The sequence below is a fragment of the Erpetoichthys calabaricus genome, chromosome 3 (assembly GCF_900747795.2).
Source record: "Erpetoichthys calabaricus chromosome 3, fErpCal1.3, whole genome shotgun sequence".
In the NCBI taxonomy this organism is placed as follows: Eukaryota; Metazoa; Chordata; class Cladistia; order Polypteriformes; family Polypteridae; genus Erpetoichthys; species Erpetoichthys calabaricus.
Window position 1 is genome coordinate 29,636,463 of NC_041396.2, and position 144,179 is coordinate 29,780,641.

A 144,179-nucleotide genomic window follows, 5' to 3' on the forward strand; every position below is an offset into this window, starting at 1 on the left:
CCCTGCTTTTGTACTGCACGAATGTATCCAACATGGTGCTAGGTCAATGTTGAGGCCCTTTTTTGGATGATATTCAATTACATTACAATCTCCACAGTCCACAATAAGGACTTTGAAAGAGTTTTATGAACCTGGTGATATTAACCAATTACTCTATCACAGGAAAACCAGATGGCTCAGCTTTTGAGAGGCTTCTTGAGAGAATATACCCTTTATTGAAATACTTGTCTTTGTGTCAGTCAGTAACCTGCTTAAGACATTTTCAAAAAAATATATTTTTCAGACGTTTACCTTTGGTTTCTGCATTCACTGATTTCTATCTTCCAGGTCAAAATTGTGGCCGGTGAAAAGGAAGAAGCATCAGTGTTGGAGGTTATGAGTCTTTTTCAGTCAACTGTGAACGTTTTGAAAGACAGACTAAAAGATTTCTATTCCTGAAAGTCAGGGAGCTTATCAGGGCACTAAGTGGAAAATGGTGCTTCGGTTGGAGGTGTTTACGTAAAATCAAAGATGGTACATTTGATGTATCTTTTGCCAGCCATATTGTACCTAAACGAAAAGGGTATTATCGTGGGTGGCACACAGTTATTTGACCAATGCTGCAATCTTCAATCATTCATACAAGACACAAATTAAAAGTTTTTTGAAGGATGAACAGAGTTCCCATTTCCAAAGCTGCCAAAATGCAAGTTGTTTCTCAGAGTTGCTTAAAATTTGTGAATTTTTCTTCTGTATACCTGGACACAATGGCAATGATGAAAGAGTGTTCTTCTTGATTAATGCTCAGTGACAAAAGAAAGGAATTAACTGGCTGTTGACTCTGTGAAAGGAATCATTCTTATAAAGTAAAACATCTCACTCTGTATATATAATACGCTACCGTGGTTGTTCGTTTGTTTGTCCAAGATTTTAAATCACCTGTAGCTCGCAAAACCGTTTGACCTATTGACTTGAAATTTGGTACACAAATACTACTTGATGTCTACTATCTGCTTTCGGGTGATGATTAACCTCCAAGGTTATTCCTTTTTTTATTTTATTGTAGAATCAACTCTCGGCAGCAGCCAACAGGGTGGCCTTGCACTGTTCTCATCCCTAACACTTTCGCAGTCTCTTCCCCTACCTCTTCGTATCTTAAATCATTCTTAAGGCAGAAGACTTAAGTGCCAACTTAAGTGAAAAATTAAAGAAAACATACTAAGTAATTGCAACACAAACACTGACTTAATCAGTTTAAATGCAAAAAGATGCCGATGAAAGAAGAGAAGAAGCAGGCTGCTAGGGTGGAGAAATGAGCTGCTCAGGAAGCAGCAAGCACATCAACCTCTGAGCAAATGAATGCTAAACGTACAGAGAAAGAGTATGAAAACTATGAATGCTTAAGCCAAATGCGCCATTAATGGTATACAGATATATACAAAATGCTAATAGCTGTCTGTCACACGATTACTAGTGAAACTAATAAGGCTAGAACCTTGGTCTTAGTCTTAAAAGAAAGTTTTAACCTGATATGTTATGGAAATTCAGAAAAAACAGATGGCACTTTACTGGTGAGCAGAAAGGTTTCTTGTAATTTTAGCATGGTTCCATAAGCCCATTTATTTATAATCCCCCAGGACCTGTTACACTTAACTATGAATTTTGAACACAAATGTAAGTTCTTATGTTTTTAAAAACAGGCAGTTTACGGTTGTTTATATCTAAAATTTTGTAGCATTTGATATTAGGACTCAGGCCAACGTGTTTCACTAGTTGAAGAATGTTTCATTGTATGTTACTGGTAATGTAGATTTGCTGTGGAGAGTTGCCTCCTCAGAGAAATAACTGCATGATTAAGTTGGTGCTATTGATTGCTTGAAAAAAAAACTCATTTATGTTTGTAAGTGGCGCAGTGGTAGTGCTGCTGCTTTGCAGTAAGGAGACTGTGGAAGATTGTGGGTTTGCTTCCCGGTTCCTCCCTGTGTGGATAGTGCTTTGAGTACTGAGAAAAGCGCTATATAAATGTAATGAATAAATAAGTAGTTTTTCAATGTGACTAAGTTTGTCTGACATACTGTTGACTCTATGAAATGAATCATTCTAAGAAAATACAACATTATAGGAAGAATGTTTATCGTGAGAAATCTATGCGTTGTGTTACTGGTAACGAGCACTTACTGGGGTGATCTCTCAGAAAAAATACCGTGTGTTTTCAGGTTGTCGATTAAGTAATTACTTCACAACATTATTATAAAATGCATCATTTAGTTTTGTAAACTATTTTTCCAATGTGTCTTAGTTTCTTGGGTACTTAGGAATTCCCCTAAGTGAAACATTTAATGTGTCCTCCATTGGCTACTCGAGGGTCTGGCGATCCTACCCAGAACTCCAAATGGCAACTTGGCAATTCACTTAATTTCTGCTATTGCAGATAGGTTGACACGAGCCTACGGCAAGAGTTTCTGTTACACATAGAACATTACGTATTTATACCGGCTGGGTGGGGCAGTACTTGCCCGACAGGTTCCATGATAGTAATTTGCATCCGTGACATAACTTACAAGATGGCCTGCAGTCTCGCTAGTCCGCTACACCAAAGCAACTTTTGTTGAATGTATTTCGTTGCTTTTCTAAATTATAACCTACCTCCTACGCTTTTGTTCTTCTTGTGTTTTCCCCAGCGATCTTTAACTGTTCCCACCCTATTAGCAACTCTAGATGAAACTGCGGTTTGCTTCCCCATCCGCAACAGTAGCCCCGCCTCCTCACCTGCACGCTTTGTGCACCTGTACCGAACCGGGAGGGGGGTTACGTCACGCTTCAACTAGATGTTGATTGGTAGGTTCTCTTGCTGTCGCAGCTTTCGACCAATCAACTTACGGCGCCTCGCTTCTTCCAACATGGCGACCTCCAGTGCTGAGATGCCGCCTCCTCCGCGGCGTTGAACTCGACTCTGCCTCGGGCGTAACAAACCAGATTGGAAAGCACTTCGTTGGCTCGACGATGGCAACCGACGGCAGGACGCACTTCTGGAAGAGAAGCGCCAAGACACCGGGCAGGTGTGCAGATCTGTTTTTGTGTTCGTGTGTGGCGATAGAGTACGAGGAGGGCACCGGTAACTGTACCGTAGACGAGTCGAGCTGAATGAGGGCGGTGTGACCTCTGAGGGCCGCGGCGTGAACAAAAGCGGCTAATGATGCGAGCGGTTCGGAGCAAGAAAAGTAGACAGATGCTTATATAGCGTGATGAGGGGCGAAGACATAAGAGGATGGTTTAGCCTAGGGGGCTGAGAACAGGATACGGAATCAGGCAGCGCCCTCCCTACTCGCGAAGGCTTAATAGGAAGGGGTCATGAACCCCTCCGCCCCGGGGGGTTATGGTCACATAAGTAGGGGCCGCACCCGTCCTCTTAGGTGACCATCGGGTTGTGGAAGGTGGACTGGGACTCCCCTGGGTTAAGGAAAGAAAGACTGGCTTGAACTCCCCGCCCCCATCGGAGATGAGTCCGCGATGTAGCGGACAGTCGGTACCAGTTTCAGTTCAAAGGCTACCCAATCCGCATTAATAGTAAGACGTTCAGGTAAAGAAAAACATTAAAAGTTGTTTATAAGTATTTAACCCACTTGATCTTCACCAGAGCCCTTAGACTTGCAGTATGGATTTTTTTTTTATGGATTTAGTTGTGTTTTGTTGCCATGGAACTACACCAAAAAAAAAAAAAAAAACGCCGTCAAAGTGAAAGCAGAATTTTGCAGATTGTTTCGATTATTAAACAGCGGCGACTTGTCTCAAAGCATTGGTCCCTTAAACACATCCATCGTTTACGCAGGGGTGTGCAAAGCCATTCCTGGAGGGCCGCAGTGGCCGCGGGTTTTTATTCCAACCCAGTTGTTTAATTAGAAAACAATCCTTGCCAATAATTACATTTCATGGCTTTTTAGTGCTTTAACTCTGCTATGTCAAGTCATTCTCAAATCCTAGATTTTTTTTTCCATTCTAAAGATATCCAAATATTTTGAAGTGTAAAACGGATGGGTAATTCTCAATCCTTGACTTTTTTGTCTTCTCTTTCCTTCCAAGTATTTAATTAAACCAAATAGTGCATGATAAATACACACAGGTGTAAAGGGTAACAAGCAAAATGGATAACTGCTGGTTTCTTTTGTCATTTGCATCTTATTGCTAATAAGGAGCATTTAAAAACCAAGAATGCAGCTGTTTAAGACTTAAATAAGCAATAAGGGTTCAAAATCTTAACGAGGGAGATAACTAAAATGAAGCAGAAGTGTTTCTAGAGCAATTAGTGCTTCTTATTAAGCAATTGGGTTGGAACAAAAGCCTGCAGCCACTGCGGCCCTCCAGGAATGACTTTGCACATCCCTGGTACTGTATAAAAATACTAAATCTTAGCTTATTTATGACATCATACTTCTGATCAGAAAAATCCACACGTTTTAACAGTGTTAGCAAAGTTTCGTAAGTCCCTTTAAGTTATTAATACATCATTAAAAAACAAACAAAAAAAAAAACAGAAAAAGGCGTCCCACTGCTGTAGAACGATAGATCGAAACTTTATAAGTCCCAAAGAAAGTTACAGGTTTACAGCAAAAAAAAAAACAAACCACAAAATATAACACAATTTATCATAAGCCATGTGGGTGCTAGGAATGTACAAATTTAAATATAACATGAGAAAGCTGTAGGTAGATAGATACTTTATTAATCCCAAGGGGAAATTCACATACTCCTGCAGCAGCATACTGATACAAAAAACAATATTAAAGAGTAATAAAAATGCAGGTAAAAACAGACAGTAACTTTGAATAATGTTAACGTTTACCCCCCTGGGTGGAATTGAAGATTTGCATAGTTTAGGGGAGGAACGATCTCCTCAGTCTGTCAGTGGAGCAGGACAGTGACAGCAGTCTGTAGCTAAGAATAACAGTGTAGATATTTACTAATTCTAAAGTGATTAGAATTGCACATACATATTTGTTACATTGCACATACATATTTTTACAGTTTACAGTACAGGTTGACAGTTCTTGGCACAGTATTTGGCATATTGTCTGTTGAGATGTCTGCTAGGCCAGCTTGGTATCTTTCAGCAAACATGGACAATACCCTCTTGCCAAGGGGTGACTCATTGTAGAGCCTGGTGGCTAGGAGTAGAACCAAGCTTAAATAGTGCTCCTTGGAGCAACACTGTTGTCTGTCTGTTATTAAATGTGTTCCTCTGTTTAGCCTAAAGCATACTGTATATATGGGGATGAGAGTCATTGTCTAGGATAGTAAAATGCTTCTTGAGTAGCCTCTGCTCTGTCACTTCCTCCAGTGAGTAGGGGTTTCAGCTGATACCACAAAGCTCTAAAATTTATTAAATTCTAATACCTGGGTGTATTTCTCTTTGTTATTTTGGGTTTTCTCCAAGGGCATCTAGTAGTAGAGCACAAAGTACAGTGAAATTCTTACTTAAATGTCCAACCAACAGGCTACCACTCTTCTGCACCATGGTGTAGATATAGAAAGCGTTGCACAGATCTGCAAATCAAAAATTTATTTTAATTGTGAATAATTATTTTTAATGTGTTTATAAGAATTATGTATGAATGCTTTGAAATAGCTCCAGTTATTTATTTTTTGGCCCCTTCTGACTCCAATGTTTAAGGTAACCCCCACACATATACCAGTTGACTTGTCTTGATGTCTAGCTATGCACAACAGCAAATCTTTTTTAGATTTCCCTCAATTTTTGTCTCTCTAAACCCAAAAAACACAGTTTTTTAGGCTAATTCTGCACTACATTTTGTGCAGGGAATTATACCCTTATGATACAGAGTAAACCACTAGGTTTGTTCATCAGAAATGGTCAGAAGGATTTCAGGTTGTGCTTGACACATCAATCGACCCCAGGGTTTCACACCCCTAATGGGATACAAGGGGTCAAAGTTACTCCTTTTTATAAAACTTAAAAAAAAAAGGGGGTTGCTGATCATGAATATATATGAATTTATATTTGATTAATTACTGGTGGTCCTAGCCCACTAAGAGCCACTCCCAAAACATTAAAAATAACAAATTTCAAGCATAACTGTATGGGGTATCATTTTAGACTATTTCAAGGTCAGTGATTACGAATATGATGTCATTTTTGATCCTTTACTGTGGAGTTCGTTCTCTTTGGACCTCTATCAGTGGGTGAAAAATGACAAATTTCTATTGTAGTCGAGAATATTTATGCTTAAAACATTTAAATCCAGACACACGTTTTAATATTGCAAAAGTCTGATGCAACTATTCTTATTTATTATGCACTTCTACCTCATGAAGTAAATCATCACATTTCTTAGGATGGCTTACTGTACACTATTTTTCACTTTTTTGCATTCATGAAAACACAAAAAATATAATTGGAATGTTTTCATCACATTTAAGCACAAAATTGAAAATAAATTAAATCTATTGCATTCTCTATTGTCTGGTTTCGTTCAGCAATGACCCACTCCAAAAATAAATTACAGCACGATGCATGGTCTGCTGAGAGAATAATTGGCTGTGCAGACCTATATGCATCTAGTGTCATAAACCTTGCCAAAAAGGATCCCCACTGACTCTTCTTGCCCAACTCATCACTTGTTCCCCTCTAGTAAACACTTTAGGTCAAGTAAACCCAATACTATCAAATACTGTATGAAGGTGTTAGTGTGTATGTACAGCATATTTACATGTATGTGTGTTCATATGCATACACAAGATACACACTTTATTTGCATATCTCCTTTATAATTGCACTATTCTTACACCATTTATAATGTATGTTGTTTAACCTATGCTATATATGTTCTTTGTATGTCATGTTGTGTTATGTTATAAGCAGCTACAAAGCTATCAGGTTAAATTACTGGTGTGTAAAAGTGATTCTGAATTAAAATTGAACAAATTACACAATTTATTCACATATACAATATTGTTCTACATTATTTAGCATGAAAGTATTTAGTCAATCTAATATTTTTAAACGTATATGAAGAGTAAACAACAATGCATATTTGTTGACTTGTATGTAATGTCTCTTGTTTTTGCGACTGGCAGTAGTCTGCCATCATACTGACATCCCCGCGTGGAATGCTTTGAGTAGTGAGAAAAGTGTTATATAAATGTAAAGAGTTATTATCTCAGCATCCATTGGATTTTTTTTATTGTTACCTAAAACATTTAGAAATGATGTTTTTGAATGATACAGACAAGTCTGGAATGTATTAGCACAAATACATAAAACACATTCAATATTTTGATAGGGCTTTGACAGACTGCTTCTTTAAACCAAGCTTAATATGAAGCAGTGGTAGCAGCAATTTATCTGGATTCACTAAGGTAGATATTATGATATTTTTGACAGCATGCTTTAGCATGCTTGTGAACCCAGTGTAAACTGTTGATTCTCCTGTCCCACTCACAGAAAACATAATAATGTTTTAAGCCCTGGCTGCTGACCCTGTAAGAAAAAGTACTATTCAAGGAGGAGCGATATAGCTTTTTAAACTGTATGTGTCAGTTCTTTCCACGTGTCATACAACTGGGTTTTATGCATAACTGGAAAAATGAACAATTGTAGTGGGGTGGCGTATGGAGTTGGAGTGAACTTGAATCCTATCTTGGGCAAAAACGGGAAGTCCGAATGGATTTAGAAAAGTAACCTTTTTGGTGTTAGTAGAAAGTGCTGTGTTTGGCTATGCTTAGCACTACAGATCATGCTTTTATGATGTATGGTGTTAGAAGCATAATGTTAGGGGTTGTTTCTTGGGGAACACACAGCTTCACAAAGGACAATGCCATTTAAATTTCTGATTAAGATGCCTCTGTTAAGTGCTGACTGAAGTGGACAATATTTGTTATATTGGTAAATATATAGGATATTTTGTGTTATGTTTAATTTAGAATTTCTAGAAATGTATGTACTGTACACCTTTTTTATAGCTTGTTTTTACCAATGACATCCATTCATCCATTATCCAACCAGGGTCACGGGGGGTCTGCTGGAGCCAATCCCAGCCAACACAGGGCGCAAGGCAGGAAACAAGCCCCAGGCAGGGTGCCAGCCCACCGCAGGGCACACACACCCACACACCAAGCACACACTAGGGACAATTTAGGATCGCCAATGCACCTAACCAGCATGTCTTTGGACTTTGGGAGGAAACCGGAGTACCCGGAGGAAACCCACGCAGACACTGGGAGAACATGCAAACTCCATGCATGGAGGACCTGGGAAGCGAACCCAGGTCTCCTAACTGCAAGGCAGCAGCACTACCCACTGCGCCACCGTGCCGCCCAATGACATTAAATCCCAATTAAATATTTTTATATATTCCATAATATTAATGTCTACTTTGGCTTATTTTCCTTACTCCAGTTTTCTTTCTATATCCCTAACATATGAGTGTTAATTGGCTATTCAAAATTCACCCTGTGTTTATAAGTGTGTGAGGACCCAGGTCATGAGAGATGCTGATTCTGCATATAGGGTTCATTCTTGCCTTCTGCTGGTGTGATAGGCACTAGCTCCCCTGAGATAGGTACTACCCAATAAGACAGGCACTTGAAAAGCAAGGGTTGCAATCAGGCCAAATAGTAAGATCCATGCTGATTAATGGGCAGTCATCAAACAGGCAATGAAATACTGTATTGAATGGAAACATTTTGTTTAATGCAGCAGGGAAAAGGCCAGAGGCTGTGAATTTCTTTTGTAAACAGTAGCTCAGAGGGGTTATGATTATGCCAGTCTCTACAATGACAAAAAAATGAAACATACCGTGAAACAATTATCGGTTACATAACATTTGTAATTCTTGAGATGCATGGGTTCTCATTTCCTTTTTCACATACACTGATTCTGTATTCTGTAATTTTTAACTAACCTTCTTTAGTTCCCACTTTATCACTCCTCAGTTGTTATCTACAGTTAATTTCTATCCATTCATTTTTTCTAAACTTGCCTTTTTACCACTACATCCAGCCAGAAACAGTACCTGCACAGTTGAACAGAAGGCAAGAACTAGCCCTCCATCTATTACAAGACATACCTGAACATTTCTCCACCCTAACTTGTTCTGTGTCAGGTTACATTGGACATGTAAACATCTATTTAGTCATTAATTTCTCTGAGCAGGTTTGTTGAGATGGTCTTAGTATTAACAGTACTTTGAATTAAACTCAGTAATGCTATTCATAGACTTCAGCTCTGCCTTCAACACAATCATCCCTCAAAAGCTGGTTGTAACACTGAGCAGGTTGGGCCTGAACACCACCCTCTGCAACTGGATCCTGGACTTCTTGACAGAGAGGCCCCAGTCAGTTTGGATGGGCTGCAACACTTCCAGCATCATCACACTGACCACTGGAGCGTCACAGGGCTGCGTGCTTAGTCCACTGCTCTTCACCCTGCTGACTCACGATGGCACAGCCACGCACAACACCAACCACATCATCAAGTTTGCAGGTGATATGACGGTGCTGGGACTGATAAGCAGGGATGATGAAACAGCATAAACAGATGAGGTGGGATGGCTGTCTGCTTGGTGTGAAGACAGCAATCTATCTTTCAATGTTGACAAGACAAAAGAGAGAATTGTGGACTTCAGAAAATCATATCCTGCCCACATTCCACTCAGCATCAACGGTTTAGATGGTGGAGACTATTAGGAGTACCAAGTTCCTCGGTGTGTACATAACTGAGGAACTTATGTGGACGCATAACACCTCATCGCTAATCAAGAAGCCCAGCAAAGACTACACTTCCTGAGGCGGTTGAAGCGAGCAAGTCTTCCCCCTTCCATCCTCACCATGTTCTACAGAGGCACCATTGAGAGTGTTCTGACCAGCTGCATCACTGCCTGGTATGGCAACTGCAACATATCCGACCGCAAGTGCCTGCAAAGGATAGTGAAGACAGCAGAGAACATTATTAGGGTGCCTCTCCCTTCACTACAGGACATATTTTACAAACGCAGAGTTCTCAAGGCCTGCAGCATTGTGCAGGACCCCTTACACCCCTCACATGGGCTTTTTACACTTTTGCCGTCCAAGAGAAGATACTGCAGCATCAAAGCCAGATCTGCCAGCCTGCAGGATAGTTTTTACCCCCAAGCTGTGAGACTCCTTAACACCAGGCTGCCCCCTGGGATCTTCCACACTGCCTCAACCACCTCTAAAAACACTTTTCTGCAAAGACGAGTGTGCTTGTAGAAAAGAACTGAAAATCTAATACTAACCTTTAAGTATTTAACTCTTGATATCCTTCTGCTGTGAAACATTCTGACCTGTCATTGTTTACGCACGTCTTAAACAACTATTATCATACACTGATAATTTCTGTATTATCTTTATTTATTTATTTATTTTATTACATATTTATTAACTATATTTATGTATCTAGATTGCAAATACCATACATTGCATCAATGTTCATATTGCTTACTACACGTCAATATTGCTGCTACTTCTTTGTCTCGTCTTTGCACAATGTCTTGTCTTGTTTGTGTTTTAAATTTAAATTATAAGTTTAATTTTAATTCTATTTTTAATTTATTATTTGCACTTCATGTTGTTACACTGTTGACCCTGAGCTTCGCAATTTGTCTTCTCTGTATACTTGTATATGGTTGAGATGACAATAAAGTTCACTTTGACTTTGACTTGAATGTACCTGGGCAGCAGCCACCGTTCTGGTCTCATGCTTTTTATACCATACAGTCCATTCACATTATATTTTGGTTGGTTTATTTACATAAAGCCCAAATTCTTTTTCATAGAACAGGTTTGATCATTAAGTATGAACTTTAGTCTTGTCGGTGAATATATTTAGTAGCAGTAGCTTGAGGCAATACTGTGGTTGCCATTTTTTTTTTTTTTACCAGCAGCATGCTGTAATGCTTCTTATCAGAATGGGTTTATAAAATGTATAGAAAGACAGAGTAAAATAAATAAGTTGATAGTTAATTGTTGTAACAGTTTATGCTCTCTGTTTTGGCTTAAAGGTGATTTTTAATGTATCTACTCTATATGAAAGATAATGCACACTAGCTAAATGGCATAATTATACATGAAAGTTCATCTGAAAAGTATTTGTATTTTTATTTTCAAGTTGCAAATTGTGTAACCAATCAGGTATGTCTTAAAAGTTTCTAAAACTACAAGTTTAACCATTTATTGCAATATCATCAGTTGCTTTTTAGGCCACCTTGTTGAGATTTGCTTTATAAAGACTGAATAATGAATATGGTTGTGTCAGAAATGTATGCTTCCTTGCAGTCTTCCATTTCAGTTTAGTGAAACAGTTTCCTTGGTTTGCACTATTGTGACTTGAATGGATTAGTTTATATTTATGGAAAAAAATCTGTATTTGGTTAAATTGCCATCATTTGTGGTTTTCTCTAGATTTCTGGCAAAGAGAAATCTCAAAAAGACATAACAGATCTTATATATGTATTAGACACACTTAAAGAAATCTTTGAATGCTAAAGAATGCAATTAGATCTGTGCTGGGGCATTACTATTTCTCCTTATAGGTCTAGTTTGTCTTCGCTTACTATAAAGACAGCTGTATAGGTTATTGCCTGTTCTGTCTCTTGAGACTTCTCTTCACATCTTCTGCCACCTGCACTCTTCCCACATACTTTATTTATGGCATCAGCACTCTCGCCTACAGCTTTGTTTAGTCCTTAAACTCCACTTTCCTATAGCATTCGACAGCTTGTATTAATAATTAAAGACATTATTATAATCAATACACCCATAAGGCCACCACCCTTCATGACATGTCATCAAAGATATTGTGAATAGAAATCCTGGTATATCTGCAGCTTCAAAATGACAAGGAATGCTTTGTACACATTAGCATTGCGTTATGTTAACATCTTCAACTTTTCAAATGTTCTCCACTACACAGTAGTATTATCACCATTGAACCGGACAGGAGGGCTTAAAATACTGAGTTAGCAGCTATTACTTTTAATGGTTATAATTGAAAGTAACTTGGTGTGGGGGGTCTTATATGACACAAACAATTTAGAATCAAACTAATATAATTTAAAAAAAAAAACATATCTTGAGCAATTTTTTGACACTTGGGCATTAAAATCGGTCAGAGTAGAGTAATGCTCTGCTAGTATTGAAAGCTTTGGCCCACTTTTCTAATGCTTTTGTTAGCATGGCGCAGTATGAATAAATGTCACTTCAGTTCAGCATTATATTTGTGGTTCATTATAAACAGGTCAAGGGTAAATATTTCCAAAGCATAATCACACAGGCCTAGTGATGGATGTTTTTCTTAAAATTACTGAACTCTTTTGTTTAAAAAAAATAAAAAAAACACAAAAACAGTTTTTGGAGGATGCACTGGTAAAATACTCATTTATAATTTTATTGTTATATGCGTAATTAGTTAATGACCAATAACTACTTGGGCAGCCTATTCGGCATTTAACTGTTGCTCCATAAGCCCAAGGCTGCTAGTGATTTTAATTTTTTTTTCAGGATAGGTGGAAAAAAGAGAGTACCAAGGATTCATAACCAGTGGAAAAAGTCTGTTGGGGAGAGGTGTATGTTGCTATTCCTTCCAAATTAGCAAATCTTTACCGTCTTTTGATAACTGACTCCTTAAGATAAAAACATTGTTTCATGATGCATGCAGCGTCGTACTTCTAAGTACTTGGGTTTCTTTTGCATCATTCATTCAACATTTAAATAAGGTCAAGATAGAAGTAATTATATAAAAAAAACAAAAATAGCAATACTGCTGAACACTGGCTAAGATCTGATGGCCTTAGAGTGACAGTGCTTATTGTAAATAATATGCCTGTTGGAATTATAAAATATTGACATTATGAATATAAATATCTTTCAGGACTGTGTGAGCCTAAGTACATGTGTAATGCTTTGCATCTTTTTTTTTCTGCCTACAGCATCCAGCCTGTTTATGGAGCCCAGCACCCTCCTCTCAATTATCGGATACACAAGACGTAAGTGTTTTTAATGAGTTTGTTGGTCAGGTAGTGCAGTACACTTAAGTTGCACAAGCCCTGTTCTCACGATCCTACTGTGTGCACAGATTTCTAGTTCCTTCTAATGTTTCAAGTGTATTGTCATGTACATAGTACAAGTAAATTCCTACTTGCATGTCTCCTCAGAACAGCTAACAATAATACAATATCAACACAAAGACACACGCACAATATATTTCCAGTCATAATTGAGTATAGAACTTGTGGACAGTAGGGGACGCTTCAGCTCCCCAAGCCTAACACAACAGACACAGGACACAAGTTAAAAGCACAGTCTATTTATTCTCTGGAAAACTCTTCACAAGTGTTTCCCACAGCCACAGATATATTAAGGGAATAACACACAGTGACTCTTCTTTCTTTGTTTCTCTCTGTCTCTTTGTCTTTACCTCCTCCTCTCCTCCCAGCAAGCTTCATCCACCTTCCTCCTGACTCTGGCGCTCCGCTGGAAGACCAGCAAATCCTTTTATGTTGGCCAACCCGGAAGTGCTTCTGCTGTTCTGCCCACATGATCTGTAAGCACTTCTGGGTACAGCGGAAATTCCATGCCATATGGCTTCTCAGTCTTTGCAGCACCCACAATACCCAAAAGGGCTGAGGTAAAGCACTCCAAGTCCCAAGATGTCCTGTGGGAATCCAGGGCACCGCTGCAGCCCAGGAGGCTACCACCTAGCGTTCTGGGGGATGTAGTGCCCTAAAGAAGCTGCCTTCCCCCATCCTTCCATCTCTTGGGAATCCCGGCTGGGTTGGGCTGCCAGCCATCCCTTACAACATACATACATATATGCATAGTGTTTTTATCAGTTACACCATTTGTAATTATGACTGTTCAAGTAACCTTTGTACTTTCAGATAGAAACTGTCCATGTATCTACTGATGAGACTGCCAGTGGCCCAGTACTTTTTGCCCGATGGAGGAAGTGAGAAAAGGAACTGTGCAGATTGACTGAGGATTTTAGTAATACTGTTAGCCTGTCTAAGGCATTGAGTGTTGCATATGGCTTGAACAGAAAGTAGCTGTTAACTTCACTACCCGCAATACCCGTTTTTTGTATTAATTAATGTGTAATCCCCAGATGTCTATTAGCACTCTTTGAAGCAACAGCACATGCTGACATCATTTTTGATGTAAAGCAGAAACAAAATATGCATAGGACATGCACATCACATTTATACTGGGCCAGCTTAGAGCCACAAATTAACTTTACCTGCAAATATCTGAGATATATGATGAATTTAGAAGACAGACCTACAGTACTGCAAAATTACTTTACTTTAGGTGATTACAGTAGTTGCTTGAGAAGTACATTCAGATTCTTATTTCATATGTTAGGAGATCTGAAACCAGTCTTGATTTTAAGGCAAACATATTAGTCTGGTAAATGCAGAATTCATACATAATGATTGCCTTTGCCCCCATTTTGTGACTTCACTGCATAAATAGTGTTGTGTGATCAGGGAGAGAGGGAAACTACAGTTAATCTATGGAGCACACCTGATTTTCATCACATAGAGCCACAAATTTCAACTTAAGGGCATTGCCTATAGCCATGATGAATTCAATACAAACCTGTTTTCTTTATTCTTTTTGCAATGCACTTCCTTGAACCAGCCTAAAGCAATGTGATCAATTATAAATGTAACATATCTGATAAGAACACAAAGTAACATATATAAAATTCTGATATGTGTACGTAGAAATGTACAAATCTGAACATATAGTTAATTCAGAAAGTGTTCAGACCCACTTTATTGTGTTGTCGATATAATTTTAAATTATATATGATACATTTGCCACTGTTGCCCATCAATCTACAATCAGTAATCCATAGTGACTAAGAAACATGTTTTCAGATCCTAATTTGGTGCTTTGTAGAATCGGATCATCTCATGCTGTGTTAGACTGAAATGGAAGCATATGTAAACGCCATCTGCAGGTCTCTCCACAGGTATTGTATGGGGTTTAAGTTTAGGCTTTGCCTGTGTCACTTAAGGACAATCAATGACTTGTCCCAAAGTCACTTCAGCGTTGATTTGGCTATATGCTTCAGGTTATTGTCATGCTGAAAGGTGAATTGTCAACCCATTCTGAGTCCACAAGCACTTTGGGCCCTTTTTTTAAAACCCTCTCAGTATTTGGCTGAATTCATCCTTGCTTCAGTTCTGACCAGTCTCCCTGTCCCAGCCACTGAGAGCCACCACACTTCACTCAAAGCTTTAAAATGGTTTTATACCCTTGTCCTGATCAAGGCTTTACCACAATTTTATTGTGGAGGTCTACAGAGGATTCCTTGGACTTCATGGCTTGGTTTTTGTCCTGACTTATGGGGTGTATCGTAGTACCTTTTACACACAGGTGTGTGCCTTTCTAAACAATGCCCAATCAAATTAGTTTGCCACAGGTGGATTCCAGTCACGTTGTAGCTGCAACTCAAGAAGAATTAAAGCAAACAGGATGCACTTGAGCACAATTTGGAATGCCACAGCAAAGGGTCTAAATACTTACATAAATTGGATATTTGTAGTTTTTGACTTTTAATAATTTTGCAGACCATTCTTAAAAACATTGTCATGTTAATAAAGTGTGGAGAAAGTGAATGTATCTGAATGCTTTCTGAATCCACTGTATCTGGGGATATATGATATATATATATTTTTTTTTTTACTTTTTATAGACTGGATTCCTCATGTGCATAAATAGTGATAATTCGTTTAAAAATTACAGTAATTAGGATTGGCTGTTAACTAAGAATAGAAAAACAAAATTCTGTTCAACATAGATTCAGCCTGTTCTTGGATAATGTTGCATTTCCTCCCATGTCAAAGGAAGCATCGATTATGCTCGAAAGCTACACCAAACATCCAATATGAGAATCCATCATTGGTGAAAACGCATCTGCTCTGGAGTCCTGTTCCAATCCTTGGGTGTTAAACTGACAGTAATGTCAAATGCCACAACAGGATATTAAGATGAGAAAGATTGAGAAAAACACACTAATGGTCATTGACAAAGCAAGCTAGGTTTAGTGGAAAAAGCAGTTTGAAAGCTTTAGTAGCAGTCTACAGTCATGCGTAAATGCTCAGACTAAAGTGGTTATCTGTAGTATTAGATATTTGATTGTTTCTTTTTTAGGGTCAGTATCTTAACTACTTTTTTTTTTTTTTATATCTATGTGCTGGTGATTATAGTGTCTTAGTACTTTTTATAAGTTAATGGGCACAATCTCACTTGAGTGTTGTAAATTCTCAGCGTTTGTATAATGTCTTTTGAGAGTATTGATGGCTAAATGTAAGTAGTGATACAGTATGTGAGAAAAAGGAAAAAAATAATTGCACTATTTGTCCAAAAAAAAAAATAACGCCTACTGCTGCAGCATCCTGCAAGCTCATGATCCGGTTGTCTAGCAATAGTTAGTGAGGAAGGAGCTATTGTGCTCAGCGGTAATCAACTCAAAAAAATTGCACATATGTTATATTCATATATATTTAATCCTGCATGTACTGAGGGATAAATTTTATCAGCCCGGTTTAGGGTCACAGGGAACCAGTAATTATCGCAGCAGCACTGGGTGTAAGGCACAAAGCAAATGTGCTGGATATGAAGCACCAATCCTTTTCAGGGCTCAATTGCACAGCCATGCAGAAAAGAGTGTGCTGCTTGCAATTCATGAAATTGGTTGAATGCGTCAGCTCTAAGTCATGTGCTATCATTTTAACTTTCTTATCAGTTTCGTAGTCATTTATGACTGTTACTGTTGAAGTGATATACCACCATAGTGCAAATTCAAGCAGCAGAGGACAATTAGTTGAACAACTGAAACTAACTGCAGAGTTTGAGCCAGGAACCAACCAGTATGCACCTCAGAGTTTATGATGCTTGGTGCTAAGACACTGCACTGCCGTTTCACACTGCTTCACTCCTTACTCATCCTTAAAAGCATTACAATAGTCAATTTTACTTTACCCTTTTCCGTTTGCTAAGAAATTTCTTTATTTCTGTGATATTTTGAGCAAGTCTTAGTGTAGAGATGTGAAGATTGAAGGTTATACAGTATATAACACCTTGGTTGTTTTATCTTTATTCAATTTAAAATGGAAGCCTTTAGAATTAGGATTTGCCACTTTATTTTTTTCTTCATCAATTTGCTTAGCTGTCATCCACCAAAAATATTGTATTGTTTCTGAAAAAAGGGAGGAAAAATGTTACTATTTCTAATTGTACATCTCATAATTGTTTAGTTCAAACAAAAATATTCTGTTTTGTTGATTAACATGCCTGTTTATCAACAGGATAAAAATAAATTGTTACATTAAAATAATTGCAGTTCAATTTACTTTAAACCACATAATTATTTTATTTAAAATATCAACAACTTTGCTAACACAATGGTAAATATGTATGTTGTCAAAGCAACATTATTGTAATACTACTAGTTATACATGTTGATATAAATTAAGTAAAAACAAAGATCGAGGTGCTGGTTAGTATTAATTACTTTGCCAAGACACCATGTCAATAATTATTTTATTATGTGTCGTAGTATTTTTTGTGTAAATTTTAATGCTTTCAGATTGAATTTGATTACGTTATCTTGCTGATATTTGGGAGGCGTGTAATTTAGGGACAGTGTGAAAAGCACTAAGGGGCTTTGTGAATACAGCACATGGAATGCCCTCCACTCACCCGTCCAGCTACACCCAGGAGTTCAGAGCTGACTTTTCTGCGTAATAGGATATGGGAAACATCAGTCTTTGTTTCAGCAAGTTGATATGCACCTGCAAGAGGACATCAAAAAAGTGGTACTAATGATCATTTTAAATAGGGATATTATATATTTCTTAAAAGCTGAGTGTTGTGAAATCTATGTGATACAGTGGGATGAAACTGTCTTAAATGACAGAAAGGTATGCATCATTTTTCTTGGTAGTTGCAATTTTCAGGAGAATTTCATTTTTTTTCCCCTATGAAGATGATTGAATGGTCTTTATGCCAGTGTAAGGTTGTGTGTTTTTGTAGAGTGGAGTAGGTGGAACTTTCAGAGTTGTGTGTAAACTTATCTTGTAATTTTTTGATGTTAGTGAATTTAGTGAAAAAGGCGCAAAGTTTTTTTTTTTTTTTTTTTTTGTGTGTGTGTAGCTGAAAGTCATGACAGGAAATGCCCAACTAATAAAAACTAATCTTGCAATGTTGTCCTGTCTCCTATAGATAAGATTCCAAGTATTACTAAGGGTAGGCCTCCTTAGCATGCTACTTGAAAAAATGTTGTAACTAAGATCCTAAAATGAACATGTCCATTTTACTTGTAGAGAGTTCTTCTATAGATCAAGCATTTCACCATGCAGCATTGTACCATTTAAATACACAGTTTAATTTGTCTAGATACTGTGAGGTAGAGGATGGACTAAAAAGCACACTTTTTTATTATATACTTGGTTAATCCCATTGGGGAAATTGTCTTTTGGGGTCATATTAAGAATTCATCACAATATAACTGTTGTGTATGCCAGAATTTATTTATATGCTTTTGAGTGGTTTAAATTATAGAAGTCATCTTAATATTTTTTTTTCACTTTTTTTTATATAATTATAGTGCCATCTGGCAGACCTTCCACGTAATCACACCATGCACAAGTTGTACAAAAAGCTCATTGCTGGTAGCAGTATTTTTGGAGTTTGAATCTTCACTGCATTCATTCTAAATGATTATTGCTTCTTTGGGTTTTTGTTTCCTATATTTAAACACACATACAGAATAGTTTCATAAAGAGTTATAAAATAAAAAAGAAATAAAATATTTCTCTTGAAGTGTTAAGATGCTGCTGGAGTATGAAATGTCCATGTGCAATATGATATCAGATAATGTCTGTATCCTTTACAGAGGACCCAAAACAAATGCATCTTCTGCTAGATCAAAGAAAGCTTCAAGTTTCCATGAGTTTGCACGGAGCACCAGTGATGCCTGGGACATTGGTGATGATGAAGATGAAGACCTGGTGGGGATGCTGGCTGCTCCTTCTAACCTGAAGCCAGGGACATTAATGGTAGCAAGTAGTCAATATGCTCAGCACCGCAATAAACTGAATGACAAGCCAGAACACATGCAGCCTGTTGAAGATAGTCAGTTCAATGGACGAGTGGTTAAATCGAGCAGTGAGGTGCAGATCTGCAGACCATCAGGTAAGACCTGGCCGGTGTCTGTTTTTTATTTGAGACTTTTAGGTGGCAGATTTGCCATACTAAGTCAAATCTCAACTAAATGCAGTGAAGAAACTTGATTTTTAAGGCCGATAAATGCGACTTGCCTTTAAGTAATAAATAACAAAGCATACTACATATGTCTAGCAACCACTCACCCTTTACTCTGCCTTGTATTTTACATAGGGTGAAAGCTTCATTATTTTACTTTTTCAATTAACTTACACATAAGAAATATGTCAGTCCTATAATAACGGGTAACTTACTGTAGCTGCACTAATAATTTTGCATCTATTAACTTACTTAAAGCATTAAATTTAAAATGTGAACTAGATATCACAATTTCTTGGTGCTGACAGAGATACATTATTTTTTTTAACTTGTGCTTTCCTGATCTGCATTTATAGGCTGTATAGCAAGAATCCAATTAATAATAAAGATACACAGAAATTTCTTCTTTTTCATATGTATATAAAACAGCAATTAAATTAATTTTGTTAATAAAATAGAAACGAAAGTAAAACTTAATTCCAAAATGAAAGTAAAGCATTCTCTGCTGGTTAGTGTTAGTGTTTTTTTTTTTTTTTTTTTAGTTTTTCTCTTCATCAGTATCCCTAAAGTGTTAATGCTACAACAATTGGCCCGTGTGGGTGAGTGTGCACTGTGATAGAGAGATGCCTTCTCTGCATTTGTGCTCAGTGCTGACGTTTAAGCTTCTGCTCCTACAACTCGCAATGGGATTAGCTGGTCTGATGATGAATGGAACTTTTAATGTCCTCTGTGAAAATGTTTTGTATTGTTACATGGGAATTAGGCTCACTTTTCAGGAGGCTTCTGCTGTTGTAGGTGGAAGCAGTTTTCAAATGTATTTTGTATAAAGTGACTTGGACTTTAGTATACTTTTTCTTTACTTTCCATCCATTCATCCAAGCGAGGTTGCATTGTTTACACTAACAGTCAAATAGATAGAGACATCTCATAACATGCTCATCAACTCTCTTCGCTTCTTCTAGTCCTTTTAAGAGTCCCATGGTTGGCTGAAACAGAGAATCACTTCTACATTTAGAATTTCTACTAGGCATTTTCCTAGTGGGTCATATGTAGTACACTCCCTGTGGGAGAAGCTGACCTTGCTACAAGCCAAAACTATAAATGCTGGAGTTTATATTGCTAAGCTCCTCTCCCAATCACAACCCCAACACCCTGTATAAGAATCTCATTTTGCCATTTGTACTGCCAATCCCGTTCTTTGAGACCAAGGTAAAGATGCAGAAGTAGATATGACTGGTAAATCAAAACCTTCAACAGGCTTAGGTAATGTTTTATCACCACTGTCTGGTATATCAGGTAACCAAAATATACACTCTATATACACTGTATATACAGATGGCTATAAATTATAGTCATATTTACAGTGCCTTTAAAAAGTATTCTCCCTCTTTGTCTTTTTCATGTTTATTGTTTTGCTGTGGATTTAATTAGGATTTGACACTCATCATTAGAAAAAGGTAATTTGTAAGTGTAATTTATTGCAGTGCTTTAAAATAAATGCTGATTGAAAGCAGTAATATCTGATTCAAATCTTAAAATGAAATTGTAAATAACAATCGCCTTGGCTTAAAATTCTGGGATTGTAGGTATGCTGCACCAATTTGGTAATTCCCACAAGTTCTAATTTTTAATTTGCAAATTACCCACACATTTATTTGTTTAGCAGTCTCACTTTCTGTAGTGTACTAATGAAATAACAACTGGTTTATTCAAATATCAACTCATGAATGTTTTGGAAGTATTTCAAATTCTCCAAGGAATTGCTTCCAAGCTTAGTTAATAATGTGTTTTGTGAACCTGTAGGTGTCAATGTGAAGAAATACTTAATAACAATTTTACGAAATTTAGCCTACATCTATGACAAATTCTTGTTATTGTTGAAGAGCAGATTTTGAAATTACAGTTGGTATGCACCCTACTTACTTTTTCATAATCTTAAACGTTTCTATAATGTATCCTAAATTTCTATAATGTATCCTCTAAAACTGAAATTATTTAACCTCTTCAATCTTTTATTAAACGGAATTGTGGCTGCAGTGGTAGCTCTGTGGCCTAGGATCTGCACTAGTATCTGGAAGGTTGCCAGTTCAAATTCCATTATTGCCACAAGGGATCCTACTCCTTTGGCCCTTGAGCAAGGCTCTTAACATGAAAAACTGATCCAGGGGCACTGTTCAGTGGCTGGCCCCACGCTCTGACCTCCAAAAGGTCATGCAAAAATGACAATATCCCCTCTGTGATTAACAAAGTACTGTATATATAAAAAAATCTAGTAGCTTTTGTGTGTCTTTTTTTTTGTTAATTTTTTGTAGTGACATCTCCTGTTAGAGTATGGGGTGGGTAGTGTACATGTTCTACAACTCTATCATAACCAGTGTCATTTTCTACACTTTTGTATGCTATGCCAGTAACACAAATTTAAGATATGCCCACCAAAATCAATATGCTAATTAAGAAGGCAGGCTCAGATATTGAGCACAAACTTGGCCTTGCTGGAGGTAGTAGAGAAGGACAAAATGAAAACAAAACTGAGTGTTGTTATGAGCAATGGTGCATATCCTCTCTCTACTGACAATGAGTACTTGCTGCCAACAAATAATTTAGCAGAAGTGTGTCAAGAAGAGGTACTGTGGTTTCTTCATACCAGTAGTAACATTCCTTTATAATACCTCACTTGTGACTGCTCTTTTTATCTTTGGGCAGACATTTCCTTTCTTTTTAATAATTCTAGTGTGTATTTGAAGGGAATATTGTTGTTGGTTACAAAATTTATTTATTGAGTTTCTGTTGAAAGGTAAATTTCCCCCTTGGGAGTAATAAAATGCTGTCAATCTAACCCCGTTTCTAAGTGTAACCTCCCTTAACAGGTAACTCCCAACAGCTTGCTGTATAACCAAACAGCCAATTAACCTTTTTAAATATGTGATACTTCATTGTTCTCATGGGGCAAACTGCCGTGATGCAGCAACCAACACATATTAAGTCAGGTTTACAGTTTAATCTGAAAAATATATGAATAAATAGTTATATTCAAGATCAAAATCTACAGGTATACTTAAGTATAGTATATGTATTAAAGAATTATTCCAAAAATTACATTTGTATTATCTGTTACTTGCCCCTATGTTGTTTGTAGTGATGGACAAGAAAAAAAGCATATTTTCATGACAAAAAAAAAAATTCTGATACATGGACTTCAGTGAGGGTAAGCAGGTGCCAAACCTGAACAAGAGCAAACAATATTAAAATGTCCATGAAAAAATCTCAGATTATTTGTGCTAAATAATCTATGTGTTACTTATTCAATAATATACTCGCAACATCCAAAAATCATGTATTGTTTGCTTAAATATTATTACAGTACCTATAAAATGTCTTCACTCACAGTGGATTTAATTTGTCTTTTTTGACATTGATCAACAGAATAAAGATTCTTTAATGTCAAAGTAAAAACCGATCACTGCGAAGTTTCCTAAATTTAACTTCAAATACAAAACACAAAATAATTGGTTTAATTAGTATTGACAGTATTTAGTAGATGGGACTTTGGCAACAATTCCAGCTGTGAATCTGTGTGGACAGGGCTCAATCCATATACATCATTGACACATATTTTTTCCATTTTTCTTTGCAAAACCTCTGAAGTTCTGTCCGGTTGCATGGGAATCATGAGTGAACACCTTTTTCAAGTCCAGCCACAAATTCCTAATTGGATTAAGATAGTGTATGTACTATTTATAAACATTTCCTATGTAAGCTTTGACTTTATTCTTGATGATGATGTCTTGCTGGAAAAGAAAGGCGCAGGGTTCTTAGAGATTACATCCGGTCCTCCCCCAGGATATCCCTGTATTTTGCTGCATTTGTTTATCTTTTACCCTAACAAGCCTTGCATGATAGTGCCATTACTTTGCTTCACAGAGGGCTTTTGGCTTCATCAAACAATGCATTTAATCTGATGGCCAAAAACCTCAATTTTGGTCTTATGAGACCATGGAGCCTTCTTCCAACTGACTTCTGAGTCTCCTTTGTACTTTCTGGCAAACTACCCAAGATGTTATAAACAATCTTTTAAATGGTGGCTTTTTCGTTCATACTTTCCCATAAAGCAATGAAAGATGAAGCACCCAGGCAAACACTGTAGTCTGTAACTTCTTCATTGTTATCGTACACCTCTGGATGGCCTTCCTCTGCTAGCCATCTTCTTGATGGCCATCATTTAGTTTTTGTGGACAACTAGAGATGCTCTGATTGATCGGTGATTGGTAAAAGGGCCGATCACAATATCTGATATTTTCATGCTGTGTTCCTTTACACAAGGTATTATGGTAGTTGAGCCAGCAAGCGTAATTGTTTTTTATTTTGCAGCAGACTTCCTGCAGTATAAACAAAGAACAGCGAGTGGTAGCTTGTTTTACCAGTGAACGATTGGCGATTAGTATATTAGCCTTTATGTTGAAGAAAAGAGTAATAAACTGAAAAAAAAAAAATCTGAGAAGTCATCCTGTGCAACTAGAGAAAAGGCAAGAAAAGCTACTTTAAAGAATTCAGATCTTTATTTTGCCCTTTAAATTAAAATGGACTCCACTTGAGTTTGGTCTTTGTGCTTGTTTAATTACAACACAGCGGCTTACACTTTTAATTAGAAAAAGAAAAGATAAAGAAGAATTTGAAATATCTGCTTAGTAAACAATAGGCTTTTATTTTTTATTTTTTTCAAGATTTGTACTGTCTTCATTTTTTGTTGCTATGTGTCCTACTGTATATATTTTGGTAAGAAAGGAGTGCTACATAATTAAAATGGTAATCCATATTTTATCATTACACTTCAGGAATTATAAATGTCTAGTTGATACAAATGTGTTTTTCTCCTTCAGTTTATAAATGTAGCAAACATGTTTTAATAGCCAAAAGTTGTAGTGCAATTAATGATTTAAAATGATTTAAAGGAATAACTGCACACGTATTTACATTTAAGCAGCATTTAATTGCCAAGATCAATTAATTGATACATAACTGTAAAATCTCGCATGTAATGTATGCAATTTTTACTCTTTTTAGTTTGCTAAAAATGGGGGAGCGCTTTATACACGAGACATAATTTTAATTAGGTATTTTCAATAAGCCTGCATTGTAGGAATGTAGGTACTTGAATTCATTATTTGCATGAAGTGCTTGGTTCCATCCTTGGTACCGCCTTGCTGTTGGGTGGAGCTGTATTACAGTTCTCCCCTCCCACTTAAGACATCAGCACTCATCTTACGCTAATCAACTCATTTCACATTCACATTATACCACATTACAGTCAGTAATTTCAACTTTATCAATGGACTTTTGTATTCCTGAGTCAAACATCTGATTATGGCGCATAAACAAAGAGCCCTTTGCAAGCGTTACCTACAAAAAAAAAAAAAAAGTTTTCCAGATCTAGAAAAAGAATTAATAAACTAGGTTGCCACTTGGAATGAATCAGATGTGTCTATAATTCAACATGGTTTCCTCAAATGTTCTATTTCTAACTATCTTGATGGCAGTGAGGACAATGTTTTGTGGGAGGATAAACAGGTGTTATCAGATGAAGGTAACAATGGCGATATTACGATGGTATCAATGACAATAGCATTGACTTGACAGCGATAGATAAGCTTCTCACTAGTAGCAGTGATGACGACTCTTCTTCCAGTTTGGTATATCTATATTATGGGTTACATGTTTTTGATTGGGTAATAATTGTGATTACCTAAAGGTATATTGCTGATATGTTTAAAAAAAAAAAAAAATTATGCAATTAAAAATAAAATCTTGGAAATTTAAAAAATTGTGTCTATAGTTTAATTGTAAAAATACACTTTAATATAAGACATAAAACTTGTATTTGTCTTGTTATGCTGGAGATTAATGTAAAAAAGTTTTTTTACAGGGATAAAGGAAAAAAATATCTTAATCAGCCAATCAAGTAACATGAAAGTGGTGACTGGTATCGTCTCTAAAAAAACCTGATTGGAGTATCCCTATGGACAACAAGCTTTAGGCAGATTTTGAGCTGAGCCATACTCTTTCAATTTATTAATGATCGACTTAACTGTATTGTAGTGACTTGGATATTTTCTTTTGTCAATCCTCACACTTGGGCCTTGCAGTTTTCATGTCAATGCTTGGGGTGTTCTTTAGTCATCATTGTGTAGGACAGTCCACGATATTGAGTTACAGCAAGTTGGACATTTCATATTCAGGTGCAGTTATAATACAATCAGTTGAAACCCCAGATGGGTGATCTCTATTGAACTAATTCTGGGACTTCTAAAACCAACTGGCTGCACCCAAGATGATTTAGGGGATGGATATTTGTAAATAACTTAAGACATTTTGCTTTCATGTTGACATTAAAGAATATTTTACAGTTATTTAGTGTCAAGAAAGCCAAATTAAATCTGTTGTGATTCAGTGTTATAAATAGTGCTACAACAACTAATCAACATTATCGACAATAATCGATTATTAAAAATGTTGGCAACGATCAGAATGTTGCTGGTTCGAATCCCGTAAATGGGACTCTGCTCTGTTGGGCCCTTAAGCAAGGCCCTTAACCTGCAATTGCTGAGCGCTTTGAGTAGTGAGAAAAGCGCTACATAAATGCAAATAATTAAAATAATTAACGATCACTTTCATAGATTAGTTGATTATGTCATTAGACTTAATATGTTGTGGCTTGTACTTGCATCACTACTTCTCTCACCTGTGAACTAATTTGAAAAAAGGCAAACGGTAAGCAAGTGGCAGAAAATGACAGTGCAACTCAAGACTTTCAAGGTTTGGGAACACTTCACTCTGAATGCAAAAAAAAAAGAAAAGGTTAGGAGTTGCAAAATGTGGTAGGTCTGACTTTGTATGGCTCGAGAGCACAACACAGATGCACAAACATTTGAACAGAAAACATAGCGTTACAGGCTACAGACTTGCTGTCATCCCAGTAAGTTGAATGCCACTTTGGCATCAGGTGATACAGGTATGTTAACACAAAAGTTTGCTAGACTTGTCATGACATGACTTCGGTTTGAAATAAGGAATAATTCAAGTCATAGTCCAGCACTCTACAATGCAATATCAATTAAAACTAGCACATACGACAGAGTTTTATTATAAGCAACTAAAAAAATAAGTGCCATTAGCCACTAACTAGTACATGTTCAGATTTTCACCCGCCATATGTATGTATATATATTTTTTTGGTGCTGCATTACAAGCTTACATTCACGTGTAATGTTAGGGTGTGTGTGCTTACAAAAAATGTTTGCGAAGAAACTAAAGTACCAGTTCAAGCAGAAAACAATTTGTTTCAGTGTCATATGCAAAGGAAATCAAAAACTTTGCAGTGAATCAAGCAGCACATCAACTGCGACTGAAGAAGCATCTTTAAATCGAGTCAGAGGGTAGGAGCGGTGTGGAAAAGCGAAGGTTTCAGACTAGTTGGCTATCAAATTTCAACTGGCTTTTATGCAGTCTGATGTAAGATGTAATAATGTGCATGTGCTGCTGCAGCAAGCCTAGTTTAGCTGGAAAAACAGATTTCGTGGCGTGATCACACAGTTTCAAACGTGAAAATCTATAGCACACTCCTGATAGCAAATGATATGCGGCAGGCTGCAACAGTGTATTGGCTGAAAGCAAAAATGCCAAGAATCTGAGGTGGTAAAAGGTTTCCAGGCACAAAAAAGACAAATGATGATGCAAAAAAGAAATGAACTTAGCATATTACATAGCAAAGAGATAACTTAGTTTCACTCAAATTTAAACCACTTGCTTTACTGCAAAAGGAAAATAGTCTGGACATTTCCTCAGCATATGACAACTAATTTCAAACATTACTGCAGACTTTAAAATTCTTTTGTGGTGGAATATTATAGTGGTCAGATATTTACACGATGCTTTGCCAGTAAAACTTCTGTTTCACAGAAACAAAAAAAAAACTTACTTCAAAAATAAACATTTAAATTAAATTATGTGTTTAGTGTGATTCTGAATACATAAGCCAAATTGCAAGTTTACTTAATTTATTGAAAACTGTTGTGTTTTTAAGTGTGTGTGCATTACACAACTAGAAGAAGTGATACTGTTTTATTTACTGTTTATTTTTAATGTATTATTACATAAATGTTGTATAAAAACCTACATTTTGTTTAAAATATCTACAGTAGGTAACTGAAAAATGCACATCTGAAAATTTTATACAGATCTATTTATTTGGTGAACTTTGTTTTTAATTTCAAATTAATTTTTTTAAACAATCTCAACTAATCGATTAATCAACAAAATTATTGACAGATTAATCGTTTAGCAAAATAATCGTATAATTGTTAGTTGCAGTCCTAGTTGTAAAACAGTAAAATGTAAAATCTTTCAAGGGTGCAAATACTTTTATATGCATTATAAATATACATTTCCAGAAAATGAGAGCAGTGCACGAATGTGAAGCACTTTCAGATGACTTAGATGGATAGATTGATAGATACTTTATTAATCCCCAAGGGGAAATTCACATAAATATGGGGATGCTAGCATGGTGTGCTGGAATTTGTAGCCTGATTTCTAAAGATAAAGATGGAGCACATGATCTGAGGTTTCTGATCTGGGTAATGTCTATCACCATTCTATTAAAAATAAAATCCACTCTGGCAGACATGGCTACAAAATGCTTTACTTCAAATGTATAGCAAGTTTTATGCTGCATAGATTTTCAAATGTTTTAATATAATTGCATTCTAATTTTAAGTAAACTAAAGAAACTGCATTTGTAGAAGTGCAGATTCTAATGTAAATTACCCTTTTCTTTTGATGCATTTAACATTTTTAGATTTGTTGATTTCATTGTATGAAAGTGCTATTTCAGTTCTCTTTTTGATACAGTGTACTTGAGCTTACAGGAAGACTTATCTTAAGTTATCTTGACATTTTAGAATTGAAAAAGTTTTATTTTTTACAGGATGTCTTTGTTGCTTGTTGTCTTATTTTGAAGATTCTCTTTGCAAAAGTCTTTTTTTTATACATTTAGAAGCATTCTGTCAATTCAGTGTATAGTATATGACTAGGGGGCTTCGCCCGCCAACCCCCGTGTTTGGTTTTCCGGATACACACTTTTAAGATTGTGTTTCTTTGAATTGTTGTTATTTCATTAGTTTCACTTTTATTTCAGAACTTCTGTAAAAACAATATTTGTAATCTTGCGAGTCCCAATATGCTGAATCTTTTTAATAAGGTCAGGATAGGTTTCTCTATTTGGAATTTCAGCACAGACAAAACGATTTACATCATCAGCAGTTAATAATTTTTTTTTTACAAAGTAAAAAAGTAAGTAGAGTTCTGCATTGGACTCCTGTCTGTAAAGTCGTGCTATTGTGCCTGCTTTGCTTCTGCAGTTTCAGACGCACGTTGTAGGCGTCTATGTACATTGTATTTGTCCATGCGGGCTCGTTTTTGTAGCTCCATTAGTCGAGCTGTTTGGTTTTGGAGCCAAGACAGTTTTGCTTCCGCGATTTCAGACGCGCATTGTAGGCGCCCACGTCTATTGTTTGTATCCATTCGGGCTCGCTTTTGTAGCTTCGTTAGTTGAGCTGGATCGTTTTGGAGCTGCGACCGTGATTCCATTAGTTATCCGTTGTCTACCATTAGTAATATGGATAATTGCACTTACTGTTAATACGGAGCATTTTCTGTGGTTGTACTGTTAATAATGCATCACTGTAATGTGATTCACATATGCTATATGGTTTGGACGTGTGAGGATGCCGTACGTTTAATACGGAGAGTTCATTTATTCTTATTACTTCAATCATTTTCCTTAATAAATAAATGACCAAGTATAATATTTTTGTCTCATTTGTTTAACTGGTTTCTCTTTATCTACTTTTAGGACTTGAGTGAAAATCTGATGATATTTTAGGTCATATTTATGCAGAAATATAGAAAATTCTAAATTGTTCACAAACTGTCAAGCACAATTGTACATTGTGGGTCAGGTCGCCACTGTGAATGAAAAGTTCAGTGGCAGCATTTGTTCAGGAATACGCCGTCCTTTTCTTGGCTTAGGAAATAGGAGTGTCAGTGTGTCAAATATGCAGTTTGTTAAGATAAATTCTGATCATGGATCTGTCCACAATGAACCCTCGTCAGCTAATATTTCATTGCTTAACTCAAGATCTTTTAATGGCAAAGCACTGGTGCTATCAGAATTCATTGTAGACTCCAACCTTGACATATTTTGCCTAACAGTAACCCTGTAAAAACCAACCGATTTTACGTGTCTCGCGGATGCGACACCATCTGGATACATTTACTTCACAGAGCCTCGCAGTTCAAGACAAGGGGAAGAGTCATAATAATTGTTAGAACAGAACTAAACATCAACAGAATCCTAATTGATTGCCCTTTGTCTTTTGAGTGTCTCGCTCTTAAGCTAATAGTGAAATTAGGTCTTGTCTTACTCATTGTTGTCTATCGTCCCCCAAAATACAATGTGTCTTTTTCGTCTGATCTGACTGAATTATTTTACCCATTTGAGTTAACTTTCGCAGAGAGTCATTTCTTCTTGGTGATTTCAACATCCATATTGGCATTACTATATGCAAGATATGAAATTAATTCCTGTCATTACTGGACTGTTTTGATTTGGTGCAACGTTGATTTTCCTATTCATTCTGGTGGTCACATATTGGACTTGCTGCACATCTGGCCTATCTGTCGGCAACATATATAGCAGTGATTTGGGACTCTGATCATAAAGCAGTACTTTTCACTGTCTCATTACCTCTCCCTCCTCTTGCCTGTAAACGTCAAATTTCTTTCAGAAACCTTAAAAATATCTGTCCTATTATCCTTGCTAGTTTCATTTCTGATCAGTTTCTGTCTTCATCAATTCCATCAACACTAAATAGTCTTGTTGACCACTATAACACAGCCCTTCTTTCAGCACTAGATAAAACAGCTCCTTTAAAGCATAAGGAGGTTTCCTTTAAGCACTCAGCTCCAGGGTACAATTAGAGTTACGGTCTATAAAAGCTGCTGGCCGACACCTTGAAAGAATGTCATGTAAGACTGGCCTCACCATGCAGATCCAGGCTTTCTCTTACCATCAAAGGGCTTACGGGGATGCACTACCTGTAGCCAAGAACAATAGAAAATGACCATAAGGGTTTTGTTCCTTGTAGTTAATAAACTACTTCAACCTGCCTCTGGCCCAACTACCTCCTCTACCGAAGTCTGTGAAAAATTCATTCACTTTTTCCGCTATAAAATTAAAGATCTAAATAATTCAACTAATATAAATCCAGCACCCATTTATATCTTTCCCTGTTTTCCCACTCCATCCAGCTCCTTTTCTAAATTTTCACCAGTCACATATGCATTTGTTAACGACCTGCTTGGTAAGAGTAGGCCGACTACTTGTGTACTGCACCCCAATCGCCACCACACTTCTTAAATCCTGCCTTCATGCCATAATCCCAACTGTCACAACAATGATAAATACATCCCTTGAAACTGGCTTTGTGCCAGCCACTTAAAATTGCTTCTGTTACCCCAGTGTTAAAAAAAGTCTGGTCTTGATCCTGACAATGTTAACAATTTTCAGCCCATCTCTCACTTGCCTTTTCTGTCAAAAGTTCAGCGTGTTGTAGCCTCCTAACTTATCAATTACCATCTGATAATTTGAGGGAACCCTTTCAGAGCACAGCACAGTTGTGAAACTGCTTTGCTTTGGGTAACTAATGATTTGCACATGACAACAGACTGGACAAACCAGCCTATTAATTCTGGTAGATCGGAGTTCAGCAATTGACACTGTCGGACCTGATATTCTACTGTCCAGAATGGAGAACATGCTGGGTATCTCTGGCACTGCCCTCCAGTGGTTTAAGTCCTATCTGACTGACGGGCAAAAGTGTGTTAGTCTTGGCAACATCAGATTCAGCTCAGTGCCGGTCACATGATGGGTTCCTCAGGGCTCTGTCCTTGGCCCTTTGCTCTTCTGTGTCTATATGTGTCCCCTTGGCCATATCAAACCACATAAACCACTTTAAGAAACTTTTTTATGTTCACCTCCATAATAGATCCCATTTTCGCTCATTCCTCTCCTTTTCAAATGCTGAGAAACTTTTCCATACTTTTATCACATCCAGCATCAATTATTGTTACTTCCTACTGGCAGGTGCCGCTTCAAATCTTAGTTCAAAGCTCCAGTTGATTCAAAACTCTGCTGCAAAGTTCTAACATGAACTAGCAACAGTAAGCACTTAACACCCATTCTGTTTCACCTCCACTGGGCTCCATATGTCTTACAGAACTGAATGTAAAATTCTGTTATTAACCTACAAAGCTTTAAATGGCCTTGCACCGGACTACATCAGTGACCAACTCCATCGCTATGCTGCTGTTCACCCCCTAAGGTCTTCTGATTCTGGCAATCTTGTTGTGCCCCACACTAACCTGCACTCTATGGGTGACAGGGCCTTTAGCTGTATAGCGCCCAGACTTTGGAATGACCTCCCTAAATTAATGAGATCAGCTGACTCCATTCATTCTTTTAAAAATCAACTTAAAGCTCATCTGTTAAGGAAGGCTTTTAACTTAACCTGACATTCTGCCTCCTCTTTCAGTCTTCCTCTCTGTCCAGATTCTCAGTATAATTTGTGTGTGTGTTATATCACACATGATGCTAGGCTTTCTTTTATTATTGAATTTAGTATTTTACTTTGGTTTATTGTCTATTATTCTGTTTAATGCCTTTGTATATCTTGTATCTATCTGTTTTAATGTTTTGTTTAGGAAACATCTGTATCCAATGTTGCATATACCTGCTGTTTCTTTATGAGATTTTGTGAAGCGCCTTAAGCATGGGAAAGGAACTATATAAATTATTTATATATAAAATATTATGTCTGCTCAAGATGTGTGCAGTGATTTAGAATTCATTTGTCTTGAGTCACGTTTCGTTTCTTTGCATCAGATTAATTAAGATAATTTTATATAGTGTACATTTGGAAAGGAAGACTATATTCTCTCAGTTGACTTAACAGGTGCTGTTTGTTTGTTTTTGGCCTTGTTTGTTTTATATCAATTGGCATAAAATCTGATTCCTGGGCACATAATACATTACTGCCTACATTTCCTGAAATACAGATTTAGAGAGTTTTAATTACAAAATATTACAATAATATTTAACTAAATTTATTAAACGAACGGCTTAACATTGATAAATCAATTTTCTACTGAATTGTTCAAAGATCTTTAAAACAAAGTAATTCTTACTTTCATTCTTTGCAACTTGACAGCATACTGTAAGTGAATTACAATTGGCTATTACGTATTATGGGGTGAGCTTTAGAAACCTGAATTTATATTCCAGCCTACTTAGTGTCTGTGTAGAGGTTGTATGTTATCCCTGAAGTACTCCTGGAATTCTCCAGTTATTCCAGTTTCCTCCCGCAGTCTAACGATGTTCAGGGTTACAATTACTGGCAACTCTGTATTAACACTGTCATTGAATTTGCACTGCTGTATTATGGTGTATTCTAATTATTTGTTCTTGCTTTATGCTCCCAAAGTAGATTTCCTTTAGTAGGTAACTAGTAAGCCAGCGATTCGCTAGCGAATCTGAAATCCAAGAATGGCAATCAGTTTCTGTTCCGTCCTATCTCTGGATGGATGACATATCATGGAGGGTGGGTGCGTCTGGGGAAATGTCATTTAACTACATAAGCATATCTGTAGTAAAGTGGTCTCATTTTGTGGAGACGTGAGACGTGATTCCGTCGCCTGTGCTGACACCGACTGCTGGCAGAGTTTTGCACAGCAAGTTCAGTTTACAGGTTGTGGTGTTCGTGTGCCAGCCACTGAGTGTGGGAAGCCGCTGGGTTAGAGTCTGTGACCGTTATGTGATCTATATTACTGGCACAGTCGATTAGAGCAAGTGTAGGTCACAGGTTGTGTTGTTTGGGCGCCATGTACTGACTCTGGGAAGCCGCTGCGTTTGACTCTGGGGCGGGCACCACGGCGCATTATGTTGTGTTATTTGGGCGCCACCTACTGACTCCGGGAAGCCGTCGCGGTTTGGGAAGTCGCTGTGTTTGACTCTGGGGATGGCGCCACAGCGTTTTGGGACGCCGCTGCGTTTGACTCTGGACTCTGGGGCGGGCGCCAAACTGAATGACCGTTATGTAATCTACATTACTGGCACAGTGGATTAGAGCAAGTCTAGTTTACAGGTGGCGGGCTCGTTGCAGTGCGCGTGAGTCTGTTGCCTTCGCTGACACCGACTGCTTGAACAGGTTGTGTTGTTTGGGGGCCACCTACTGACTCTGGGAAGCCGCTGCGTCTGACTGTGGGGCGAGCGCCACAGCTCAATATGCGCCTCGGTGGGAAGCCGCTGCGTGAAGACATATCATGGAAGGTGGTGTGGGCGGTCGCGTCCGATCGGCTGTACAACCTGGCGTACACGCTTTACCCCAGGTATAGTTCACAGGTCGTAGTCTCGTTTCTGTGTTTTCTTTGGTTTGAGCCATGACTCCTTTCGCAAGCGCGTTGTCACAGCATGGACCTGTGGGGATTCCGTCTGTAATACAACCTTCGAATCCTCTTGTTTCTTTTTTTGCTCTGTCGTGGGCGGCAGTGCGCGTGCGCCTCTGTGCCCAGCGCCCTGCGTCCATATCCGGTTTACAACCTTCGGTTAGTAAGATGGATTTGTAAAATATAACAAAGCTGTATATAGCCCTCTTTACAATACTGGGGGCTATTAGTTTGTTATATTTATTGACATGACATAAGAATTGCATTGTAGAAGCGGAAATGTTTTCTTTGCGGGATTAGGGTTCGGAAATGGGTAATGGCTTCATCTGGTTCATAAGAGTATGTGTATGAACTTCACTGGGTACATCTACTCCTAAGTGTAAGCTTTAGCAGTTGTTTATGATATAGTATGGTATGCTTATAAGTGACAGTGAATGCTAATAGGTGTGGGTATGAAGCTCAGCTGGTGCTGATTGGCATGAGATTAAAATTTTGGCTCATGAGACTGCAGAGTTTTCAACATTTTGTGTCCATGTCCTCAACAATAATTTACGTTGTCTCTCCTCTCTCTCTCTCTCTCTCTCTCTCTGAATTCACTTGTTGTGTTTCTTCTCTATTAGAAGACTCCTTAATGCGCAACCCACTTCACAAGCAGCAGTCACTCCCACTACGTCCCATCATTCCTCTTGTGGCTCGCATTTCTGATCAAAATGCATCTGGAGTGCCTCCAATGACAGTACGAGAGAAGATGAGGTTAGAAAAGTTCCGACAGTTACTGGCAAGTCCCAATACTGAATTAGGTAAGTATGACTACAGACAAAGTAAGCCATAATCCTATAGAATTCAGGGAGTCCATAAACTTTCAGTAGGGCATTACGGTGCCACAATAGGTTCAATTTCATGGATTTAAATTCCCAACTGGGAATTCTGTGTGGTTTGCGAGGTCTCCCGTGTCTGCTTAGGTTTCTCTATGGGTACTTGATTTTTCCTCCCAATATTTCAAACATGTAGTAGGTTAATTGATGATTCTAAATTGGCCTACTAAGAGTGAGGGGGTGAGTGAACTCCTCAGTGGACTTGCATGTTATCCAGGGATGGTTACTGCCTTCGCCCAGTGCTTTCAGGATAAACTCTGACCCTCTAAGCCATGTGACTGGATTAAGCATGTTTTAGAATGTTACGCCATGCTTTATTATAGACTTTTGAGGCAATTCAGTACATTACCAGCTGAGCCACTCTTCACTGAATTGTGCTGTGAAACTGTTTACAAAATAGCCATTTTTGTTTCATTTCATAACAAAATGCGGATTAATTCACAATACTATTACTTGATTAATAATTGTTATTGTTGCAGTGTCACTTGATTGGTAAGTTTATTAAATGATGTGCAATGTTTATTTGTAAATCTAATTTGACAAATTATTTAGAATACTTGTGCAAGAGAGTCTTGATTATTTTCTTTGCATTTGACTTTCCAAAAATCACCTGTTTTCTGAAAGTTTCTTCAAAATTGCTTAAATTGCATATAATATCAAGTGCTATCAAATAAAGGTTTTTGCTTTCTATAAAATGTAAAACAGGGTCGTTCCTTGATTTATAAATTATGTTGTACTTCAACACTTGATCTAATATGCTCAAATATGTATGAGATATAAAATAAGTAATCTCTGCATTTAAAATCTGCACATTATTATTTGCTGTTCTGTAAATGGATGATTCCTTCTACCAGACAAAGACAGTTGATCTGTGTTGAAAAGTGCAACTTAGAGTTGCTAGTTTATTAGCTACTTCTAGCTGATGATGATTGACTTGTTTTAGGCCTCCGATCATCCTGAATTTAAAAGTGCACTGAATTGTCACAAGCATAGAAATTCAGATACATTTTAATATAGTTTCATCCTATAATTTCAGTGGATAAGATATCTTCAGTCTGCAAATGATGCCACTAAGTAATACTTTATTTGAGGAGAAATGGTGTTTTTTCAGCTTCTCTGTCTTTACCCAGTTGTGTCTATCTATGGGATAGCCATTTGTTGTTGTTTTGATTGTTCTCATTATGTACTAGAAAGAGTTGTACATGACATTCTTGTCAAAAGTGGATGTGTCAGAGATATTACCTCTGGCAGTTCAATGCTGACTGTCATTCCGTGTTCACGGTGATATTGGCGGTGCTGTTTTCTAACTTTGTATCTAATATGCACAGACACAGCGTGTTTAGATAACTTGCTGTTACATGGGTATATAGGTTTTTTTTTGTGTGTTTTCAGAAGGTGATTTGTTTTTCTAAAAGCTCAAGAACAGTATTTTAAAGTATTAAGGAATACCTTAATTGTTTAAATATAAATATAGGCAAAAACTATATTCATATGAGCAAATTAGGGTAATATGGCATCAGAGAAAAAGATTATTTCTTAGGAATAAGTGTAGAATTTTTCATATTCTGTTTAATGCTGTCAGTCAGTTTAAATTTCAGATTTAAGACTTTTTATAGCCTACAAATTAATACAGTAGGAAAATTCCAGATGATAGGCAACACACAGTGAAAAAGAACTTTAAAGAAAAAGGAATGAAAGAAAAAGTATACAACTACCTTAAAGCATTATGGAAACTCGTAGTCTATTATACTGTATCCATCCATCCATTATCCAACCCGCTATATCCTAACTACAGGGTCACAGGGGTCTGCTGGAGCCAAGTTTAATTATAAATGGTCTGGCAATGAAGCAGAAGGTTCATAGTTGTGGTAGGTGGTGAAACCATTTTCAAGTGACTTTTTCCACTTATGAAAATCTGCAGCGTGTTGTTTTTCCCCAACAGATTATTATGAATACCTCACTTTATTAGTTGTGTGTTGTTTAAAGCACAGTATTATCAGTATGGTGCACTTTTTATATGTTCATGAGTTAACAATAGAATTGTTTTACTCTTATTGGTATTTATGTACTTGTTTTCCTTAATAGACTTATTTCATGAACAATGTAAAACAGTGCCTACTGTTGCTTCATTAAGTATTTTACATTGATCTTGGTGTCATAGCAGTATGATCAACATTAATTAGTCAGTCTTCATTTTACAAACTATTTTTCATAATAATAAAAACTTTTATTTTTGCCTATATATTGTATCTTGCAAATATTATCTTAACATTTTAAATAGGCCTGTTGCTTGACATGTTCTCATTTCTTAGCACAGATGTCATGGTGTTTATGCTCATGTAATTGTAATGTTCATTCACTCCCAAGCCACACTGCCTGAGAAGAGTCATAGCTGTGTTCAGAGTGAAGAGTCATGTAGGGCAACAGTCACAGGTATATATATATATATATACAGTAATCCCTCCTCCATCGCGGGGGTTGCGTTCCAGAGCCACCCGCGAAATAAGAAAATCTGCGAAGTAGAAACCATATGTTTATATGGTTATTTTTATATTGTCATGCTTGGGTCACAGATTTGCGCAGAAACACAGGAGGTTGTAGAGAGACAGGAACGTTATTCAAACACTGCAAACAAACATTTGTCTCTTTTTCAAAAGTTTAAACTGTGCTCCATGACAAGACAGAGATAACAGTTCTGTCTCACAATTAAAAAGAATGCAAACATATCTTCCTCTTCAAAGGAAACAGAGAGGAAAGCAAACAAATCAATAGGGCTGTTTGGCTTAAGTATGCGAAGCACCTACAAAATTGTTGAAGGCGGCAGCTCACACCCCCTCTGTTAGGAGCAGAGAGAGTGAGAGAGAAAAACAAAGTCAAAAATCAATACGTGCCCTTTGAGCTTTTAAGTATGCGAAGCACTGTGCAGCATACTTAAAAGCTGCACACAGAAGGTAGCAACGTGAAGATAATCTTTCAGCATTTTTAGACGAGCATCCGTATCGTCTAGGTGTGCGAACAGCCCCCCTGCTCACACCCCCTACGTCAGGATCACAGATAGTCAGCGCAAGAGAGAGAGAAAGAAAAGTAAATTGGGTAGCTTCTCAGCCATCTGCCAATAGCGTCCCTTGTATGAAATCAACTGGGCAAACCAACTGAGGAAGCATGTACCAGAAATTAAAAGACCCATTGTCCTCAGAAATCCGCGAACCAGCAAAAAATCTGCGATATATATTTAAATATGCTTACATATAAAATCCGCGATAGAGTGAAGCCGCGAAAGGCGAAGCGCGATATAGCGAGGGATCACTGTATATATATATATATATATATATATATATATATATATATATATATATATATATATATATACAGGATGCAGTAACATTAGCTATTTTCTAATAAGAACAGCTTTGAGAGCTGTTGTGCAACTGTGCAATTCACAGTTCAGATCAGTTAACAGTAACTTATATAACACAAGTTGTACTGGCACAAGAATTATACTGACATACTTAAGAAGTCTGAAGAAAATGATCCGCTTAATAGCTTGTGTGAAATCAGAACTGTCTCCTCTCTGAACTAATAGACAGCTGTTAGCTGCAAGCTGGGAATAGGCAATAGCGTGAAGAGGATTACTTGTTTTTTGTATTTTATGCATTGTATTTCCCCAATTTTTTGACACCCATTGCATGCCCATCCTACCTGGAAGGGGATTTTCCCTTTTTATTTATTTATTTGGTTTTGTCTGGGACTCAAGCCCTTGGGTGTCAAATAGCAGGGCCCGTTAAAGCCCTTTGAGGCATTCCTTGTATGATTTTTGAAATTGATGATGTTGTTTTTCAGGACTATGCTTTGAAGATACCTTATTCTATATTGTCTTAATGTAATGTAATTTTACAGGTTAAAAATATCAAATATGTTTTTTGCTAAGAGAACTTCACATGTGCAAGAAATCATTGAAATAAAAACAAAAAGCTCTGCTGTTTGTATGCAGCAATTAATGGAAACACCTCTGCTGCTATATTTACATAAATACATATGTAAAATCTCTTGTTTTCAGTTTGTTTTAAAGTGTTTCTCTCAAGGTTTGTAGCAAATCATTAACAGATTACTGTATAACTCTTACTAGAGCCAGTATTGCTTGGCTTGATATTGGGCAGTTATGTTTATTTACTGACACAGTGGAAACAATTTTAGATGAAGATGTTGATCAGCTGTAACTTTCACATGCAGTATAGAATTATTTTTTCACATGCAGTACATGGTTTTGTAACAGGATTGACCGCAGTGTTGTAGATGAACACAAGAGGGCAGTGGTTTACTTGTTTTTGTCACAAACCTCTGTGGCCACTAATCTTCACAGTTGCTGTTCAGTTATTTGCAAGTGCTGCTTTGGTCCGTAGATTGGGAGGAGGCCAAGTGAGACTTTTCTCGTAGAAGTAAAGCCTGCTCAGTGTTATCAGTTTCCTTCTTCAGAAGTAATTTGTGTAATATTTAGAGTCAAGGTACAGTACAGGTTAAAAGCTTTAGAACACCTCAGTTTTTTCAGTTTTTATGGAAATGCACAAAGTTTAATGTTTCATGAAATCAAGACATAGAACAAATAACCAATGGCAAAAAAATGTCAAGGAATCACTAAGTGCACAAAATTTTATTCAAATTTTGCATTCATCAAAGTAGCTAACATTTGCTGACATAATAGCGAAACTGTGGTGATTCGTCTGATTTAGACTGCTAGTCAGTCACTCTGTGCAAGTCACCGACTCTGCCTTCAGCAAAAGAACCCCTGACCATCACACTTCCTCCTTCATGTTTGACAGCTAATGTCACAGACTGAGGAACCATCATTTCACCAACTCGAGGGGGTACAAACAACCGAAGATTTAAAATTTGGATTCATCGGTCCATAAGACTTTCCCAGTCTGCAGTAGTGCACAGCCAGTATTTCAAGGCCCTATTTTTTCCTTAAGGAATTGCATTCTTACTGTCACTCACCCTGCCAAACCTGCAGCACAAAGTCTCCTATTCACAGAGGATTGCGTTGTGACTTTGGGTCTACCAGATCTCCTCCTATCAGAGTTTCTTCCAGTTTCCAATTGCCTGTGGATTGTATAGGACAGGGGTTGCCAACTCAGGTCCTGGAAGACCACCGTGACTGCAGGTTTTCATTCTAACCCTTTTTTTAATGAGTGCCCTGTTTGTGCTGCTAATTAACTTCTTGTGAATTCATTTTAATTGAATTGCTTTTTTAAGATTTGTTCCTCTGGATTTCTTCATCGTTCCTCTGAATTGCTTCATTTCTTTCCTTAAATGGCGTTTCAGTGAAATGTGAAGTGAGGGAGCCAACAGAAGACCAACTAAGTCAGGGCCTCGAACTCCAACCAATTTCACTCCAACCAGCTGCTTAATGAGGTGCCAATTCTTGTTGTTAATTAAACTTGTTCTTCATTTCCATGGCTTGTTGCCGCTCTCGTGGTGCAATAGCAGACCTTTCTGAAAATGTTGATTTTCTCTTTTCTAATAGCACTGTTAAAATGTTTAGGGGACCTGAGCAGACCAACATTCCTGAGACCTTCATCGTTCTTTATTTTCAGATATTGTATGATCGACACCAGTTGTTTTGGCTCATTTTGTATCTCATTGTTGTTTGGCTGCTAATTAAGGAAAAAGAAACAATTAAGGGGTGTGAGTCTTCAAGAGCAAGTCAAATAAAATTAGTTCAAAAGAAGTTAATTAGCAACATAAACAAGTCGCTCATTAAGAAAAGGGTTGGAATGAAAACCTGCAGCCATGTTGGTCATCCAGGACTGGAGTTGGCGACCCCTGGTATAGGACACCACTGTACTCACTGACACTTCGATTTTTTTGCAATTTCTCCAAATGAATGGCCTAATAATGCTGTGTTTCATTTCACTTGTTAATTGATGTTTTTTGCCATTATCACTGTAATTTACAACTTTCTACAGTGTAATTTTGTCCAAATAGTACTACTGCTTTAAGACAGACAGAGGGTTTTTAAGTAATCAATAGACGTTGGGACACCTGTGGTAATTGGTTTGCTTCAATTTTGCAAGGCTTAATTTACTTTAATTGCTGCAGAACATTTGTAGGTTGTAAACAAATAGTTGTTCTCTGAAGAAGGCCCATTTGTAATATTCTGAAATTTACAATTTTTCAGTTTTTGCTAATCTAAGCTTTAAATTTAAACCTGTGGCAGTTTACTGGTCATCTTTTCACCATTTTAGGTTTTTAATTGCATTTTAACTGATAAAATTTGAAGAAAAGCTGGAAAAATGGAGGTGTTCTGAAACTTTTTACAAGTAGTGTAATATTAGACATGCATCTACTTGTATTTATTTGGAACGTTTATAAGAGTCTGGTTGGGATGCACACCTCATATAGACACTCCTTAAATTCATTTGAAAGTAATTCTGCGAGCAGCCCCTTCATTCATTGTTTTAGTTTATGAAAGACAGGACAGGTTTATGTTGTTTCTTAAATCAATAGATATCTTTAGCCTTTGTAATTCCAGTCATATCACTTTTTCACACAAAATGAATGAGAACTGTGTGCACAGATTTAAAATACACTTTTGTTCTACACTAGAATGAGCTTTTGGACATATTTGGAGTATATGTAAACTAGGGATTTTATTAAGACAAGGCTACATTTTCAGACAAAAATATTCATTATTTTGCATTTGACTTTCAAGAAACAAATATGCATCCTTGTACAAGAAACCTTCAAGAATGTCTACAAACCTGTTTTCTTTCCTGCTAGAATTACACTCCAGAATTATTTCAAACATGGTGTTGACTAAACAAGGAGGATAATTTAAAATGGGTTTCCTTTATAAGAACAGAAATAGCCACCACATTAAAGCAGAAAGCTGTATCCTCTGCAGCCCTTTAGGGCCCAGATGGGATACTCATGTTTAAAAGTCTTCTCACATGTGGCAGGATCATAAGTGCCAGACGGAGGAGCTGTAGAGGAGTGATGTGCTTCATTAACATTCAAGGAGGTCAACTACCATCGCAGGAATTGAAATGTACATCTGCGTTCTTTTAAATCATATACCTGTGATTTTTTTTTTTATACCATTACTTTGGCTTCTAAAATAATTTAAATGCCTACCCTTGACAGTGGGAACAAGAATTGTGCATATATGCAGTGTATTTTTATGTGTTACAGAAGAGTTGAGGAAGCACAGCTGGTCTGGTATACCCAAAGAGGTGCGACCTATCACCTGGAGGCTTCTTTCGGTGAGTCACAATTTCAAGTCCTCTCATAAATTTAAATGCAGATCTAGCCTGGCATTGAGATTTCATCATTGTATGGAAACTATGACTCACATGGTTGAACTTTGCCTGAGGTTTTACATTATCCACTGTGTCCTATTGAACCTGCCTCCAGTGCCTCATAGAAGCACATGGTGCTTGACCCCCTTTTTTTCCATAGCCATTCAGGCCTAGCTTAATTTATTGCAGTTTGGCATCCTTTTACCACAGAGCAAATAAGTCAATTTTTTTTTTTTTGCCTAATCAAAATTACCTTTTTATATTTAAATAGCTGGAGGGAGAGATCCTGTATATACATATACTGTAAAGTACGTAAAAGCAATGTGATTAGACCCCTTTTGTGTCTTCGGTATTAGTAAAGTTTTACAGGTTCTGATCCTGTGTGTGTTGAACCACAGATGATTTAAACCAACTGATATATCAGGATGCCATTTTAGCAAATCAATCAATCAATTATTCATCTTTTCGCCAATTTCCTGAACTTGCTAAATCTGTTTTTAGAAATAATCAAATATTCAGTTTATATACAACTGTTTTTTTTTTTTTTTGCAGTTTTTTTCCCCCTCACTATCTGTTATACTTCTGCTGTGTCCCACCTTACAATTAATTTCTTGTAGGTATTTGTCTTGTTCCCATCTTTGTTAGTGTGATATTGTCTATAAGTGTTTTTCAGTCATTCAGTAATCCTTCAAACACACTTATTCCAGTTTTTACAGTTGCCGGAATTGGACACATGGTCTTGGAAACATGAAGTACAAGGCAGAAACCAATCATGGATTGGACACCAGTCTATCACAGAGTATACACGTTCACCACATTATAAATATATTGAAACATAAGGACAACGAAGACCAGAAAGCCTTAGGATTTCAGCCTTGATATCCCCATTTAATGTGAGGTCTTGCAAAAGCAAAGATCAAAATAATGAAAGTAAAAGATATATCTTGTCCAAAAAAGCTTTTGCATCCCCGTGTGGGACCTTAAAGGATATAGTACTGCTCTCATGTAGCCAGATTTATTAAACTTGCGTATCTAGAAAAAAGAGGCATGAAATGTGTGTACGCACTTCTTTCCACACAAAGGTTGGGATTTATAAAAGAAAGCTTTATGGAAAAACTTGCATATATTTACGGCAACTCCATCTCATCCTTACACAGCATTTTTGAGGAAAGTGAGCAACGACAACACCCTTGATAAAGGAAATGCAGCCAAACTAGCTAAATGACAGCTCACGAATATTATAATTCATACAGTTGAGCTTTTATTATGTGTTTTTACGTGACAAACATATTAAAGCACAAAAGTGATGAATATGATTTACAGACTGTATTTTAATTCCCTGTGCATTTGCAGTAAGGAACTATTTTGTTTTTTTATGTCAGTTTAGACTACTTGTCATGTCTAAGGATTGGAAACCAAAGCACAGTAAAAAAAAGTGGGTGTGATTCACTCCCTGTATACATAAAGCTCTAAACATAATACTTTACATAATGTTTTGACACATTGTGGCAGTTTATATGCAGCCTCTTTGATCAAAGTTACATCACTTTACCAAAAGTAGCCAGATTTTGTTTAAAAAAAGAAAAAATGTCAAAAAAGAAATAATAATGAATAGTTCTTCTATATGACAGTAAAAGCTATTCATCAGAGTGTCTGTCCTGGCGCTGACAACTTTCAGAACTGGATTAAGCATGAGAGAAGGGGCTGCACTGCTGTAATCTTGGGCACTCCTCTTCACGAAGTTTAATCAATAAAGGCTTTAGGAGAGACAAACGATGTAGTTGGCGTGCTGTGAGGCTTCAGAGCAGCTTGGGCTCAAGTCAATGCAATTGACAAAGTGATAGAAGTGCTGAATGCTAAGGAGTCTGAAATATTACAGTACATTTATGCATACTTCTGTGCAGCTCCACTCACATTTCAGTTCACCACATGGATCTGCAATCCCAATCACAAGCCAGCTCTGAAGTTACTAACTGCCTCATATGCAGTGTCTGATACAGAAGTACCAACAAGCCTTATTGAATTTCAGAATCAATTGACTGTTCAAAGATTTGTGGTTTATTTATGGAACATGTTCAGAGGTTTAATCAATAAAGGCTGCTTTCAGTGATTTCATTTATCACTTATTTTCCATGCCCCTCCCAGATGTCTGTTCTTTGACCTCCTAAATGTCTTTTTTAATAGTCTATCATTTCTATATTTCCTTCATGTCAGTGTTTACTTTATACTTACCTGACCCCCTTCTGTCTATTTCTCTATGGTGTTGACCCCTTTTACCTAAGAAATAACATCCATTCTGCCTGAATGACTATCGCCCCGTTGCTATAGTGCCTATAGCTAGGAATGTTTCCATACTAGTGAAAATTTACAATACTCGATACCTTTCAAAAACAAAAAATCCCATTGAAAGCTTTTTATCAAAGTACCTCCATTTATTGAAGAAAACAATATTGTACCTTTTTATGAAACTAAGTATAAAATATATAAACAATAATAGTAACAACAGCTTTAAAATATTGGTATATCTATCAAGTAGTTATCCAACTATCACTTAAGTAAACTTGTATTGGCATTTTTGTATATAAAATACAATGCAAGGCTTGAATTTTAATGTGACAGAGATGGGGATCCACACAGTGTAATAACATATGTGGTGTATAATCTTGGGGTCTGGGGGGGGGCAGATTTCAGGATAGGGTACCTAGTGCCTTGTCCTTGAAAGCACTGAAACACTAAATTCATTTTATTTTGGTATTAACAGACGGACTCATCTCATGTCTTCGGTACTGTACACGAGCCAAACAGCCATTTTATTTGTATCTTGCATCGATATTTACTTGTTACAACTGTTCTTTACACTGACAGTTCTCTAACATCCCACAGTTCTATGTGTGTAACTGTGGATGCATGTAAGTTGCTTCACAGTGCTACCCTGAATTGTATACATGGATTAGAAAATGGACAGACGTTTGGACTGATGGATATCTGTAGAAGTGCAAATTGCATTCAAAGAATTAGTGCAAAGTCTCCATTCATTTATCAGGACTGTGTAAGACACTATTTAAAGTGATTAATCTTGTTATCTTTTCATCATCTCTTACAAATGCGTGACAATACAAATTAAATGATTACACATCATTTGATCAGTAACGTTACTTCACTCTCAAAATAGGCACAAATCTGTTTCTGAATTAATCCCATAATGGGGTAAAAGTGGCAATATTACATACGGTGTGTGTTTTTTTAAATAACAAGTATGTGTGCTTCTTGCCTTATACCTAGTGTTACTGAGATGATGATAATGCAGCTGTTTTTACTTCAAAAAGATAAGTATTGTGTTAGTCTGACAGCTTTTTAAAGTAACCTGTGTAACACGTGTTACTTTTAATTTGTTATCCTGCTGCTCTTGAGATTTTGTTGCTGAATTCAGCCCTATACATTCACTCAGCAACATAAATTTAGAGATTTCTGAAATTCTGAGACAAATTATTTCAGTCAGGAGAAGGAATAATAGGATTGCCCGAACAATTATCTCTGGAAATTCATCTTTTGGGTGCTTCTACCTGTGGCTGCTGGAAGCGTGTTGAAGCAAATACATGCACAAGCTGGCAAGAGTGCAGCGGACTTGCGCAGACTACAAAATTCTTAACAGTAACCTAGTTGAAGTTTTACTTGGCTGCATAATCGGGTTATTCATGGAAAAATCTAAACCACTTTCTCTAACCTAAATAAGGGTTTACATGGCATTTTAGAAATCAGGATTTTGTTAATAACTGGATTATTGAAGCACATATAAATGCACTAATTGTCCTATTTCTCTCCCTTGTCATCTTGAGTCATTTCCTATAAATGATTGAACGGTGTGCTCTATGGTTTCTGTTTTCTGCCACATTATTGTGCCCTCTATAATACTTGGGACAAAGACACATTTTTCCTTGATTTAGCCCTCTGTTTAATTGAAAATTACAAATCAGACATTTCAGATGTGATTAAAGTGCACATTGTAAACTTGAATTTAAGGGTATTTTCATTCATTTTGGTCACACCATGTAAAAATTATAACACTTTTTATACATGTCCCCCCATACCCCTTTTGAGACTCCGTAAAGTTTGGGACATAGCAATGGTAGGTATTAAAGCATTTATATTTAGTATTTTGATGTATAACCCTTGCATGCAGTGACTGCTTGAAGTATGTGATTCATTGACATCACCAAGTGCTAAGTATCTTTTCATGTAATGCTCTGCCAAACCTCTAATGCAGCTATATTCTGCTCCTGCTTGTTTCAGTTTTATACCTTTGAAAAACGTCTTTGTTGCCTTAGCAGTATGTTTGGGATTACTATCTTATAAGATGAAACACTGTCCAATAAGTTTGGAGGCATTTACTGAGCAGATAAAATGTTTCTATGTACCTCTGAATTCTTTGTGCAACTGCTGTCAACAGATTACATCATCAGTGAAGAAAGGTGTGCCAGTACCTGTGACAACCATATACAGTGCATCTGGAAAGTATTCACAGTGCATCACTTTTTCCACATTTTGTTATGTTACAGCCTTATTCCAAAATGGGTTAAATTCATTTTTTTCCTCAGAATTCTACACACAACACCCCATAATGACAATGTGAAAAAAGTTTACTTGAGGTTTTGCATTATTATTTTCTAGTTGTCTACAGATTAGACACATCAATTCACATCTGGGCATCAACATTCAATGTAAATAATGGCGTGTGGTGATAACTTTCCAAGTTGAATCCATGCCCCTGGGGCAGAAAACTCATCATGGAGGGGGACGAGTGGTGGAATAAAGTGCACAGCTGGTCTACTTTTGAAATGGCTAAATCTCGCAACAATGGTTTGCTTTTTTCCTTCTTAAAACAACATGGATACACTGTTTCTCAATATGTATATAATCTCAAGACAGATCAATACTTGGTAATATTGTTGGCTGGAAAAACTGATGTATTCAGTAAGTTTTACAGCTTTTCCTAATAATGGGTCTTTGGTACTCTTTAGCGCCATTATAAAAGGCAAGAGTGGGCTAGTTTTACTTTAAATGAATAAAATATGTATCAGTTTAGAATGCGGCAAATTAATATATGCCATGATTGTGAAGAAATATAACCCCAATTCCAAAAAGTTGGAACACTGTGTAAATTATAAATAAAATCAGAACGCAATGATTTGCAAATCTTATATACCATTATTTTATTCACAATAGAACACAGAAAGCATATCAAATGTTGAAAGTGAAACATTTTATTGTTTCATGAAAAATATTAGCACATTTTGAATTTGATGGCAGAAACACATCTCAGAAAGGTTGGGGTGGGGGCAACAAAAGGCATGAAAAAAAAGTAGTTCTGTAAAGAAGTAGCTGGAGGAACATTTTGGAACTAATTAGGTCAATTGGCAATAGGTCAGTCACATGATTGGGTATAAAAAGAGCATCTAAGAGAAGCAGAGTCTCTCAGACAAAAAGATGGGCAGAGGTTCAGCAGTCGGCACAGAACTACTGTATGCCCAAGCCATAACACCCCTACCATCATGTTTAACAGATGAGGTGGTCTGCTTTGGATCTCAGGCAGTTCCTTTGCATCTCAACAGTTTCCTGTTGGTATCACTCTGATATAGGCTTATCTTTGTCTCATCTATCCACAACACCTGTTTCCAGAATTATGCAGGCTCTTTGAACAACTTTTTTGCAAACTGTAATCTGACCATCTTCTTTTTTGTGGTAATTAGTGGTTTGCATCTTCCAGTGCGGAATCTGTGTTTCTGTTCATGAAATGTTCTGCATAAAGTAGTCTTTTACACACGTCTGTCTTCTGAAGACTTCTGCTTCTGTATCTTTTTTGTTGGACAGACATTTGGAGATTTTTCTTTACTATTGTAGGATTCTTTTGTCATCAGCAGTAGATGTCTCCTTTGCCCTAGCGGTCCCTTTGCAGCTACCAAGCTCACCAGTTCTTTCTTTCTTTCTTTCTTTCTTTCTTTCTTTCTTTCTTTCTTTCTTTCTTTCTTTCTTTCTTTCTTTCTTTCTTTCTTTCTTTCTTTCTTTCTTTCTTTCTTTCTTTCTTTCTTTCTTTCTTTCTTTCTTTCTTTCTTTCTTTCTTTCTTTCTTTCTTTCTTTCTTTCTTTCTTACAATTGATTTGTCATTAATTGACACAGCTCATGGCAACTACAGACTCCAAAGGTTGTCTGTTGGTAGAAGCAAGCCTGCACTAATGTATGCAAATCCCCTTCCTTATATGAAAGTTTGCTATGTGCACTTTAAATCGCATCTAAATTGTTTGATTTGTTATTTTAAATTGTGGAGCAGAAGGGAAAAGGAAAATGTGCCTTTGTCCTGAACATTATGGAGGGCACCATAATTAACAATAGGTATTGGTGTTCTGCATTGGGTTGGGCTTATACGTTTGCAAGAACTGACAACCAATGAGATATTTTGGACCATGAAAACAAAATAGTTTCATCTTTATTTTTTTTTTTCCTTTCCATACCTCAACACAATTGAAAAAGGGTTTTAAAATGGGCTGCCGAGCAGCACGTTATTGCCTGTCAGAATGCAGCAAGATTGCGATACTTTGCAAATGTGAATTTGTGCCGGAAAGTTTGCATGGATTTGAGTAATTTGTCATCTCATGTCAGTCCTAGTTGTGTAATCCGACATCCTCAGGGTGATGAGACCCAGCAACTGCAGCCATTAAGTTCGACATCCCCTCAGGTTTGGTGAGATTTGTGGTAGATGAAATTTAATGTAAACAAATGTAAAGAATTATATAGAGGAAGTGTAACTGTTAGATTTATATACAGAACGGGAGATTTGAAACTTGAAAGGTAAAATTCATGGGAAGGACCTAGGAATCTTACTGGACATTTCACTTTCTACATCCATATCCTAAACAGACAGTTAGTCAAGCAAAAATGATATTAAGCTGTATAGCACAATATGAAGAGTACAAGTCAATGGTGGTCAAGCTTAAGCTATTGTGACTTGTAGGGGGTGTCTCAAACCTGACACAACTGAACAGACACCAGTTCAGAGTTCAAGAGTCTTTATTTTCAACAATACCTTTACAGGTTCCTTCTAAACCACAGTTTTTCGTTCTTTCTTCCCTTCCTCCACTCGTTCCAGGCAAGCTTTGTCTGACCAGGAAGTACTTCCGAGTCCTCTCCCTGCAGCACCCTCTGGCTACGTCCAGGAAACCTAACAAGGCTTCCCTTCAGAACTAAACTTCCCGTGCAGCCCTGCTTATCCAAATAGAGCCATTCCAAAGTAACACCGTCACCTATCAAACTGGTGGAACAGCCTTTCTTGCCAGGCAGTCTCCTCCAGTCCATTCATTATATCTTTTCCTTGACTAGAAAAGGGAATAGGAACCATCCCGGCTGAGATGTGCATCCATCTGTGCTGTTTTTACATAATCTAAGGTACCATTGTCCATCCCAGTCAGAGTGCCATTCCATCTTATACTTTTCGTCTCCTAATATTCAGCTGCAGCTCCAAGTAATGTGAAGTAAAAGCTGAGACCATGTTTAACTTTTGGGTCTAATAGCTAATTATGGTATGAAAATAAAGAAGAATTTTGTCACAGAAAAAGTAAATTGTACTCCTTCAAAGTTTGAAAAAATGTGGAGAGAGAAAAGACACAGTGAGCCAAATTATTCCTAGACACTAACCAAGAGCCACTGGAATAGTACTTGACATGTTTACTCCTCTTATTTGAAGGTCTCCTGGTATTTAAAATAGTCATATTAAAAGTCTGTCCTGTTCTTGCTTGTTTCAGGGTTATTTGCCTGCCAACATGGAGAGAAGAGAAATCGTCCTGAAGCGGAAACGTGATGAGTACTTTGGTTTTATTGAGCAGTACTATAAATCTAGGAGTGAAGAGCAGCATCAAGACACATACCGGCAGGTGTGATTCATATAATATTTATAGAATTTTTTTCTCCTTTTACTTTAATATTTACCTTTTTATATAACCTGGAGTGGAGAACCACTTCAAGGAACAATTGTATAATTTTGTTAAATCAATGTTGGCTATTAAAAGTGATCCTTGGACTTGACATTTTGCAATATTTCTCCTTTAAAGCAATTACTGGGAAGTTCTGCTATAGATAAAATAAATGTATGTTCCTATTTCAGTGAGACACTTTACTTGATACCACAGAGTCAGTCACAACAAAGACTGAAGATGTTTTTTTCTTTCACATTGCCCCCATTTAAAACTGTTGTATTAGTGTCAAAGGAATACTTTTTGTGTGTTACTTACCAATGTTGTTGTAGTTAGCGGTGGTCAAGAAAAAATTTTAATCTCATATTTTCCTGAATAAATTACATTTTGAAGATTCACGCTCAACTAAACTCTGCAGTGGCTGGTTCTGGACAATAGCAAATTATGTGAAAAATTAAAAAGGGGGGAAAAATTCTCAGATTCATATTTCATAATCTGCTTGTCCAGTAACCATTCATGTGGTCAAAACGTCCTGATAACTCTGCATTGAATTTCAGCTAGAAAAGTATATTACCACAATACTGTGTGTTTGAATTGAAGACCGGATTCTTGACCAATGAATGATGAAGAGAGGCAGATCTTCAATTCAAATGAAAATTATTATGGGAATTATGCCTATCCTATTAAAATGCATTTCAGAGTTTTTAGGATGTAACTGTTAATACTCTAGCAAAAAATGCACACATTTTGACTATACAAATGGATAACAGACGTGTAGATTATGAAACACAAGGTACGAGTGAATTTTTTTTTCCCCATTGAAATTTTACACATTGTTTTCTGTTGTCCAGAACTGCTCACCGCAGGGTTCTGTTGAGTTTGAATCTTCAATATGTATTTTCTCCACAAACACATGAGAGAAAAAATTTTTTCTCCCCAACCACTACAAAGTACATAGGGGTAAGTAACATTTCAAAAAATAATTATTTCTGGGTGGAGTATTCCTCTAAATGTGGCATAAAGTGGGGTAAAAAAAAAGCAAATCTCCACCTTGTCTGTGTCTGCCCTAACATGTAATATTAGGTCTAATCAGAAAAAGTTTGCCATTATCATAGTCTCCAATTCAAGCTACAATAGTATTGAAACAGTGGAGATATCTATACACCTGCTGTAGGAAAGAAAAATCTATTAAATAAATGGCTTGTTAAGTATTGTAACTGAAGGTGTTACTGTTAATTGGTGCTGAAAAAGTTAGTTGTTAGTTAGTTGTTTAAAATGTTGATGGAATTTTTCATCAGTAATTTAAACAACATATTGAGAAAATATTAAATAGCTCCATGCAATGAGTTTATGTTCTTATAATCCTGAGTGAACTCAGGATTATGAAGAATACAAATACCTACATATAGTTTAAAAAGGGCTTGCATTTTTGTCCCTGTTGTAGAAAAACTGAAGCAAACATCAACAATAGTTTGGTAGTGAAAACAACTGTAGTCCGTATAATATGTCAAGAATACAAAAGCACACAGTCCTGTTCACTTATATTAGTAATAGGAAAGATCTTTTGAATTTTGTACAGTCACTTACTAGCTGCTATGGCTGTCAAATTAGCCAATAATTAAGGTTTGAATATTCCAATTAATAAGTAAATATTCAAATATATTCAAACTTAGGCTAACAATTCTGGGCATTATACATTATAGTAGTGGCTGCACAGTATAAACTCAACACCAACTAAAAAAAAAAAAATCAAATTCAGGCAACTGGAGTGTGGTGTCGATAATTGTGGCTTTTAATGGTTTAATCTCATTTTTGTGGCTACCTTTGTTTTGCTCTCCTGTAAAGGATCATAAGGAATACAGGTCAGTTACCAAGCAAAGTAAAAGCAGGCAACAGGCAGGTTGAAGGCGGGTTTGTTTCATTATTTTGGATGTGTCCAGTAGACAATGGCAGGGTACCATTTTTATATAGCAGCATTCAGAATGAAAGCCTGTCTGGAAAAGCGGCTACTCTGTGGCTTATGGGATCATTACAATGTCAAGTTAGGTTCTGGCTACTTTTTTTCTCCTGTACAGATGTAATAATATTTTAATACAGGTCCCCTGTATAATTTTAATTACATATTATTGTTTTAAACATTGTTTCAAACCAGCAGCCACATAAGATGAAGGCTAATTGTAACAATAGGGCTTTTTAAATGGGATTTTAAAGCATTGTAATATTTCAAAATTCTAAGTTACTTTCCATTTGCATTAATGAGAAGGTCAGGGATCTGGAGTTTAGGGCCAGGTTTATAATTCATGTGACGCAACGCGTACTCCTGCTGACGCTACTGCTATGCAAGCGGTGTACTGTTTATACTTGCGTGCATATTTTATGTAAATCTGGATGATTCCACCAGGTGGCAGTGTGAAATATCATCACGGTGAGAAAAGGTTATGCTTTGTCGTGTTGTGAATTGCCTGAAAAATCCATTAAATTCCAAGGACACCTTGCCACAATATCTCTGAAAAGGATGGATGTTTAATGATTATATCCATCAATCCAGGGATACACACATTCCAGCAAGCATCAGGCGCAAGGCAGAAACAGTCCCTGGACGGGGCATCAGCTTATTGTAAGGTGAATACAAGCACACACATACTCTAGTGTCATTTAAGCATCACCAAATCCCCAAACCTGCATGCCCATGGAAGGAAACCGAAGCACACAGTGGAAACCCACCAGGAAAACATGCAAACTCCAGGCAGGGAACATCAGGGACGTGATTTCCTACTGTGAGGAAGCAGCGCTACCGCTCTGCCACCATGCCGCCCCTAAATGTGTAATTATTAACAGTATTCATTATTTAAATAAAGTTAACAATTTATCTGTAAAATGTATTATACAAATATTGACATACAGTAGTGACTCAGATTTGGTCATTTTTTTGATGCAACTTAATCATTCAGCTTACCGTTCTTTCAGTTGTCATTATTGTAACACGAGAATAAGTGTGCCTATATTTATTATTGAACTGGTGTGCTAGAAAAACATTTTAATAATTGAAGAGAGACACTAAGCACAGTTTAACTGCAAGTAAATTTCATATTTTTCCCTCATATCAGATTCACTTTCATATAATATATGTGCAATTTTTAAAGTTCATGTAAAGGGCAGTAGTAACCTATACTTGTCATTATCTTCATTTGTTTTCCTTATGATGTATAACATTGTCATTACACCCATTTTGGTGTGAATGTTCCTTAAAATGTTTTAGTTGTTTATTATTGTTTTATGTAGTTTTCCTGCTGTTTCAGGTGGGTTTTGTTGTATAATCAGGGGCAAGTGACCAAACCACGTACAAGTGAAACGTTTGCTGTTTAGCGATTATGGAACTTGTGCTATGTAGTAGTTGTCTAGAGTAATAAGCACTCTCTTTTTGTGAAAGGGAGTATTCTCTTTTCATCTTTATTCGTATTGCATTTTTCACTGTAGGTCCTTTAGCAGAATTGTGTAGTAAAAATTATTGGTTGGTATCATTCCCACTTAATCTGAAAATTTTTTTTTTTTTCTGGTATTTCCAAGGGACCCGCAGCAAACTTTCTACAGATCAGTAATCCAGTCTACAGTATTGATGTGTTTCCCCAACTCTTGTTCCTCATATTCCGTCATTTCCTCTTTACGCTAGTCTCACTTGATACATATGGGTAGTAAGGTTCTACTGTGTTTTTTTTTTTTCTCCTGCAGATCCATATTGACATCCCAAGGACAAATCCCCTGATTCCACTCTTCCAGCAGCCACTTGTTCAGGAGGTTAGTGACCTATTCTTAAGTATATGCACTTAATCACATAAGCTGTATGTTACTAGAACATTAGAACTGGCATGATATGGCAGGCCCTCTTACTTTGGAAAGCCTCTGCCAGTTGGTCACATAGTACAAATAGATAACACAAATGCCATTGGTCAGTTGATAATCAATGGTATTCTATTTAGGACATTATAACCATTTTCTTGAGCTTTTTATTTATTTACTACCTTGAATATATTGTTTTTTTTACTTATTTACTGCCTTGAATATATTATTTTTCAAGGAAAAATAAGGAATAGGCAAAGTCTAACAATTCAATTTCCCTTAAACTTGCATAGAATTGTATTAAAGTTTAATGCAGTTTTAAAATAATCTCATTGAACATTAACTTCCTAATTCAGAGCTCCATGCAAGGTTTATATAATATGCATGTGAGATTAAAAATTTTGACTTAAGCTACATCCTAAATTAAATTAAATGAAATAACGGTTTCCTTCCAAAGTAGTGTATTAGCCATGCAAATCACATTACAAGCTTGCAGTGCTTGGTGCATTTTAAAATTTTTTAAAAAGTAATTAACTCCCTGCATCAGAACAAAGGATTAGAAGCAGGCCTGAGTTTACAATAATTTGGCTTAAAGATGGCTGCATGGTAATGACAAATGTAGCCATTTCCCGGGATATCTCTGAGGTATCCCAATGCAAAGCATTCTTGACCTTACAACCCAGCATAATGTTTAGCTTAAAATAGAATTAAGAGTCATGAGGTGAAATAAATGTGAAGAGTTAACGACAAAAGCAAGAGCATTATGATACTTTCAGTTATTTAAATGTTGTAACCAAGCTGGGACCACAAGGAGTGTATATTTTATGAGAATCTGAATCTGCAAAGCATATGTTGCAAGCAATCCAAACATCCTCTTCCGCTTATCCGAGATCGGGTCGCAGGGGCAACAGCTTGAGCAGAGATACCCAGACTTGCCTCTCCCTGGCCACTTCTTCTAGCTCTTCCGGGGGAATCCCCAGGCGTTCCCAGGCCAGCCGAGAGACATAGTCCCTGGGTCTTCCCCAGGGCCTCCTCCCGGTTAGACGTGCCTGGAACACCTCATAAGGGAAGCGTCCAGGAGGCATCCTCATCAGGTGCCAAGAGCCACCTCATCTAACTCCTCTCGATGCGGAGGAGCAGCGGCTCTACTCTGAGCTTCTCACCCCTATCTTTAAAGGAAAGCCCGGACACCCTGCGGAGGAAACTCATTTGAGCCGCTTGTATTCACAATCACGTTCTTTCAGTCACTACCCATAGCTCATGACCATAGGTGAGGGTAGGAACATAGATTGACTGGTGAATTGAGAGCTTTGCCTTATGGCTCAGCTCCTTTTTCACCACGACAGACCGATGCAGAGCCTGCATCACTGCGGATGCCGCACCGATCCGCCTGTTGATCTCACGCTCCATTCTTCCCTCACTCGTGAACAAGACTCCTCCACTTGGGGCAGGATCTCGCTCAACAACCCTGAGAGGGTACTCCACCCTTTTCCGGCTGAGGACCATGGTCTCGGATTTGGAGGTGCTGATTCCAATCCCAGCCCCTACACACTCAGCTGTGAACCAATCCAGAGAGAGCTGAAGATCACGGCCTGATGAAGCAAACAGGACAATGTCATCTGCAAAAAGCAGTGACCCAATCATGAGTCCACCTAACCGGACCCCCTCAATGCCCTGGCTGCGCCTATAAATTCTGTCCATAAAAGTTATGAACAGAATCGGTGACAAAGGGCAGCCATGGCGGAGTCCAACTCTCACTGGAAATGGGTTTGACATACTGCCGGCAATGCGGATCAAGCTCTGACACCGGTTGTATAGGGACCGAACAGCCCTTATCAGGGGGTCCGGTACCCCATACTCTTGAGTACCCCCCACAGGATTCCTTGAGGAACACGGTCGAACGCCTTTTCCAAGTCCACAAAACACATGTAGACTGGTTGGGCAAACTCCCATGCACCCTCCATGACCTTGCTAAGGGTGTAGAGCTGGTCCACTGTTCCGTGATCAGGATGAATCCGAGGTTCGACTATCTGACGGACCCTCCTCTCCAGGACCCCCGAATAGACTTTTCCAAGGAGGCTGAGGAGTGTGATCCCTCTGTAGTTGGAACACACCCTCTAGTCCCCCTTCTTAAAGAGGGGACCACCACCCCGGTCTGCCAATCCAGAGGCACTGTCCCTGATGTCCATGCGATGTTGCAGAGGCGTGTCAACCAAGACAGACCTACAACATCCAGAGCCTTGAGGAACTCCGGGCGTATCTCATCTACCCCCGGGGCCCTGCCACCAAGGAGTTTTTTGACCACCTCGGTGACCTCAGTCCCAGAGATGGGGGAGCCCACCTCCGAGTCCCCAGGCTGTGCTTCGTCATTGGAAGGCATGTTAGTGGGATTGAGGAGGTCTTCGAAGTACTCCCCCCACTGACCCACAACGTGTCGAGTCGATGTCAGCAGCGCACCATCCCCACCATATACAGTGTTGACACTGCACTGCTTCCCCCTCCTGAGACGCCGAATGGTGGACCAGAATCTCCTTGAAGCCGTCCGAAAGTCGTTCTCCATGGCCTCTCCAAACTCCTCCCACGCCAGAGTTTTTGCCTCAGCAACCACCGAAGCCGCATTCCGCTTGGCCTGCCGGTACCTATTAGCTGCCTGTAGGACCACCAACGGATTCGGGGATTGCCGCCACAACAGGCACCGACCACCTTACAGCCACAGCTCCGGTCAGCCGCCTCAACAATAGAGGCACGGAACATGGCCCATTCGGAGTCAATGTCCCCCACCTCCCTTGGGACGTGGTCAAAGTTCTGCCGGAGGTGGGAGTTGAAGCTGCTTCTGACAGGGGACTCTGCCAGATGTTCCCAGCAGACCCTCACACGTTTGGGCCTACCAGGCCTGACCGCCATCCTCCCCCACCATCGAACCCTACTCACCACCAGGTAGTGATCAGTTTACAGCTCCGCCCCTCTCTTCACCCGAGTGTCCAAGACATGTGGCCATAAGTCCGAATACACAACCACAAAGTCGATCATCGAACTGAGGGCTAGGGTGTTCTGGTGCCAAGTGCACATATGAACACCCCTATGCTTGAACATGGTGTTTGTTATGGACAATGTGTGACGAGCACAGAAGTCCAATAACAAAACACCACTCGGGTTCAGATCGGGGGGGTGAGGCGGGCATTCCTCTCAATCACGCCCTTCCAGGTCTTACTGTCATTGCCCACGTGAGCATTGAAGTCTCCCAGCAGAACAAGGGAGTCCTCAGAAGGTATGCCCTCTAGCACCCCCTCCAGGGACTCCAAAAGGGGTGGGTATTCCAAACTGCTATTCAGCGCATACGCACAAACAACAGTTAGGACCCGTCCCCCCACCTGAAGGCAGAGGGAGGCTACCCTCTCGTCCACCAGTGTAAACCCCAATGAACAGGCTCCAAGTTGGGGGGTACTAAGTATGCCCACACCTGCTCGGTGCCTCTCACCGGGGGCGGTAGAGAGTCCAGCCCCTCTCAAGGAAATTGGTTCCAGAGTCCAAACTGTGTGTCGAGGTGAGCCCGACTATATCTAGCCGGAACTTCTCGACCTTGCGCACTAGCTCAGGCTCCTTCCCCTTCAGAGAGGTGATATTCCACGTCCCAAGAGCCAGCTTCTGTAGCCGAGGATCAGACCGCCAAGGACCCCGCCTTTGGCCACCACCCAACTCACACTGCACCCAACCTCCTTGGCCCCTCCCATAGGTGGTGAGCCCATGGGAAGAGCATATATTTTATGAGAATCTGAATCTGCAAAGAATATGAGACAAGCAAGCTTATTTATATTCACGAGTTTTATGTTTCCATTCTTGATTGTGTTGAAAGACGTGAGAAATTCTTTGGCCTTTTAAAAAACATTTTCTAAATTCATATGTGTAGTTTTCTTTCCAGTTTTTTCCACTCTCTTGGTAATTTAGTTCAGCTTGACAGTGAGGTAGTCACCCTCACCAGCTATTTACTGTATTCCAAAGCCATCTTACTGCAAGGCTGAGGGAGAACAGTAGCCATCCTTGCTACTCATACCAGGGACTACCACTGTTAAATAAATGCTCCTTCCAAAAATATTTTTATACGTTACTTACCCCATGTATTTTGAAGTTATGGCTGTAAAAAAAAGAAACGTAATCTCATATTTTCTTTCAAAGTGGAGATAAAATTTGTCATGATACAAACTAATAGTGACCAATGCTGTACAGCGACGAATGATATGAAAACAAACATCCATGGAAAAAGTATAGTCCACATATTTGCTAAAATATTGTTAAATATGTACTGTACTTCTGAAATTATCAGCACACATCATAAACGGGGAAAAATAAAGCCTCAGGGGAGTGGCTGTTTGAATTAAAGTCTTGCCTCCCCTCCCACATTCATTGGGCAAGAGTCCTGCCTTTAGTTTAAAAAGTATTTCCCAAGATGCATTAGTTTCCTCTTTATGATGTGTGCTGCTTATTCCAGAAATGTATGTTTAGCAGTATTTAGCAAAAAAAAAAAAAAGCATGCGTCTTACATGTTTTGAACATACAAATGGATAGCTGACATAGTTTATGAGACACAAGTTGTTTGTTTGTTTGTTTGTTTGTTTGTTTATTTTTTCTTCTTTCCAAGGATGTTTTTCACATGATTTACCATTGTATAGTATTGGTCACCATTTGGTGCTATTACATCATAAACATTTTTCTTTATGTCCTGCATGAAAATATGTGATTGCATTTTTTTCTCAGCCATCACTACAAGCTACGTAAGGTAAGTAACTTACAAAAAAACAACTTTTTTAGTGGCGTATTCCTTTACTAAGCAGATTTCAGGTATTTAACCATATGAGTAAAGTGAGAGAAACGTTTCTTTTAAGCTCTTTATATGAGATATATAGAAGCTTTCAGATTATTATTTACTGATCTGATGCATTTAGATTTTGTCCAGATAAACAGTGTGTTTATTTTTTGTTGTCTGCATATTTGTTTTATGTTTAAACATTTTGCAGAAGCAGATTTTCATAGGTGGCTTTCATGACTACACACTGGACTAAACAGTTTCACTCATTGTACAGATTTGCTGTACAGAAACCACAGCACAGTAGTTTACTTTCTTAATCGTTGAGCATAACTAAATGTGAAATGATTTTGTTGTCTCATATTTGGAAGTGTGGGCTATTGGCTGTGGTTTGTATTGTTAAATCACAAAGTTACAGAATTTGTCCCCATATCCAACTTGCTGTGTGACCCTGAGAAAATCATTTAATCTATTTGTGCTTCATTAGTTTAAAAATCCTTTTGGGTGGCAACAAGAGCAATAGTATTAATAATCCTCTATTTGTCAGTGTGTTCACCTTAAGACCATTTATTCTACTTTACTGCTTATAAATACTATAGGCATGACTTGGCCCAACAGTGGAGAAAGGGCACCTCATTTGATTCAGTAGATAAAGAAAAGGCAACTGTCTTGGTGCTTCTAATTCTGCATGATTAAGGACTTACTGTATATTTAAAGGCCCTGAGAATATATTCTGAAGGTAAAATTGGTATTAAAAAAAAAAAAAAAGACATTCCCTTCAAACAATGGATGTAATTTTCCAAGTGGCTTATTAATTCCATCTCATATAGAAAGGTGGCCAACTGGTTTGAAGTACCTAACTAAAAAAAGTGCAATGATTTCAGTTCAGTTCCCACCACTGACCAACCTGCGCATGCCCCTCAACCTGCCAATGAAATGGATGAAGGAAATTTCTGTGTGGTAGTTTCATGTGCTGTTCCTGTAAATCACGATGTTCATTTTCTAAAAGCAGTGTATAAAATAAAGTTTGTTAATTTGATCTGTACAGATCTTTGAACGCATTCTATTTATTTGGGCCATCCGTCATCCTGCAAGTGGCTATGTCCAGGGGATCAATGACCTGGTCACTCCCTTCTTTGTGGTGTTTCTCTCCGAGTTTGTAGGTGAGTGATCACTTTTTCTTATGCTATGCTTTTTGGTCTTTGTGATAAAATCCATCCATCCATCCATTGTCCAACCCGCTGAATCCGAACACAGGGTCACGGGGGTCTGCTGGAGCCAATCCCAGCCAACACAGGGCACAAGGCAGGAACCAATCCTGGGCAGGGTGCCAACCGACCACAGGTGATAAAATCTGTTTTTAAAAATAATTTCCATACAATATGCTAAGATGTTTAAGAGAAATACACTTATCGTGTGTTTGGCTGTGTTTTGTTATGGAATATTTAGTCTTTAAATGAAAGTTAATTTTCTTGTCTGTGGTGTTTTCAACATTCTTGCTATTGAAGAAAATGCTTTTGTTTAGTACTATTGTATTCTATTACTTGTGATTTCTGTTTCCATCAAATAAAGGACACTTACGTACTGTTAATACTGCTGTTTTGTTTATGTGAATGAGCATCTTAATCACCAGCCATTTAACGACCATTTTCCAGGTTGGCTGTTTGCTACTCACTTAAACTTTATTTCTTGTACTCCTTGTGGTCCTGAACCACATGAATGAGATAGTACTTTGGTAATATAGTATTCTTTAAAATAAAATTATGCAGAACAGGAGTTATGTAAATTAGATACTAGTATGAAAAGGCTCAATTGTAAAAATGTTGTTTCAAAGACAGATACTTTTGATAGGTATCTTACTTTAACAAGTTCACTTCATTTTTGTTATTTCAGAAAAGTTTTTTGCTGGCTCAAGGTATCGCATAAAGTGATATATTGTGGCACAATAGTCAAAATGCACTTTGTTTGTGAACTTATTATTCAGTTCTGTTTTAGTTTAATGTTGTATCTTTAATTTACCAGTATTAATATCTGTAAAAAAAAAAAAATGCTCACAATTTTGACTCGGGAGGAACAAGAAAAAGAAAAGTACTCATTGCGAGTATAGGTATAGAGAATGGTCTTAGGTCAGGAGGGCTGCAATATGTGGAATGATGCCATGTAGTTCAAAATCTATAAAAACTGTGTCTTCATTAAATACATAAAGCACAGAGCGAAGAACGAACAAAAAGGGAGCTAAAGAAGTTCAAAGTAAACAAATCTGTATATTCTTGGAAGTGCACACAACACTATAGATCAGTAGGACATAGTGGTCCTGCCATTCCTGGAGATTGATTGGACAAGTGGTCAGTTATTAACTTGCAGACAGATGCTCAGCTTTGATGACTGCTACCCAATCCATAATATCAACTGCTATTTTTTTCCACTTGCTTTGCACATTATTAAAAGCAAAGCTTTAGACGCTTTTCCCTTCTTATATTTATTCTTTTTTGGGTGGGAGGGGCTTGCAAAGCATACTTGGAAAGTTGCTGTCAATAACTGAATCGATTCTGAGATTTATCTGTGTACTAACCAAGCTGATGGGAAGCAAGGAAGGCTTTTGTTGAAATCAATTGCAATGAATGATTCCTTTAATCGTCACACAGATGAAAGACAAAAGGGCTTGTCTTACTGAGCAGTAGGTAGCTGACTGGTGTACTACAGGTCAGATAAGAAATGCTGAGCTATTTGGTCCTGTTGAGAATTAGGTGGCCTTTAAATAAAGGGAGTAGTGTTTGGTTGGGGAAAACAAAGCTTGCAAATCAAGCTTTCGATAAAATATTCTGCTCTGTTTTGAACAGTAATCGCTGTCACTGTGGCCTTATCTTAAGATGCCAATAACGACAAAGCCTTTAGATTGCTTGGATAATTTCAACTCCTTTGAGTCACCTGAGTAATGTGAATAATGTTTAACACTTCAGAAGATCATAGGTTTTCCCATAGAAGAAACTATACTTCTAAAATTTTGTAGTCTTCATTCAGTTAGTTTGATCTATCGTATATACACAAAAATAAAGTTTATTAATAGTAAATAATTACACTTAAATTTACTCTTTTACACATTTACAAAATAGTCTTGTTGTCCTGATTCTGGTGTGCATGGTAAGTTAATTGGTGATGCTAAATTAGCCCAGTATGAGAGCATGTGCATGATGGTGTTCTAAACTGGACTAGCATTTCTTCTGTTGTTACTTCTGCCTTGTTCCTAATGTTGTAATAGAATAAGATAAAGAAATGAATGAATCTAGCCCTAGGATCCTTTTAAAGTGGCCCTCTTCATTAAAATATATAATTTTTAATGTTCAAGTTATATATAGCCTGCAATGGTTGTTAGTTCTCTCAGGCAACCCTTTAAAGTGCATTTTATATAAAGATTGCATATGTATATAGTTTAACTGGATTGCATTTACTAATGTGTCTCCAGTGTTCACATCATGCCCTGATACAGATCAGATGAACTCCCCCCACACACACTGCAACTCATGGTTTGGTGATCACTTGCATTTATCTGCAGAGCACAGTGCATTTCAGCTGCTAACCTGTAATTAGAATGGGAACAGGTTTCTCGTAATGAAGCAGGAAGAAAAAGTAAAAAGAAAATGACAGGCCTCGCTAGCAATGAGAGCTTCAGTGTTTGGGCAAATGCGAAAATTTCACTGTCTCCTGAAATAAATGGTGGGTCAGCTTACCTTTTAGAAGCGTACAGGAGTCAGCACTAGCCACCCTTTTCCAGGTTACCTGACTGCTGCCACCACTCTACACAATTCTTTTGCCTTTTCTGCTGACTGGATTGTTATATGTGGAGAGAAATCGCATTTGCTTTTCCAGTCATACAATATATAAATGTGGACATTACTGATATGAAAGCTCCAGTACTGAATCGAGAGGTTACAAAAGTACCTAATTTAATTGAGTTAGAAAAAAATGTCTGCAGTGAATAATTCTAGATTTTAAAAATTACTTTGGATTTTTTTATTTTAAGAAATACTTAATAATTTAATGCTTAATTTAGAATTTGTTGTTACCAAAAATATCTGCGTTGACAAAGTTAGTTTTATGTTAAAATTAGGACATTCAAGCACTAGTAAAAATAATTTTTATGTAATTGAAGCATAGAGACCATTTTTGAAATGACCTATTGATTGTCTGTAATGCTTTAAAGAAACATTGACAGCATCATAGCCATAGCAAAAAATCAGCTATTTTAAATAAACATTATATTCAAAAACAGTCACCTTTGTCAAGTCTGCAGCAAAATTAAAAGAGGGTAAATATCTTGTAATATCTTGTAGCCTGTACAGAGGGCCTCACATATTCTCGTGGTACACTGGAGGACCTTGGGGAACCGCTTTTTTAAACTATACCACAGTACAGTGTAGATGGTATTTTGCTGAGTAGGTCAGATTGCAATCAGAAGCCACCTAGTGTCATCAAGGATCCTGTTATCATTAAAGGCCCTGTTATACAATTGTGCACATATGTGGGAAATGTGTTTGCGCAGTGAATGGTTCTAAGAGTGCATCTCTACTATGTCGGATTCTATATGCTATAGAAGAAAATCATCATGTCAAATCACTGAATAGCCAGTGAATGATGTGATTTATTAGACAGTAAATGATGCTAAGCTACATCTGCCTCCTCATGTTATCCTCATTCTGACATTTAGTCTTGTGAAAGAGTTTGTGCTCTGCCTGATCACAGCAACAGCATAGCATTACAGTGAATCTGGAGAGTCTTTGGAAGTCAAAACCACCACCCCACTTTTTAAAGGAGGATGCCTTACTGATGTGTGGCAGACTTTACTGGGGATCAGTCCTTCTCCCTGATCCATATTCCCTATGTTCATTATTCATTGTTTGGCTCTCATAGAAATGGAATAGGGTTGCTTGTGTGTTGCTAGGGAAACAGCAGAGTTTCCGTCTCTATTCGGATTCTGTCTGGTATGAAAGAAGTGTAGTTGCTAGCAGCAGTTTCTGCAAAGAGGGTAGGTCTTGACCTGGAGTTGTCTTGCAGCTGCCGGTTTTCATAGGTAAATGTTACATTTAGACAGTAGCCTGTTGCTCTTGACTTTCTATTGTAGAAATATATTGTACCCTAAAGCTGCAATGGTAGATGAAAATAAGCTTGTTTAAGTTTTAAACTAAGAATAGTTTGAAATTGGAAGTTAACACCCTGAAAAATGTGAGCTGCGGAAATCAATATGAAACTGTTCTCAGATTTTTGGAAATCCTTATCCTTCAGATATCCTTTAGCTTACATATGAAGAAGAAAGACAGAGCAAAATAAAGCCATTCAGTTCATGTCATGTCTTTACATTAGACTCTGCTTTATGGCAGTCTAAGTATAGAAAACTATCCCAGGTCACACTCACCTTTGGTTCAGCTTCTTTAGTGGAGCACGTCAGCTAATAACATAATTCTTGACATTCTTAAATGTTTAATTTTGCATGTATGGTTAAAAGGGCATTTTTTGGATCAGTAAAAAGTTCACGCTGAAGTTGTTTGAGTTTTATATCATATATTGGTCAGTGGCTGATCTAAAAACATAATTATGAATACTACAGACTATAGCTGCTTTGTGTGAGTGTGAGGTGTTGACAGGAATGAGTCATCCAACTAGAGTCAGATCGTTATTTGAATTTGTACAGCTCATCTACCAAGGAGATTTAAAATAAACCATTTATAGCCCAGTTCTGTCTCGCTGGTAAAATAACAATGGAAATGTTAAAACTAGTGAAGCTTCTCTTGTTACTTGATTAATACATGTTGTAACGTGAACTGTCAACGCAAATAACAATTGCTTTCCATGGTTATTGCCTCATCCCTCTAAGCACTTGCCACTTTCTGATTCTGCAGTGTGTGTCTTACAGAGGAAGATGTGGAGAATTTTGATTTCACACAACTGCCTGAAATTGTGCAAAGAAACATTGAAGCTGACAGTTTCTGGTGTATGAGCAAGCTGTTGGATGGAATACAGGTAATATGGCAAAATCAATGAATTGGATAAATGTAATAGAAGTTACTGGGTTAAGGTAGTGAGAGTAATACAAACATGCTAAGAGAAGTTAAATATCAGTTTGTTGATTTTTTGAGATACATTCTACTCAAGAACTGCTTAATTTGAAATGTGTAATGCATGTGATATATCTTATAGTATAGGGGATAATGCATGTATACATGTATTATTAAACTGAATGATTAGTTACATGTAATATTACCAAACCGGATGATGAAATACATGTTACAATTTTGAACTGATTGAAACTTTCATTTATATATATTTTGCCTCATGGCAAAATGTCAAAATTGTGAAGTGTAATGCATAATAACTGAGCTAGCTGATGAGTACATGCAAAATTAATAAAATGGCTAATGGGATCTCTGTAATACAAATTATCTGGCCATTGTGAAACATGGGACTTAACTGACTTTTATAATAATTAATCTCTGTTTGGCAGAAGAAATTCAGATTTATGCAAAATGTTTAAGTGAGCAGAATGGAGGCACTGTTGTTAGTGATGCTGTATCGTAGGTCCAATTATTGGTGTGTATTTTACATGTTCCCCTGCTGTCTGTATGAGTTTTTCTGCATGGACTCTTGATTTTCATTCCATATCCTACAGATTTGCGTTATGTTAATTGGCAACTCAGAGGTTGTGATGGACTGGTGCCATGTCCAAGGTTAGTTGCTAGTTTGTGCCTGATGTTGCAGAGGCAGGCTTGTCCCCTCAGATTAAATTGAAGATCTTATATTCAGTTTTTCAGAACTTTATATAATATTTGGTACTGTTATGACTGCAAGGAGTTTAAGCAAAGTATAAACAAAATCAGAGTAAACTAATGATAGGTAAGTTTAGGAAAAAGCTTTTAGAACTCAGAGTTAGAAAATGTAAACAGGTTCTTTTATTTTTAGTTTTATTTGGTTTCAAGAATTGATACATTGCCAATACCATTAAGTCACAAAATACTTCCATTTATGTACTAAACATATTTAAGTCACGTTTAAATCCCTTTTTCCAACCAAGGAAAAATACACATTGTCGATTATAAATGCAAAGTAATGATATACATACATACAGGTAAAAGACAGAAATAGATGACATGAGATCATGCAGGTGTTAACAGTGCTAATTCAAAACAATCTTAAGTACTGCCATATACAGAAAAGTTTAATTTGTTCCTTGTGAAGTTGTATATTTACATAACATTGTTTTTCTCACTGCAGTATAGAAGCTGGGTTAGGGCTCTTGCAATTAAGACAAATGTGGCATTTGGCTATTACTGTTGGTAACAGCCTTCACTCTACAGAGTTCCCTTCAGTGTTACCCAAAAGTAGGAGGACTGGGGTATAACCTGAATGTGACCCTTTTTGTTAACTAAGAAAAAAAATTGTTATCCGGAAAGCTTGTTTCAGAAGGCATAACCTGAACATGTGGAAGTGAACAGTTGGCGGCATCTTTCACAGATAGGGTTTCACCCCTGGTATGATTTTGGCCAGAGTAAATCGAAACATGTTTGTGCAATGATCGGTCTAATCATTCTACTCTGCACTTCTTCTAATACTGCTATTTTTTCCCTAGTTTGTGCAGTGATCAGTCTAATCATTCTTCTCTGCACTTCTTCTAATACTGCTATTTTTTCCCTACTGTGGAGACCAAAACTGCCTACAGTACTATAGGTGGGGCCTAACTATTGTGTTGTATAGCTTACTCATAAACTTCCTTGACATGAACTGTACATTGTGCTATGTAACCTAACATCCTATTAGCATCTTCTTTATACTTCCAAGATGTGGACAGTTGTCAGTCCACAATGACTTCTAGGTCCTATGCAAAAGGTGTACTTTCGAGTTTCAAACCTCTCATTGTGTATTCAGATCTAACCTTTTTATTTGTTATGTATTATACTTCATATTTACTTACATTAAATTTCATCTGCTACAAATCTGCTCAATTCTGCATTACGCCCAGGTATCTAATGATTTGACTAATTCTATACTAGCTACCATTTCACCTGGTATCATCTGCAGCCTTAACCATCTTGTTATTTATAATCCTTCCATGTCTATATATTTAAAAGAGTGTTGATTAGTTCCTCTTGTCACAACCCGTTGTTCCTGGTGTTTTAAGCCAATTTTGCACCCATCTAGACACTATGCCTTAATTTACCACTTATTTTAGTCTGATCGGTAGCAACATGGGTGGGCCCTTATTAGATGCTTTCTGAAAATCAAAGTGAATAATATCATATTCCCCTCTCTGATCATATATACTTTTGTTGATTCCACTTGGAATACCAGGATATTAGTGAAATGCCATCTTTCCTGTCTGCTCCATATCTTGTTACATGATGCTCAATCTGTTAGTCAGTCATTTTCTAACCCGCTTAGTCATGAACAGGGTCGCGGGGGTTGCTGGAGCCTATCCCATCTAACGTTGGGCGCAAGGCAGGAACAAACTGATGCCTATCAATGAATGGAAATTGTCAAAAATTAAAATTGCATGCAGGGGAATTCATGGCAAATAATGTGCTCATGCACAAATTGATTTTAAAAGTTGTAATCTCCTAGTGTTTATCCATTATTTGTAATGAATGTTAAAGCAAAGAACATAGGTCAATTGCATAAAGCAATGTATCGTCTGCCTTAAAAATGCTTTTCATTCACATCCATTTCTCAGGGTTGGCTGGATCCATAGTTGCTTATGCAAACAAATGACAAAGAATCAGACATTAAAGGGTGTTCCCCCCTTGTTATGTTCCACATCCTAGAGGGAAGAAATAAGACCTTGGATTGTATATTTGAACTGGAGCTTTAGAGTCTGTACAAAAATTTAATCCATTTGGATATATTAAGGCCAACCCCATTGCCAAAAAAGCCTCAGGATCAGGATGTAGATAAAGTTTATATTACATTAAACATCATCACGTTGAGAATGGTTGCCTATTTTATTAACCTGGTGTAATCATAAGAATTGTAGAAGGAAAGCAGTACTAGTTCATTTGCATACTCCTTAACCAGTACCAGATTTAGAGAGGAAGTTAGTCTGTATGATTTTCTGTCTGAATTTGAGATTTTGGAAAGTGTTAGTGGTTGATCCAAGTCATTTATATAGGAATTCTGCAGTTTACTATGTCTTGATTATAAAAACTGTATATCTAAGCTTATTTTCATTATATTTAGAAGAGTGATGATATGTAATACTCTTGATGAAAATATTTTTCCGTTTGATCTATAGTTTGTGAACATGCAATGTATTAATGTCTGCAGTAATATTTATTCAGCTAATAATTACTTGCCATTTGAGAATGTTAATATTATGTATGACATCCTTTAGCCGTGAAGTGTTTAGTTTCTTTTGTATTCAAAAGTTCGAGTGGAGTAGGTGATTATGTGTGTTCCGCTATTCCTCATTAAATTTCAAGATGAAATCATAGTTTAGCCATCTTTCTGGTTTGTGTTTTACTAGTATGTAAACAATAAAGATATTTTTGACATAGGGAATGTGACTTTAGAAGGTACTATGTTGTTACTAGTTTTGGAGCAGTTTTCATATAGAAAGATAGCTTATTTCACTGCTTGGAAACAAGAGAGGAGATTAAGTTTAATGAAGAGGCACACAATGATGGTTTACCTAATTCAGCTAATGGCATGTAGATATTATTACTAGCTGTAATAAGCAAGTTAGTTCATACCCTTTGGGTAGTACTAGTGAAATAGCTAGTAGGTCATATTTTATATTAACTGAAGTTGCATAACTGAATGAATGTTAGAAATGTAAATGAGTCAGCTTATGAGATACATTGAAATCTGTTCCCTTTTTCTAATTTTCTGCATTATTGAATATTAGTCACAGTGAATTTGGCTAGATCTCTACCTGGGTTATAAATGTGTACCGAGGAGAGTTGGAGAAAAAAGTGAAACTAAGTTTGGTCCTTTTCTTTTTCCAAACTATAGGTATTATAAAGTTCTTTTCTCAGGCTTATCAGGTCTGATTTAGAGTAAGCACTGTCCAGTAAAAATCTGACCTTAACCTTTGTTAGGGACATTTTTGCACATGGGTTCTTAGCAGCACCTCATGCCACTATCAAATGAACATGTTTTTTTTTAAAAAAAAAAAAACAGGTGTCAACATGAGTGGACATTAATTTACTATTTCTGTATTAAAAGTCTTATATTTTGCAACAAATATAGACAGAACTTTAGAACAGATCTCTCCTGTATAACATTAAGATGTAAAGTAAGCATGTGACACAAGTAGTCAATGCATAAAAACCCAGATATGTCAACAGAGCTGAAGTACTTCTGTTGGCCAAAATATTACCTTTACCCTTTAAAAGACTGGGTAGTAACTAGTGAAAATATCAAGTTTTGATTACTTCTGAAACTGGGACAACCACAAAAGGCATATACTTCGTCTGAGACTGCATTTGTGAAGTAATACAAAATAGTTACCTGATGGAATATGGATGTTGTTAGTTAACTGACATGGAATAAACTATTCAACTGAGATTACCTTTTAGAATGCATTGTGTGATTTAACTAATAAAATGAAGAACTGTACTTCTATATAATTTTTGCTTTGTTTATTCATAGGACAACTACACATTTGCCCAACCAGGAATTCAAACTAAAGTGAAAGCTCTGGAAGAACTTGTAAGCCGCATTGATGGTGAGTTTTTGGAATTTTATGCAAAAAATAAACTAATGAATGAAATTGGAAAATTATATAATGTTGAAGCCCAGTAATGTCTAGAGTACTACCCCAAAAATATTATAATTATATATAATTTTTTTTTGTTACTTTATCCCATATAATTTGTAGTTATGGCTAAGAAAAAAATAAAATCTCATGTTTTCATGCAGAATGAGAGGAAAACGCTTATAATGTAGCCTAATGGTGACCCCTGCTGCACAATGGCAAACAATGTGAAATATGTCCATGAAAAAGAGAAAAAAATTCTCACATTACTCACGTCGTATTAATCCACATGTCTGTTATCTAGTTGTTGGATCAAAATAAGCAAAATTCATGCTTTTTTTTGCTTAACTATTATTGGAAAGTACTTCTGGAAAAAACCATGTAAATCATAAACAGGAATACCTCACTCCTGTATTCTGTGTTTATGAGTTGAAGGGAGGACACTTGACAAATGAAAGAGAGGGAAACGTGGGGTTTTCACATTTTTAGCATACAACTCAATAACAAACATTTGGATTATATACGACACGAGTAAAATGACTTCTGATAATGTACATTTTTCACATCATTTGCTGTTGTGTGTCACGGGTCACCATTAGGCTCCATCGTATACTTTTTTTTTTCTCTTGTTCTCCATGAAAACATGAGGTTAATTTTTTTTTCTTGGCCATCTCTATAAACTACATGGTATAAGTAACATATAACAAGTCTCATGTTTGGGTGGAATATTCCCTTAAGGCCCAATATTGGCCAAGTTTAAAAGGGTTCCAAAGTTGTAAGGAAAGGAAAAGCTGTTTCTCAGTATCTAGAAATCAGGTTTCCCCTGTATCATGGAAGGAGAAAGACTCAGGTTGATCACTGTGAGCACTAAGCACCGCAGCAAAGAAACCCTTCTAACTGGGATGATTCATGTTTAAAGGCTTTTCTCGTAATATATTGGTTAATAAATATATATTTATTCATAGTGATTCTGAATTTTATGTTTGGTTTCCAGAGCAGGTCCACAATCATTTCTTAAAGTATGAGGTAGAATACTTGCAGTTTGCCTTCCGCTGGATGAATAACCTCCTAATGAGAGAATTACCCCTGCGCTGCACTATACGCTTGTGGGATACCTATAAGGTAATATGTACTATTTGCTGCTTTCTGTCCTATACCCACTATGCCTATAAACCTATGTATGGGTGATTAACAGGAATAATTGTGGGGTACATATGCTTTATGAGCATCTTAAATTTCATGGCTTTCAATGAAGCTCCCAATATTTTTGCTTTGTGCCCTCCTGCACCATAACCTATCTTCTTTTTTGGGAGGAGCAATAATATTGATCTCCGGTTTTCGATGGATCTTGACGTTTTAGGGTCCCCTGATATTGAAAACATAGATATCTCGATGATGGGTGTGTGTATGTCTGTCTATGTGTCACAGTTTCTTGAGGACAGTCTGGAGCTAAAACGGCTGGACAGAGAAATACCAAACTCGAAACGTGTGCTTCTTATGAGATGCCTATGTGTTGATTAGTTTTTGAGACAAATTGTGCAAGTGAAAGAGGCACACTAGGTGAACCCTCAAATACTATAATTCTGCAGTTAATTTTGAATTCTTCTTGTCAGTTGCTCTCTTAATGACCTATTTTGTGATCAGAAAGATCAGAATCAGAGCAGTAAATACAGTAATCCCTCCTCTGGAACGCAACCCCCGCGAAAGGTGAAAATCCACGAAGTAGAAACCATATGTTTATATGGTTATTTTTATATTGTCATGCTTGGGTCACAGATTTGCACAGAAACACAGGAGGTTGTAGAGAGACAGGAACTTTATTCAAACACTGCAAACAAACATTTGTCTCTTTTTCAAAAGTTTAAACTGTGCTCCATGACAAGACAGATGACAGTTCCGTCTCACAATTAAAAGAATGCAAACATATCTTCCTCTTCAAAGGAGTGTGTTTCAGGAGCAGAGAATGTCAGAGAGAGAGAGAGAGAAAAAAGCAAATAATCAAAAATCAATAGGGCTGTTTGGCTTTTAAGTATGCGAAGCACCGCCGGACAAGGCAGCTGCAAGGATGTACAATGTAAAGGTAGTCTTTCAGCATTTTTTTAGAGGAGTGTCCATATCCTCTAGGCCAGTGTGTGAATAGCCCCTCTGCTCACACCCCCTCCGTCGGGAGCAGAGAATGTCAGAGAGAGAGAGCGTGACAGAGAAAAACAAACTATCAAAAATCAATATGTGCCCTTCGAGCTTTTAAGTATGCGAAGCACCGTGCGGGAAGCATGTTGCTTGACAAAGCAGCTGCACAGAAGGGAGCAACGTGAAGGTAATCTTTCAGCATTTTTAGACGAGCGTCAGTATCGTGTAGGGTTGCGAACAGCCCCCCTGCTCACACCCCCTCCGTCAGGAGCAGAGAATGTCAGAGCAAGAGAGAGAGAGAGAAAAGCAAACAATCAAAAATCAATACGTGCTATTTGATCTTTTAAGTATGCGAAGTACAGTGCGAGAAGCATATCGCTTGACAAAGCAGCCATATGTAAGCCCAGCAAGGAAGAGAGCAATGTGAAGGTAATCTTTCAGCGTTTTTTGAGGAGCGGCTGTATCCTCTAGGGGTGCGAACAGCCCCTGTGCTCACAATATAGTTGAGTTTTATTTAATACGTAATACACGCTCTGGTTGGGTAGCTTCTCAGCCATCTGCCAATAGCGTCCCTTGTATGAAATCAACTGGGCAAACCAACTGAGGAAGCATTTACCAGAAATTAAAAGACCCATTGTCCACAGAAATCCACGAACCAGCAAAAAATCCGCGATATATATTTAAATATGCTTACATATAAAATCCATGATAGAGTGAAGCCGCAAAAGTCGAAGCGCGATGAAATGTTATAGAATAGTTCAGGTAACTTTGTTCCAAAGGTGCAATGCCTAGGGACGCTCAATACCAAATTTTTTATATGATGGTCTGAGGTTTTATAGAAGTAAGGATGTATTCTGTTAATTTGAATTTCTGTTTCTTTGGTTATCAACAGAGTCTCAGATTTTTTCTAGTTGTTTGACTCCACGTACACTCTTCGATGTTGTTTCTGACAAGCTGCTTAATGAGCTGTTCTTATGCCGCTCTCACTACGACCTTGCCTTGAACAAAGTGGCATGCTGAGGTTTTGTTTAAGCTTTCTGGACAGTTAGGTACTAAGCAGCTCTTGTCTATTATGGAGAACCATGTGTCTGCAGTATTTAAAATCTCTTGCCTGCCCATAGCAGGTCTCATGAGGCATTTCCTGGACAAAGCAGACATGCAGCTGAATTAGTTCTCCAGGACTCTCTCAGCAGCACTAAGCAATTTCTTTTACACTGAGTGATTGGTGACGCTGGAGCCTAATCAATTCTTAAGAGAATGTAAAGTCTCAATAACTATCTGATTTGAACAGCATTTGCAGAGTGATTTGGTTGGCTTGTAATGTCCCAGTTATTCCTCTCTATGACCATGCCAGCAATTTGTGTGCTTCTAGACTTCATTTTTATAGTTTACTTGACAAGGTGGTGCAGACGGGTTCCCAGAAACTTGGGTTGTTGTTCAGTCATTACTGTCTCATTTCAGATTTTGGCAACCTGCAAATCTGTCACAGTATGCAACCTGCCTTTGCTCACTCCTTGATGCTTATACAAGTTTTTATAGATGTTAACAAGTGTCCACGCTGAGGTTACTGATGAAGGGGCCTTTTGTATCTCCCTGATAGAGACACATAGTCAGGCCTGTCACAGCTACTTTCCATCACTGTAGCTGGAACATTTCTCTTTTCAGAGAGCACAAAAATGCTTTTAGTTAGCTGTTGTAGCAAAGGATTTTCCCACACGTCGACTTGGTGAGGGGGGTGAGTAGCTAGTGTATCTGATGCTTCCTCCCTTAACACAGGCTGAGAAAATATGGACGTCTGTGATAAGGTTTTAAATAAAATGGTGCTACCTCCCACATAAGATTCTATATGTTTGTTTCTACTACTTTAGTGCTTGAACCTAGTTCATGGTTCACAGTTCACATTTTATCTTCCTTTTACATGCAGTTAATACATGGACTCAGGAGACTTTTGCAGTCTTGGTATGCAATGATTACTTCTCTTATGATTTCTTGATAGTTCCTAAATTCTCTGTGGCCAGTTCCTTTAAGTTCTCTCTTAAGAGTGTCAAAATGTGTTTAAGAGGAGATCGTTTGAAACATTAACGCTTGACTTGCTAGTTCTGGGAGCGGAAGAAAAGCCCTTGGTTGTTTTGGGAGACAAAGCTCTGGCAATTTTTTGACAAACACACATATTTACCCTATTTCAGTCCATTTCATTTGGTAGGAATTCTGTGAAGTAGCCAGCAGAATTGCACATTTTTATTGTATATTTAGCCAGTGCCTTTATAAGATGTATGTAATTGACACACAGTCTGGTTATGTGACCTTAAAGGCTCCAGTAAAAAGTCAGAGGTTTGTTAACCTGACATCTTAACCTCTACAGCACACTGCCAGTCCCCAGAATTTACTGACTTCATCCTGTCATTAATCTGTTTCTTATTCTAGCATTGACTAAACCAAGCAAGGGAAAATTGTGCTAGAGCAGGGGGTCCCAACTCCGGTCCTGGAAGGCCCCAGTGGCTACAGGTTTTCATTCTAACCCTTTTCTTAATTAGTTATCTGTTTATTTTTGCTCCTAATTAACTTATTTTGAATTTTATTTGACTTGCTCTTGAAAACTCAGACCCCTTAATTGATTCTTTTTACATAATTAATAGCCAAATAATAATGAGATGCAAAATGAACCAAAACAGGACCATCAAACCGTGTCGATCATATAATATCTGAAAATAAAGAAATGTGAAGGTCTCAGGAATGTTGACCTGCTCAGGTCCCCAGAACATTTTACCAGCGGTCTTAGAAAACAGAAAATCAACAATTTTGGAATTGTATGCTGTTGCACAATGAGAGCAGCAACAAGCCATGGAATTAAAGAACGAGTTTAATTAACAAGATTTAGAGCCTAATTAAGCAACAGGTTGGAGTGAAATTGGTTGTAGTTTGAGGCCCTAACTTAGTTGGCCTTCCATTGGCTCACTCACTTCACATTTCATTTCTGTTTGGATGTCATTTAAGGAAAGAAATGAAGCAATTCAGAGGAATGATGAAGAAATTCAGGGGATCAAATCTTAAAAAACAAGTCAATTAAAATTAGTTAATTAGCAGCAAAAACAGTGCACTAATTTAGAAAAAGGTTAGAATAAAAACCTGCAGCCACTGGGTCCCTCCAGGACCGGAGTTGGGGACGCCTGTGTTGGAGTATCCAGTGAGGCAAGCCTTTCAAGTATAACACCAGTTAACCATCTCTGAAACTGAGCTTTGACTGCAAATATCTTTGCTGAGGTTCTTACTGATGAGTGGTTCGCTGTTTTGATCTTTGTCGAGTCAACTTTGATTCCTGTCCTGCAATATTTCCATCCCTCGCCCAGAAAAGCAGTTGTTTGCCTCTGGCTAATTGTCACGTATTTTGATGGAACACTGAGATTTATCATAATGGTTTCTTTGCTAAAGATCAATGAACAGCAGCCTGAAATGACAGGGCCGTAAATCAAAAACAAGAGGAGTGAGTAGAAATCCTAGTAATGGTTTGGAGTTTGTGGGTCCACACTCCCTGTACAATACACCTGCAGATTCTAATTGTGGATTGCAAAAGGTGCATTATCCCTAGTGAGGACTGCTGGACTCTGAGGTAACAGAACACTTCTGTTTTTTAAATTTTGTATCTCATGAATGTGTGATCTCTGGAGGGGGACAGAGAGAGAGATTGGGGACACGTGCTGATAGCGTGTTGCCACACCCACCACACAACAAACCACCTGGATTGGGACCCAAGTGCAGTGAGTGACACCTCAGCACCACACTGGAACAGTGTGAGGTTTTTTTTTATTTTCCCTTATAATTGGATGGCCTGCTTGCAGGGCTGGATTCAGATTAACGTCATACCCAGGACACCAGTCACTAGTTCCAGTTGATTATCTAGCACAAATTCCCAACCCTGGGTAGTCTGCAACTGAACTATAGGGCTGTGTAATATGGACTTAAATTGATATTGTAATTATTTTGAACTAAAATGCAGTGTTCAGTGTATCTCGATATGTTCTCAAAATGCCTTAAAGATTAAAGTGGCACAATATATACCAGAAACCTATATTGTTTACATTAATAATATGAAGTATTACCAAAGGATTGTTTTTCTCCCCAAAAGTGTATCAATCTTGTAAATAGTTGTGCCTCAAAGAAATATCTCAAATTGAATGTGTTTTCCAACTATTTTTATTTTTTGCCTCCTTTACTTAGTTTTGAGTTTCCATTGTAAGTATTGCATTCAAAAAATTTCTTGCTTTGCTGCCATCAGTGTTTGTCAATCAGTAAACATTGCTGTGAAGAGTGGTCTGTGGCTATGAGCTGATTTTAAATAAACGTGCCCTGCAGAGTGCTGGCTTTAATCGGGGACAGGGTGAATGTGCTTTGCTCCAGAAACTGATGGGGGGGAGGGGGTGTCTGCTGAATTGAGAAGGCGAGTGCATGTGTCAGACAGGTGCCTCATTAATTCCTTGGAGGGAGCGGCACATGTACACCTGCAACCCTTTGGGAGCGTCAGTATAAAGGGAGCTGTCACAGTAGAGAAGGAAGGGAGGAAAAATAAAACACTGGGAGAGAGAACTGAAACCGTGTAATGAGAAAACAGTATCAGGTGGAGAGAAGAGATGGGCCAGACAGCTAGTAGAGGAAAGTCATACGAAACAAAATGATAGAGTGGTGTTACAGAGTCTGGTTCGCCCTACTGATTATCTGTATGGAGTGGGTGCTAGCATGGTGTAGTCCTCCCCAGGAATCCAAGGTATGACTTCTGGACCTTAAAGCATTACGGTAGGATGGCCCACCCTGGACGGTCTGGCCAGAGATGTGTGAGACAACCAAGACTGGGGTTGGGTGATGAAGACCGCGGCTGCTAGCATCTCCACCAGCTGCGTGATTAATATGCGGCGGGGAGACGAAGATGGAGTTGTCCTGGGTTTGTCTGACAGTGCATTAAGCAACCGATGGCTGTGTTTTTTTGTTTCTCATTTTAAGTATAGATGTTAACTCCTGGATTTCACATTTTATGTCTTTATTTCTTGAACTATTGAACACTGCACCTGTGGAAACTGTTTTGCTTTAATTTTTTTTTGGTCATAAAAGCACTATGGCACTTGTACACCTGCCCCTTTCTATTGACGTCCTCATTTGTCTGGTTTATACCGGTTACGTTAGTGATGGTTGCGGGATCAGAGGCTGCCGCATTCAGCAGGGATTGTGGAACGGTTCCGTCTCAATTGCTGTCTCTCTCTGCGTTTGATTGTTTTACATAAGGAAAGACAAAGCTCTGGTTTCATTTCCTAGTAAATCACAGATCGTAATACATGTACATGTGTATATTTTGTATGTTTTTTTATGATTTACATAATTTGCAATAGTTCCACATTATGAATTTTCCATATACTGTATGTACCTTTTCTGACTCGTAATAGAGCCTTTTATTGCTTATTTTCTAAAAATAAAGAAATCAATTTCAGTCTGATGATTACTTGTATGGGTGATCTAAGGTGTCAAAAGTATAAGAAAATTAGGGTCTGAATACTTACTGTATATTGAAAATAAGTGAATATATTTGAACTTAGGTTAAAATTTGTAAGTGCTACTATGTACAATTGTGTGTAATGTGTCTTTGTATGCTTTATGATTGTTATCTTTGCTTTTTTGCTTGTGGTGCATCGCAAACAGTACTTTTGACATGTACACAGATGCTCCTGTACAAAAAGGATTTTCTGTGCATGGAAAGCGTCATGATCGAAGAGAAGAGTGGAATTGGGACATTTCACATGCTTGTCATGCATATATGAAACTTACATTGTCAAAAGAGAGGCTCCACTGGTCAAAAAATAGCATACAAGATTAAACGAAACAGGAAGCCCCCCCCCCACCACAACAGATTTAGCAAAAATATAATGCATGTAACCTTAAATTTTCATATCACCTTTGTTTTAGGAATTATTTGTGAAGTCAGCAGCCTCCTTTCTTGACACTGCAAATGCTGTTTAAAACTGTGATTTTTAACCCATAATAATAGTAACAGGAAAATCAGAAATATAGTACTTATTTCCCATTATGTATAATGAGAAAGAAAAACAGCTTTGTTTGCTATGATGGCTAGTGGTTTTACAACATCAAATCAAGGATCTTAGGTTCAAGATTGAACCGAAACAGAATCAGGAGCAAACAATACTTTTGGGGATCTGGAGAATGCTATACACCACCTCTCTCTGTACATCACCTTGCTGGGCTCCATCATCCAAACCTATGGGTTCTTTTATCAGTGCTATGCTGATGATATACAGCTGTACCCGCCATTCCCTCCTGAGCACAACACAGTATCAGCTTGAGTCTCTGCATGTCTTACTGATATCTGAACCTGGATGAAATTCTACCATTTACAGGTCAACCTTGGCAAAATCAACCTTTTTATAATCCCTGTGATCTTTCATATTGTTGGTTGATTTGTTGTTACATTAAATTTAATTGCTTTAATAGTTGTTAATCTATGATTGTAAATTTGTAAATACATTTTTTCATTTGTGGCAATCAACATTTGTTGCCTGTCCTATTACACTTTCTGAACAAACAGGCCCAAGCCTAACATTACTCGTTTATATTTACCGCTTTTGTAAGTTGCCTTGGATAAAAGCATCATCCAAGCAAATAAATGCTGGTCATGGGAGTGATGTGGAAAACACATACACAATACAAAAGTACTGCTGCATAGCATGTCTGGAGTGACACAAAGCTAAAATTAGTGTGAAGTAAAAAAATAAAGGAACATTCTTTTACAATTGATTATCGTAATTTGCCTTCAAATAACAATTTTTATATATATTCACATTATATTCAAATAGTAATGTCATTCTTATAGCCGCAGAGCGGTCCAAAATAAATAATGAAACAGAACAGTTAAACTGAAAAATAAGCAAAATACAATATCTTTACGGTGTTTTTGACAACTCAATTTAAAACAGTTTTGAAAATGTTATCAACCAGTTCTTGAAACAGAATTACAAAACAAATCTAACAATTAAAAGAATTTGTAGCAAAATAATTTGTATTTATCTACAAAGACACATAAAGGAACTTCATGTCTCAAACGCTGCCACATAATGTGTTTAAAGATGTGAATGAACACTAAATGAACACTAGCTAGAATTGTAATATATCACTAAAGATAAACATCATATAGACATTGGCAAATATTTTAGAGCAGTTATATTTTTCAAATCGATACTTTTTTTTTTGATCATTGACACACACACCTTGGGAAACATAAGTTGAACATTGCAAAATGCCGTTTCTTAACGCAGCAAGATACAAAGTACTTTAAGTACAAAAAGACAAAACAAAACACTAAATGGGATGAGATAACTGCTGTTTAATTATTTGGGACAGGCTTTCTCACAGTCTATAGGAATCTCAAGCTTCATTTGCTAAACAAAAATACAAACTCAATATGAAAATAAAATGGCCAATAATGCAGTTTACCCCATACCTGATACACAAACATTGAAGAAAGAAAAACTGGAGAAAAACTATGACGATTGTTGTTTTTTTCCTGTAACATATCAGTAGAGGAGATCACATAAAATAAGCGTATGAGGGTTTATACACTGCTCAGATGTCTAATCTGAGCACAAGGTAAGTAGGCAAAATTGTAGCTGCAGCTTTAATCTCCAAACACTTCCTTCCCCTCCCACATCACATTTCTGCTCATAAGGTAGACAACAGAGCTGAAAACATTTTATGGAACTTTGCTTAGTAGGGACCCATTTTGCCAGGTAGGCAGAAGAGCACATTTCAGTGTTCTGTACATGCCCGGTAGGCTTCTTCATATGCAGTAATATTTTTATCCATAGATGCTGTACTTGCTCCTGGAAAATTCAAACCATTTTCAAACAGCAGGGATAGCATTACCTGTTCTATAGACTTCCTCTTCTGATCCTCATTTTGTTTTATTCATGCTCAACACCATCAGGCTGTATGGGTAGAGTCAACATAGACACGGTTAAGAAGAGCACTGGAGATTTTGTGGATTTTTTTTTTTAATATTCAGAAGAAGTTCTGGAAATTTCTAAAGTGTTGAACATTGTGATATTGGCATTTGCCTGTTAATTTTTATTGAGTATTGACAATTCTATATATTGCCCAGCCCTACTAGACTACTCAACTTGGATGCATTATTGAATGTTGAGGCGGAGAAGCCACACAGTAAGTTGAGGGCTGAGTGAGAGTTCAACTGATGTCACCAGGACGTTCTCTCCTTGCAGTGTTCAGAGGCAATACCTGCTCAGTCAGTGCTGAGTCTCGTTTAGCTCAGGCTAATTACAAGCTGTTCTTGAAGGCTATGGCTTGTGGTATTTGTGAGTCTATGATAAAACATTGAAACACGTAAAAAAAAGAAACATTCTACTCTTGTCAGTGAAGACACAACACAGTCTGATATATGCTGAAAATGTTGTCATATATAACATTTTTTAAATTTAGGTTTAATGTTCTGTGTTGAAGTAATTTAAATATCATATGGTAAATGGTATTTTACTCAAATTAGTTATAGTGAGAAAGGGAAACTTTATCACGTAACATGCAGTTAATGTCATGTACTATGTTGATTTGTAGTGCAGATAGATTATGTGAATTTCAAGGGTTGATAGAAAAATTACACAAGTTAATATGTTACTTTTTTTTCCATTATCTTATGGACATTGTTTGTTTAAAAAGAATATCTTAATGTAATATGTTTATTTCTTTTAGGCTGAAGCAGAGGGCTTTTCTCATTTTCATTTATATGTATGTGCAGCTTTCCTGGTGAAGTGGAGGAAAGAAATTCTGGAAGCAGAGGATTTTCAAGTAAGTAGTCTTTTAAATTTAGGATTGGCACAGTCTAGACACAATAGGTCTCCACTATCATCCTTCATGTTTGAGTTTATGCATGTGATGACAATAAAAATGTAGGAAGGAGCTTTGGTGATGATGCCTTTTCTGCTTCTTGCAGACTGAGGTTAGCTGGTTTTATTTTTCTTCCTAATTTCAATTTCAAATATTACCATACTATTAGAAGGAAAATCTGCATACAGGTAGAAGGCCATTGAACCGGTCAACACGGTCTAGTTTTCCTGTCAGAGTAAGCTACTGTGAAGCACTGCATTTCTTCTGATGTTGAAAAAAGCATATTGATTCTTACGTGGTCATTTTGGATATCTTTCTGTGGAGCTAAGCATTCAGTCGTGCAAACTGTTGGTTGTATATGCAAGTAAGCATTTTACTGTACCTTCAAGTGACAGTTCGACTTCTTTAACAATCAACTTAACCATCACACCTCTCTCATCTTTCAGGCCCTTCTGATGTTACTACAGAATCTGCCAACAATACACTGGGGCAATGAAGAGGTGGGGCTACTTCTTGCTGAGGCCTACAGGCTAAAATATGTGTTTGCAGACGCACCAAATCATTACAGAAGATAAATGCGTCTATGGACAAGGTGCTGCTTAGAACTGTCAACAAGCTCCTGCAGTTTGGAAAGATGTGGCACATTTCTAGTTTATGCGTGCATGAATGAGAAATATTGATGAGGCCTGGAGAGGAATCCCTACCAGTGAGGATGTCTCAGTGGAGGTTGAGCCAATGTTTCCTTTCCAGTATGTCTGTACTCAGCACATTTTTCTCTAAACTGAAAAGCCTAGCCTCTGAGGTTCCATCTGGTCTCCATTTTTATATGGACCATGTTGGTGAAGCAAAGCACTCCAATACTACATTGCAATGGTGCTCTTCTGAGGCTTGCTGCTTAACTGAACTATTACTTTTACATTTTTAACCAAAATGTATTCAAAATATCTGGCTGACTGAGGCAGGTGGGTGTTGGGGATGGGTGGGAGGGTATTTAGGGGTTCCCAGACTAATCACTTTATTTTTGGCCCTAGATGTCTCTGCTCTGATGAAATATTGGATCTAGGATATGCTTGCCTACAATAAGAAGCTACTTATCTACAGCACTTTCACTGAAGTAGGGGCAGGCATTTTTAACATGATTTCTATGGTCCAAAGCAGGGTAAGCCAAAAAGCTAAACATGGTTGTGATTGAGGGCAGCATATTCATGTTTTGTTTAGCAGTGCATCCTGTCCTCTGATAACTCAAAGCAGTTATCCTGTGAGCTGGCCTTGCACCAGATGATAAAACTTACGACTGTGATCTGCTGTGTTACTACATAGGGTTCAGAGAGGAGAAGGCATGTGTTCTACTCTTAGTTACCCATGTGAAGCAGCCATATGGATGCCAGCCTGCTATGGTTTTGCCAAAGGAGAGCCATGTTCTAATGGTACAGGCATCAAAAGTATAAACAGGGGAAGCAGCTCCGGCATGGTGACTTCAGCATCATCTACTAAATGCTGTAATATGGTGTGTAGATGAAGGATTCCTTCCCCATTCACAGTAAAGACAACAGATAGAAAGTTAAGAAAGGTCAGTTTATTTATTTTAAGGCTAGGTTTTTGCAGGAATATTGGTTGCTGGAGTGTGTTTTGAGTTGATTAGTGATTTGACTTATTAAATAAGCCAATCCCCGACAGCTATGGGAGATCAAAGCCAAGTAATGGCAGCTTCAGTTGCTTTTTTTTTATTTCTTTTGCCATTGTGCCTTACGCTTTACTGGTCTCCGTTCTGTCTTTCGGTTGTGAGCCGCATCATAGGTGGATGACTCACCCTTAAATCCCCAACCAACTTAAAGATCTGGCTGCCAGGATTCATTTTACCTTTTAAATGGCTTAAGCCAAACTCTTAAATGTTTTATTGTCTTTTTAATATTTTTAAATAATTGTGTTATTAGCCTTAACTGTGCATCTTGGCTGTATATTATTGCTTTTCTCTTTCAATTAAATGACTGAGACTTGATGAGAAGGTTGTTGGATTTAACCTGTTTGTGTGTGAGGTACTTATGATGGAAGACGCTTTTGAAGTGTGACTTGCTCTTCACCAAGGAAATGGCAGCTACATGCTCCATATTCTCTCCAGCCTATGCGTCAGCTATACTTCAGGTATAATACAGTTACAGCACTTTCCGATGATAGGATTCATTCAAAGATGCACAGTAAATCCTTGGTAGGGAACAAACTGGTAAAGTTGTGGTTTACAATCAAATGCCTTCATAGTGCAGCAGTTATTGGTAATGCCATGCTGCTTTCGAGATCTGGGCTCTGTTCCCAGCCTTGTCATTTTCTCAGGGTACTCCAAAAGTCTTATTAGGTAAAATGACAGAATTGTGTTAGCATGTATGAGTATACCCTGTGAAGGATTAGCATTCCATGCAGGATTGGTTCCTATGTTGCTACTGATGCTGTATTGATGGGCTCCAACTCCCTGTAACCCTTTAAAAGAAAAACGTAAGCCATATTAAAGCTGTTGATTATGACTTTTATTTGCAAATATCTGAAGTAGATTGTATTTATGGTAAGGTCCTCGGTAACTTGAAAAAAATTAAAGAGATATGTTGATTTTTGTAAACATACCACATCAGCTCTAAGACTTGTGCAAAAAAATCCTGTAATAAACCATATGATAAATTCACTGCCCTCTGTCAGTATACCATTAACTTCATAAAGAATAAAATACTTGTTTTTTATTAAATGAACGGAATAAAATACCAATAATGAAGAGGAAGCTAATTTCTCAGCTTTCAGAGAAGCAGTTACCAAAAGCTTAAACTGGTGATTAGCTCCTGCATTGCACCTGCTGCTATCAAAAGTTGCACCAGCATCTCTTGCCTCTGTACAGGAAAAAAAGGAAAACCAGAAAACGTATTGAATTAAGATAGGATATAGACCTAAGAAAAATATAAAAATACATACTTTATATTAAAAAGGTTTGAATATCAAGTGAAGACTATTACCTGAATAACTAAGAATTGCATCATGCATCATAACACCATAGAAAAGGTTAATTTCCTCACCTCTGTGAACTAACTAAATGTTTGAGTGACTTTGAATGACGCTAGTGCAGTTCAAAAAATTCTGTTGCAAATCTCCTAGACTGGTATCTATGGCACTTAGGTAAGCAAAAAGCCAAAATGCCAGCGTTTTTGCTTTAAAAAAAAAAATTATGTCACCAGACATCTTGGGAATATGCAGTTGCTGCCCTAATACAGTTGAATATCACCCTATTCATAAAAAAATAATTAAATTTACTGTGTAATTTGTGCTCTTTTTCTCTTGATAGCTACCCTTTTGATTTATTTAGGGTGGTATACTCCAAGCTATTTGGGAGGCAGGGCACTGTTCTATGTCCCATCAGAACTGCATATCCTCTTTTCTAACTCTTGCAAAATTTTAAAATTCTAGGCCATTGAGTGTTGAAAGTGTGGGAATCAAGAGTATCATGACAACTCCCCAACTGTGGAGCCCAGGGCAGTTGCATTAACTTGCTGACTTTTAAGAAAATAAATTTTATTGTATTTGGACCACTGGTTAACAGACTTACCATCTACAAGCTTTCATGAGACGTGGATTTCAGTAAACTGTTACAGACTGACCTTGGACTTCAGGTAAGTCTATGTATACAGACACAATTCAGAATCATTGACTGGTAAGGCGGATGCTGGGGGCATATGTGTGAAAATACACAAGGGGTTGGCTTAACTTTATTGGCCATTTCTGGTTCAAGTTCGACATCCTGCAATTCATATTCTAAACCCTGTCTTAAGTCTATGATACCCCATCTCCTTTACGTGTATGTGTTACAGAGGCATGCCTCAGTCAAAACTGTTTTAACAGGTTTCTCAACATGAGTTATTGTCTTGGAATTAATGAAGCAGTATTTGGTAATACCATTTGGTTCACTGTAAAATAAACAAAAGGTATGGTTTTTGTTGTCCAGCTTCTGTCCTTCCATATACCAGCTTATCTTGTGCATGCTCTCTAAGCTATTTGGCAGTCCACTCATAACGAGAGATCAGAGTGTTCTGATGTGAGAAAGCAGAGCCAAACATAGTTGACTCACCTGTTGGTATGGTAAACATTAAGGATATTGCTTCATTTGATACATGTTTATTGTCATCTTCAGTATGCAGTAAAGTATGAAGGGGCACCAAATAATTTTAAAACATTTGTCAACAATTACCAATAAATGTTTGCAGGTCTGAAATGTTTCTTACATTAGTTTCCACCAATGTGCCATGGAACTGTCCTTTTTCTGGAACATATAGAATTCCCCCACAAAATGGCATGGTGTGTTCTAGTAAACTAGTAAGCCTGCGATTCTCGAAAGAATCGCAAATCCAAGAATGGCAATCACTTTCTGTTCCCTCCGATATTTGGAGGGATGAAATATCATGGAGTGTGGGTGCGTCCGGGGAATATTCATTTAATTAAATACACATATCTGTACTAAAGCGGTTTCGTTTTGTGGAGCCGTGATTCCTTTGCCTCTGCTGACACCGACTGCTGGCACAGTAGATTACAGCAAGTTTAGTTTACAGGTTGTGTTGTTCGGGTGCTACCTACTGACTTTGGGAAGTCGCACGTTTCTCATTATCAGCTCTGTGCATTGCTTGTTTTCAGAAAGGTTCATTCGTTGATAAACGACTTTGTAGCCCTTCTGCAGTTTCTTTTTTGGATCCGTGTCTCCCTTGCATGTAGTGTTTCAGAAGCGTGTTGTAGGCGCCTTCGTTCATTGTTTTCATCCGTACGGGCTCAGTTTTGTATTTGTAATCGTTGAGCTCTTTGTTTTTGGAGCCGTGACTTCTTTGCTTCTGCTGTTTGTGAAGCGTGTTGTAGGAGCCTCCGTTTATTGTTTTTATCCATGCGGTCTCGTTTTTGTTTCTCTGTTACTGAATTACCGTTATGTGATTCAAACATGCCACACAGACTGCTGGCACAGTGGATTAGAGCAAGTTTAGTTTACAGGTTGTGTTGTTTGGGCGCCACCTACTGAGTCTGGGAAGCCGCTGCGTTTGACTCTGGGGCGCCGCGGTGCAGTGCGCATGCGCTTCGGTGCATCCGCCGTGCATAAATTAAACTGTCGTTTAGTAATGTTGTAGGAGCCTCCGTTTATTGTTTTTATCAATGCGGTTTCGTTTTTGTTTCTCTGTTACTGAATTACCGTTATGTGATTTAAACATGCCACACAGACTGCTGGCACAGTGGATTAGAACAAGTTTAGTTTACAGGTTGTGTTGTTTGGGCGCCACCTACTGAGTCTGGGAAGCCGCTGCGTTTGACTCTGGGGCGCAGTGCGCATGCGCTTCGGTGCGTCTGCCGTGCATAAATTACTCTGTCGTTTAGTAATATAGATTTGTTTTGGATATACTGCTGGGATAAGACTGCAGCATAATTCACAAATGGCTACTTCTGTGGTGTACATTATTTTGCCGTCTGCCTGACACAGGTCTGATTGTTTTGAGGTTGTTGGTTATATGCAACAGTGAGAATTACTCTGTTGCTGGCTGCTTTTTGTCTTCTACATTTAACAGATTGTGTTTGAGTATACAGGTGTATAGCATAGGAGCACAGAAAATGTGCAGGTGTACTAATATGTAAAAATTGTTTAAATACGTGTCTTTGAAAGTATAAGTGTGCAGAAATATTGAACATAAACTGAAGTACTGAACTGATCTGTTTGTATAATAATATAGTAAATAAACATGTTTAAGTGTTGTTGGTGGTTGAAATGGTGGCTCTCAGGCTAAGGATCTGCGCTGTTATCTGGAAGGTTGCTGGTTCGAATCCCGTTACTACCAGGTGGGATTCTACTCTGTTGGGCCCTTAACTTAAAAATTGTTCCAGGGGCACTATACAATGGCTGACTCTGCGCTGTAACCTTCAGAGGTCATGTAAAAAGACAATTTCCCCTTGGGAATTAATACACTGTATCGAATACACCTCAAAAAAAAACAGTGTCCCCATCAATCATGTCCAAAAACTCTCTTACTTTTTTCTGTTCTCACTAGTCGAGGATTTGTTCTTGTTGTGTATGGTTAAATTCCATAACTCCTTCCTGCAGAAACACTTTCTTTGTAATTTCTGGTTTATTTTGGTTTTATGTGAAGTTTAATTACACATTAATAAAATGAACGGCATGTTGAATAGCTTGAATCCATGGGCCACTAAAAGCAGCTACATTAGGGAAGGCCAGAGTTTACAGCCTTCAGGTCAGTATTTGGTAATGTTATGAAGATGATTCAAAATTTATTCATTAAATTTAAAAATTGCTGTAAATCACAAAACTACATTGGCATGAAAACCTAAAACCATAAGTGCCTCATCCTCATCATAAAATGTCTACCATAACCAGACAGTAATAGTTACTAATGTTATCCTTAGTCATTCTCTTTCTACCATACTCTGAATAGTAATATTTCATCATGGCTTACCTCTATCGCACTTACAGTGGTGTGAAAAACTATTTGCCCCCTTCCTGATTTCTTATTCTTTTATATGTTTGTCACACAAAATGTTTCTGATCATCAAACACATTTAACCATTAGTCAAATATAACACAAGTAAACACAAAATGCAGTTTGTAAATGATGGTGTTTATTATTTAGGGAGAAAAAAAATCCAAACCTACATGTGTGTGTGAAAAAGTAATTGCCCCCTTGTTAAAAAATAACCTAACTGTGGTGTATCACACCTGAGTTCAATTTCCGTAGCCACCCCCAGGCCTGATTACTGCCACACCTGTTTCAATCAAGAAATCACTTAAATAGGAGCTGCCTGACACAGAGAAGTAGACCAAAAGCACCTCAAAAGCTAGACATCATGCCAAGATCCAAAGAAATTCAGGAACAAATGAGAACAGAAGTAATTGAGATCTATCAGTCTGGTAAAGGTTATAAAGCCATTTCTAAAGCTTTGGGACTCCAGCGAATCACAGTGAGAGCCATTATCCACAAATGGCAAAAACATGGAACAGTGGTGAACCTTCCCAGGAGTGGCCGGCCGACCAAAATTACCCCAAGAGCGCAGAGACGACTCATCCGAGAGGTCACAAAAGGCCCCAGGACAACGTCTAAAGAACTGTAGGCCTCACTTGCCTCAATTAAGGTCAGTGTTCACGACTCCACCATAAGAAAGAGACTGGGCAAAAACGGCCTGCATGGCAGATTTCCAAGACGCAAGCCACTGTTAAGCAAAAAGAACATTAGGGCTCGTCTCAATTTTGCTAAGAAACATCTCAATGATTGCCAAGACTTTTGGGAAAATACCTTGTGGACTGATGAGTCAAAAGTTGAACTTTTTGGAAGGCAAATGTCCCGTTACATCTGGCGTAAAAGGAACACAGCATTTCAGAAAAAGAACATCATACCAACAGTAAAATATGGTGGTGGTAGTGTGATGGTCTGGGGTTGTTTTGCTGCTTCAGGACCTGGAAGGCTTGCTGTGATAGATGGAACCATGAATTCTACTGTCTACCAAAAAATCCTGAAGGAGAATGTCCGGCCATCTGTTCGTCAACTCAAGCTGAAGCGATCTTGGGTGCTGCAACAGGACAATGACCCAAAACACACCAGCAAATCCACCTCTGAATGGCTGAAGAAAAACAAAATGAAGACTTTGGAGTGGCCTAGTCAAAGTCCAGACCTGAATCCAATTGAGATGCTATGGCATGACCTTAAAAAGGCGGTTTATGCTAGAAAACCCTCAAATAAAGCTGAATTACAACAATTTTACAAAGATGAGTGGGCCAAAATTCCTCCAGAGCGCTGTAAAAGACTCATTGCAAGTTATCGCAAACGCTTGATTGCAGTTATTGCTGCTAAGGGTGGCCCAACCAGTTATTAGGTTCAGGGGGCAATTACTTTTTCACACAGGGCCATGTAGGTTTGGATTTGTTTTTCTCCCTAAATAATAAAAACCACCATTTACAAACTGCATTTTGTGTTTACTTGTGTTATATTTGACTAATGGTTAAATGTGTTTGATGATCAGAAACATTTTGTGTGACAAACATGCAAAAGAATAAGAAATCAGGAAGGGGGCAAATAGTTTTTCACACCACTGTAGCTAGTATGCAGGTGTATGATAACACTGAAATTAAAAAAAAAAAATGTAAGGTTTTGCTTTGTCACATGTACACAGTGCAGTGAAGTTCCTATCTGCACATTTGACCAAGACACACCATGCTACAAATATCCTTGTCCACAATCCCAAATCTCGCTCCATTGGTTATGTTTAATACAAGATGGCAGTGTAGTAGGTAGTAGTGAAACTAACAGCCAAGTTTCCTTCTGCAGAAGTTTTGTGCAATTGTCAATAAGTTTTGCTTGCATTTTTGCTTATGTAAAACTCACTGAAAAAGGGTGTTTTGGAGTTTACATTTTTTTGAGGGGTTTAAAAAAGAAACATTACTATTTAAGGGTTTGAAAACACCGTTCACCCTTTTTTGGACTCGTGTATGTTTCTCAGAAAAGGGTCTAGATGAAAATGAATGGTGCAAAAGCTCTCTTGGAAATTCAATATGCTAAACACACATAGATTTTTACCACCTCCAGGCCTGAAAAGATAGCAAAAATCAGAAAATAGATTCTGCTGTGTTCTGACAGGTGTGGTCATGAAATTCATGTGTGCTTAGGAAGAACAGGGCTCATAGGTTTGCATCAGTGTGCAGACCCCACCTAGCATGTTTTTCTTTGCTTCCCTCAATATAGCAACAGAAACAGCATCTGAGATTAGGCACAATGTATCCATTTTCTAAACCAGCTTATCCAGAGTGGGATCACAGGAAACCTGGACCCTATCCTAGCAGGTTTGGATGCAAGGCGGGAAAAATCCCTGGTATGCAATATATATGATATGATTGCATTTTTAACTATTTTCTATTAACTATTATCTGCTAATGTGGTCTACCTAATCATGTGCCCCAACACTGAACTGTATGTAGGGGAAACTGGTCAGACACTGAGCCAGCGAATGAACTCACATAGATTTCATATTAATCAGAACAGTGTTGATCTTCCGGTGGCAGTGTACTTTTAACAATAATGGCCACAGCATAAAGGACCTGATTGGTCACTGTGCTTAAGGGTAATTTCAAGATCCAACAGGAGCAGAGAAAATAGAAATACAAACTTATGCTTAAATTCAATGCTCTACAAAATGGTCTGAATACAGACGAGTTTCATGACCAAATATGTGGACTAACAGACTGATTGACCAGCTGACTACATCAGAGGCCTATCTTACAGACAGTGAACTTCAAAAAAAAAAAAAAAAAAAAACCTCTCTACATTTTATTAGTTCATTGTTCTCTTCTTTCAGGGTTAATTCATCTAAGGTTTATTAATTTTGCTAACATTTGAACAAAAAGCTTGTTAAGATGAAAGAAAAAAATCACTTTGCTGTCCCAATATAAGCTAGAGTATTTTTCAATTTCTTTGTTACACCTTGCCTGATGAAGGGGCCTTAGCTGCCTCGAAAGCTTGCATTTGTAATCTATTTAGATGGCCAATAACTACATAGTCCTGTATCAATCTATGGCGGTTCAACACTCTACTGCTATTTATTTTGAGAAAGAGAGGAAAATTGAAAAAAGGGGGACAAATGTTTTAAAACACAACTGCTACTGGATTATTTTCACAACATCAGTTATTTTGAGCTGTATTTGTTGTTTAATTTTTCACCAGTTGGCAGACTCTCTTCACCTACCTACCCTATGGTTCAGTAGGGACATTGCCAAGTCAGGAATTTTACAAGGTTACTAAATATAGTACAACCCCAATTCCAGTGAAGTTGGGACGTTGTGTAAAATGTAAATAAAAACAGAATACAATGATTTGCAAATCCTTTTCAACCTATATTCTATTGAATACACTACAAAGACAAGATATCGAATGTTCAAACCGATAAACTTTATTGTTGTTTTGCAAATCTTCACTCATTTTAAATTTGATGCCTGCAAAATGTTCCAAAAAAAACTGTGACAGGGGCATGTTTACCACTGTGTTCTATCACCTTTCCTTTTAACAACACTCAATAAGCGTTTGGGAACTGAGGACACTAATTGTTGAAGCTGTGTAGGTGGAATTCTTTCCCATTCTTGCTTGATGTACAACTTCAGTTGCTCAACAGTCCGGGGTCTCCGTTGTCGTATTTTGCGCTTCATAATGCGCCACACGTTTTCAATGGGAGATAGGTCTGGACTGCAGGCAGGCCAGTATAGTACCTGCACTCTTTTACTACGAAGCCATGCTGTTGTAACACATGCAGAATGTGGCTTCGCATTGTCCTGCTGAAATAAGCAGGGACGTCCCTGAAAAAGACGTCACTTGGGTGGCAGCATATGTTGCTCTAAAACCTGCATGTACCTTTTAGCATTAATGGTGCCTTCACAGATGTGCAAGTTACCCATGCCATGGGCACTAACACACCCCCATACCATCACAGATGCTGGCTTTTGAACTTTGCGCTGATAACAATCTGGATGGTCCTTTTCCTCTTTGGCCCGGAGGACACGACGCCCATGATTTTCAAAAACAATTTGAAATGTGGACTCATCAGACCACAGCACACTTTTCCACTTTGCGTCAGTCCATCTCAGATGAGCTTGGGCCCAGAGAAGCTGGCAGCTTTTCTGAGTGTTGTTGATATATGGCTTTCGCTTTGCATGGTAGAGTTTTAACTTGCACTTGTAGATGTAGCGACAAACTGTGTTAACTGACAATGGTTTCTGAAGTATTCCTGAGCCCACGTGGTAATATCCTTTACAGAATGATGTTGGTTTTTAATGCAGTGCCACCTGAGGGACTTTCTGTTTTAGAGTTAAACATTACAAGGCCTAAAGACAGGAATATTTATTCAAGAATCAAATATTGAATTCTTATTAATATATTTTGATTAATTTCGGGACCACTGCATCTCAGTGTCGCTCTTGTGCATGTCCGGTTGTGATGAAAGCTAAAATTATTTTTAGTAAATTATTATTTTATTTCTGTTAGTCTTTCCAGCTACTTTAATAGTTTCATTTAGTTTTAGTTTTTCATTTCGGTTTTGTTAATCATTTCATTTTACAAAAAATGTTTTTTTTATTAAGTTTTAGTTTTGATTTTAGTTTTTGTTAATTATAACCCTTGATACGTGTTGTCTTAGATAAAATCCCTCTTTGACCAATACAAAACTTTTTGCATGCTGACAACAGTGTCTTCCCAGACAGTAGTCCCCATGTTTGGGTCCCTCTCCATTACAATATCTCTTCCTGATATTCCACATAGTCTATATTTTAAGATGGACTGACAGCAGTGCACATGCAAACTTTCATGAGAATTAATTCAATTGTTTTTGTGTGATTGGCAAACAGATACAGTATTGTTTATTCAGGTTAAAGTATTCAAAACCATAATGCTTCTTCATAGGTGGCCTTACACAAATGTACCTGCGTTGTATCAAGGCAAAATAGCAGGGAAGGTTTGTAAATGCTATATAGATTTACAAGCAGTGCTGCAAAATGTTTTTTATATATATTTTTATATTTTATTTTTTTTAACCTTTTCTACTTAAGTCTTAGAAATTGTTTTATTGTAGTTGTTATGCTCCCTTAATATTCAGAGAAAAGCCAAGCAAAATGACACCTTTTATTGGCTAACTGAAAAGATTACAATATGCAAACTTTATATTCTTTGCGACGCAGCCTTCCTCATTATATTTATCAATCTAATACTGCTGTCACTGTTTTCTTTTATGTAATAGCCACTATAGAAAGTAAAGGTTTATTTTTATTCTTGTGTAATGTCTAATATTCTGTGTGAATTGGAGATATGGAGCCTAGTTTAAAGGCTTACACATTTAAAAAGTTTCTTTGTGCTTTCACAGCCTTGAGTGATTAGGAGTCCCACCTGCCTGTTTAAACCTGTGACTGATTAGATCTTGTAAGATATTTTATCCTTTAATGGAAGAAGCTTGCTCAGGAAATTGATTAGAACATATTTGGGGCTGCTCTGAAAAGGTGAGTCATTAGATGGCCTTACCAAAGAAAAGTTTTGAATTTAGTGCAATAAAAATGGCCATGAATGTTGAGAAAGTTTATTATGTTAAAAACAAAAAAAACGATAGGTAGAAAGCAATACAGTAGCATAGTGGCACTGCTGCTTTACGGATCCAGTATCCTTTGTTCCAGTCCTGTGCTCTATGTTGTCTATGTGTTGATGTGACGCACTGTGCGACTTCAGGTGAATCATGCAAACTGCCTGGGCTCAAGTTGCTGAAATATGAAAAATGCGGAATGTTTTTGATATTGAAAGAAATGTATAACTGTGACATTATGGGACATGTGCAACATGCCACTTTTTGAAATTGCCTAAGCAAGCCCACTATTGTCGTGTGCTTAGGATTTGTAAACAGTGTTTGTCTCAAAACATTAGTAATTTAAATAAATAGATAATAGAACTGTTTACCAATGAAAATCATTTTTAAGGTTTTGGAAACTTAAACACTTTGGATTTGATCCACTACAGCCTAGAAAAATGCATGTCAGCCATGAAGCATATTGCTGTTTAAATACCAAAATGAAAACTTTGGGTTATAGCATTACTTCATACATGTGATGTGGTAACTGTGTTGGTCAGGTGACTTAGAGGTTCCAGTGTTGTCAACTCTATCCCTAGGTTCTGAAAATAGTGCAGCCTTTCTTGATCTACACCCATTGTCTCTCGACTCATTACCATTATTACTCTGAACTTGACTAGCCAGAGTGAACTGCTGCCTCACCAAGTTAATTAGAATTTAAATAAAAAGCTTACTGGAGTGGAACAAATGCAATTACTTTCTCAGACTCCTAATTGTCTGCCTTTATTGGCAGCGTGTGCTCTAATGGACTGCTAATAGCTTTTCCTGCCATGTTGTTTAATTAATATGTTCTGTGAAATTAACCTTTTTGGGGCAAGTCTTCAGTTTAACATTGAATAGGCCATTCGGACAAGCAAGACCTTATGGAATTTTGAGTTCCCCAAGTGTGTGAAATGGTATGTCCTTTTATCTGCTGTCTGGTTTTTATTCTAAATACACTCTATGGAGTGATTTGTGGCTGTTGTTCATCAGTTTCCTGCACCACATGTGCTGTGAAGTGCTGTTGTAGGTCAGTAGGAGCTCAACACTGAGCATCCTGGTAATGAGTATGTGCTTGAGCATGGGAGCCTTGCAAGTTTGTTTGTTTCTTTTAATATTCTTCCTTCTCCAGATACTGATTGAAATAGTCTGGGAGACCATTCTGAAGTGTCTTTTTCTAAAATAGGGTTGTTGGGATTCGCAGCTTATTCTTGCTACATCTGGTACAAAGCAGGAAATAGTCCTTGATGGGTTCTTGTCCATTGTAAGTCACACTTATGCCCCCAATCTCACTCCTGCAAGGTGATTAGGATATTGGAGAAAATATTACTTGAAAAAAAGGTATGCAAATATGCAGAAGGCATATAAAGCCCACATAGACAGTGACTGAGCCAGGAATTGGGAAACAGTATCACTAACCACTGTAGAACCTGTTGTCTGACTCATATGTATTGCAAAGACACATACTGAAATCACATCTGTCCGTCTGCATGAAACAATTCGGCTCCTGAGGGGCTTTACAGAAAATTGTCAGCAATTATTTCGTCAAGATATCTCAGTGTGCTGTACAAAGTTTTGAAATTTCAAACCATCCCATTGAGAGGCATGGAAAATTACTGATCTCCTCTATCTTAAAGGTGTACTCCATCCATTTTTTTTTTATATGTCACCAAATAATTAAACGTAAATGTATGTATATGTTTTTGTTGAGAAAGGAAATACAGTATAAGTTTCTCATAAAACAGAATAGTGACTCAACGCCGGACAACGGAAAACTATGTCAAAATGTTATTCGTGTCCAATAATCCACACATCAAATCATCCAGTCGTGTGCTCACAATGTGCAAAACACGTTGAATTATTGTTGGGAGAAAAATAACACCTAAAAATGAAAGTAGTGCACAAACAGGAAGCCCCTTCACATGAGGTCTCGCTCATAGCTTGTAGTGTAACGTTTTAACTTAAAGGATAAGTTTACTATATTTCAAAGCAAAGTCAATTCTTCACAATTATTATGTATATTAATTTGACACATTAAGTTGTGTCCTAAATTAAAGTGTTTTTTGTATAAGTTTTAAAAACACCCTGGCTGTTGTTGTAACTCATAATGGGGCTGGTGGGAGTAACAGGGTCCATAGGTGAGAGACAAGGCCTTTTAATTTATTTTTTTTTGTTTTTATTTGTATTCTTTTATTTCATCACATTGAACTTGCAAAGGTTTGGATTTAAGAAAACACACCATCCTTGTGATAACAAAAGGAAACCACATATAATTATTTTATCACAAATTCTTGGAACTGCTTTTTTGTGAGATAAGACATTTCCTTTTTATTTGTGTGCTCACAGCTGCCATCATGTTTGGAGTTATGAAAACCTCAACAAACCCTCTGCCCCAAGCTATATTCTGCTTAATATTCTACCTTTGCTTCAGCAGTTCCGTTCTTCCCATGGCTTGTAACACAAATCATATGTTTACGTTTTCCTTAATGGTGACGACTTTTCACCTATTAGATTCTGTGTGGTTATTTTACGTAGCCTACAAAGCAAGATTCCCGCTGAGTGGCAGCATAGTGAAAAGAGCACTTAAGAGTGTGATATTACTTTGTAAAAATAACAACACATCTGAGCTGAACGGATTACACTGCATTGTATTTTTAATAGATGCCTTAGATATTTGAAAGATCCTAGCCATGTGCAGGTCACAGTTTCTGTGGTGTGTTATGAGCATGCTCGATAAAAAAATGCTCGTAAAATTGTAGTGTGTGTGAGACAGAGCAGACTGATGGGCTGCAAACCACTTCATTTACTTTTGTAATGTATGTAAGTCACTATTGCTGAGGATATGGTAATTAAATAACTCGGGGCAAAATGTTTGAATGAGTAAACTCACTGACAGCCACTCATCCCATTCAGTCCATAAATACACTAGGAGAACATGTAAAACTCGGGCACATGCTGAGGCTGAGGCACAGTAATGACCTGTATCTCTGTGCTACCTATAGAAGCCAACGTAAAAGGAGTTTCACAAGCAGCCACGTGAGTTAGGGGCATGTGCAGGGAGCCCTCCTGACTCCTAGAGTCCATTGGTCTTGATGCATAGCTGGCGGCAAGGCTTGCTGTACCCCAGCCTAAAGTGATTTGCAGAACCAGGTGAAAAAGAGGCACATGGGTTACCGCTGATCCCGGCTGAGTTGAGTTGAGTTGAGTGGAGTGGAGTGAGGAGTAGCTGGGCAGCATGTATGAGTGGGAGAGCATGTCACAGCAAGACAACAGGGTAACATGGTGGAAGTACCTGCTTGAAGAAATCAAAATGTCTTGTGGGGCCACATCAGCAGCAGTCAGCATAAAGTGGCTAATTCCATTCCTCATTCACACTTTGTTACACTGGCATACATGCGTAAATTATCAGTCTAGCAGTAGCAGGGATATCTTTGCAAAATAATGAAATAAGCTCCCATATAGTGAAAGAATATAAATGATTGTTAAGTGTAACTTTTTCCGTTATTATTTTCTAGTTGTCTACAGATTAGACGCATCAATTCACATCTGGGAATCAACATTCAATGTAAATAATGGCATGTGGTGATAACTTTCCAAGTTGAATCCATGCCCCTGGGGCAGAAAACTCATCATGGAGGGGGCCGAGTGGTGGAATAAAGTGCACAGCTGGTCTACTTTTGAAATGGCTAAATCTCACAACAATGGTTTGCTTTTTTCCTTCTTAAAACAACGTGGGTACACTGTTTTTCAATATGTATATAATCTCAAGACAGATCAATACTTGGTAATATTGTTGGCTGGAAAAACTGATGTATTCAGTGAGCTTTACAGCTTTTCCTAATAATGGGTCTTTGGTACTCTTTAGCTCCATTATAAAAGGCAAGAGTGGGCTAGTTTTACTTTACAATGAATAAAATATGTATCACTTTAGAATGCGGCAAATTAATATATGCCATGATTGTGAAGAAATATAACCCCAATTCCAAAAAGTTGGAACACTGTGTAAATTATAAATAAAATCAGAATGCAATGATTTGCAAATCTTATACACCGTTATTTTTTTTATTCACAATAGAACACAGAAAGCACATCAAATGTTGAAAGTGAAACATTTTACTCTTTCATGAAAAATATTAGCACATTTTGAATTTGATGGCAGCAGCACATCTCAAAAAGGTTGGGATGGGGGCAACAAAAGACATGAAAAAAAAGTAGTTCTGTAAAGAAGTAGCTGGAGGAACATTTTGCAACTAATTAGGTCAATTGGCAATAGGTCAGTCACATGATTGGGTATAAAAAGAGCATCTAAGAGAAGCAGAGTCTCTCAGACAAAAAGATGGGCAGTGGTTCAGCAATTGGCACAGAACTACTGTATGTCTACAAATTGTGAAACAATTTCAGATTAATGTTCCTAAAAGTAAAATTGTGAAGACTTTGAATTTCTCATCACCTGCAATACATGATATCATGAAAAGATTCTGAGAGTCTGGAAAAATCTCTGTGCATGAGGGACAAGGATGAAAATCAGTATTGGATGGCCGTTATCTTCGGGCCCTCCGGTGGCACTGCATTAACAACAGGCCTGATTCTGTCATGGAAATCACTGCATGGGCTCGGGAACACTTCAAGAAATCTCTGTCTTGCAAAGAAAAAGCCATATGTGAACATGATCCAGAAACACCACCATCATCTCTGGGCCAAAGCTCATTAAAATGGACTGCGGCAAAGTGGAAAGCTGTGGTGAGACAATTTGAAATTCTTTTTGTTAAACATGGAGACCACGTCCTCCGGACTAAAGAGGAGAGGAACCATCCGGCTTGGTTATCAGCGCTCGGTTCGAAACCTGCATCTCTGATGGAAGTGGCTGCTTACATATCTAGAAAGGCACTATCAATGCTGAAAGGTATATTCTGATTTTAGAGCAACATATGCTCCCATCCAGATAATGTCTTTTTCAGGGAAGGCCTTGCATATTTCAACATGACAATGTTAAACTGCATACTGCATCTGTTACAACAGCATGGCTTTATAGTTGAATAGTCCGGGTGCTGAATGGGCCTGCCTGCAGTCCAGGCCTTTCACCAATTGAAAACATGAAATGAAAAATACAACAAAGACGACCCAGGACTATTGAGTGACTAGAATCAGACAAGAATGAGACAACATTCCTCTCCAAAAAGTCCAACAACTAGTGTCCTCATTTCCCAGACATTTATGGACTGTTGATAAAAGAAGAGGGGATGCTACACAGTGGTAAACCTGGCCCTGTCCCAAGTTTTTTGCTGCTATCAAATTCAAAATGACCTTACTCTTTTCTTAAAATGGTACATTTTCTCAGTTTACACATTCAATATGTTTTCTGTGTTCTGTGAAAATAATGTGTTTATGAGATTTGCAAATCATTGCATTCTGTTTTTATTTACATTTTACACAATGTCCCAACTTTTTTGGAATTACACATTTGGAAAAGCACCATCAATGCTGAAAGGTATATTCAGGTTTTAGAGAAACGTATGCTCCCATCCAGCATCCAGTTGCAACTTCAACTTGAAAAATATTGAACTTGTCCTTTAAATCAGTTAACCAAGTCTCTGAACACACCCGCATGTTAGGCCATGTGTACATTTTCTGACTTTGTCGTGTTTTCTGTGTACGACCCAGCCTTTTAACAAAATTTCATGTCAACATTTCTTATTGAATGGCCAGCTTTCCTGATTGGGGGGACTCTTTGTCCGCTACTGCACCCAGATCTGCTTCAGCTTTGTGATATTTGAAGACATTTTCATGTCCACCATCCACTCAGAGTCCTTCATTGAATTTCTGCAGGATTTAGATCTGGGCTTTGACTCAGCCGTGCCATACCTTTCTTCCTTTTGATGTCATTCTCTGTTTTTATTTGTGTTTTGAATAATCTTCCTCTTCAGAGATCTGTATTTGGTTCAGCTTTGACTATTTCCAAAGATGGCCCCAAATTAGGTACAGATATACTCAATGCAGCAGTGGAACCCCAAATTGCATTGCATTGTATCTGGAATTAATGTCTTCTGTTCAAAAGCCAAACTATCTTTAATTTTGGTGAAATGTGTTCAACTTTGTCTTGTTTGTTTTGAGCAGGCTTCCCCAAGCTAAAAAACTGATCTACAACTGATGTTTTGTTAATCCCTGGGATCTTCAATAGACCGACATCTAGAAACCATAATGCTTGGGGTAGTTTCTGTGTAATGAGAGAACTATGTAGGACCCCAGCTATTTAAAGCTTTATAAAAAATAAATGCTTGAATTAATGTCTCCCTAGCTACCATACAGCAATGTATATATGTAGAGAAAAGCCAAGCAAAATAACAACTTTAATTGGCTAACTAAAAGGATTACAATATGCAAGCTTTCAAGGCAACTCAAGCCTCTTCTTCAGGCAAGATGTAATCAAACCTCCCTGAAGAAGGGGCCTGAGTTGCCTCGAAAGCTTGCATATTATAATCCTTTTAGTTAGCCAATAAAAGTTGTTATTTTGCTTGGCTTTTCTCTGCATTCATAATGGCTAACATGGTACAACACCCTAGTACTACAGCAATGTATCTATGAAATCCATCCATCCATCCATTTTCCAACCCACTGAATCCGAACACAGGGTCACGGGGGTCTGCTGGAGCCAATCCCAGCCAACACAGGGCACAAGGCAGGGAACCAATCCCGGGCAGGGTGCCAACCCACCGCAGGACACACACCCACACACCAAGCACACACTAGGGCCAATTTAGAATCACCAATCCACCTAACCTGCATGTCTTTGGACTGTGGGAGGAAACCGGAGCGCCCAGAGGAAACCCACGCAGACACGGGGAGAACATGCAAACTCCACGCAGGGTGGACCCGGGAAGTGAACCCGGGTCTCCTAACTGCGAGGCAGCCGCGCTACCACTGCGCCACCGTGCTATCTATGAAATATATAGGTATTATACTGTGCCTATGAAAGTGTTCATCACCTTGGAAAGTTTCACATTTTATTGTTATGCAACATTGAATGACACTGAATTTAATTTGGCTTTTTTTATATTAATTAATAGACAAAAACTGTTTAATGTCAAAGTGAAACCAGAATTCTGCAAAGTGGAAAATACAGGCCGGCCCTTGTGATTGGCATGTTTACGATTCTGCTATTCATGGGTCTGTCACCAACCATTGAATGGAAATTATTTTGCAAGCTTTGCAAGAAAACCACAGACAATGCTGTAGCAGCTCTTTTTAAATGGACCACAAATCCCAGCAACCCCAAAAGTTGGGTGGCATTGGGAAGCTTTGTCAGTTGCTGCGAGGGCTGATTTTTGAAACAAGGTGTGTGCACTAGTTTTAAAAGTGAGTCATATGGAGCTGCCAGGTCTCTTTTTTTTGTTTCGATGCTTCACTGCACCATTGGATTACAATTACACCCATCGGATTTCAGTTTTTTGTGTATATATGTTCTTGTCCTGTGCCCACTTATTTGTGTGATTTAATTTGGGTTGGCAAATGTCTTCATCCGGGGAGTGCTGCCAGCTTCTACATATTTTCACTTACATCAGCGTCACGGTAGGACAAAACCTTACATAACTTTCAGAATGCTGTTCACGGGGGATTTCATTTCATGACTACCACCACTATCATCTACTTGGACTATGCCATGAGTGCTTATTGTTTTTGTTGGATTTCTTTTGTATCTCTAATTTTAATATGTTTGTCATTTATTACCATAAATATACACACACATTTTCTACAATAAAGTGCATTTTGTAGAAACTTACAGTTCACTACAGAACTGCTGAATTACACACTTTCTCAGGGAGACGCCACACATCTTTGTCTCATTAGCCAGCCTGTAATGCACATGATTTTGCTGCATACCGATTGTTCTATTATGAGCTTCTAGCAACACTTTGCTTCTTTTATTGCACTGAATTTAGAATATACAGTAATCATGGGTTTTCACATTTGCAGGTGTCCTGCACTTCTAACCCCTTTGAGTCGCAAGGAATAATAGTAATTAGGCTCAAGAGCATCGAGCACACCACCAAATAATCTTAAGTATGCTGAAACTGTGACATCAATGGGACCCAAATAACAGGAAAAGTGTTGTGTTCTGAGATGACATTCTGCACAATAACGTTCATCCCGGATGTGATTTTCCTGGCTCTAGACTCTCTGATGTCTTGTACGAGTCTTGCCATTCTCCTTTGAGCCCTTCTGATCCACAAGCTCTTCTCGTCCATAGGATTGCCTATTTTTTTTTTTTGTTTGTTTTTTTTTGCTTTTCACTCCATTCTTGGTAAACTCTTGAGATTATTGTCTGTGAAAAGTCCATGACTGCAGCCTTCTGGGAGATGCTAAAACCAACCCTCCTATGCCAGGTGTCAGCATTATGGCATGTTTAAAATCACAAAGTTCACTTGTTTTACCCATTCCAAAAGTCAATTGTACACTAACTGATACTAGAAATGCTGGCCTACCTCATTTATGCCACACACTGCAATCTCATATACAGTAGACATGTTGGAAAGGAGAATCAGTGTGAGTGTGTGGGTGTACCTAATAAACTAGCAGCATAGTGTAAATTAGCCAGCATCGCTTTGAGCTCCTCTCTGCATTCTTATTCAAGTGGGGTAATGTTAAAACAAAAAAACAACTTAAGTACACACTGAATGAGTGGCTACCTGAAAATTCATCTGAATGATGCTTGTGCAACCACAGGACTCGCAAACAGCAACAGCATTTATCTCTGTAGCATATATTAATAACACAGGGTGTAGCTCAAAGTGCTTTACAAGATTTCAAAGACTTAGTTACAAGAATTGGGCAAGAAGAATAATAAATCAGTACAGGCTTATATGACATAAATACTCTTTATAATTAGTAGAAAAGTCTAATATGTAATATTGTATTAGTCTCTAAGGATACATGCACTGATAAGTTCAGAAGGCAGAGAGGACAGAAAGAAAAACAATCTACAAGGGGTCAAGGCAAAAAGACCCACCCAGCCAGCCCCTATTGACCATTCTTCCAAACATAAATGTTCTTTAGTTGCTCCTCATTTCCAGGCTTCACCCCAAAGGATTTGCCGCAGTCGGTCTCGTGGACAGCTGGGACATCCGACTTCATTCAAACATCCCAGGTGGCAGCATAGGATCTCAGTCAGGTGGCAAAACCGGAAAAGAAAGCAGATAAAAGTCAAGGTTAGTAATAATTACAGAAAGTGATCATTCTATGCATGTATATTCTATTAAAAGTATAACTAAAATGCAGCTACAAAAAAACTCAAATTTAAAAAGTGGGTTTTTAGATTTTTTTTTTGATTTTTTTTAATAAATGTTCCACTGAGTTAGCTTGGCATATGTATATCGGTAAAGTATTCCAGATTTTTAGTGCATAACACCAAAGGGCAGCCTCATCATTTATTTTATGCTTAGCTCTTGGAATAATAAGCAGACAATTATTAGAAGATCTGAGGTTACAACTTGGAAATGTAGGGGGACAGACACTCCAAAATATAGGAATGATCAAGATTGTTTAAAGCTTTAGTCACCATTAGTGGTATTTTTTAACTTTCTGGGTAATCAGTGTCACGGTGCTAAAAATGGTGTGATGTGCTCTGAGATGAGCACTCTGCTACATGGGAAGGAATTTCCTACTCAAAAATGGAAATTTGTTTATTCCTTTATTTAATAGCAGAATGTCTGTGATTGTAAAAAGAAAATCAGTGAACCTCATGAGACTACTTTTGGGAGAATGGAGACTTCTGATGAAGTGTGTATGGCAAGGGTTTTGAGGTGGACACCATATCATCTTCTGTTTCCCATTCATTGCCAAGAACACTGTCCATCTTTATATCTTGTGGACCACCGGGATGTGTACAGCCACCCTAACCCCGACACAGACAGGCAGGACACGAGTTGTCACACAGCGCACCCTTATTTACAGCTAGGGAGCGCTTTTCTCTGCTCCCCACAGCACAGTCCTCTTTTCCTTCTCTCCCAGCAAGTTTCGTCCACTTCCTCCTGACTCTGGCTCATTGAATGGCCTGAGGCGGTTCCTTTTATGCAGGTCCTACGAGTGTTCCAGGTGGCTCATCAATATTACCTGGAATCACTCCCGGGTGTGTTGGAAGTCCACGATAGGGCTCTGCAGCTCCCCCAGTGGCCCCCATGGAACCCAACAGGCTTGTGCCAAACTCCAACTCCCAGCATACCCTGCGGGAATCTATGGTGCCTCAGCCGCCCCGGAGAGATGCTATCTAGGTATCGCCTTGCCGATGCTCTCTTCCCCAGTCCTTCCATACAATTGACGTCCCGGAACTACATCTAGCGCTGGCAAACTGGCCAGCAAAAATAAACCAAATCTAATCTTAGTGTAGAGACGTGCCTTAGTCTTAAATTATAGAGAAGCACTTTCTGCTCCTGTCAGGCTCAAGTACCATTTTAGAGGGCAAAGCATTCAAAGTGTCTACCTCTGGGGGCTGCTCCAGAAAGAGAGAGTAGGTAATCCTGGATCTCGGAACAAATTCCAGCTTGCCGTAATGTGATTTCACACCAGTGGATTAGCCGGTTCCAGAACACCGGATTTCAATCATCTTGTACAATCCCAGGGAGGTTCATATGGATTAACACACATTCATAGTAAAATTTTCAAGCCCCTTTGAGTCAAGCATTGAACAGCTGATCAACCACAAACTACAAGTCTGAGAAACAGAGGGAATGACCTTCATACAAGCAAAGCAGGAGGTGTTGTTGGCAGTGCATAAAGATTATCGGCACAGCCGACAAAAGGAGTGCCACACAGCAGCTGCCAAGGAAAAGGGAGAATGTGTGGAGCTCACTGATTGAGTGACTGTGTAAAAGAGTTGTGTGGTAAATGTACTCCTGATGGTATTACTCTGTTTGAAACGCTGTGTGTCCTCAAGTAAGCATTCATTTCCATTCTTGTTGTATCAATGATTGCAAAAAAAAAGTCTAAGACCTGTGATTTTAAACGTTCAGTATGCTGTATACAAAGTTGTTCTAGTCAATACTGTGAGATATTTTGTACGAATGACAGGAAATGTCCAGGATTTGCATCAATTTCAGCTCAAAGCAACTGAAGATGTCATGTTTTAGAAGGTTGCTCATACTGTATATATTAAACTCTCAGTTGTAAAATGGTAACATTCATGCAGACTCTTTTCTGGACATGTCAGAATGTTTAAATGCGGTCTGATTAAGTTTTTCTGGAAAGAATATGGTGAAGGAGCTGTGCTTCTGTGTTGATTGTTCATTAAAGAAAGGCTTGATGTTATCGTCATTTTTTTTCTGCTTCTTTAACAGTGCAGCTGGAATCAGCATTTTGGACAGAACATTTACATCCTTTGATCTTATGATTGGATCATCTGCTCCTTAATCGTTGCGACCTCAAAATGTTACTCCTCCCCATTTGCACCTGCTGTTTTCAGGTTAGTTTCTCAGTATTGGTTGCCCCAGTGACTGAGTGGGATTTTGTTAAATCTTTCTTTGTGGAACAGGAAAATCTTGATCTCATTCCAGAAAACAGGATTAGTAAATTATCCGTATCTTTAACCTCACAGGTCATGTAATTCTGGCTTAATCTGTTCTAAATTTCACTAAATCCTAGTGGTCCAAAATGGAATTAGCCAGATATTTTTGAATCCGGGCATACTAACAGGATTTCACACTAATGCTGATTTCTGGAAGAGACTTCTGTACTGGATCTTCATTTAGATGTTATTCCTATATTTATTTGTTTATTTATTTATGTATGTTTTTATTTATTTATTCAATTTTTTGAACCTCAGTAAACGTTAATTTCCCCATTGGACATCTATCTATCTATCTATCTATCTATCTATCTATCTATCTATCTATCTATCTATCTATCTATCTATCTGGACGCCCCTCCACATGATTGAGTTTTGATGTTTTGTTGTTAACAGGTACATAAATTCAAGCACACAGCCATGCAGTCTCCATTGACAAACACTGACAGTAGAATTGTCGTACTAAAGAGCTCATTGAAATTATTCACGGCACTGAGAAAAGTCAAGCAAAATGACACCTTTTATTGGCTAACTAAAAAGATTACAATATGCAAGCTTTCAAGGGGCCTGAGTTGCCTCGAAATCTTGCATATTGTAATCTTTTTAGTTAGCCAATAAAAGGTGTCATTTTGCTTGACTTTTCTCTACATTCATAATGGCTAACACGATACAACACCCTAGTACTCATGGCACTGACATAGGATTCCCCCTTTGCCACAAGTCAGTATGTGAGATTTCTGCTATGCTAGATCTGCCCAGGTCAACTATGAGTGCTATTATTGTAATAGGAAAGAAGCAACAACAGCACACCTGTGAAGTGGTAGACCATGCAAACTCACAGAATGGGTCTACTGAGAGCTGAAGTGCATAACACATAAAAATCACCTGTCCTCCTTTGCAGCACTTATAACAGTTCCAAACTGTCTCTAGAAGCAACATCAGCACAAGTACTCTGTGTCAGAAGCTTCATAAAATGGGTTTTCAAAGCCAAGCAGCAGTACACAAGCATAAGATCACTATGTGAAATGCCCAGCATCAGCTGAAGTGGTGTGAAGCATGCCACCATTGGATTGTGGTGTGGTGGAAACTCATTCTCTGGTGTGATGAATCACACTTCACTATGTGACAGTCTCTGGGATAAATCTGGGTTTGGGGGTTCCCAGGAGAGCATTCCTATCTAGTAGTGCCTATTGCAAAGTTTGGTCTGGTAATCATTTAGGTCTGTTTCTGAGGGTTTGGGCTTGCACCTTGGTTCCACTGAAAGATACTGTTAATGTGCCAGCTTACAAAGACATTTTAGACAGTTATGTATTTCCAGCTTTGGGACAAGAATTTGTGAAAGGATCTTTTCTGTTCCAGCATGACTGTGCCTTTTGTGCTCAAAGCCAGGTCCATAAAGACATGGAAGAACTTGAAGTGGCCTCCACAGAGCACTGTCATCAACCCTATTGAACAACTTTAGGATGAATAGGAATGCAGAATTTGAGCCAGGTCCTGTCATCCAGTATCAGTACCTGACCTCACTAATGCTGTTTGGCTAAATGGGCACTAATTCCCAAAGATTCATTCCAGAATATTGTGGAAAGAAGAGTAGAAGCTGTTACAGCAGCAAACAGGGCAATAGAAAAACACCATATTAATACCCTTGGTTCTGGAAGGGAATGTCAAACAAGCTCACATAGGGGTGACAATCACATGTCCACAAACTTTATAGTGTATTACAGGGGTGGGCAATGTGGGTCCTGGAGAGCCACAGTGGCTGCAGGTTTTCTTCCAACCCACCTTCTTAATGAGAAGTCAATTATTGCTGATGAAGCACTTTATTGCTTAAGTGACATTTTGATGCTTCATTTTAGTAGTCTTGCTCATAAAGGGTTCCCAACCTTAATTGCTTATTTAAATCTTAAACAGCTGCATTTACTGTTTTATTGGCTCCTTATTAGCAATAAAATGTAAATGACAAAGCAGCTAGTAGTTCTCCATCTAGCTTGTTTCAATTTACATCTATGTATGTTCATCATGCACTGTTCGATTTAATAAAACATGTAATAGAAAAATTATCCATTGAAGGCTTCAAATCATTTGGATGATATCTTTGGAAAGGAAGCAATCTACAATATAAGAACCTTACATTGCAGCCTAACAAGCCTAAAACGAAATAAGGTCTGAGATTGACATGGATTGGTTTCTAATTAAGCAATTGGGTTGGAATGAAAACCTTTAGCCACTGCAGCCCTCCAGGACCAACATTTCTCACCCCTGGTGTATTATATAGTGCCTTTCACATATCTATCTATCTATCTATCTATCTATCTATCTATCTATCTATCTATCTATCTATCTATCTATCTATCTATCTATCTATCTATTGTGGTGCCCGGCGGGTGTCCATACCCGGCCGGGACGCCTAGGAGGAGTGGAGGAGGGCTTGTGCCTCCTCCAGGACACGAGGGGGCGTCCTCCCTGGTGGCTTTGGGGACCACGGGTACAGAGCTTAGAAGCTCAACCCTGTAGGGGCCCGTGGTCACCGCCAGGGGGCGCCCCGATGCCTTGGGAACATTGTCCCTCAGTACTTCCGCCACACTGGGAAGTGCTGGGGGGAAGAGACTTGAGGGCACCCGGTGGACTTCCGGCTTCTCCTTGGGAGCTTCCGCCACACAGGGGTGTGTCTACGGAGGTCCTGAGGATGCACCTGGAGCCCATCCGGGGCACATAAAAGGGGCCGCCTCCCTCCAGTCAGGAGCGAGAGTCGGGAGGAAGAAGACGTAGCGTGTTGGAGAGGAGTGGAGGCGGACTCAGAAGAGAAAAGGCATTGTGTTGTGGCCAGGACTTTAAAGGGGGTGATTGGTGCTTTGTGCACTGGGTTTGTGCACTTCACTTTATTTATAATGTATAATAAACATGTGGTGGACTATAATATGGCGTCCGTCTGTCTGTGTCCGGGCTGCGTATCATACTATCTATCTATCTATCTATCTATTGTATTTGGACATTTACGTTATTTTTCTGACACCATTTTTTGTTATCTTATCACAGGCACCAACACCATGTTTTCCGTTGCTAGTGCCATCATTGGTCCCGTGACACTATGATGCTTGCTATGATGTCAGTACCTTTTTTTCTGTATGAGAACGTGTAGCCTGGCCCACATCATGCTGGTGTTTGGATTAATTTAAAACAAAGTGCCCTTTGCAAATGAAAGCTTTGCTTAGACAATGTTTTGCAAATCTGACATAAAAGTTCATTTTGCAGGTGATTTCAGAATTGTGAAATGCAAGACTCACTGAAAGTGTTTGGTAGGAGGGGGTTAAGGTTTTTTATTTTTTTTTAAATGAAGACTGCTGGCCCCAAAGTCTCATTCCCATTTCAGAGTTTACCTGTGCTCTTTTCTGCAGCTGCATAATATTTATATTTATATATGTCACACAACTGTAAAATCAGCTCTTTGGTTCACATTATTGTGATGGGGCTTAGTGTGCTTTTTAAAAAGGTGACATCCTGCACAAGAGCGGTGTTTGGGGGTGGCAAGTGGGGCGACCACCCCAGGCCACGCGCCAAAGGGGGCCCCACTTTTGAGGTCCGCATGTCCCGTTCAAGTGGATTTGTCAAGTTATATTCTCCAGTTATATTTTGATAAAGTCCGCGTGTTATCTTGCAAAAATTTAGCTGAATACTGTAATGAGAAAATCTGGTGTATATTAATGTTATTTTTATTAAATTCACACACAGGTTTATGCGGTCCACACATACTGTAACAGGCTGCCTCTGATCTTACATATTTTCCATACAGATATACAAAATAGCCTCATTATGCACATTACTTTGTTTTCTTCACTAGAAGTTTACAGTACATGGGAAGCCCTACATACGGTGGCTCATGTGGGACAGGAAATGAGTCTGGTGATTTTGTTTCTGGTTTTGAGATCTTTATTGAAATATTTAATGACCTACAGAATTAATACATGTAAATGCTTCTAGACAGAACTAGTTTGTGATATTTCTTGTGGCAATAGCTTAATTTTGCTGTAAGTGAAACACAGTTTTGCTTCAAATTCAACTTTCAGGAACATCCTTTCACTGCAAGTTTGATCTTCATGTGTGAATTGTTTCACTCCTTACTAGTTGGGGAGAAACCTTAAACGACACGAGGAGAACTCGATACTAAAGAGCCATCTGGGAGTTGATATGGTTCTTTTCTTGAATGGGACTGTAAAATGGGGGCCACACCTTAGGAAGGATGTTGAAGGCAGCAGGACGAGATCATAAAGCCAGAAGCTGGTCCTCGTCAACTTCTAGATGACTCTTTAACATCCTGTCCAGATAATGGCCCAGACAAACTTCCAGACGCCTCTTTTGCATCTTCTCCAGGAAACTGTCCACACAAATTCCCAGATAGCTCTTTGGCATCTTGTTCAGGTAATGGTCCACACAAATGCCTGGGTGTCCTTTCCACATCTTGTGCAGGTAATGGTCCAGACAAAGTCCTAGATGCTTCTTTGGAATCTAGTCCAGGTTATGCTCCACATAAACTGCCAGATGCCTCTTTGGCATCTTGTCCAAACTATGGTCCACACAAACTCCCAGGTGGCTTATCAACCTCCAGACTTTAGAAATGCTGCTCGTGCCCTGCTCTCCTCCACATAATGTGCTGTACAATGTCAAAGTGGCACACTGGTAACTTATCAATATGTATTTAAATAGCAGACGGTTGGATCCATGTGAATTTTTAAGTTATGGAGTACATGTAATTATGTTAACAATTGGCGTGGATTTGACTGGCAGCTTTATGTTTTAAAGTCTAAGGTCTTGGCCATTTGGCCATCGGATTCAACTTCTTTCTTTACAGCGATCCTCACATCTTTAGAGATCTGATTGACATAAATATTGAAAGGCAGTGAACATTTTATTGCCGGGCAGCATAGCACCAAGCCCACCCCAACGCTTTTACACTCAATTTACATTTAGGAGTCAACCAACACCAATTTAATGTGCATGGGTGCATGTGCAGGATCTTCAGGTTTATATATGAGTCTTTCTTCCTGAAGTAGTTCGGCCTTTATGCCCTTTCATGTTGCTCGTTCCGATTATGGTTTCGGATACAATAAAAGAATAATTTTTCATGCTTTGTACACAACATACTCAATCTCCCCTGTGTCTACAAAATCCCTCCTGCATCTTCTCAGAGTATCACTTTTCCCAAGCAGCTCAGCGTGAGTAATTCTCACTTTTCATTTAGATAGGATTTTACAATGAGCTGTCAGTCACCTCCTCCTTTTGTGTTCTGAGATTACCATTTACTGTAATTCTGCGAAATGGCGTCAAAGACCTCACTCAGTTTTGTACCCTAGAAATTTCTTGTTGTAATTGATTTGCAAAAAAAATGCCTTGATGGCTGAAAAGAAGATGGTGGTGTAGGCATACAAGGCTAAAGGTCTTTTCACAATTCCCAGAAGTCTGATTTATATCTTACTATGAACTCAATTTTTTTAATCTCATCTGTTCACTACTGAGGTAGCGGCACACAGGAAAAGTGCGGGGACCAGATCTAGTCAGTCCTTGAGTTCTTCAGGCCTGTGCTGATCTACTTTGAACAGGTGACAGAGGACACTACTGTATGTCCTTAAGGATCCGGGAAGTGCCACTGCTGTGGAAAACATCCTGCATTGTTTCTGTTCCAGAAAAACCAGGCGCCGCTTCACTTAATGCCTACAGACCAGTGGCACTTAACGTCTCACATCATGAAGGCCTTTGAGAGGCTAGTCCTGGACTACATGAGTCCTCTTTTGGTAAACCACCTGAACCCACTGCAGTTTGCCTATCGGACAAAGATTGGAGTGGAGGATGCCATTATCTTTCTGCTCCACAAGGCTTATTTATTCTCACCAGGATGAATCTGGCAGCACTGTGAGGATAATGCTTTTTGATTTCCCCAGTGCCTTTAATGCCATCCAACCATCCCTGTTAACGAGTACACTCAGAGATAAAGTGGTAGATGAGATAATGGAGTATCTGCCAGGCAGACTGCCATTGGTGAGACTTAAGGACTGTGGTTCTGATATGGATGTGATTAACACAGGAGCACCACAAAGAACAGTCCTCTCTGCTCTTCACGTTGTACACCTCAGACTATAAATGTAACAGCAAGTCATGGCACTTGTAGAAACTGTCAGATGATTCTGCGCTTATGGGGTGTATTGAAAAAGGGGATGAGGCAGAGGAGAGGAGTCAAATGGAGAAGTTTGAGAATTGTCTGCATCTCAACATCAGCATAAGCAAGGACCTAATTGACATTCACCACACCAAAGAGAGACTATGTCCAGTCACTATTCAAGGAGTGGATGTAGAGGAGTTGCACTCCAAAAACTATTTGAAGGGGGAGGGGGTGGTGGTGTTCTGCATCAATGATAGTTTGGACTGGTATCATAACACAGTGGTGTTATATAAGAAAGGGCAGAGCAGACTCTTCTTCCTTTAATGTGGGAGGTGACATCCTTCACATCTTCCACAGTTCTGTGATGGCCAATGAGATTCTTTTATGCTGTGATGTGCTGGACTGGTAAAGTCACTTTAAGGCAGGCCAATCAAATCAACAAGCCGTCTCGATGCATGCTCAATAATCCAGGTAAAGAAATTCTAGAAAGTTGATTCTGTTCATCTGGACATAGTTTTTTTCCCCGAGGGAGATACGTTACATCACTTATCCAAGTGACTTCCTCAGTCTCAGTTGACTGCAGGTTTCTCGAACCTTATAAACAGTACCTTTGCATAATGACCGAGACTAGCACCATTGACTAACAATGGGCCATGTGATCAATGATATGCAAATTGTCCATTGATCAGTGGCTATGAGTACCATTCACAGAGAGTTGGGGAATGGCTGCAATGGCACTTTGTCATTTTCTGAATCCACTGAATTATAAATGGATGGGGTGCCAGTCCATTAAAGGGATGTGTGGCTGACGTAACTCAAATAAAAAAGATTAAAAACATCCACACCAGAGACAGCTGCACCTTCTGAGGATTTTCTTCTGCTGCTTTTCTTCTCCCTGCTATACAGTGCAGCATTTCTGTGACCCGTTTGCAGCCATGTCTACTTCCACCTTGGCATTAAAGTTCAGGTAGACTGAAACAAGATCAGTTCCAGCAGATGAATGCCCTCAGGAGATGGTGGTGGGGAGCTCTAGCTCTGATATGCTGGAAGACCCCACCCCCACGGTCAGTGACGTGTGGTAGATGGCACACTGCCCAAACTACTGATACCCCACAGTGGGCTTCGAGGTGTGCGTGGGAGTGGTGGCAGCAGCGACATCTGCACAATGCCTCCCCAGTGACAGCTCTGGCATAAAGATGAATTAATACTCTGCACTGGTGGAATAGTTGAGCCAAAAGAAGTGATTTGATTGCCTGACCACAAATGGAGTTAGTGCGATTCAATTTTCAATTTGGACAGCTCAGAGTCGCATACATCATATGCGACATATTTCATTACACAGCTAAACTGGAGGCGGTTACTTGGGGCTTCCTCCTCAGGAAGATATCAGCAATGCAGTATGACATTCCATTGATGAGACTTTAGCTGTCCACCCAGCCACAATGCGCTGAGCTGTCTGTATACAGCACAACAGTTAAGGCTACTGTCTCACAGCCACAAGGCCGAGATTCTAATGTGGCCCCCATGTACAGATAGATTGATAGATAGATACTTTATTAATCCCAGTGTACAGTGTGTGTACTGTACAGTGTGAATGTTCTCCCTGGATCCATGACCTGGGACATTTCAAAGGTGTTTAGATATTTTGGGTGATTGACCTGCTGAGAGTGTGCTGTTCTGTGTATCTATGATAATACAATTTTATTGTACCCCACTGGGACTGCACTCTTAACCCCAAGTCAGAAGATTATTCTTGGTTTTTTTTTGTTTTTTTTTTTAATTATATGTATTTGGAGGGTGGCTGTTTGCTATAATATTTCTAGAGTTTCTGTAAAAGCTCATGAATAAATAATACTAATAAACAGTACATTTATCTGTCTGTCTATCAATCATATAATGTCTAATTTCTGTTCATAATAAAATGCATGTCACATATTTGTATGAATTATGTAGTGCCTTTCATATCTAGCTATCTATTGTAATCTGTACTGTTTTTCACATATATCTGCTGCTTATGTAATGCCTTGCAAATCTGTTATATAGTGCCTTTCACATCTATTTATTATATAGTACCTTTCATATTTAATAAGTGAATTATATAGTGTCTTTCATATCTAGCTATCTATGTACCTATCTGTTCTACTGTATAGTGCCCTTCATACCTATCTATTGTATCTAGCTCTCTATCTAAAACAAATGTGGGGCATAAATGATGTTTTTTATTCTGAAAAAAGTGATTGCCTAGTAGTAAAATTTGAAATAAAAAAAAAGTAAAAGTAGATTTTGGTTTTTATTTATGTTATAGACTGGTGTTAATAAACTGTAATTTTAACACACTTGTAAATGAAGGTCTTTTAATAATTTAAATCAATTTATCTATCATAATAGTGCCTTTCATATCTTTCTATCTGTGATATAATGCTTCTCATTTCTACTTGTTATAAAGCACCTTTCACATCTATGTGAAAGACACAATATAATTTATACATCTACTGTACAGTACCTTTCAAATTGATATATGAATTATATAATATCTACCTGTCTATTCTATTGTATAGTACCTTTCACATATATCTATTTAATAAAAAGAATATTTCACATCAATATATGAAATATGTAGTGCCTTTCATATCTATCTATCTATCTATCTATCTATCTATCTATCTATCTATCTATCTATCTATCTTTTGCAGACATCACCCCAATCTTAGCAGGCTGTGAGATTTCAGTTTGGAGCCCACCCCAGTTCTGTTCCTTTCCATGAAAAGTTGGTGACTCCTGCTGGTAAACCAGTAAACTGTGAAGCACTTGGAGGTGAGGTGACATTATTATATAGTGTCTTTCATATCCATCTCTCCATCATTCTGTCTGCACAAGACTGGGTCCTATGCCATCCAGTTTAGTATTGTTGCCAAATCAGGTCGTGAACTGGGCTAAGCCTGCATGAACTGGCCATGTTATTCTAATTGTAATTGTTTTATTTTCCTGTCACATGTGCAGACTACAATGGAGTCCTTACTTGTGTGTTCGCAGGACCTGTGACAGATTATCGTACCCTCCAGGGTTGTGCCCACCTAGAGTCCCCTGTGGCTAATAGTGACTCACCTCATCTCATCACTGAATTGGAATCAGCATGACCCTGTGTGGGTGTGTGCATGAACAGACCCAGCGATTGGCTGGCACGCCGTTGAGGATTGGGTTCTGACAGCAGCCTAAAGTTGCCACAGTAGGCTCTTGTCAGCTGTGACCCTGAGTCAGATTAATCTCGGCAGTGCTAGCCCCTGTGTGAATAGATCCTGAGGTGGACTGGTGTCTAGTGATGGTGGCTAGCATCTAGTGATGCCAAGACAGGCTCACCTCACTGCACCACTGACCTGAGTAAACTCAACCCTGTGCGTAACAGTGAAGTGTTACCAAGACAGGCTCACCCCATTGCACCACTGAACTGGAATAAACCTGCTTAAACTGGCCCCGGGTTATATGGGCAGAAGACCATGAATTTCTTTTTCGCATGTCTGACTGACATTCCTCACCAATAAGCTCTGTAATAGACTGGCATCCCATGGAGGGTTGGGTCCTAGCATTGCCAAGATAAGCTCTGCTGCACTGTGCCTTTCATCTGAAGTAAAATGAATGAACAAATGACTCCTGTGTCAGAAGAATCTGGGATGAGCTGGCATCTTGGCCAGGGTTGAGGCTGATGTTTCACTGCAGGCCTGAATTAGAAGAAGCCCACCTTTTATGTGAGTGGGCTCTGAGATGCACTGGTGTCCCATCCAGAGTTGGACCCTTCTTTACACCACCCTGGAAAACCTGAATTGGATCAAAAGGTTTGAGAATATAATAATAATGCATATTATTTATATAGCTCCTTCCCCATGATTATGCTATGTTATGTTAGAAACAAAAGTGTATAGTACTAGGGTGTTGTACCATGTTAGCCATTATGAATGTAGAGAAAAGCCAAGCAAAATTACACCTTTTATTGGCTAACTAAAAAGATTACAATATGCAAGCTTTCAAGGCAACTCAGGCCCCTTCTTCAGATTTTGATTACATCTTTGCCTGAAGAAGGGGCCTGAGTTGCCTTGAAAGCTTGCATATTGTAATCTTTTTAGTTAGCCAATAAAAGGTGTAATTTTGCTTGGCTTTTCTCTACAAACAAAAATGTGAATTTGTCATTTCAGGGAGTGTCTAAACTCCACCATTCAACCCTGATAAGCCCAATGTGAAACCATGTATATAGAAAATTAAAGTGATAGGTGCAGTAAGAAATGCACAAAACACCCATCTGTGTAAGCCCTGCTTGGTGTCCGCTTTTTATCTGTGGGGGGAATTGAGTTACCCCACTTGACTCCTACTTTCCTCTCACCACCTGTTGCTTACATTTGTGGGCTGCTGTTCCTCACTGCCAGAATGCTCTTGTTGTTTTCCCCCAAATGACTAGAATGCTGGCATGTGGTGGTCTTTGAGTCTACGTGATGCTCACTTCCAGATCAGGCTCTTAAATCACTCATGGGGTTAGGAGTGGTAGTCTTACCGCCCTCTGGTGGCTTTTGTAAGAATTTCACCCTTGAGCCATAGGTTGGCCTGGAAACACCAAGAGAGCCTTTCAGGTGGCATCAGGGGTTGGTGGTGGTTGGGCATATCTGCGTCCTCATTTGATAACCTTCAGCATTTTTTGTAGAATTTCCTCACTGGACAGTTAAGGTATTTGTAGAGATTGTCTTTTTTGAGTCCTGCCAATATGGAGTGTGCCCCTATAAACCAGGTCAGTAAACAGAACGCCTGAGTCCTCTGACCTGATCTCGCCTCCTCTATTCTTCTCTTTCTTCGGCTTTCTTATTCTGACATTTTGCTCTCCTCATTCTCACCAGAAAAAAAAAGCAACAACCCAACCAGTCCGGCAATACGTCAAGGTGATGCTTGAGAAAATGCATTTCAACTGCTACAGGCAGGACTGAAAGATTTATCAGGGGGCTCATTCAGCTGGAAATGCTCAGCTGACATCTGCGACTTGTCAGAATGCGTCATCCTTTCTAGAGAGTAAAAGTAAAAGAGGAGTCGGCAACGCTGGCTGCTGCTACTGCTACTGCATCAGGAGGACCTGGCAGACAGCAGGCTCTCTGGAATGCTGGAATGGCATCTGGGGTTCACTTCTGGGGCAAAGGTCACAGCGCCCCCTCAGACAGCATCTGGGCAGACCAGGTGAGATGAGGGTGTACATGTGGAAAAGTAAGTACACTCCATGGATATTGTTGACTTATTCGTCATAACTGAACAGGCAAACGGCAGATATTCATAGAAGCAACGCCTACAGATAAAAGTGAGATAACTGAATAAAACACAAGGAAGATTTGCCCTTTCAATTATTTATTCAATAAAAATTTCGATAGATGTAATGTCCTCCTAATGTCATTTCTAATTTGAATTGAACTAAACAGCCAGGTCTAAATTATCTTATGGATGCCACATAGTTATCCATGCCTCCCACCCGATAACATAATCATGCTGACGGGAGTTTGCTGCCAAGTCTTCCCAAGCTGTCCACCCACCTCCATTTCCCTCCGATCCTGGAGGCTGGTGGCAGGATGGGCATTCCAACCACCCTAAATAAAACCTGACATTGCTCCCGCTGCACTCGGGTTCCAATCCAGGTGGTTCGTCGTGTGGTGAGTGCGGCAATGAACTCTCCGCACATGCTCCCAACCTGGTCTCTGGCTGCAGAAATCCTTGTCTGGCCTCTTATGAGCTGACCAGCTGTTGAGCACTCACGTGTCACCCGCCTAGGACTTTGTCTGTCAGCCAGTCATTGTCATGCTGTCTAATTCACGGTCGTTTCAAGGAGTAGAGATTAAAAAGACCCTGTGGCCAACTATTTGGGTTATTTTCCTCATCAAAATTGATTTTACATAAACCTTCCCTGCATTGCGTTTAGCGAGTAATAAGCAGAGAGCAGCCATCAATACTTCTTTAATGAACAAAGAGAGTATCGATTGGGCTGAGCTCTGCCTCTGAACCCTGCCCCAGCTAACAAGGACCTCTTTTCTTCCTTTCTCACCGAAGTGGCTGTGTGACACACATAATTAAACCTCAGTGGCCTCTGGACAATTAATTACTGAAACCAGAGGGGAGCAACAGTGGATCAGGAAGAGCTGAGCAAGCCGCTTCAGGGTCCACCACTCCAGCACTCTCATCATGTAAAGCGCCAGCCGGCTGGCACCTCAGCTCCAAGAGCTAAGGTGCCATTCTGCCATTACAGTGCCCACCACAATGTTTGTGACAAAGACACGTTTTTGCTTGATTTACCCCTCTGCTCCACAGTTTAAAATTATAAATCAAACAATTCAGATGTGATTAAAGTTTACATTACAGACTGTCATTTAAGAGGATTTGCATACATTTTGGTCACACAACACTTTTTCTACTTGGTCCCCCCATTTCGTGGCACCATAATGTTGGAAACAATTGGTGCCACAGGTGTTTGTGATTCCTCAGGTGGGTTTCATTACTTCATAAGATACCTTTACCCTTCGGGGTCAGTAGCTGCCATTGTTTAACATGAGGACCAGAGCTGTGCCAATGAAAGCCAAAGAGGCCATTATAATAATAATAATTATTATTATAAGGACAAAAAACAAGAATAAAACCATTAGATACATCAGTGAAACCTAAATGACCTAAACCAACTGTCTGGAGTATCATAAAGAAAAAAGAACACACTGATGAGCTCAATAATCACAAAGAGACTGGTAGGCCAATGAAGACTTCCACTGCTGATGACAGAAGAATCCTCACTGTGGTAAAGAAAAAGCCCCAAAGTCCTGTCAGACAGATCAGAAACAGACTTCAGGGGGCCGATGTGTATGTGTCAGAGACGACTATCAGCAGAAGACTTCATGAGGAGAAACACAAGAGGCCACACTGCAAGATGCAGTCCACTAGTTAGCCACAACAACAGGACGGCCATGTTACAGTTTGTGAAAAAGGACTTGAAAGAGCCTGCAGAATTCTGGGAAAAGGCCTTGTGGACATAAGAGACAAAGATGAGCCAGCATCAGAGTGATGGCAAGAGCAAAAGGGTGAAGATGAAAAGGAACTGCCCAAGATCCAAAGCAGACCACCTTATCTGTTAAAAATGGTGCTGGGGGTGTTATGGCTTTGGCATGTATGGCTGCCACAGGTCCTGGCACACTTCTCTTCATTGATGATGGATCTTCTGACGGCAATGGAACAATGAATTCTGAGGTGAACAGAAACATCTAATCTGCTCAAGTAACAGCAAATGCCTCCAAACGCAATGGATAGAACTTCATCCTACTACAAGATAATGACCCCAAACATGCTGGTCAGGTGACACAGGAGTATTTCAAAGCTAAAAAATGGAAAATTCTTGAATGGCCAAGCCAGTTGCCCAAGTTTAAACCCAATGGAACAGGCCTTCCATACGCTGAAGAAAAAACGTAGGTGGACATGGCCCCCGAAAAAAGCACGAGCTGAAGATGGTGACATTAGAGACTTGGGAGGACATCACCAGAGAAGACACTCAGCACCGGGTGATGTCTATGAATCGCAGACTTCAAGCAGTCATTGCATGCAGGGGATATGCGACAAAGTCTGTGAGATAATAATAATTTAGAGGTAACAGCAGATAGATAGATAGATAGATAATAATTATTAGATAGATAGATAGATAGATAGATAGATAGATAGATAGATAGATAGATAGATAGATATGAAAGGCACTATATGGTAGATAGAGACTTCATTAATCCCAAGGGGAAATTCATATACTCCAGCAGCAGCATAGTGATAAAGAAAATATTAAATTAAAGAGTGATAACAATGCAGGTATACAGACAGACAATAACTTTGTATAATTTTAACGTTTACCTCCCCGGGTGGAATTGAAGAGTCACATAGTTTGGAGGAGTAATGATCTCCTCTGTCTGTCAGTGGAGCAGGACAGTGACAGCAGTCTGTCGCTGAAGCTGCTCCTCTGTCTGGAGATGACACTGTTTAGTGGAGGCAGTGGATTCTCCATGATTGACAGGAGCCTGCTCAGCGCCCGTCGCTCTGCCACGGATGTCAAACTGTCCAGCTCCATGCCTACAATGGAGCCTGCCTTCCTCACCAGTTTGTCCAGGCGTGAGGCGTCCCTCTTCTTTATGCTGCCTCCCCAGCACACCACCGCATAGAAGAGGGCGCTCACCACAACCGTCTGATAGAACATCTGCAGCATCTTATTGCAGATGTTGAAGGACGCCAGCCTTCTAAGGAAGTATAGTCGACTCTGTCCTCTCTTACATAGAACATCAGTATTGGCAGTCCAGTCCAATTTATCATCCAGCTGCACTCTCAGGTATTTATAGGTCTGCACCCTCTGCACACAGTCACACTGTTCAGAGTTTTAGTTTGCAGTGCACATTGAAACGTTTAAGCATTTGTTTTATAAATGTTATGAGGAGACTGCTGAAATGGTCAAGTAAACAAGCAGAATGTTCCAGCGGGATGGTTCAAGGAACTGGCTGGTGTAATATTCTTTCATGCCCCTAGTAAGACTTGATAGTTGGCATGTATACAGTTTTCATAATGGAATAAGAACTGAATTCAAGAGATGTTGAAGAAAAAGGATATACTAGAGGAAGGCTTTACTTTAGGGTGGTTGTGTTCCATGCTAAAGCACCTCATGTCTTTTAACCAATCTGAGTATGATATTAATTCAGCACTGTTATACCAAATCAGTTGTTACTAAAATGGACCTCTGCCCTTCCATTTTTGATCATTCAGTAACAGGCTACTCTGTTGAGTGCTCCCTCTTCTGCATTTGCAGAGGGGTAAATAAAAGACACAATGGACAAGTTTTCTCCTTCCTAGGTTTTCTGGCTTGAACATAGTAGAGAATTAGTTTCTTTCTTTATTTAATATGTTAGTATCTACCACAGGTTCTAAATATCAGGTCAGGTCAGGTTGGGGAGCTTGCACTTGTACAGCATGCTGCCACACCAACCACACGTTGAAACAGCTCAGCATTCTGGTTGATAACCCCACAGGCAGACACACCGTCTAGTCCCTTCCTCCTTAAATGACCCTCTATCTGCTGCAGAAAGGTGTTACGTGGGCGTCCCCTTCCTGGTTCAGCCACTCAGGTCCCCAACAATGAGTATCCTGCAAGCCGGATCACCTCGTAGAATTGTGCCACATGGCCGCATTGCCGTAACTGTCGCTCCCTCACAATGCAGGTAATGTGCCTCATTCGGGACTCTGTGAGCAACCGCTTATTCAACACAAAGTCAAACCAGCGGTACCCAAGGATTGTCTGAAGAGACACAGTACCAAAGGAGTCCAGTATTCATCTGAGGTCACTGGATAGCGTCCATGTCTCGAAGCCATATAGCAAGACAGGAAGCACCAGGACTCTAAAGACTTGTCCTTTTGCATAGATATCGGGAGCGCCACACACCCTCATGACACGACCTCATGACCCTCCATGCTCTCCCAATTCGTCTACTGACTTCATAAGAAGAGTCACCAGAAACATGAATGTCACTGCTGAGGTAAGTAAACTTCTCAACGTGGTCGACACTCTCTCTGCAGACAGACACACTGCTGATGGCTGTGCCTTAGAGGGTTAGGGTCCTAAATACGACAGCTTTATTTGACCTGCTATTGCTAAGTCCCAAGCATTATGGTGCCCTGAAATGGGGGGACCATTTAGAAAAAGTGCCATCATTTCTTCATGGTGTGACTGAAATGTATGCAAATACTATTAAATTAATGTCTTCCATTTGGACTTTAGTCACGGCTGACTTGTTTAATTTGTCATTTTTAGCTGTGGAGTAGAGGAGTAAATCAAGCAAAAATGTGTCTTTGTCCCAAACATTAATGTTTGGGGTGCATGGGGGGGATGTTGTATATATTGTTCATCCCCCTAGGAAGTTTTCACATTTTATCATCCTACAACCTTGAATGACTTAAGACTTAATTTGGCTTGTTTGACACTAATTAACTGAGCAGTGTGCTCTAAGTTAAATGCAAGTATAAAATACATAAGGACTGATCGCATAAGTCTTCACACGCTTTCAAGTCAATACTTAGTAGACGCACCTTTGGCAGCCATGACAGCCTTGAGTTTGTGTGCACAGGTCTCTCACTCCATCAGCTTTGCATGTCCACACAGCGCCATTATTCCCAATTCTTCTTTGCCACTCTGCTCAAAGCTCTGAGAAGGTTCATGGAGATCAGGTGTGAAGAGCCAGCCACAAATTTTCAACTGGAGTGAGATCCGAGTAGAAGAACCATCCTAAGTGGCTCAGAAATCTCTAAATGATGCTAATTTGGTTCTACTTTTAGGAATAACAGCATTTCTATCAGTTTGCCTAATTTAGCAAACCTTTAGGAGTGATCGGGAGCTGTTCCTAACTCACTAGGGGCTGCCAGATGATGGCAAAGGCCTAATGGTTTGCAAATGCCAGACAACAATGAGCTCATAAAAAGATGTCAATCTGATAGTGTAACCACCATACAGGATGGACGGGCATCCCGGCTAAGAGAGAGGAAGAATCCTTACCTGGATGGGAACCCCCAAGCAGATGAACAGGCATCCTGACCAAGAGAGAGAGTGGTTCCTTATCCAAACAGGAGGCCTCATGTGCATGGATGGGCATCCCGACCAGGAGAGAAGAACTTCCCTTGCCCAGATGGGAAGCCCCATGCAGATGGACAGGCATCCCAACCATTTCGACTGTGGTAACCATGAGTCATACAGCTCCCCAAACCCCAGACACAACAGAAACAGAGGCCAGGTCCAGCACACAACACACTTTTATTCAGCTGTGGGAAATCGTTTTTCCCTCATTTATACAGCACAGTCGAGCAAGCACAATAACCAGACAGACTTTCTTCCTTTCTCTTTCTCTCTTTCTCTCTTCTGGCAGTTGTCCGCCTCCACTCCTCCTTCTGCAAGCTTTGACCTCTACTTCCCGACTCTGGCTCCCTGAGAAGTGGCAGCTGGCCCCTTTTATAATGCTCCAGGTGTCCAGTAATCTTATTCCGGCAGCACTTCCTGGTGTGGCAGAAGCCCAACGTAATAGGGCTGAGCAGGCTCTGCAGCACCCCCTGGCAGCACCCACGGAACCCAACAGAGTTGTACAAGACTCCAGCTGGCAGCATGCCCTGCAGGAATCTGTGGTGCTGTAGAAACCCAGTGCTCTCTATCCTCCCCTGAAGATGCTTTTTGCCCCGGCTCATCCACTATACAGCTGGGCAAGGGTCCCGGCTGTCCACCATGCTACCTATGGTAACTTTTTCTGGCCAGGATAGAGGGGAAGGAGAGAAAAGGACTGTCTCTGGGGGCCGCTTTATACCTTCAGGATGCTAGATGGCCGCAGCCCTGCTGCCCCAGTCTGGTAAAGCAGCCATGCTGGGGTCCAGGGGAGCCAAAAAGGAGCACTGCAGGGAGATACACTCCCTACTATTTGGGACTTCCATATGACCTGGAAATGCTTCCAATGGGCAAAACCCAGGGCACCGGAAGTACTCCCAGGTCCTCAATAAAAGGCACCACATTGCCTTACCTTGGTGAGTTGGAGCTGGGAGGAAGGAAGGCAACAGTCAACTGGAGGAGAGCAGTGCAGTGGTGGTAGAGAGAGGAGAGGAGGAGAAAGGAAGAAGAAACTTGTGTTTGTGCTTGCATTTACAAGGGATTTGTAATAAACACCCCCTTTATTTAATCCCGGGACTGTCTTGTGTGTTCATGTTTGGGGCTCACTGGTGCCCCCATAGCCTTCGCAACGGAGATGGAATAATACTTGTAACAAATCTTGTATGTTAACATGATATATCAAGCTATATGGATACATTCTTCCAAAACTGAAGTGATGCTTTTTGGCCACAGGGAAAATGAGGCTTTGTAAAAGCGATGATTTAGGTTTTTCAGAACCAGCCATCAGGTAATGTTAAAGCAAGCTGCTTCATGCAAATCAGAACACTCATAAAGTTCGTTGCCCCAAGTGTGGATGAGCGCACACAAGTGAATCGCAAGTGATGTTGCAGTACCAACACACAGGTGCTCATGGATTCAAATAGCATTGCAGTAGCCAGCATATCACCCTCAAGATAAACGAGACTGGATGAGCGATTCACAGCAAAGTGTCACGCAGGTATGCTGAGCTCTGCATTCCACAAACCTCTGGAACATTCGCTTTATAGCTTACAAGCCTGGGAAGGTTCAAGAAGGTGGACAGAGACTCCTGGATAAATAGAACATTGCAGAAGATAAGGGGGGTCAGAGAGAGAGAGAAGTACGGCATGCCATGCGACTCTGGAATCAGGAAGAGTGGAAGAATGAAAACAACTTCATATAATACAATACAATTTAGTTTTGTGTAGCCCAAAATCACACAAGAAGTGCCACAATGGGCTTTAACAGGCCCTGCCTCTTGACAGCCCCCCAGCCTCGACTCTCTAAGAAGACAAGGAAAAACTCCCAAAAAAAAACCTTGTAGGGAAAAAATGGAAGAAACCTTGGGAAAGGCAGTTCAAAGAGAGACCCCTTTCCAGGTAGGTTGGGCGTGCAGTGGGTGTCAAAAAGAATATACAGAACAGAACAAATCCTCAATACAGTATAAGATTAAAATATTTTACAAGTACGGAGCAGAATTTAACAGTAGATGATATCCCATCATATGATTTGGATTTGTTTAGAGTCCTGGAGACCTCGGCCATCAAGCCCCCTCTCCCTATTGGCCATTCCACAGCTGAGTCAGCGCTGGGCCAGCCAATCCGATGAATGGACCCCTCTACCCCACGATTCATGCGATCCTCTATCAGGGATGACTGTACCTTAGGCAGGCAAAACAACTTGGCAGGTGGGCTGTGGCACCAAGTGCCACATTTGAATACCGAGAAAAGAAACAGAATAGGCGAGGGTTAGTATCAAAGTATAACGATCATGTAACTTATGTTTTAGTGCTAATGACTAACAACAGCAGTCTGTACAGTTAATCAACAGCTCTAGTCAGGGTGTGCTAAACTGAAGTAGTGAGTCTTCAGCTGGGATCTGAAAGCTGAGATCGAAGGGGCATCTCTTATAGTAGCAGACAGACCAGTCCACAGTTTAGGGGGTCCTGTAACTAAAAGCTCGAGCTCCCATTGTTATTTTATTAATCCTTGGAATCAAGGATTCATGTCACTTGGCTACTGAATATGCACTTTGCCTGGTAATGCTTTGGAGTTTGTGCAAATAATTACCTGAATGACTTGATAATTCGCTTAAGCAGAAAGTGTAATAAGCTCCACTGTACTTGGAGTCAGGTAATGGTTGACTACGCTTGTTTTTTGTTGATAGGAGCTAAAAAATGGTTTGAATGCATAATACTGACCCGCTGCCATAATGCAATATGATTTCAAAAGAGTTTCTAAGTTACAAAAACATGCCTGACTTTTGGCTCCCATTTATGATATCAGACACATGAGCTAATGCAGCTGATTTTGGAAGCGTGGTTTTTGTATTGCAGAACTTTGGGTGATGTCACAAAAGTGCTTCTTATAAGCCCTGGAGAGGAATGCTGTACGACCACCAGACCAACTTAAACTCCCTGTGCTTGAGACTGCCACGCTTAACGTGGTTCCATTCCGCAAAATAAGGAATGATGCGCACAAACACGAGGTGCCACATGGAAAATAAGACGTGAAGCGCACTACCGAGGAGTTTCCATGCGCAAAATGAGAGGAGTGTGTCACTCTGCCTGCCTGATCCCTGCGCACTTTCCGGTCCTTTCCGATGTTTTTTACGCAGCGACAGGGAGACAAGTGCTGTGCACAAAATTGAATCAATGGAAATGGTGGGTACAAATTAAAAATGAAACAATGCTGGATGGTAAAAAGAACTGTCAGTTAGTCTCGTGTAAACATGATGCCATCCAGTACATAGCTTTTTGTAATTGAATTATACTGTATATAGTGATTGGAGCATACGTTAGCAAAGGAAAATACTTTCAAATTTGCTTTCAGCACAGACTGATTGGTGGTGGTTGAAGTGATTCCCCACTGTCTATTTAAAGCAGTTTGAGTAGGTTAAAAACATACCATTTAAATGTAATTAATTTTTATTAATATTACTACTAACTTTGTTAACAGTCTAAGGCGGGATGAAATTTAAATAATCAAAGTAGACCTCAGCAATAACATTTGCTGTTAACTATATAATGCAAATGTCTCTGTTATATGTCATTTGGTATGGGATGGGTAAAAGCAGTATTAACATTTGTGCTGTGCCATCTGTTGGAATGAGAACTGCAATTAATTTTATTACTTAAAATGTGATGCACCTTTTGTTGAAATGACAAATGCAATGCATTTATTGATGAAAGTGTTTGTAATGTGCCATATGTTGGAATGACAAATGCAATGCATTTTATTAATTAACTAGCAAAATACCCGCGCTTCGCAGCGGAGAAGTAGTGTGTTAAAGAGGTTATGAAAAAGGAAAGGAAACATTTTAAAAATAACGTAACATGATTGTCAATGTAATTGTGTTATTGTTATGAGTGTTGCTGTCATATATATATACATATACACATATACACACACACATACACACATATACAGATATATTATATATACATATACACATATATTTTTTATATATATATATATATATATATATATACATACATACATACATACATACATACATATACACACATAGATGCACTTACAATAACATAGAAATCAATATAAACAACATAAACATCATATATGAGAATATGAAGTAATATATAAGAAGCACATTTCATATAAATATAAATTATTAAACAGTAAAATCTTCTTCTATAATTTGCTACCGTGGCTTTTCGTTGGTCTGTCCAGGATTTTAAATGACCTGTAGCTTGCAAACCGTTTCACCTATTGACTTGAAATCTGGTACACATATAATACGTCACGTCTGCTATCCGCTTTATGGGTGATGATTGTATTACTTTTTTTATGTTTATTTTATTTTAGAATCAACTCCTATCTGCGCACAATAGGGCGGCCGTGGGCAGATGCGTATGGTGTATTCACTCCATGTTATCGTGCATTGCGCTGTCACTGGTATTTTGATAAAAGAATTTGAACAACATATAAGAAGCGTATAAATTATTAAACAGTAAAACATTAACATTTAAGAAGTAAAGTTACATTAAGTACTACTGCAGTGCCTTCGGGTATACCTCATTTTTTGTTTGCCCATTACATGCTTAAATGTATACATTTTTTGGTGTACCTACCCGAGAACACGCGACATATAACCGAGCGTGGGAGAAGCATGGATTTTAAACACGCGTTGAGTTCATCTGCTGGTCTCCCTCGTGGAATAACTGGTAATGTTTGACTAAAATGTACAGCGAGTAAAACGACATTACCTCCTTTTTTTTTTTACGATCTCTGAGATCTTGCTTTTTTCGGTTCAAGGCTTCATAAACTCTTTTATGTGCCATGGTGTACTTAATAAGTACTAATTATCCCAAACCATCATCTTTGAATGTTGCAAGACTTTCGCCTTGTATGTAGATCGGGGTAATTACATTCATTGCATTCCTAGTCTGAATCACAATGTGATTGTATGGGTGGTTACCTGGCACTGTAGGGTTGCCACCCGTCCTTTAAAATACGGAATCGTGCCGCGTTTGAGAATGAAATTGCGCGTCCCGTTTTGAATCAATACTGGACGGGATTTATCCCGTATTTTTTTTATCATTTTTTTTTTTAAAGCAGCGTGTCATGCAAATCATCCCACACGCATTTTATGAAGATGCCTCCTTTCCTACTTTTGATTGGGTAATACTTGATGTCATCGTTAGTTTGATTGGTCTTTTTAACTGTCCAGTGAGGAGGGCATGTCTTTTAAGTACAGTCTGCAAAGTGTTGGCACTGAGATGTGGCGTCAGCGCCATAGTTGAAGCCCCTAACGTTGCGGTCAGCAAGTCGGCTAACATCCGCCATGTGCCGTCTTTCAGTTGCGAGAAGCAGATCATAGAATGGTTGAAACTGTTGCCCTTAACGTTGCTCCACGGCGTGTGGTTCGTTTATACCTCGTGTCTTCTCATTAAACTTTTATCTCGCGAATATGTTATTGCAATCCGCAGCGGGAGCGTTTCTATAAACTTAATTTAAAGTTACGTTTTACACCGTGCTTTGTTTCCCTTATGAACATGCTTGTATGCTTCACTCGCTCCGTTCTCAATTGTTTAATTAATTTTTTGCTCTTCGCTGTTTCCGGCTGTTCCTCCATTTCCCCCTACTTCGTTCTTTTATCTCGCGAATATGTTATTGCAATCCTTAACGGGAGCGTTTCAATAAACTGATTGAAAATAGTTTTGCATTTACCTTTTTAGTAAAAGGCGAGCTTTTAAGCCTGAGAAATCACCCCGTAAATGCACACGTTTAATTGCACATGTGTTAATATGTATGGTTACACAGTATTAAAAGACAGTGAACAACGTCAGTTACCTTTGTTCCCGCGTTTGATAAAAGGTGAGCTTTTAAGCCTGAGAAATCACCCCGTAAATGCACACGTTTAATTGCACATGTGTTAATATGTATGCTTACACAGTATTAAAAGACAGTCAAAAATTAACGTCATTTACCTTCGTTCCCGCATTTGACTCGTGCTGTAAATCTCTTCCTTGTTTTTAGTTCACGTGATTACGTAGGAGGCGTGATGACGCGATACGTGACTCCGCCTCCTCCATTACAGTGTATGGACAAAAAATATGTTCCAGTTATGACCATTACGCTTTGAATTTCGAAATGAAACCTGCCTAACTTTTGTAAGTAAGCTGTAAGGAATGAGCCTGCCAAATTTCAGCCTTCCACCTACACGGGAAGTTGGAGAATTAGTGATGAGTCAGTCAGTCAGTGAGTGAGTCAGTCAGTGAGGGCTTTGCCTTTTATTATTATAGATATGCTTGTGATGTGTCATCTATTGAAATGACAGAGACACTGCAACTTGACGGACTCACAGCCACCCTTTAATTAAGGCGAATTATTAAATCATAATGTTTATTTATTAATTTTTTGTGTTATTATTTTGTAATTAAAATAAAAAAATATGCTGTTGTATGAAAGCGCCCCCAGTAATGAAATGCCACCTGAGACGATCACCTCGCTGCCCCTCTCCACGTGCCTGTCCTGCCAGCAGGGACCTCCTGTGCTTGTGTCCCATTTCTGTCAGCACTGCTAAGGACTCTTACTGTTATTTCAAACCCTCCTCCATTCTTCTTATGTGCTGTTGAAGAGCTCACCGCTGGCCACTGCTTTCCTCAGGTGACAAGTTTTTGTTCCTGTCAGTTCCACAATCTGTGAGCCATTTTACCTCTAACTGATCTCAATGTTTAATTAGCTGCACTTTTTGTGCATTCAGGAAACAGCGGTTGTGTTGTGTAAGTTTTGCATTAAGAAGAGATGTAGAAATATTTTTTATTTTTGCCATAGTTTTAACTGATTAAGTCTCTTTTCTCATTTTCTTACAAATGTACCTTTTTCTGTGGAGTTTACTGTTTGACTTGCATTCTAAACTGACAGTTAATGACAAGCAGAGTAGACAACGTGACAGAGAGCAAATGGTGAAAAGCGGCCACTCCTTCTGTTTTAGCCCCACTAGGGTGGTCACCTGAAAAGCAGTTTGAATATCAAATTGTGATGATGATGATGAAGAAAATCATGAAAACCAAGGTGAATAAAAACAATAAATTACAATCATGTAACACACATACTGTAAATGCTCACTACATTCCAATAAAAATTTTACAAACTCAGTTTTGAGTTTACTGGCCTTTTAGTATTCAGTGTCATTTGCTCTTGTGTTTTCACCAATTAGGATTAATAATAGGATTCATTTATAAAGCCATCTACACAGAAAAAGCGGTAAATAGTTAGTAAAACAACAGTAGACAGTTAAAACTTAAATAAAGTAAAATACTAACATTTCTTAATACCTGTTGTGCATTTCTGAATGAAAAATAAGAAAAAAGAATGAACAAAAAACAAAAGCCAGCTGATTAAACAGTGAGATCAGTAGGGTAAAATGACCGACCCACTGCTTGTGAAACTGATTGGAACAAAAATGTGCGGCCACAGGGGTCCCTCACCCCAGGACCAGCTGGAACAGGACTGATGCAGCTCCGCCTGGAGAAGCTCGGTGGAACAATAGGCTTTAGAGGCAGCCAACAGGCTCAGTCAGCATTTGTCTGATTGTGGACTTGAGAAGGCTACACGGTGAAGGACCACTAGGGCAGGATAGACCTCCTGCGCTCAAGCACCTTTTGACCACATGCTTGTGAGCTGCACTACTGGAAAGAGACCATTACTCTGAAAACTCTTCCTTTCTTCTTGTGTGCTCAGTAAAGATACAGGAGCTTAAAAAGCTTTGCCTTTCTTCTTAAATTCCTGGAAAAAGATGGAAAGATCATTTTAAAGTATCATAGACAGATAGATATGAAAGAAACAATATAGATATGAAAGGCATTATGTAATAGATAGATAGATATGAAAGGACTTGACTGACTATATAGATAGATACATGATATGATATGAACCATATGATAGATAGATAGATAGATAGATAGATAGATAGATAGATAGATAGATAGATAGATAGATAGATAGATAGATAGATAGATAGATAGATAGATAGATAGATAGATAGGAAAGGCACGATATAGATAGATACATGATATGATAGGCACTATATGATAGAAAGTATGAAAAGCACCATATGATAGAAAGATATGAAAGGCACTATATAGATAGATAGATAGATAGATAGATGATGTAAAAGGCAATATATAATAGATAATAATCGGTAAGCCTATTGCAAACATTCACATGGTCTCTCGCTACCGCAACGTTTGAATTCAGTCTTGGAGGGGTTTGCATGTTCTCCTTGTGTTCAAGTGGGATTCTGCTAAGGATCAGTTTACCTCCCATGCTCTAAAGCCAAACTGTTCAGTCAGTTGGTGACCCAAAATTAATCCAAAGTGAGAAAGTGTAGGTGCTTGTGTGATGTGCAGCACAACTGCTTGCTGTCATACACTCTGGGATTAACCCCTGCTACTTGGGACCCTGGAGAGGAAAAGTAAATCAGGAGATAGATAGATAGATAGATAGATAGATAGATAGATAGATAGATAGATAGATAGATAGATAGATAGATAGATAGATAGATAGATAGATAGATAGATAGATAGATAGATAGGAAAGGCACTATATAGATAGATACATGATATGATAGGCACTATATGATAGAAAGTATGAAAAGCACCATATGATATAAAGATATGAAAGGCACTAGATAGATAGATAGATAGATAGATAGATAGATAGATAGATAGATAGATAGATAGATAGATAGATAGATAGATAGATAGATAGATAGATAGATAGATAGATAGATTGCAAGTCAGGGTCTGCATTAAGTAAAAAAATGACCCCCCTAAATTGCGCTGCCCTAGGTGATCACCGGCACATCTTAAGTCTAAATCCTTATTGCTTGCCTACAGAGTTGTCAGTGGGTCTGAACCTGTATATATGGAGACATTTGTGAGATCCTGTGCTCCTTCTTGATCACTCAGGTCTGCTAATGACTGGTGTCTGGTGATGCCACCTTTGCATGGTATCAAATCTCTGTCCAGACTGTTTATTTGTAGGCCCTTCCTGGTGGAATGAGCTGTTGAAGATGTGTTTGAAGCCCCTCTTGTCTGATGAATTTCTGTCTAACTATTGTTAGCTGTTAGCTTCTTGTAGCTAAAGACGTGTAACTCACTTGTTTTTTTGCTTTGAGGTCTCCATTTGTGATGGTCAATTTTGTACCCTTGTCCTGTAACACTTCTTCCCAAACAGTCCTCCAGACTGATGTTACTTGATTATGTTGACCTCTTTTGTATGTCGCTTTGAATCAAAACGTCTACTAAGTAAAATAAATGTAAGTGGTAAGGCTGACCCTGCTCCTCCTGGACAGATTGGTGAGCTATGGCAGGTCACACTTTGTAGGTGGCATTTGTTACAAAGGGACACACATCTTCTGACTTTAGGTGGATGTGTACATAGAAATGGGACCTTGCCCGTCAGAGAGGTCTGCAGCCACAAGGAGGATCAGCCCATTTTTCTTCATTTTGAGCAGAAACGTTCCTTGATTAAATAAGCAATCTTATAAAAAGCATCATTATCTTCCCCAGATAGGGCCTTACATTAAATGAGTGTCTTTGTGCTGTGCCGGCACCATCGCTTCCTCTTCGGCGAGGACTTCATTAGCAAAAGTTTGAGCACTTAAGTTAATCACATCTCCTCTGTGCTTTGTGTTGGACTTCTGCACAACGTGATGCTGCTTCAGAATTCAGACAGGAAAGTGTTGTCCTGGTGTTACTCCCACTGTCCATGCCTGCCATGATATCCCAGGGGTCAATTCTGTCACTGAGCTGAAAAACACCCCCAGTTAACCCCCCACAAAAGCTCTCGTGGTTCTAACAATCATGTCTGTCCTCTTCCATGTGGCCAAACTGGTCTGACAAAACCCACCGTGTTGAGAAGCCTTCCATCCAAGTTGTTGTAGAGCAGCGGTTGAATCATTTTGTCTGCTGGGATTTCGGTGTTGGTCCCAAATTCCTGACCAGAACCCCTCCCTGCCTTCACCAGGCTCTTTAGCTAACTGCTGCCCATAGTGATCTTGTCCGTAGTCTAACACGTCCTGCCTGCCAATACTGTCTCCTCTCCCTGTGCTGTGGAGTTGCTTCTTTGTTTGTGTTCCCTCAGTGCCACCTTGCTCATAGTTTAAGGAGTGCTGAGAAAACGTATTTGGCCCCTTACACTTAAAACCTGATTGCACCCCAATGCCACTCAATACCCGTCTGTAAGACCCATTTGTTAGTTTGTAAAGTTGCCATCTTTGCCTATATCAGTGTTTCTCAACCTTTAAGTATTTGCGACCCGAGTTTTCATAACAGTTTTAATCGCACCCCCCCTAACGTTCTTTTGAAAGGAGCCCACTAATACCAATTTGTTCTTTTTTAATTAATGATATATCATAGATGTATATTTTATTATACCTACTTAACTTTTATCGACACTTATCTAACTTTATATTTATTTTTCTAGTATCAGAATGTAGTTTAAGTTAATTTGTTTTGGTTTCAATAGATGTATTTGTCATATTTTCGATTCTTGTTTTCTTTTTTTCACATCTTTGCACCCCCCTTTTTGTTACTTCGCGCCCCCCTAGAGGGTAGGGGGGCCCACCCCACAGATTGAGAACCACTGGCCTATATACTAATGCATAGTCTATGGGAGATTCTATTGTATCCCCCACAAGCTGAATTGAAATGTAATATTCTGATTCTTGTCCCTCTGACTGCAGATTAGTGCCAGTTTATGATCTGCCTTGCAGTTGGTAAGCCATGGAGGGCACATAATTCCAAAGCGTATCCTGCAACATATTGTATTGGCCATTGAAAGGTTTCTGAACTCTTTTACTGTTTTCACTTTACATGCTTCCACTGGGATCTCTCATTAGGAAACATAATGTTAATTTTCACTCGTATGCAGATGACACCCAGTTATACCTTTCATTTAAATCAAATGAAGTTTCTCCAATGTTGTCTTTAATTAGTTGTGTTAGTGAATTAAAGGAGTGGATGAATAAGAACTACTTGTCTTTAAATACAGATAAAACAGAGATGTTAATTGTTGGAGGGAATGATGCTGATCACAATAATATTTTGTCATCATTTAACTCAGTGGGAATCCCAGTCAATTTTACTGAATCAGCCCGCAATCTAGGAGTTATCTTTGACTCTAGCATGTCATTTAAAGTGCATATTACAAAGTTGTCCAAATCATGTTTCTTCCATCTTAAAAATGTTAGGAAATTAAGGCGCTTTTTAAATAAACAGGATTCTGAGAAACTAATTCATGCATTTATCTCTAGTAGGATTGACTACTGCAATGCGGTGTTCACTGGATGTTCAAACTGTTCTTTATACAGCTTCCAGTTAATCCAAAATGCGGCTGCAAGAATTATTACAAGAACAAGAAAATACGAACACATAACTCCAGTTCTTAAATCCTTACACTGGCTCCCGGTTAAGTTCAGGGCAGATTTCAAAATCCTTCTTTTAACATATAAAGCATTAAATGGTCGAGGTCCGGCTTACTTGTCTGAACTTATCATGACTTACAAACCAGAGCGCACATTAAGATCTCAAGATGCCGGTCTGCTTATGATTCCAAGGATTAATAAAATAACAACGGGGGGTCGAGCTTTTAGTTACAGGGCCCCTAAACTGTGGAATGGTCTGCCTGCTACTATAAGAGATGCCCCTTCGGTCTCAGCTTTTAAATCCCGGCTGAAGACTCACAACTTCAGTTTAGCATATCCTGACTAGAGCTGCTGATTAACTGTACAGACTGCATCTCTGTTGTTAGTCATTAGCACTTAAACATAAGTAACATGACAGTTAGAATTGTATACTAACCCTCACTTATTCTGTTTCTCTTCTCGGTACTCACATGTGGCACTTGGTGCCACGGCCCACCTGCCAAGTTGTTTTGCCTGCCTAAGGAAAAGTCATCCCAGATGGAGGATCGCAGGAATCGTGGGAGAGAGGGGTCCTTTCATCGGATTGGCTGGCCCAGCACTGTTTCAGCTGTGGAATGGCCAAATGGTGGAGGCAGCTTGAAGGATGAGGTCTCCAGGACTCTATACAAATACAAATCTTATTATGGGATATATCATCTTCTGTTAAATTCGGCTCTGTACTTCTAAAATTTATATTTTTTATTTCTTACTATATTGAGAAATTGTTCTGTGTACTGTACTGTATTGTATTGTATTGTATTGACCCCCTTCTTTTGACACCCACTGCACGCCCAATCTACCTGGAAAGGGGTCTCTCTTTGAACTGCCTTTCCCAAGGTTTCTTCCATTTTTCCCTACTAGGTTTTTTTGGGAGTTTTTTCTGGTCTTCTTAGAGAGTCAAGGCTGGGGGGCTGTCAAGAGGCAGGGCCTGTTAAAGCCCATTGCGGCACTTCCTGTGTGATTTTGGGCTATACAAAAATAAACTGTATTGTATTGTATTGTATTTTAGGACTCCCCCCAAAACGACGATATGCCGAAGCGCGACTGCCGCGTCTGTGGAGGGCTGCTTGTCTATTGCTGAGGCAACTGCAGGTTCACAGCGCAGCAGCATAGCGCTGTGGAAACAACTACGAGCCGATCGAGATCGCACTATACGGCCTGTCGCCGATGGGTGATGCAAGAAACATTATCAATGCAGGGAACAGTATAACTTGGCCGCTGACCTGGCCCTGACTATGCCCGTTTGCTGTGTGTGTGTATAGGAGAGTGGTAGGTCCCGCTGTAATAAATAACCCTGCTGTTCCTCTAGTTGAATGAAAGCTGGCTAAAGTATTGGGACTCAGCTTCGTGTTTTGTGGTGCAAGACATTGACTCACGTGTCACACCATATTGAATGTGCCGTACATACAGAACGTACTGAATGTAATAAGTAAAGCCTATGTAAGTTTGCCATTGAGAAATAACAAAAATTTTAAGTATAGACAGCAACTAAAGTTTAAAAAGAAAAACAGTATTGTTAAAAACATTACATGTTAGAAATAACGGGTGGCGCACGAAAAACCGAACCTTCTCCAACCGGCTGGCTCATACTATTATACAGGCGGGTACCATCACGGAGCCTCGTTATCGCGATGGGGTCAGCAGCCCCAACTGTGCATTAGTAAGGAAGCTGTGAGCCAGTGGGTACACCGTCTTTCAACAGGATGGAGCAACATGTCACACTTCTCGCAAGTCTTGAATTCACGTCGTCTTCACAGAGGAACGAACTGTCAGCAAAGGTTTGTGGCCAAAAAGATCACCGGACCTGTCTACTTACGAGTTTTACCTGTTGGGGCAATCTCAAGGGAAAAGTGTATGTCAATAATCCAAAGACATTAGAGGAACTGAAGTGAAACTGGTGTAGCTGCTGAAATATATAAGGCACGGGTAAGATGCGTGTCAAAAGAATTCTCAGTTCGTTTTTGAAGTATTTAGTGAAAGATAAAAGCAAATAGTCCACACAAGAATAAAAGAAAAAATAGTTAAACACGTAAAATAAAAGACAAAAAAAAAAAAGGGAAAAAAGATATCTTCTTTAAACTTAGCCTTTCTTGAAAGACTTTAGTTATTTCTATACTTAAAGATTCTTAGCTTCTTCTTCTGTACGCCTTGGCGTACGGTGCGATACTTAAGTAAATAAGTTTTCTTTACTTGCTATTTTTCACATTCAAAGAGCCCGTAGGCCGGTTAGCACAGTGCAAGTGCTCAGGCACGGAGACGTGCGATCACGGTTAAAAACCGTATGCCTCTGCACCTTATACAAGGCAAGGCTATCACTAGCTGAATGACTAATAATGTTTACTCCAAGCTGTTAGAAATGGTAAGAATATACCACTGCGAATCTATTTACGGGGGTTATAGGAACTTCCCGTTATTTATGCATTGTCATCTAAGAAATATTCATGAGTCTTATAGAACAAGGAAAATGGCTCTTACACATCCGGCCCCTAATTGTTTATGCTAGGGCAGAAATCAATTACTTTAACATTACTTACTAAGAGCCTTCACTACTTCACTAAACTTATTCTTTACTTAAATTAAGAAACTTAAAATTTAAACTCTACTGTAAATTCACATACACAATGAAAAATAAGCATGCAATTAAGATTCAATCATTTAAATTACTTGATCCTTCCTGGCTCAGGCACAGTTTGTTCACTGGTCTGTCCAATGTGTTGTTTTTAGTTTGCACGCAAACTCTTCTGACTGCACCTTTGGCATCTGGCATTGTCTTGATGACTCGACCCATTACCCAGGAATTGCGGGGCGTAGCTTTGTCTACAATTAAGACAATGTCCCCTGGTTCAAAATTTCTTCTTGGTGTAAGCCATTTTTGACGTTGCTGGAGTATTGGTAAATACTCTTTAGATAGATAGATAGATAGATAGATAGATAGATAGATAGATAGATAGATAGATAGATAGATAGATAGATAGATAGATAGATAGATACTTTATTAATCCCAGGGGGAAATTCACATACTCCAGCAGCAAAAAATATTAAATTAAAGAGTAATAAAAAATGCAGATAAAAAACAGACAATAACTTGAATAATGTTCAACGTTTACCCCCTCTGGTGGAATTGAAGAGTCGCAAAGTTTGGGGGAGGAATGATCTTCTCAGTCTGTCAGTGGAGCAGGACAGTGACAGCAGTTTGTCACTGAAACTGCTCCTCTGTCTGGAGATGACACTGTTTAATGGATGTAGTCCATCTTTTCCAAAATAAATCAGCCATGTATTGCATTTGTTTCCAGCGTCTTTTTGGATATGGATCCTTTTCTGATACGAGTTCAGGTGGTATTTCAGGTTGAGTGTCCATCAATAATATATGATTGGGTGTGAGTGGTTCCAGATCATTAGGGTCGTTTGATGTCTCTGTGAGGGGTCTGTTGTTAAGTATTGATTCTACTTCGCACATCAACGTAGGAAGATTTTGATCATCGAGGGTTTGTTGGTTTAATGTCGAATTTAAAATCTTTCTTATACTTCTGATTTGTCTCTCCCAAACTCCTCCTTGATGGGAGGCTGATGGTGGGTTAAAAATCCATTTGATTTCTCTCTTCTTTCAGACGCATTAGCATCTCTTTGAGCCTAAGGAACCATGCTACTGCTTTCTTTAAATTGAACCATTTAGAGTAGTGCTCTACAAGTCTTTTTACTGGTTCGATTTTTTCTTCGACAATTTTTACTAAGATGTCCTTGTTTAAGGCATTTAAAGCATAAGCCTTTGGATTTTAAAAAGTCAATTTTACTTTCGTAAGTTAGTTTCTGAATTGCATTACAGTCATTAAGTTCGTGCCCCTTGTCACAGAAAAGACAGTGCTTACCGGGTATACGTTCAATCTTCTCTGTTTTATCTCCCTTTTCTACTGTAGTGACAAAATTTGAGACAAAGTTGCCCTTTCTGATTCCGCTTTTTGCTGGATATTTTTCATAATCGACCTTTTCCCTTTTGTAAGTATTACTGTCATATGAAGCGCCATACATTGGATATAAGGAGGATACGAGCCGATCTTCCAAAAATCCATATAGTTCAGTGAGTCCTGGTGTTCTTCCTTCCCTTTTTTCGATCTTTATTGCTTTATTCTGCCAGCGCTCTCTTAGCTCTTGAGGAAGCTTTGATGACATAGTACGAATGTTTAAATTGTTATCAAATTCGTTTCCGTTCTTTAAACCTGACATGACGCTTTTGCAATTGCCTAGAAAGAGTGTATATGCTCTTAGGCTTTCTCCATCGTTCGTTTTTATTTGTGGCCACATCCTGATTTTCTTCATGTAGGCGTCCCCTATTTGTATTTGATTTCCATAAATAGTCTCTATCCTTTCTCTGGCGTGTCTGTACCCCTCTTCTGGTGGTAAGTATGCGCAGTTCTGTGCAATGCTTTTAGGTTCACCTTTAGTAAATTGTATCAAATATTCTAATTTATCGTCAGGGTTACTCGTTGTCTGATCGATGATTCGATCAAATGCCCTTTTAAAGTTCATATAAGTCAGTGGATCGCCATCAAATATTGGCACCTTTATATGGGGCATATTAGGCGCTTGTGTTTTGTTTTGCTGTTGATCATAACATTGTTGAAAAGGTACTTTATTTTGTTGCTGATAAAGCGAATGCTGGGGATAATCTGTACTTTCATGTGGTTTTACATCTCTTACATCTAATTTCGGGGGGACGTTATAGGGATCTAGTCTCTTTGGGCTGCGATTGCGCCCTTTAAGCGCTTTCAATTTTGCGTCGGATTCTTTAATGGCTTCTTCTAAAGCCAATTGATCTCTTTTAGCTTTCAGTTGCGTTTCTTCATATTCTCTTTTGGCTTTTAATTGCATTTCCTCAGCCTTTCTCATAACTTTTAACTGCATTTCTTCCATATCTAGAGCCTGTTGCTTTCTTTGGTTCTCTGCTTTAACTAACAGCACAGCGTGTGCTGCTTCTTGAGATCTGATGGCATTAACCGAAGTAGTCGTTGATCTTGTACTGTGTTTAGATTTTATGGAAATGTGGGAGTTTTTAGCTGAATTAGCTCTTGAGCTTACATGACTTTTACCTTGAAAGGAAACCTGAGAGATACTGTCTTCCGGTGAGACGTCAGGAATGTCGGTGGTTGTTCTGTAATCCTTGAATTGGTAAGCCGAAAAGTTAGGTTGTTGATGAAGGCTTTTATTTTGTTGTGCATCAAATATCCATTCCGTCGTATTTCCACAAAACCTGTTTATAGTTTCCATTTTAGAGTCAACGTTGGTTTGTATCAGTTTCCTTGCATCTTCGGTGTTCTGGATGGATAAAATTTTGACACTTAACTTTTTGTATTCCATTCTCAGTTTGGCGAACTGATTATTGAAAATTAATTCTATGTTTTCACAGTTATATTCATTTTTTTGTAATTCCGTTATGTTCTTCATGGAATCAGATAATTGTCTATATTTGTAATCCATTTCCGATTGTAGTTTAATTGTTGCTGAGTCGAGCGGCTTTCTGTCATCATGGAGATGATCATCTGTTATAGAGTCACAATCGTAGCGGCTTTCGCTGAAGCCACTGATACTTTCGTTGGGGGTTCGGAATTTCTTCTGGCTCCCGGATTCAGATGCCATTGCTATTCCACAAAGAACTGTGCTCAAACCCCTTTTAAGTCGTCGTAATCCGATCTCAAGCTTTGAACACACAACTTGCTTTCTTTTGAAATCCAAGGAAATTTCAAATTTTCTTTCTTAGTTCGATTTCAGTTTTAGGCAGGTTTTTAACTTTTGTGTAGCTGCTGAAATATATAAGGTGTCATCAGGCACGGGTAAGACGCGTGTCAAAAGAATTCTCAGAGTCCAGAAGTTCGTTTTTGAAGTATTTAGTGAAAGATAAAAGCAAATAGTCCACACAAGAATAAAAGAAAAAATAGTTAAACACGTAAAATAAAAGACAAAAAAAAAAAGGGAAAAAAGATATCTTCTTTAAACTTAGCCTTTCTTGAAAGACTTTAGTTATTTCTATACTTAAAGATTCTTAGCTTCTTCTTCTGTACTCCTTGGCGTACGGTGCGATACTTGAGTAAATAAGTTTTCTTTACTTGCTATTTCTCACATTCAAAGAGCCCGTAGGCCGGTTAGCACAGTGCAAGTGCTCAGGCACGGAGACGTGCGATCACGGTTAAAAACCGTATGCCTCTGCACCTTATACAAGGCAAGGCTATCACTAGCTGAATGACTAATAATGTTTACCCCAAGCTGTTAGAAATGGTAAGAATATACCACTGCGAATCTATTTACGGGGGTTATAGGAACTTCCCGTTATTTATGCATTGTCATCTAAGAAATATTCATGAGTCTTATAGAACAAGGAAAATGGCTCTTACAACTGGAAAAATTGAAGTGGCTGAGCTGCGTCGCGTCTATGACAATATGGTGCGGCGTGCAGAAAAGTGTATTGACGCACAAGGAACTCATTTCCAGCACCTCCTCTAACCAGTAAGTACAGATTTTTGTATTGCATATCTTTTGTTTCGTGTATAGGCTAAGAAATGTACTTCGATGTTGGCGTCGGAGATGGTTTGGTTTTTCATGCGCCACCCTGTATTATGTAACATGTTATGTTAAATGTTAGAAACATTCTTTCCTCTTTTGCCTTTAATCCTGCGTGTGTAATAACATTTTTCTCTATTTTTGTGTGAGCTGTTTTGCTTTGAATTTTCACTAAGCCTTTTGAAAACAAACTTTACATGACTGAGAAGTTTCTTTTGTTACGCGTTTGACTCATGCTGGATCCTGCCTTGCCAACCCAGTAGCTGCTCGATTCTGGCTGGACTTACCCACAGAACGGCGCCTGCAACGAGAACGTCATTGAGCGACCGCTGACACTTTTAATATTCTTAAGAGACCAAATCATGCCCCAGGGAAGAGGACAACAGCCATTAATCCAGCTGTTGAACTTGGAGTGTGGAAGAATTGTGGGAATGAAGGTGAGCCAGATGATCCAACTGGGAGAGCGTTGCTCATGTTGGACAGAATTTCAGAAGAATGCAGTGACAAGATTATGGCATCAGTAGGTAGAGAAGGGTCAGACCCACTGCACAAACAAACAGGAGGACAGACGTCTTGTGCACGTGGCACTAATGAACTAAACAGCCATGGCACAGATCCGAGGCCAACAGCTGGGGTCCATCACATGATATGATAAAGTTTGCAGCAGTGGGTCCTTCTCACTTGTCGCTCATTGCTTCAGTTACCCTTGACTCTCAAACACGGGCAACTGCAATAGTGCTAAGAAAGCCACCAAGGGCAGGATGACAGTCATCACGTTTTATTTTCAGATGAGACTGCACCGTAATGGACAGTGCCATACGGGCTCAACAAAGTGTTATGTTGTGTGAGTGCCATTGGATTCAACTCTTGTTCACAACTCATATTCAGTGCCAGTACCTTGACCATCACAGAAGTGTTGGAGGCTGACATCTGCACAAGTTTGTTAGTGCCATAATCCTAAAGAACAATCCTCGACCACATCTGGCACAAAATGTCCTACAGTTTCTAGCTGAACACCATGAGTTGCACATTCAGCAGATTTATACCCCATTGAGTACATCTGGGACATTCTTGGACCCTGACAGGGTGTGCCAGATGCCACCAGCAGTTACCATGGATGAACTTTTGGTAAGTATTGAGGCTGCATGAGATACCATCCCACAAACACACATCCAGATGCCAAACCGTGCCCAGGCGGTTATTATATCCTGTGGTGGATACACCAAATACTAATTACAGTAAAATCTCGGTATTTGTGGGCACTGCGTGTCGATACCACCTGTGAAAACTGAAGTCCGTGAATATTACAGTAAGGCGCTCACTTAAGTGTGCAACTTTAAATGGTTTTTAATTTAGGCAAATCCAATTAGTGTAACAGTATTTACAGTAAAAGTGATAAACAAGATCTGGTATTGTTATGTAAGAGATTCAGATCCATAATTAATAAGTACATCTAAAATAATAATTTTAATAGATTTAAACGTTTCCTTACTTGTATACATTTTGCAACAATATTTATTTCTATATTTTCATACAAAGAATGAAGCTTTATAAGAAATCAAAGAGTAAGTTACCAGAAAAGAACTAATCTTATTTGGTTTTCAAAAATAATAATGAATATGTAACAAAAAAAATAGTAAATACGTCAATAAAAATAAATCCATATAATCTTATAAGAAATAAATACTTAATTAGTGGCGGAGTAGCGTCCTTGTATGCAGTATCATAATGGACGTCTCTAACGATGTGTCCGGTGATGGCCAAGATGGACATAAAAAACAAAACAAAGAGAAAAAAAAAGCTGCAGGGATTCCAAGGCCAAAAGACCACCCAGGCCCCCCACTGGGCACTCTACCTAACATTAATGTTGTCATTGTTTCCAGGCTTCATCTGAGAGAATTCAGTGCAGTGGGTCTCATGGACAACTGGACCACCCACCTTTGTTCCAGCATCACAGGAGGCTGCACAGGACTTTGAGATCACCGTCTCAGAAGAACCGAACAAAGAAAGAAGAGAAAAGTCGAGGTTAGTAAAGATTGCAAATCCTTGAAGAATATGATCATTCTGTGCTTGTATGGTCTATTAGGAATACTAAACTAAAATGTAGCTATAAAAAAATAAAAAATTAAAAAGTAGGGTTTTATCTTTCTTTTTTTTAATTAAATGATCCCCAGTGTTAGCCTGGCTAATTTCTGTTGGTAAAGTATTTCAGATTTTAGGTGCATAACAGCAAAGGCCACATCACCACTTCTTTTAAGTCTGGCTCTTGGAATTATAAGCAGACCGCCATTTGAAGATCTAAAGTTACAACTTGAAGTGTAGGGGGGACAGCCACTCCAAAATAGAGGAAGGAACAGATTATTTAAGGCTTTACAAACCATTAGTAGTATTTTAAAGTCAGTCCTAAATAACACGGGAAACCAGTGTAACAACGCTAAGACTGCTGTGATGTGCTCAGGTTTTCTTTTTCTAGCTAAGATCCTGGCTGCTGCATTCTGGACTAACTACAACCGACTGATGTCTTTCTTGGGTAGTCCAGTTAGGAGAGCATTAGAGAAATCTAGTTGACTAAAAACAAAAGCGTGAATTCATTTCTCAGCATCTTGCAATGTTATAAGAGGTCTAACTTTTGCAATATTCCTTAAAAGGAAAAATGCAGTCCTAGCAATCTGGTTAATGTGTGATGTAAAGTTTAGGTCAAAGTTCATGATTATGCCTAATATACAAAACAGAAAAGAATAAAAAAATTCGGACTCAAGGGTCTGTAGATTTTGCGCCCTGGGAACCAAGTTACTAACATATCAGTATGTTTACTGATCATCTTTCTGATCATAAAATAGGTCATTATGATAGCAATTGACAAGAAGAATTCATAATTAATGGAAGAATTATGGTATTTGAGGGTTCCTCTAGAGCAGCGTTTCTCAACCTTTAAGTATTTACGACCCGAGTTTTCATAACAGTTTTAATCGCACCTCCCCTAACTTTCTTTGAAAGGAGCCCACTAATACCAATTTGTTCTTTTTTAATTAATGATATATCATAGATACATATTTTATTATACAGTACCTACATAACTTTTATCAAAATTTTTCTAACTCTATATTTATTTTTCTAGTATTAGAATGTAGTTTAAGTTAATTTGTTTTGGTTTCAATAGATGTATTTTTCATATTTTTGATTCTTGTTTTCTTTTTTTCACATCTTTGTGCCCCCCTTTTTGTTACTTCGTGCCCCCCTAGGGGGGCCCGCCCCACAGATTGAGAACCACTGCACTAGTGTGCCTCTTTCTCTTGCACGATTTGGCTCAAAAACTAATAAGCACATCATCATCTCGTAACAGATTTAAGTTTTGAGTTTGTTCTAATCCTTTAATCCAGGGGTCTCTAATCCAGGGGTCTCCAACCTTTTATTCCCTGAGAGCTACTTTTACAAAATGAAAATAGCCGAGAGCTACTCATGTTTTCTAACGTTTATTCTCATAGCTTATTTCAACCCAAACAAACTGAATAAGCTTGTTTTGCCTGAACATTTACAAAATGTTGGTGTCCACAACTCACATTTTGCATTAAAACATCTCAAAAAATATTTAGTTCACCTGCAAGTGCATTTTGTATGTCTGTATGCATTTTCTAGTGTATCTCACACTAATGAATTAAAACATGAATGCTGTCAAAACAAAACAATGCAATTCCAAATACACAGATCTGACCTCTTCATTTGTCATTGTGTTCCTTGTCACTGTTTCACAGGTCCAGTTGCATGTGTGATGTGTTTTTAGTTAGTCAGATGACTCAACAACAGAGGCAGGTGTGTGGTGGAGTGGAGCCACTGAGGTTCGCTCTTCTGGACTCATTTCAATGTCCGTCTGTCAGTCTTGTTCTGAACTTTGATTTCATGACATTCATGTCAGACTCACAGAGGTATGGAGACCCAAACAAAGCAGACATTTCCGGAGCTGCTTGGTGAAGATTCTTATAGTTATCAGGCTCTGCTAAGCTCCAGAAATGCTAAGAATATTATTGAGACTTTAACTGCACATTATTTTGAAGGTTTACTAATATATAATATCGAAAATCTAATGTCTCTCTGTCTGTCTGTCAATTTTTCACGAGAGAACTACTTAACGGATTTGTGAATTTCCCCTTGGGATTAATAAAGTATCTATCTATCTATCTATCTATCTATCTATCTATCTATCTATCTATCTATCTATCTATCTATCTATCTATCTATCTATCTATCTATCTATCTATCTATCTATCTATCTATCTATCTAAATTTTTTTTTTCTATAATTTGCTTGAACATTCCGGTTGATTTTGTGATTTCTCTCATTTCGCTGTGTATCACATTTGCGCGAATCCAAGGAAAAGGCAGCGGGCCGAGGGGAGGGGCCTTCCTTAGTCACTCGCCAGCTTCGGGGTGCGGTCCTTAACTCCGCTTATGTAGCGAACAAGAGAACAATGAATTCAACTTTGTTTGATATTTAAAATAAAGTGTTACTTAGGTCTTGATGAGTTCGAGTCCAGATATTCTCTTAAGTGTATGCCACACTGAAAAGATAGATCGCAATTCAGATTGTGGATCTTGATTTTGTGTTAAAAGGATCGTGATATGATCTTTTGAAAGATCGCCCACCCCTAATTTGACTAATCAAGTTTTCAGATTTATGTAGGATTCATTAACCTTTTGGCGAGCTACTTGGAAAGGGGTTGTGAGCTACCAGTAGCTGGCGAGTGACGTGTTGGAGACCCCTGCACTAGTGCGCCTCTTTCTCTTGCATGATTTGGATGAAAAACTAATCAGCACATCGTCATCTCGTAACAGACTTAAGTTTCGAGTTTGCTATTTTTCCATCCAGTCGTTTTACCTCTAGACCAGGCATGTCAAACACGCGGCCCCCGGGGCCGCATGCGGCCTGCAACAGAAATCTGTGCGGCCTGCATGACAGATACTAGTTAGCACTGAACTTGTACAAAATGATTACTATCGTTTGTGATTGAATCATTCTGCATCTTCGGTGTTACTTATTGACTTTTCTTACTTCTGCCTTCTGACAAAAGCGCATTTTCTCATGGCATTACGGTACCGGAAACGTCATCTGCTAGTATAGCCACGAGCCTTGACCAAAGTTAATGAGCCGCAGCGTCACAACTTAAGTGCTAGGCTGCAGCAGCGGGCAGCAGGGGCGGCCTTAGGCATGTGCAAACTGTGTACCTGCACAGAGCCGCCAAATCCCAGCAGCCGCCACGCCAATATATATTGAATATAAAACAGAAAGAGAAAATAACGACACAGCTGATGG

General features: G+C 38.7%; 1 protein-coding gene across 1 annotated transcript; it reads left to right on the top strand.

Moving 5' to 3' along the window:
• The first annotated feature begins 2,832 nt into the window (after window positions 1-2,832).
• Window positions 2,833-82,855, top strand: tbc1d22b (TBC1 domain family, member 22B). Its single transcript, XM_028796534.2, has 13 exons — window positions 2,833-3,038; window positions 12,942-12,998; window positions 18,920-19,218; window positions 34,464-34,643; window positions 41,907-41,977; window positions 49,807-49,935; window positions 53,704-53,769; window positions 59,661-59,775; window positions 64,521-64,627; window positions 69,245-69,320; window positions 70,345-70,472; window positions 80,235-80,330; window positions 80,816-82,855. Exons 1-13 carry the CDS (start codon window positions 2,983-2,985, stop codon window positions 80,942-80,944), a joined length of 1,509 nt encoding a protein of 502 aa, XP_028652367.1. The 5' UTR covers window positions 2,833-2,982; the 3' UTR covers window positions 80,945-82,855.
• Window positions 82,856-144,179: the final 61,324 nt, after the last annotated feature.

What these genes read in the sequence shown, in the direction of transcription:
- tbc1d22b (XM_028796534.2), top strand. Translation starts at nt 2,983, where the DNA reads ATGGCAACCGACGGCAGGACGCACTTCTGGAAGAGAAGCGCCAAGACA. An exon ending in GCAGATCTGCAGACCATCAG is followed by an intron (nt 19,219 to 34,463) that starts GTAAGACCTGGC and finishes CTTCTCTATTAG; the next exon opens with AAGACTCCTTAATGCGCAAC. An exon ending in ACTTGTAAGCCGCATTGATG is followed by an intron (nt 69,321 to 70,344) that starts GTGAGTTTTTGG and finishes TTTGGTTTCCAG; the next exon opens with AGCAGGTCCACAATCATTTC.